We start from the raw sequence: 121,896 nt of genomic DNA, 5'->3' as shown, positions 1-121,896 counted from the left end.
AACAACTTTTGTCTTAGCTGAACCATGGTATCGTGCTCCTTCCTTGGGCTTCTGGAGAACAGAAGCCTGACTGGTCCACTTCTTTCCATCTGTCCTCCTAATGAGAGGAGACAGACCTCTTACTAGTTCACTTTGAATGGTGCTTTCCAATCGCACAAAACCGAACAACCTAGCCCCATCCCTTCCCCGAGTCCCTGCCCCCCCCCACATTCCCCCTCCCTCCGTTGCTCGCTGTCCCCCACCCTCACTCACTTTCACTGGGCTGGGTCAGGGGGTTGGGGTGTGCGAGGGGGTGCGGGCTCCAAGATGGGGCCAGAAATGAGGGGTTCAGGATGTGGGAGGGGGCTCCAGGCTGGGGCAGTGAGGGCACTCTCTGGGGGTGCAGGCTCTGGGGTGGGACCAGGGATGAGAGGATTGGGGTGCAGGAGGGGGCTACAGGCTGGGGGCTGGGGCAGAGGGGTTCAGGATGTAGGAGGGGGCTCTGGCCTGGGGTGGGGGGAGTGAGAGCTCCATCTGGGGGTGCAGGCTCTGGGGTGGGACCAAGGATGAGGGGTTTGGGGTGCTGGAGGGGGCTACAGACTGGGGCAGAGAGGTTCAGGGTGTGTGAGGAGGCTCTGGGGTGGGGCACTGAGGGCACTGTCTGGGGGTTCAGGCTCTGACGTGGGGTCAAGGATGAGGGGTTTGGGTGCAGGAGGGAGCTCAGGGCTGCGGCAGGGGGTTGGGGCATGAGATTACCTCCGGCGGCTCCCAGTCAGCAGAGCAGCGGGTGGGCTAAGGCAGGCTTCCTGCCTGGCCTGACTCTGCGCTGTGCCCTGGAAGCATCCGACTCCTAGGCAGAGGTGCGGCAGGTGGCTCTGCGCGCTGCTCTTGCCCCCAGGCACCGTCCCCGCAGCTTCCATTGGCCGTGGTTCCTGGCCAATGGGAGTGCAGAGCTGGTGCTTGGGGCAGGGGCAGCGTGCGGAACCCCATGGCATCCCGCCCGCCCCCAGGAGCTGGACCTGCTGGCCACTTCTGGGGCATGGAACCGGGGTAGGTAGGGACTAGCCTGCCTTAGCTCCCCAGCACCACTGACCTGACTTTTAATGGCCTGGTCGGTGGTGCTGACGAGAGCCGCCAGGGTCCCTTTTTGACCAGGTGTTCCAGTTGAAAGCAGGACACCTGTTTTCAGATTCTTTGGGCCACATCTTGTGACCTTTGTACGTTCTGGCACCTTCCAAAGGCCAGCTTAGATATTGGGCTGGGGCGTGTCTTGTCTTTAAAGATTTGTTTTTTCCTTAATGATTTGTGAAGAGAATTCACACTCCTTCATATTGTGATTAACTTATGTTAGGGGGACATCTAGGAAATCATTTGCTTAACTTGTAAATTATTACTGTTTCAGCCATTCTTGACTTCCTGTGGAATGAGGAAATGAGAGAGACAGAAGGCAGAACTGGATGGTTAATAGGGTGACCAGATGTCCCAATTTTATAGGGACAGTCCCAATTTTGGGGTCTTTTTATTATATAGGCTCCTATTCCCCCCCCCCCCCGATTTTTCACACTTGCAGTCTGGTCACCCTAATGGTGAAGCTCGTATGAGATATATTGCAGGAGCCTGAGAGCACTGATCTGAGTGAGGTGGCAATGAAGCAATGTGCCTGCGTGTCCTGATACAACAAGAAGAATTGACAGCTCTGTTTGTGGAGTGCTGGCAGGGTGTCTGGCTCTGGTGGGCAGCTTGGAGTAAGCAATGTGAGTAAATTGATGAGAAGATAGGTGTTTAAATGGCCTAGTGCAACTTGTACTAACATGGCATTCAGTGGGGGTGCAAAAGGAGTGTAATTGATGTGCTAAGGCAGGGCTGGGGAAACTTTTTGGCCCAAGGGCCACATTGGGGGTTGCAAAACTGTATGGAGGTCCGGGTAGGGAAGGCTGAGCCCCCCCCCCCAAACAGCCTGGCCCCTGCCCCCTATGTGCCCCCTGACTGCTCCCCTCAGAACCCCCAACCCATTCAGTCCCCTGCTCCTTGTCCCCTGACCACCCCTCCCAGGACCCCACCCCTATCCAACCCCGCCCCACTCCTTGTTCCCTGACTGCCCTAACCCCTGTCCACACCCCTGCCCTCTGACAGCCCCCCACCCCAGAATCCCATGCCTATCCAACTGCCCCTGCTCCCTGTCCTCTGACTGCCCCCCAGGACCTCCTGACCCTTATCCAACCCCCCCCCCCGATCCCCACCCCCTTACCATGCTGCTCAGAGTGGCAGGAGCTTGCAGGCGTGTGGCCCCCGGTTGGAGCCAGCCCTGCTGCCCAGAGCACTGGTTGTGCAGCGATATGAGGTGAGGCTGCAGGGAAGAGGGAACAGCAGGGGAGGGCCGGGGGCTAGCCTCCCTGGCCGGGGTTTCAGGGGCTGGGCAGGACGGTCCCACAGGCTGGAGGTGGCCCATGGGTCGTAGTTTGTCCACCTCTGTGCTAAGGGATTAGAGCAGAAAAAGAATGAACAAAATAGTTTAGGATAATGCAAGCCCCAAATGAGTTCCACTGTGACCGTGTCTAACCCTCTGAGATCCAAATTTAGTCTTGGTGTAACAGCTGCCATTTATTCAATGGGAACTGCTTATACCAAGAACTGGATTTAGTCCCAAAGACTATCAAATCTACATAAATTCTACTCATTTACAACACCCACTAAACTTCAGACCTGTGCTAGTCCTAGACTACTATTATTATTTACTATTTGTGTTATCATACTGCCTAGGAGCCTAACAAACACAGACCAATAAGATTGGCTCTACCCCAAAGATCTTACGATCTAAATATAAGACAAGAGAGAACAGATGGTGACAGACCCATAGGGAAATACAAGGAAGCAATGAGACAGTATTGGTCAGCATGATGGGCTATGACGGGTCAGCAACCTTTCAGAAGTGATGTGCTGAGTCTTCATTTATTCACTCTAATGTAAGGTTTCACGTGCCAGCGATACATTTTAACGTTTTTAGAAGGTCTCTTTCTCTAAGTCTATAATATATAACTAAACTATTGCTGTATGTAAAGTAAATACGGTTTTTAAAATATTTAAGAAGTGTCATTTAAAATTAAATTAAAATGCAGAGCCCCCCGGCCAGAACACGGGCAGTGTGAGTGCCACCTTCGGCACCCGTGCCATAGGTTGCCTACCCCTGGTCTATGATCTCAGCACACCAGCATCCTACCCATTCAAGTGTTTTGTGGACATCCCAGAAAAGGAGAAGTTTGAGGAGGGTTTGAAGGAGGATCATGAGTTACTTTTGCAAATGTTTATGGGGAGTTCCTCCCAAGTGGGAGGGGCAGCACTGAAGAAAGCACAAAGGTGCTTGTTTGAAACAAGTGGGTGATGGAGGCGGGTATCCTGGGCCGACTGGAGGCAGGAGTTGACATCTTGATAACAAATGGGAGATGAGTCAGGAGGGGATAGACGATGAAAGGCCTATCCCTTGCACCTATTTGCTGACCAACTTACATTACCACTTATATATCTGCTGACTGTGCTGCACAGTCCCTCCACAAGGGATTTACGATGGAAGCAGAAGGACTGGAAGAATTTAGGGTGGAGACATTATGACATCATATTCAAGCAACCGTCTTCTCATCAATTAAGCCTGAGTGTAGGTTCATCTTGCCACATCTATGTAACATTCTGCAACTTTCAGTTATCGAACGCTAGTTGCTTACCAAGCGTTGAAAAGAGAATCTGCCAGTGTCATCCCTGATGTAACTTTACTGACAAATTTGGCCCCATTTTTCTAATAATACTGTTGCAACCAGCATATTTGCATAGTTAATTACACCAGTCTGAAATGTAGTAATTAACCATAAGCCTTAATGGGTTAATAATAGTATTCATATTGTGCTTTAAACGTGTTCAGAGCACTGTACTGACATTAATTAAATATGCCAGGTTCCCAGTAGTTGATAGCTCACTGGTTATGCTCCTCCCACTGACGACGGAATTTTTTTCTAGTTTTGGCTACCCTAATTCTGGTTCTGATCCGTCTCCCATTGAAGTCAATGGTGAAAGTCCCCTTTGCCCCTCTGTTTGACTTGCAGTGACCAGGTATGCTAGCCATCTGGTTCTCAGGGGGCCCTCAGTCATTTGGTGCAACACTGCCCAGGTAGGGCCAAACCTCACCACCTAGTTTTCCTAGCAGGGCCCCAATCCTGCAAAGACTTACCCATGTGCTTTAAGCATTGCAGGTAATCACATTGATTTCAATGGCTGTATTCAAAGTGCATACAGTTAGTGCCAGGACTTACATATGTGCTTATCAGGAGCCAGCTCTGGAAGGGGCCGAATGGCTGGAGAACTGATGTAGGTGGGTCTCATTTACATGACAGTGTCCAGTGCGCGGTATAAAAAAGGAGGAATAGGAAAGGTCTGGATGATGGGAAATGCTAGTCTCAGGGTATGCCAACCCATCAAACAGGGCTGGATCAAGACCTTTAGAGGCCCTAAGCACTGAAAAGATTATGGTGCCCCCACATATGTAATTCAAAATAAAAACAATACTATACCGTAAAATAAAACTTTATTTTTTGAAATGACACAAAACTTACACGTATGCTGAAATTAAAATAGCTTCTTTCTAGATTTTCTGATTGCAAAATTCTGGATAAGTTTATCGAAGCTGACTCGACGAAGCATGTCCGCTTCCATACACAATAGGGAAAGTGAATCAGTTCTGTCCTGACTCATTGTTGTTCTCAGGGTTTTTTATTCTTTTCAGCTGAGAAAAAGAGCATTCTGCGGAGCAGTTAGTAATCATCAATGTTAGAAAAATACATAGTGCGATCTCTACATTTGGAAATACACATTGTATTCTGCCTTTCAATATTGTGTCATGAAGATCAATGTGACTGAATTTCACTTTTCCTGTTTCATTAAACTTTGTGCGCATATAACCGTGGAACTGCCGTACTTCTCCAAGCAGCAAAGAATCCTGTGGCTCTTCTCCAAGAGATTCATGTTCAATCAATAGGGTATGAGTCAACTAGCTTTTGGGAACCTTGTGAATATTGTTTGTCAGATAAGTCCATATTGTTTAGAAAAGAAATTCTACTTGATACTACTTTGTACACTTCACCTCTCCTCTTCATATGAGATTCATGTGTATCAATTATAGCACAGTTAGTAGATACACGAAATTTGTCTCTAGGATTCAATGCTGTTTCTGTTGCACTGCTATCATTTGCTTGTTTTTTCCTGATTCGCTTGCAGAACTGGGCTTCTTTGTAGTTAGTATCAGGCAAGATCTCTTTTGATATGTCTTCAAATCTTTCGAAATCATTCCTCAAGTGCGTAAGTGGTCTGCTAATGATAGACAGAGGTCTGCACATGTTTTCAAATCCAATTCTTTTTCTTGGAGAGCTTGACTTGTGTGGTAAAAGGGTTGTAAAATTTCATTCCACGTGGTCAACATGAATACAAACTCTAGTTCTTGCATCTTGTTTGCAATGTTTTCTGCCTCTCATATAGTTTTTCCTTTTTGTGATTGGTCTTCAGCTATACTTTCTAATGCATCCACAATCTTTGAGTCGGACTCCAGAATTGCACTTGTTGCCACTGCATGTGCCTCCCAGCGAGTATTAGAAAGAGATTTCAATACACTATAGTTGCCCAAATATGTTTTAAGAACTGCCCATTGGTGTGTTGAGGCAGAGAAAAATGTATAAAGTAACTGGACCGTTGAGAAAAACCTTACTGCTATCGGACAACAATCAACAGCACTGCGGCCAACAAGATTGAGAGAGTGTGCAGCACATGGGATGAATATGGCGTATTTGTTCTGTTTTTCTAAAAGCTTCTTCTGCATTCCTTGATAACGCCCTGACATGTTGGCAGCGTTGTCATAAGATTGACCTCTGCACTTTGAGAAATCTATTTTGCAAACTTGGCACAGATAATGCAGTACTTGATTTGCCATTTCTTCACCAGTGCGGCTTTTCAAACTGAGGAATGTTATAAATCAGTCAACTGGTTTTCCATCTGTGGGAGACACATATCTTAGTACAATACTCAATTGATCAATATGTGAAAGATCAGGCTCAGAGTCGACAGATAAAATGAAATACCCAGCAGTACTTATTTTATTCACAATAGCTGAACGAACTTTGTCACTCATTAGACCAATGAGTTCATCACATATTGTCTTGGATAAGTCTGATGGGTTACCTTTGCCAGCATTCCCATATTTTGAGATATGGCCTGCTAAAAATGAGTCAAACTGAGCCACAAGCTCCAACAATCCCAAGAAATTTCCATTCCCTCTCTCTCTTTTTTGTGCCCCTTGCTTTGCTGGTGCCCTAAGCACATGCTTACACTAAACACATTAAATCTCCGCTGGGAAAGCAACGGCAGACAAGCATTTCATGCCTTTTTCCCTGGATTGCCCTGGCAGATGCCATAGCATGGCAATCATGGAGCCTGTGTAGCCTTTTGTGACTGTCACCGTATGTGGACTAGATGAGGCGATTCAGCAGCGCCCATTAGCAGCATGCTTTTGCTTTTGCATGATATCAGGGATGGTTATCAGCCATATTGCACCATCTACCATACCATAAATTTGTAATAAGATGATTGTGGCTACCAGTACTTTTGCACTGTTCCATTTGCTGCTGAGTCAATCCCTCCTTTTTTATCTAAAAAAAGAATCAGTCCTGCCTAGAAGATATGGCAAGTCCTAGAATATGGGCAAGTCCCTCCTCCTCTGCTGAATATGGCAAGGTGTGTACTAGAGAACCACTGTATCAGAGAACCAGAGAGCACAGCTGCTCTGTGTCAGATCCTGCAGAAATTATGAGCTGTATTCTATTCACAGGGTGCTCCTGCAAACAACCCCACCTGTTGATTCCGTTCTTCCCTCAGCCTTCCTGGGCTACCATAGCATTGTCCCCACTTGTGTGATGAAGTAATAAAAGAATGCAGAATAAGACACAGTGATTTGTTAGTGAGATATGAGTGGAAGGCAGCTCAGCTGCCTATGATAGTCAGACAGGACAGTAAAGGAGTGTGTGTAGGAGGAGCCCAGCCCCCTCTGCTAGTTCAGGGGCACTTGAATCGGGGCTGATGGAGCTCAGCCCCTGTTTTCTATGACGATGATGGTTATCAGCCATACTGCACCATCTACCATGAAAAATACCAGTCCTGAGTGCTGCAGCATCGGGTCTGCAGCAGCATTCAAAGAGATAGGGACACATGTGTTAGAGAAGAGAGGATACACTGTGTTTGACCCTAGAAGCATTTGGAGCTCAGCCAGAATGCAAATAACTGCAGGAACTGTTCTTTATTTTGATTTTTAACTGCGCTGGGCAAACAGGAAATATTCCTCAGATTGCTGTCCAGGACCAGGCCTCAGTCTGCCTATTGGGTAATCCAGCCCTGCCTACAAGCATTCCTAGGGCACAGCTGTGGCACTGCCACTGCTGCCATGTAGACACTTGCTCCAGTGACAGGAGGGGTTTTTCTGTCGCTGTAATAAACCCACCCTCTTGAGAGGCAGTAGCTAGGTTAACAGAAGAATTCTTCCGTCAACTTCGTGGTATCTACACCAGGGCTTAGGTTTAACTATGTCACTCAGGGGAGAGAATTTTTCACAACTCTGAGGAACATAGCTAGGTTGACCTAAGTTTTAGATATAGACCAGGCCTCAGCCTGAAGAGGGAGACTGGCTGGCCCAGCTTGCACTCTCAAACAATGAGAATTCTCTGGTCCTGATTCCCCACTGCCCTGCACCTTGTGTAGTATTTACCCCAGTGCATAGTGTGTGTAAAATGCTACCAAATCAGAATGGTGTTTTTATACTCCCTTTGCATGGGGGCAAACGGCACAAGGGGCTGGGCAGTGGTGAACTGGGCCTGATGGGTGAGTTCTGTTAGTTCTCCCTTTCCAGGGTACAGTGTAGTGGCGGGGTTGTTGTTTCTGCTTGTACTCTGGAGAGAGGAAGGGGCTGGCTGGGGGAATCCTTCTAAAACAAGATGAAACCCCATATCAAGGGAAGAATAGTATTTGGTTGGTTTGTTTGACCTACCTGCACTACAGATGAGAGGAAACCCACCTTGCTACCCTTTCCTATAGCTCTGATGGCACGTCAAATGGTGTCCTGCTGCAGATTATCACCACAGGGTTCTCTTTTTGATTCCCATCGGAAAACTCTGCCACTTGCAGGGACAACTACTTGGCCCTAATGTCTTTCACTCAGCACTTGAGCATAGTCCCTCGCTAGAAGGCCCAGATGATGGTTTACTTAGACTTTGTTTTCTTCCATCTTTCCTTTTAAGTTCATTTATGGAATCAAATACCACAGCTTCCCTATCATTACTGAACAGCGCATCATGGCCAAAGATGGGAGGTTGGAAGATCTAAGAGAACTAGCAGCTGGGATTACCTCTCACAACTGGCAAACAATTTTACCTCCTAATTTGTGACTAGACTCAGCTTTTGGATTGTATCTGGTGAACTTCCCTTTTCAAGAGGGTTTTTTCTTTACATAGTATTGCAAAAGCTGCCTGACACCATGACCTGGTGGTGATTTCAATTGGGCAATAAAGTGAAATAAATACCCATTCAACTGCTTTTAGTTATTATGGCCTTGAATCAGTCACTTCATCGCCTTGTGCAATTCAGTTGGAAAGTGAAGTTTAAAAAACAAAAAAACCTATCTGGATACCAGATGTTCTGTCTGAACAAAAGCTTTCCTGGGTGGGTACATGTGCAGAAAATGTTTATAGATATTATACTGAATGTAGTTAAATATACCTCTCCATCCTAGTAGGGCTTTTGCAAGAGAGTCAGATAAAGGAAAACTGGGAGGTCTAATTTGTTTGCACTTCTGAAGTGCCTTGAATAAATTGCATCCTCAGAGGCTATTAAATAGTAGAGTCATATGAGTGAGAAGTAAAGTACTGTCATGGATCAGCCATTGGTTAAAACATAAGTGCCTGAAGTGTGGTTGTGTACTGATCACCTCTTGGTCACACAGTGCTATCTCTGATCCTTGTTTCCAGCTACTTAATTGCATGGAAAGGCAGCTAAAAATACATTAAATACCTTCCTAACAGTCCTTTTTCCATGGAAGCAACTGCTATAGTTGCCAAAGGGATGTTATGCGATTACTAATGGGAGTGGAGGTGGCTTATGTGATCATAAACAAGAGGGAAGTGTCCATAAGATAATGCCCTTTAAGATGTGCTCCACACTAGGCAGAGAATTTGAGAGTCCCTGGTAAGATCATTGATGAAGAATGGTCCATTTTCTATCTAGACATTTGCTAGTTTTGAACCAGCAAAGCTCTTAAAGATGTGCTTAACTTTAATTACATGAGTAGTCCCATCAAAGTCAATGAGACTTAAAGTTAAGCATGTGTTTTTGCTGCATCAGAGGCTATATGAATAACAAGAAAATCTGCAGCTCATTAGGATAAAAATCTATAAGGACTATAAACCCTTGTATTTCAGAACATACGCTGACCTCTTACTGCCCAGGGTTGGGAAGATACTGCTTCCTTTGGCATGCAAGGCCCTGATCCGAAGCCCTTTGAAGAGTCTCATTAGTGCACAATTGTCCATTAAGGGACTCACATCCATAGACTCTTTTCAAAGTGTTTAGAGTAGCAGGAAACAAATAGTGCAGCCCAGCTGCTGCAAAGGGGAAATGTATTATTGAATCACCATCTCCGTTTAATACTGAAAAGCTGTAATTGACTGAATGCAACTGAGAAGAGGGAGATGAGAAGTGTCAGTGGTGGCTTACTTGTGAGTCGTGCTAAGTACTGAGATGCTGCCACTCACATAGTGACTTTTAAAGGGCTTCCGTGTATGTTAAAACAGAGTGGCTGGCAAAGGTGGCTCCTTGCACTGCATCAGGTGTTTCTGCTGTTCATGCAAATGACAGGTCTATATGATTGGAGTATGGTGCACGTGAGCTGACTTCTCTTGTAGCTTCTTTGGAGGTTATTTTTAAACTCAAACTCTCTGTAGGGCATAAATGTCCAGTGCCCTCAGGTACAGTGTAGCTTCTTGAGAAAGTATTACATGAACTGGGCTAGTTGAAAGAGCTTGTGGTTTTTTTCTCATAGTTATGTAAGTCTTGAGAACTGAAGCATTTTTGTAATTGGTGAGTGGAAGGCAGTTTCCCATTCTGGTCTCTTTTTCATACCACAGCTGCAAAAAAAACAAATAAAAAATCTTCACTTTCTTTAAAAGGGTGTTGTCAATAAGTGGAAGCCTCAGGGCAGCAAAACAAATCATGACAAGCATGGAATTCTGCAGCTCCACTTCACCTCTCTGGAGTGGTTAGGCTGATGGTGACATAGGCAGAAGCAACAAACTCTAGGTCATACCCTGTATCTTCTGAGTTCTCCAGTCTGACTCTACTTCACTGCGTCACAGAATCCCACATCTGCTCCTTCTGTGTAAATACCAAACAATGAACTGTTAGTAAATGTGACTGAAAAGACTGAAGAACTTAGGGGAAGTTGAGTCTGGTTATCTTGCTGGGAACCTCCCTGATGTGCTGTTTGCAGGTCGGTTTGTCTCATGTTCACAGGACTCTGTCATCCAAGATGCTCTGTGAGGCTTCTGTTACTCACAAGTCTTCAGTGGCTGGAAGCCCAGACGGAGCTTTCTCAGCAGCAGTCATCCTGTTGAAACGGGAGGAAATCTCACCCTGGCTATTTCTTCATCAGATGCCTTCCAATGTCTTTTATTCCTAATCATATTTCTTCCATAAGTAAAACTTTGACTGAAGGGCCTTCATATCTTCCTCCCTTTCTTAAGATAAGCATGCCAGCTGCATCATGTAAGAAAGCATCTGTTGTTAGCTTCCCACCCAAGGTCAAGCTATCTTGGCTCATGCAACCTCTAATAATTCTCCTTAATGCCGAGGACACAAATTATGAAGGCCTGATGGGCATTGCTGAGAGCAACATTGCTGAGAACATATTGTTGACTTATGTTCTTATGAGAGTTTTAGCTCCATCTTCCCACTTTCCTTATTTGAGGTGATGATAGGGTGCCCCAAACTGGCATAGGACGAGGATTCTGATGGATCTGAATTGGAGGATATCCCAAAGAAAGTACCTGAGCCATCTCATTTCCCTGATAGAGGAACTGCAAGTCATTTATGTAGGAATATTACCAGCATTCTTAGCCGGTGAGGTGAAAGTCTTCTATCTCTGGGGAGCTTGCCTTCATCTTGGCAGAGAAGGACTCTGACTTGATCCCCCACCACTCTCCACCAATGCACTCAGTAACACCTGGGCAATACTTGAAATTGCATTGGCCTTGCTACCAACTTAGCGAAGTTCTACCAGCACTTTGCTGCTAAAGCAAAACTCTGACCATCAGCCCTAAGTGACCTCCCACCCTTCTGAAGGCATGCCACTCCCAGAAACCTATTGGAAAAGAAATCAGGTCCTTAGCAGAATGACAGGGAGAACTTGTGGCCTCCTCTATGAAAGTGTCTCATAAGTTGTGCCTTGGGACCTTGACCCTTTGTGATCTGATCTCTTATATCCATGTCTTAAAGCAAAACTCCCTCCAAATCTATATCTGCCGTACAGTTACTATCACAGTTGTAAGGAGTACCCTCTGGACATGTTCTTAAACTCATGGTAAATGTCTTTAGCAAAATTGGAAATGGAGAACTTTTATTCCAAAATAAGTGTCCACATCCAGACATGCACTGAAATAACAAAGTATGTGAATTAAAACTGATAGAGGCCTTGTCTTCACAATTTGCCTGGATTGCGTATGGAGTCTTTTAAAAAAAAAAAAAAAATTGGTGTTACATTAGCTATGTGCCAGGTGACTGGTACAGAGGCTGATTTAAGCAATAGGTTATGTACCACAGTACTGAAATTTCGTATTTGAGTTGCTTCAGAACTCTTGGATTAATACCATGTGATCCTGCTGATTTATTACCGTTGAATTTATCAATTTGTTCCAAAACCTCCTCTACTGACCTCAGTCTAAAGCAGTTCTTCAGATTTGTCACCTGAAAAGAATGGCTCAGATTTGGAAATTTCCATCACATCCTCTGCAGTGAAAATCAATGTATTTAGCTTCTCCACAATGGCCTTGTCTGTCTTGAGTGCTCCTTTAGCACCTCGCTCATCCAGTAGCCCAACTGATTCTGGTTCCTGTTTCTGATGTACCGGTACTTAAAAATGTTTCTGCTGTTTAGTTTTTACGTCTTTTGCTAATTGCTCCTCAAATTCTTTTTTTGGTCTGCCTAATTATACTTTTACGCTTACCCAAGTTTGTTCCTTTCTATTTTCCTCAATAGGATTTTACATCCAATTTTTAAAGGATGCCTTTTTCTCTCTCTTTCTACTCTGTTTAGCCATGGTGGTGTCTTTGTCCTTTTTTATTGGAGTATACTTTTAATTTGACCCTCTATGGTGGTTTTTAAAACATTTGCTTGCAGGGATTTCACTCTTGTAACTGTTCCTTTTTAATTTCTGTTTAAGTAGCCTAATGTTTTTTGTAGTTTCCTTTTTTTGAAGTTAAATGCTACTGTGGTGGGTTTCTTTGGTATTTTCTTCCTTACAAGGATGTTAAATTTAATTACATTATGGTCACTATTACTGAGTGGTTCAGCTCTAGTCACCTCTTGGACCAGATCCTATGCTCCACTTAGGACTAAATCAAGAATTGCCGCTCCCCTTCTGGGTTCCAGGGCTAGCTTGCTGCTCTAAGAAGCAGTCATCTATGTCTAGAAATTTTATCTCTGCATCCCGATGTGAGGTGACATGTACCCAGTCAATATGGGGATAGCTGAAATCCCCCATTATTATTATTATTGGGTTTTCGTGCATGTGTGTTTTTGTAGCCTCTCATTTTTTATTTTTTTTGGAGAATTTCACAATCACCATCACCATCTTGGTCAGGTGGTCAGTAGTATATTCCTACTGCTATACTCTTATTATTCAAGCATGGAATTTCTATCCATAGAGATTCTATGGTACAGTTTAACTTAAGATTTTTATTATATTTGACTCTCTGCTTTCTTTCACATATAGTGCCACTCCCCTGCCAGCATGACCTACTCTCATTCCTATGTATTTTGTACCCTCTTATTACCATGTCCATTGATTATCATTGTGCACCTAGTGAATTGGCACATGAAGGAAAGCCTCCCTTGAGTTGACTGATGAAAGCTAATCTCCCTGGCAAATCGCTGCCGGTATCGACTTCAAGGTCTCCATCTTGAATCTGGTCCTCCTTATGAACTTGTTCAGGTGTTCAGTCCAACACCGCTCTAGCCTCCCGGATCTCTTGGGTACCAGAAATAGGATTGAGTAATGGCTGGAAAACATCTCCTCCGCCTCAGGAACTCTCTATTATATCTATTTGCAAATGATTGTCTGTGGTCTTCTGCAGATTTGAGTGGAGAAGGGAGAAAAGGATGGTTCGGATTCTTTGATAAGTTTGCCATTCCTTTGTCGAACCATATCCAGGACCCATCTATCCACCATTGAGAGAGGCTACTGGTCCATGCATTTTAACATCCTCCCCTTCCCCCTGTCCCCTGGGAGTTGCTTGTTGGACCTCTCCTGACCGCAGTCAGGGGTTACTTCTAGTGTTGGAATTTGCATTGAGGAAAGAAGATCTCTTCCCTTTCTGGCTTAGACCTGTTTCATCTGCTTTTGCTGTAGCCCCGCTTGCTGTGCTTCGAGACGTAGCCGTGAGAAGGGTACTTCGGCTTGTAGTAAGGCTGGCTATCCCTTTTCTCACTCGGGCTTCTAGAAGGGCTGACTCACGCCTGGTTAAAGCAGGCAGATAAATGTAGTCAGAAATAAGTGGTGGGCCGGGGGGCCCCTTGCCACCTGCTTGTTCCTCCACCTCTGGGCTGCCCTCCCTCTCAGCCCTCCCTCTCGGCCCTCCAAGGCTGGCTCCACGGAACTTGGTTGACCCTCAGTGAGCAGAGTCCTGTTACTGTTAGCCTGGCAACTGTGGAATGGCTGACTGCAACTTAAGTGGGGTCTGGTTAGCCTAGGCTCCCCCCGCCCCCCCGTTCCTGCCAACCTTTCTATTCCTCAGATTGCCCGTGACGTGTTCTGCCAGAGGGGCCTGCCCAGACATGCTCTGCTCCAAGCTGCCAAGGATCTCCATATCCAAAGGGGTTTCCAGCAGCCCAGCTGCAGAGCCGCCCTGGGGCTAAACAGCCCAGTACTGCTTTGAATCCTGCTTGGTGGCTTTGTTTCCGTGTTGCCCTGAGCAGGAGGTCTGGGAGGTCCATGCATAATTCCTGACTTCCTAAGGGATGGAGACCGAACTGCCTAGCAGGGAAAGGGCCGGGGGAGGGGAGGAGATGATGAGCTCTGTGCTGTACAGGGACGCATGCCACAAGTGGTCTTCTATGCCACTCCTTGCTCCGTCTGTGGTGGGTTCGCCCGCTCCTGCTTATGGTTTTCCCCACACCGGGCCTCTGGCGCAGGCGCCTCCGGTGGCTGGGTGGCTCTCTTCTTTTTCCCATCATCCTTCGAGACAGCCTCAGCCTGGTTGTCAGACTCCCCACAGGTGGGGAACGCCTGTGGAGCTGATGCCTGGGTCAGAGAAGGGGGCCAAAGCAGATCCTCCCCAGTCCCAGCGGATGAGAAGGCTGGAGTGCATAAGGTGCAAACCTCTCCTCCTGCACCTTCTGGCAGGGGAACGGAGTGGAAGGGGGACAGCCTTGGTCTCCTCCTTAGACCTTTCTCTGCCATCCGGGAGTATGGGCTGCACTATGGTAACTCCAGACAGGAGAGACACAACCTCTTAAGCCTCCCCTCCCCCATTTTAGGATAACCAATATGTCCAACTTAGACCAAATGTTATCCGCATTACTAATGAACGTTCTGTCTATCGCAGTAGGTGCTGGATTCCACTACCCTGCCAGTAGCTACCCGAGGCAGAACAAAACCAAGGGGGTGTCTGGAAGGTGGGGGCTCGTCTTTCATCAGCCATCCAGGAAGCTTTGATTCTGTCCCCTGCGGCTACAGACAGGCAGTGACCCACGCCAAGGACCTGTGGCTCTGGCCCTGAGAGAGAACTTGAAAATTATTATTTCCTGTTCATTGTAGCATTTGCCCTTTTGCAAATGTCGATTCCTCCTCTGCTGCCCCGTCCCTGTGTTTCCAAGGGGGAGCTTAGAGTCCGTTTGGATGATGCCTGTTTAGTTAACAACAACTCACATTTCTTTTAGGGCCTGATTTTTTTTTTCCAGAAGTGGTGAACCCCCACAAACCCTGGCTGAAGTCAGTGGCTCTCCTGTGAACCTCCATCCTTTTTTGTCTTTGGAGGCATGAAATATATTGTGTCTGCTCCTCATTGGAACAACATCCATTTACACCACCTGAGGATAGGCCTATTCTTTCTTTTGGCCCAGCCTCCTCAATTAGTGTCCCACACAATTCTCTGTTTGCTAGTTCATGGCCCCTGCAGAAGAAGCACAAAACATGGGGCTATTGTAGGGTCCGCAGAACTGGTAGTTTGTGTATATTGTTTAGTTCTTGGCAGCAATGTGTCCGATCAGGGGTTCTGAAACTTCAGTGCACTGCGACCCCCTTCTGACAATAAAAATTACTACACGACCCCAGGAGGCCTGAGCCTGCCCCAGTGTCACCGCCCCAGGTGGGGGAGGGGAGCGGGAGGCTTTAACCTGAGTCCCACCACTCATGGCCAAAGCCGAAGCCCTCGGGTGTTGGCTTCAGCCAAGGGCACTGGGGCTCAGGCTTCAGCTTCAGCCCTAGGCCCCAGCAAGTCTAAACCAGCCCTGGTGACCCCATTAAAACAGGGTCGCAACCCACTTTGGGGTCCTGACCCCCAGTTTGAGAACCGCTGTATTAGATTATAATACATTCTTGACAGGTCAGAAATTGAGTTTAAGGACTTGACATTGACTCTTTAAAGTGTTTACCGCCTACATTTTTGTGTGTGTATTTCTGCTCTCAGGGCAATGTCTGCTGTGTGGCTACACGTTGGCCAATGTGGCAATCAGATCGGCGAGGAGTGGTGGCAGATCCTAACCAGTGAGAAAGTGCCGCATGCAGAGGCTGATAGGTATGGTACCTCTGCAGTTCTAAGAAGGGAACCAGTTTTAAGCTACTCATGAGCCTATGCCTGCTAGTACTTGGAGTCAAATGGGTTAAGTGATCCATCCCTGCTCTTAACAGAGGGCAATCGTAGGAGTTCTTCTGCAGTCTCTGTGCTGCTGGCAGCCCTACCACAAGGCCGCATGCAGCCTTGTAGAGCACTCCTAGCTTTATATTTCTGATAACAATAAGATCATTGTTCCAGTTCACTTTCCACAGACCATTTTAAACACAATCATGCTGCAAGATGGGTCAGAGGGATTAATGCTGTTGATCAAAACCTTCCCTTGCTGGCCTCCGATCAAAGGCAGGCATTCCCCCCGCCAGCATGTTTGAGCCAAGGGACGGGTATGTAAAACTCTGGGTTTAGAGTCCAAATTCCAATATAAATATGAACAAATGTAACTGTTTCTACGCTTGGAGGGAAATACCCCTGCAACTGCACTGAGTACTCCTGGGGGAGTTCTGCACCACTGCGCATGTGCAGAGTTTGTGTCTCCCGCAGATGTCTTTGCTTCCCCTCAGAAAAATGACTTTCTGATGGGGAAGTAAAGGGGAGCCACAAGAGCAGGCATTCAGTCCTCCCCAGTAGTATGTTTCGGGTGCCCAGGGAAGCTGGCAGAGAGGTAGATCACTGTGGGGCAGACTCAGGGCGGGACAGAGGAAGAACCAGCTGGTTGCTCCTATCCCGCGCCAGGCTCAACTGCTAGTCCTGGCTGGGCTGTGGAGGACGGGACTTCCTCTTCCCTGCACGGCATCCAGGACCGTGTCAGACCCATCTCCAGATTTCTCCCCCAGCAGCAGGAAGCTCTGCAAACTCCCCCCCCCTCCAGCTTCCTGTACCCATCACTCCTCAGCTGCAGGGGGAGAGATACCTGTACAGGGAGATGTTTTCCCCATCCGCCCAACCCCTGTGCATCCAAACCCTCTCATACCTAGACCCTTCCACTGAGCATCACCCCTCTGCACTCAGAATCCCCCTGATGAGTCCCACTCCCCCTGCATCTGGACCACTCTGAGCCCCTCACACCTGGATCCTCACCCCACTGAGCCCCACTCCCCCAGCATCTGGACCCCCCACTGAACCCCCCCCCACACTCACTCCCCCCTGTTGAGCTCTATCGCCCCTCACACCCAGACCACCTCCTGCTAAGCCCCAACCACCTTCACTTGGACACCCCCCCCCACCCGCAGAGTCCCATTGCCATCGCACCCAGACCCCACAAGGCCCTGAGCATCCAGATCCCCCCCGCACCCAGATTGCCCCACACAGAACCCTCTCAACCCATACCTGGATCCCCCACACTAAGCCCCTCCACACTTGGATCCTATCTTGCTGAGCCTGCCTGCCCACACCTGGGGCATCTGGCCCAGGGGTATTTCCGGGGCAGGCCCAGTCCTTGCGCTATGTCAGGGTTGGGTGCACCCTCACCACTGAGTCTGTGTCCCAGGGCGGGAGCTGCAGAATGATCTCCCACCTCTGTGCTCCTCACTGCTATGCTGGAGCCTCCACATTTATTTAACAAATAAACTTTGCAGAACTTTGCAGAATTTTTAATTCTTTGGCGCAGAATGCCCTCAGGAGTAACTGAGAAGTAACAGCTGCCTAGAAAAGAGAGCTGGAGAAGTTCTAGTAAGTCATCCAGCTCATCTTCCCAGGGCAGGGCAGGGCTGGACTGTTCCCTGAGTTCAGGAAGGATTTGCTGTGGGGATCAGAGTTGTTGGGAGCCCCCTTGCAGTGTATTTACCCAGTCGCCTTCAGGAATGGATGCTCTTGAACTCCTGTGCTGAGCACCCTACTAGGTGGAGTCCAGATCAGGCTTCAGGGAAGAGGGCTTCCCATACACACAGCTTGTGTCCTTTTCAGATAGCTTTCCATCGGGGGAGCAGAACGGATAAGTGCTATCTGCGTGGACAATGAACCGAACGTGGTGAGGAAGCTGCAGAAACGAGTCACGAGAGGGTAGGAGAACAGTGGTTTGTCTCATTCATTTGAAACCCAGGGTGAATGCACAGTGCATGGCTGCCTTTCCTGCCCCCTTTAGGATTACGTGTGCCTGGTGGGAGCAACACACACACACACACACACACACACACACACACACACACACACACACACACACACACACACACACACACACACACACACACACACACACACACACACACACACACACACACACACACACACACACACACACACACACACACACACACACACAGAGAGCAAGGAGCCAAGGGGAGTCAAGGCCTCTGTTTGCTCCCCCCTGCCTTGCAAGAGAATCTTCTGGGCTCCCCCTGGTCACGTTGGTAAAAGTGCTCAAGAGTCGTGTGTGAAATACTCAGTGTGACTGTCCTCTGCACAGGCTAGACCAGGCCCGCACAACATGCACCCCCCGTGGGCTCACTGTGCAGCCCGCGGGCAAGCGGCAGGGTGGCCCGGGGAGGGGGGGCCCACCTCACACTCCATCTGCCCTAATGGCCAGGACCACACGTGTCTCGTCTCCTGCTCCCCCCGCCCCCTCCCAGCGTACAGGGTGCGTCACTTCCGGGGCCCGCTGAGGCGGGAAGCGCTGGGCAGGAGGCCGAGCTGGTAAGTGCCCAGAGAGGGGAGGGACGCCCGGCCTGGGCTCGAGCCGCAGCTCGGGCTGGGCCGAGACCCCCCCTTCGGTTGGGGGCGTGGTGGCTACTGTGCTGGTTGGTCCCAGGGCGGCCTCTGTAGTGATGGGGGGGGGCGGGGGTTGAACTGTCTGTGGGCAGCCAGGAAATCCCCAGGGGAGACACGTGTGTGTGTGTGTGTTGCACCTGCCCTGCCCCGACTGTGCTGCCCCCTTCCCTGGTGCACGGACCTTCCCCCTTCCCGGCCCCCTATCACACTGTCCGTCTCTCCTCCCCTCCACCCCGGGCTCCCTGCGGCCCCTGTGTTTGTGTTGGGCGGGGGATGTGCTTCGCGGGGGTGTTTCGGTGTGGCTGGGCGGCGCTGGGGTGGGGGGGGTTTCGGCAGGGGCAACAACTGGGCTTATGGTGAGTGTTCATCTTTCAGTGCCCCCTAGATGAACTGTTTCTGGGTGTGGACGATGTCCATCAAGGTTTGAAAAAAAATGTCTTTGCGATGCAGCTCTTAGCCACCTGCTTCCTGAGGAAAGGCAGCTCCTCCCTCACACCTGCGGCTGCAATGTACGTGCGCCATTGTGCTCTGCTGGAAGCCATGGCAAGGAAAGCCACTCATCTCTCGTTATAGCTTAACAGATTCGGCTGCTGCTGTGCAGAGACCACAGCCTGTCAGTGCTGTCTCATTGCTTCCTTGTACTCCCATGTCCATCCGTCTGCGTCGATCTCTTGTCTTGTACTTCGGTTGTGAGCTCCTTCTGTCAGCGACTGTCTTGTTCTGTTTGCATGGTGCTTACCACAATGGGGTCTGGATCCTGCATGTTATGATAAGACTGTAAAAGCCTTACTACTGCTAGCTAAGGGAAATTCTCCTTTAGCTCTCTGAGAAAATGACAGTCATCCCACATCCCACATCCTCCATCAGCAAACCAAGATGGGCGAGATCCTCACCCAATGTCAGTTAGCACGGCTCCAGTGACGTCCCAGTGTCTATTACTAAGGTCTCTTTTCCTAGTCTTGTGTTATCCAGCGTGTCGCACTGTTTGGCTTTAACGTCACAGATCCACAGGGTGCATTCTAGGCCCCAGTCACCGGTCCCTTGGGAGTGACCCCTCTAGTGTGCTGGGCCCCAAGGACCTACACAGTTCCACAGCGCAGGCCTGTGACCTCCAGGACTCCAAAACTGGGCCGTCACGTGCCAACCAACCACACCCCTCTCCATGGCTCCCTCCAGCAAAGCCAGACTCCAGCACTGGGCTTGTCCTGTACCCCTCCCACGCTCCCAGTGAGTATTTGTGGGGACACCAGGTCAGCCTAGAGGAGCAAAGGCTAAGGCAGCATCAGGCTCTTCCAGGCAAGCTGCTGCAGAATCCATTTTTGCCCTGTCTCTTTCTCTCTGTTTTGTCTCTGTTTCCTACTATGCACAGGGTATTTCTGTGAGCTCAGCTCTTTATGCACCCACCTGACACCGTTTTCCCTCTTTGTGCTCCCACTGGTGGGGGGGCTTTGCTCAGCTCCCTGGGGGGATGGGCAGGGGGAGACTCCACTTCTGCTTGGCCGTGGTCACTAAACGTGATTGTCCTGGCTCTTGGAGTTTCCATTCTCTCTTTGGAGCCTCCATTCACCGGTGCCAATTTTGTTCAGGTTATTATGACTCTAGTTTCCAGCCAGGCTGCTCAGTCAACCCTTTACCCCTTCCCTTTACGCTCAGTGCATGGCAATGCAAAGCCCAGAGGGAAACTGAGGCACACCTAGGCATCAAAAATATTCCCACCATGCCCACATCCATCACAAACAGTAATAAAAAGGCCCTTTTCAGCCCACAGAAAAAGCAGCCCTTCCTCTACCTCCTTGGAGGTTGCTTCTGCTCTCTTGCCCACAATTCACAGAGCGCCCCTCCCCCCCTTTTTTAATTGCAAGCCTCCGTATTGGACTTTCAGCCCCCTTGCCCCACCCATCTCCACCTACAGATCTGCGGTCAAAGCTAGCCCTTCCCTGCTCGTGTTCCAGTAGTGCCTCTGCATCTTGATCCTGGCAGCCCTGTGTTTTGGGAGGGACAGTCTTCCATTCTGTCCCTGGAGCTGCATGGCCGTGGTAGAGCAGATGCTCTTGATGCGTGCACACAGGATCTGGATTCACTGCGCTAGGAGGTAGCTGGAGCTGAGCCTCCGGAACGTGTGGCAATAAACCCATCCGCTCACACTGAGTGTTGTGTGGTGCCTGGCATGAGGGGTGGGAGGCCAGGGTGGCTTTAGGCTCCCCTGATCCTGGGGCCAGTGCACTCCTGTGTGTAAACTCCTGGCGTAAAACCAGAGTAGCCTGAAGTGTGTATGTGCTGTTTGGCCTTCACTCATCCTGCACTGGAAACAGCTGTTGCTCTGCTGAGATTGGTTTAGACCCAGTGACACGCAGAAGGATTCAGATGCAGACGATATGCCCTCAATGCAGAGATGAATGAGGTGTTGAATCATAGTCGTGTGACCCTGCAGAATGGATCTGTCTGGGCACCGACGGCTGAGATGAGCTCACCTTGGCCTCTAAATGGTTTAATGTTGACAGGATACCACGGTCTGCACTCAGCCAGCGAGAGGAACCTCCTAGGAAGGACGATGGAGAGTCTGCGGAAGGAGGTCGAGTGCAGAGACTGTTACTGTGGGACGGTGCTTTTCCATAGCCTCAGTGATGGTACAGGAGCTGGTGTGTAGGGACTTTGCCCTTGCAATTGGTTTTCTGTGGAAGGTGCTTGGATACTTCATGGCTGGAGGGCTGGGTAGATGTTGTGATGGGAAAACAAGAGAACGTGTATCTTTTTCAGTAGGTCCTGCCAGGTTACTTCACATTTCCCTCCATGTGCATTGTACAAACTTCCTTCCAGCCAGAAGCCTGCTTTCCACATGTGCAATCGGAGGGAAATGGCAGGGAACTGTGAAGCAAATTTATCTGGATTACATTTGCCATCACATTTTCACTGTTACTCTTGTGGTGTTTCATTGTTGCTTGCAGCATATTTGGTACTCTGCACCTTTCGTGATAGTGGTTTCCCAAAGGACTCTGACATACAACCTCCCCCCCACACACTACAAGCTGATGCTGCATACGTGTACCTAAGGTTGTAGAAGAAAAATGGTATTAATTAGAACGAATAACTGGAGAAATATTAGGTAACCCTTAATTAGGCAAGCACTCATGGGGGCAGAGTTAAGGTTCTACATGCAACTGTCACTTCCTGGATGTTGAGTGTTTAACAGGCCACGTTAACATTTTTAACATAGTTTATTGATGGAATTTCTAAGGTTTTTTATTTACAGAAAAAGGATAGGAAAAAAATCTATAATATGGAAATGCTTGGTTAGGCCATTCTGATGGTTTCTATCTCCTTATGAGGCCCTGTGCAGCATTGGCAAGAGGTGCAGTGAAGAAGGCAGGAACGCCGATGGAGCCTGCCTCGTTCGCTGAAGGCTTTCGCTACATTTTTTTTTCTCTGCACAGCTCAGTGAGTTTGACATTTGTGCTCAGCTTAATCTGCCTCAGCAGAACACCTTGTGAGATCAGCTAGAGGATATCTCAAGAGGTTTTTTTATAATGAGGAAAGTGTATTTTTCCCACTCTCCTCTCACTCAAAAGTGGCTAGGCTAGGGGTGGGCAAACTTTTTGGCCTGAGGGCTACATCAGGTTTCCAAAACTATATGGAGAGCTGGGTAGGGAAGGTTGTACCTCCCCAAACCCTAATCCTATCGGCCCCTCCCACTTCCTGCCCCCCTCAGAACCCCCGACCCATCCAACCCCCCCCCACTCCTTGTCCCCTGACCACCCCCTCCTGGGACCCCTTACCCCTAACCACCCCCTTGGGACCCCACCCCATCCAACCCCTGCTCCCTGACCGCCCCGACCCCTATCCACAGCCCCCCAGGAACCCCACCCCCTAGCCAACCCTCCTCTAAAGCCTCTTTCAGAATGCGGCCCTGTGAACATGGGCGGAGGACTCAGGAGGAGCAGGGGCAGCCGGAGAGAAGCGGCGCTTTCCCCTTCAAAGCCCTGCTTCTCTCCAGCCAGCTGCGCAGTCACCCGGTGCTCCTCCTGAGTCCTCTGCCGGCGCTCCCGCCACCCGGACTGCCCGCCTGCTCCCCTGAGGCTGCAGGTGAGGTCTCCCTTCCTGCTCTCCCCTGCCCCAGCAGTGCAGCCCCCTCCCACGCTGGCGTTGCTCTGAGGCTGCGGGGGAGGGAGGTCAGCAGGGGAGGGGCCGGGGGCTAGCCTTCCCTGTCAGGAGCTCAAGGGCCAGGCAGGACGGTCCCATGGGCCGGATGTGGCCCACGGGCCATAGTTTGCCCACCTCTGGGCTAGACCATTATTGGTCAAACTTGCCAGAAAAATTTACTGCCAGGAAGAGAACAATCCTGGAAGATTTCAGCAGGAAAGGTGAAAGTTCTATTTATACACACACCCCCAACTGAAAACAGGGGGTTGGAATGGAAATGCTTATGCCGCCTTAACTATAATAGTTGCTACTATTCTAATACACCATCAGCTCTTAAGTAGCACCATGCAGTGAGCACCTCCTTGTGGCCACTGGCGAGTATTATTTATTGCATATAGAGACCCCAGTCCAAATCTGGGCCTGCTGGGCTAGGCACTGTACATACTTTTACTGAGACAGTCCTTGACCCCAAACAGCTTACAGTCCAAACAGACAAGGCAAATGAAGGGTGGGCAGGGAAACTGAGGCACGGAGCTGAATTGACTGGCTTGGGGTTACACAGTGGGTTAGTAGCTGAGCTGGGACTAGCGTCCAGGGCTCCTGGCTTCCAGTTCCCATTGGAACACACTGCCTCTCAGGCATGCATGGAGGAGACCAGCATTGCGATTGCCAGAGCTCTCTGCCCTAGGCCAGGCCGATCGTGTTTATGAACAGGTTTGGGGGCTTTATCCCATAGGCCTCAGTTCCCGGCTGTGTGAAGCGATCCGAGACGAGTACTCCCTGGGTCAGATCCTGTCGGTGACGGTAGCCCCGCACCAGGGTGGCGAGAGCCCTCTGCAGCACTACAACTCCTTGCTGTGCCTTTCGTGGCTCCAGAGGTACGTTCCTGGGAGCTTGGGGAGTTGGGCAGTGACAATAGGTCAGCAGTGAATTGTGGGGCTGTGTGACACTACGAGCCGGACGCTGATCACCATGCACTAGGGTGATTCCCACAGTGTGGAGCAAAAACCCGCTCTCTGCTCCCAAAGAGCTCGCTGCCTGAGAAATAGAGAGCGTAAGACCTATTGCCTAGTAGGCAACTATGGAATAAGCTACACTGAGTTACCCTGCTTTTCCTGGCAGGCGCTCTCGATGACTGGCTGTCACGGCTGGGCTGGGCTGTCTGACCGAGGGGGTGGAGCAGCAGTCAGCTGGGCCTGGATACCAGGAGGTCAGAGTCCGAGATGGGCCAGAGGGCACGGTGGGAGTGAGGGTCAGGGTACCAGGAGGTCAGAGTCCGAGATGGGCCAGAGGGCACGCTGGGAGTGAGGGTCAGGGTACCAGGAGGTCAGAGTCCGAGATGGGCCAGAGGGCACGCTGGGAGTGAGGGTCAGGGTACCAGGAGGTCAGAGTCTGAGATGGGCCAGAGGGCACGCTGGGAGTGAGGGTCAGGGTACCAGGAGGTCAGAGTCCGAGATGGGCCAGAGGGCACGCTGGGAGTGAGGGTCAGGGTACCAGGAGGTCAGAGTCTGAGATGGGCCAGAGGGCACGCTGGGAGTGAGGGTCAGGGTACCAGGAGGTCAGAGTCCGAGATGGGCCAGAGGGCACGCTGGGAGTGAGGGTCAGGTACCAGGAGGTCAGAGTCCGAGATGGGCCAGAGGGCACGCTGGGAGTGAGGGTCAGGGTACCAGGAGGTCAGAGTCCGAGATGGGCCAGAGGGCACGCTGGGAGTGAGGGTCAGGGTACCAGGAGGTCAGAGTCCGAGATGGGCCAGAGGGCACGCTGGGAGTGAGGGTCAGGGTACCAGGAGGTCAGAGTCCGAGATGGGCCAGAGGGCACGCTGGGAGTGAGGGTCAGGTACCAGGAGGTCAGAGTCTGAGATGGGCCAGAGGGCACGCTGGGAGTGAGGGTCAGGGTACCAGGAGGTCAGAGTCCGAGATGGGCCAGAGGGCACGCTGGGAGTGAGGGTCAGGGTACCAGGAGGTCAGAGTCCGAGATGGGCCAGAGGGCACGCTGGGAGTGAGGGTCAGGGTACCAGGAGGTCAGAGTCTGAGATGGGCCAGAGGGCACGCTGGGAGTGAGGGTCAGGGTACCAGGAGGTCAGAGTCAGGCAGCAGGAACAGGTAGCGCAGGGCAGGCCGGCCATCCCAAGCAGGGAAAACCCAGTTACGCAGACAACTTCCTGTTCCTCTGCTTGGTTTAAATAGTAGCAGGGGACCAATCAGGACCCTCAGGGTTTTGCCAGTCAGAGCCCAGCCCGGGAGTCCTCTGTCAAAGTTGAGTTTCAAGTTGTGGCAACTCCTAGCCAATCCTGGGGTGGTAGGTTGGAAAGTAGTGGCTTCTAGAGCTCTGTGGACCAGGGTTTGAGACCTGCAGCCCCTGATGCTGGAGTAACTGGTACGATTAGGCGAGGGAAGTTTTGGGCGAAGACTGGGCACGGGAAGTTTTGGCACTACTGCTGAGATGGGGGGTGCGTGGTTGCAGGTGTAAGGCGCTGGCCTGGCACTTAGGAGCGCTGGGTTCAGTTCCCCCATCTCCTACGGATTTCCTGAGTGGCCTTGGGCAAGTCACGTCGTCTCAATCACCCCACCTTTCCCCAGCCCTTTTTCCTGCCTCTTTAGCTTTCAAGCCGGGGCTGTTTCTCGCTGTGTGTCTGTACAGCACCTAGCACAATGAGGCCCTGATCTTGGCTGGGACCTGTAAGCACTCCTCTAATACAAAGGAATGGGCTTTCACTCACATGGTCATCTGATGTAGCCCCGGGGTGAGCTGTGAGGACTTGCTCAGTCCTGATCCGAGCAGAAGTTCCACTAACTTCCGTGAGATTCCTGCCTAAGGACTTGTGGCTGAGATCCTAACGCCAAAGGAACAGTGACTCCAGTTTGTCTAGACATGTCGACGGCGTCCTCCTGTTCCAGAACGATGCCGTGCTGAGGACGACAGCCCTGCTTGGGAAGAAAGTGCCAGCGTCTGACATGCAGCCCCAGGTCTCCCTCTCTGCCATGAACACCTACGTCACTTCCTGCCTTGCTGAGCTGCTTTACCCTCTCAAGGCTTTCACGACAGGAAGGTGAACCGAGCACAGGTATTTGTCTTCTTTCCAACAGCTGCTGGTGCTCTGCGGATGACACTAGACGTACTGCAGTCCCCAGCTGGTATACATTGGCATGATTCTATCAATTACAGCAGGGCTGTGCCAGTATTCACCAGCTGAGGATCTGGCCCATAAAATCTAGTGCATAGAAAGCTTTTGTCGAATCCTTTGGCATGGAGGCCTAGGCGCTGACTTCTTCTGGCGCCGGTGGGTGCTCAACCCCCTTCTGCCCCCAGCCCTGCCCTGACTCCACTCCTGCCCTGCCCCCATTCCAACCCCTCCCCCAAATCCCAGCCCCGCCTCCTAAGCCTAACCCTAACCCTCCCCCCCTCCCTCCCAGCGCTTCCTACAGCTGTTTGGTGGCTGCAAGCACTGGGAGGGAGGAGCGGATACACGGTGTGCTGGGAGGAGGTGGGGGGGGGGCGGGGAGCTCACCCACCAATTTTTCCCTGTGGGTGCTCCAGCCCCGGAGCACCCATGGAGCCAGTGCCTGTGCATGGAGGCAAAAACTCCTAGGTGCAGTCAAAATATTCCCAGTGTGCAAATGGAGGGACCAAGGGAGCATAGATAATTGAACATAGACAGCAAAAGCCGCATGCATGAGTCCTTTACATCCAAAGACCTTATTAATAAACTCAGCAATAGCTAACTGGATATTACAGGGTAACTAGCCTGCAACACTCTCCCTGGAAACCGAGAAGCCAGCAAAGGCTAGCAAGGGGCCAACTCTGTGGGTGCTCTGGGGCTGGAGCACCCATGGGGAAAAATTAGTGGGTGCTCTGCACCCATTGGCAGCCAAGCTCCCCGCCCCTCCCCACCTCCCCTGAGCGCGCAGCATCCCCGCTCCTCCACCTACCTCCCAGCGTTTCCCGCCCGGCCACCGCCAAACAGCTGTTTGGCAGCGTTAGCACGCTTGGGGAGGGAGGTTAGAAGCAGGAATGTGGCGCAGTCAGGGGAGGAGGTGGGGCCGGGGCGGGGATTTGGGGAAGGGGTTGGAGTGGGGGTGGGGCCTCATGGAAGGGGTGGAGTGGGGGTGGGGCCTGGAGCAGAGCGGGGGTCGCACACGCAGGGGAAAGAGGCGAAGTCGGTGCCTATGACAGCGATGTTGCTGCAGCACGTCTGGTGAAGATGCTCTATGGCGACGAGAGAGCTCTGCCGTCGGCATAACAAAACCACCTCTGCGAGAGGCAGTAGCCATGGCGACGGGAGAGCTGAGTACTGTCCACGCCGGCGCTTATGGGTGGTTTATTCACAGCCCTGAGCTGTGTAAGTTCTGCTGACACATGCTGCAGGGGAGACCTAGCCGGACCCCTACTCACTTGGGGCTGGCGAGATGGCAGGTGCACCGCTGCCCGGCTAACACAGCTTGGCAGAAAATGCCTTTCACCCCTCAGGGAATCAAAGCAGCAACGATTTGACCCTGCCCCTCCCTCACCCAGTCATCGTCAATGACACGTGGGGTCTGCGTTTCGTCCCCACCTCATTCGAGTGAGGTCAAGGCTGAGTGGGGACCCATTTAATTTCTAATGGGCTTGGGCCACTTTTATCTCCCCTTTGTTTGGAAATGAAATGCAAAAAATAAAGTTCTTCTTGGCATGATTACACATGTGCATTGCACCCGTGGTGTCTGCGCACCCAGTGCACGGCCATTGGACACTTCCCCCTGTATGGTACCTGTTGGGCGGCTTGGTTGTGTGAGAGGGGATTGAGCCCCATGCAGCGTGGGAGAGTTCACGTTGCTGCGTTCCCTGATGCTTTGGTGTTACTGTCACATTGGCCCCATGCAGCTGTTTATGCTTTTTTTATTGGAGGCCTGTCGATGGACTTACCTTAGTTTGACTAAGCTCAGGCTCTGCCCAGTAATTTTCAGTGAAACCGACGTGTTAGTTTTCACTGTAGCTCCTGGTGAATTTGGTTTGTTTCTCATTTCCCAGGGGGACGGTCTTTTGGGACAGCCTGGCATCGTCTATTGTGCACTCATTGCCCCGGGAGTTTCACCCAGCACAGCCCGTGTCCTTTCTTTACAAGCACCACGTCTTCCAAATACGCCTGAACTGGGGACTCGGGTAGAGGAAGGAGAGAACATGAACCAGATAGACACGTTCCCTTTTACCTGCCTCTGGCCTGAGCCAACAGGCCCTTGGAAAGCCCTGTAGTAGTGCTCCATGGCCCTTGGCTGGGGCAGGGAGAAGAGAGAAAGCTAAACCAGCTGGCTTCGAGTTTATGCCTCATAACCTTCAAGATGAGATACAGGGTCATCAGGATTTCACATTCCGAAACATCCCAGCTAACTGCGGGGACGAACCCTGCCTCTGTTCATCTGCCCTGAAATACATTTGGAAACCTCTAGATTTAAATGCAGGCCAGGATGGGACCTCTGGGCGCCCAGAAGTTTGCCTGGGGGACTGGTCTCTTTAAAAGTCTGATCTGCTGAGAAGGTGGAGTTGTGAGCGTGTCCCTCCCATACCTATTGTTGCCCGTATTACGGGTACCAGCTAAAGCAGCAGTTCTCAAGCTGAGTTAGGACCCTAAAGTGGGTCGTGACCCCATTTTAATGGGTCACCAAGGGCTGGCATTAGCTTTGCTGGGGTCCAGGGCCTAAGCCCAAAGGCTTCAGCCCTGAGTGTGTGGGGGGCTCAGGTTACAGGCCCCCCTCCTAGGGCTGAAGTCCTTGGCCCCTCTGCCGAGAGCGGTGGGGCTCTGGCATTGGCCCTGGCCCTCCTGCCCGAGGCAGCGGGGTTCAGGCGGACTCAGGCTTTGGTCCCCCCTCCTGGCGTCATGTAGCAACTTTTGTTGTCAGAAGGGGGTCATGGTGCAATGAAGTTTGAGAACCTCTAAGCTAGAGGGCCCCAACTGAGGCTGAGGCCCTGTTATGCCAGGCACTGGCCAGACCCCTAGCAGGTCCCGAGAAGCTGATCGTCCAGCCCGACAGAGGGCGGGAGGAAAGGAGTATTATTGTCCCCATCGTACAGGTGATGGTATGGACACCACCTTCAGCCCATCCCACTGGGACACCAAAAGGGGAACATGACTAGCAGAGCCAGGAATAGAACCCTGGTCTCCTGAGTCCTAGGCTGCTGCTCTAGCCAGCAGGCCACAGGAGTCCATTGGTGGCCCCCTCCCTACACAACTAGATTTGTGATCAAAATGTCCCTCAGATTCAAACCCCAGTCTTGGCAACTCTAGGGTGGGAAGTGTTCAAGATGGGACAGGAGAACGCTTCCCCGCCAGCTGGGGGAGAGCTCTGAAGGTCATCCCTGGATCTGCTTTGCCCTTAGCTTGCCTTGTTTGCAGCATTATAGCACCTCTGTGCTGGCTGTAGCCTGCAGCTACCAAGAGGCCACCTTTCTTCTGTCCCGTGACTTGGTGCTGAGGAAGCCGAAGCAAGCTTACCGCTGTGTTCCTTGGAACCCCTTCCCTCTCCGCTGCTGGACAGGTCAGTCTCGCTGGGCCCTCTTCTGTGCATATGGCTGCTGGGGATATGGGGCAGGCTGACAAATGCAGCCAGTCTGCAAAGGTCAGACCAGAGTGTCACACATCCTTGTGCTCAAGAGGGTTTCTTTGCTTTGGAGAAAAGGTCACAGGCTAGGGAGGCATCTGAAAACCTGCATGGGGGAGGGATAGCTCAGTGGTTTGAGCATTGGCCTGCTAAACCCAGCATTGTGAGTTCAATCCTTGTGGGGGCCATCTGGGGCAAAATCAGTACTTGGCCCTGCTAGTGAAGGCAGGGGGCTGGACTCAATGACCTTTCAAGGTCTCTTCCAGTTCTAGGAGATTGGTATATCTCCAATTATTACCTTTAAAACCTGCATAGACTTCACCAAGTCCATTGAACTCACTGCTGGTCTTGTCTAAGTATTTGCATCTGAGCCCTTCAGAAACTCACTTTCATTTATCCTGGCAGATGCATTCTTCTCCATTCTACAGACAGGGAAGGGGGACCCACAGAGATTAAGGGACTTGCCCAAGGTCCCACAGGAAGTCTGTGGCAGAGCCAGAAACTGGGCTCAGGTCTCCTGAAGCCCAGGCCTTAACCACAAGGCCATCCTTTCTATTGGTACATGAGGAACCAATTCAAGCCTGGTGGAAGCAGAAACATTGACTTCAGTGGAGCTGCCTCCATGTATCCCAGGACTGAATTCAGGTCGAGGTCATTGTGGGTACGTCTACACAGCAACTAGATACCTGCGGCTGGCCCGCTGCTGTGGAGACACCCTGAGAATCTCTACTGTGCCCAGCCGGGTGGGCTATGTAGGAAGGCAGGAGGTAATGAGCCAGGCTGGAGCTAACATCACCTACTCGCTCTAAGGGAACCAGGGGTTATTTGATCCTTGAGGACTGGCCAGTGTCCGAGTGGCTAGAAGCCAGCCTGGGGAAGCAGGTTTCAGCCGGGGCTCAGGATAAGGGGAGGGGGAGGATGCTGGCAGTGAGGGGAAGGGTCCCTGCAGGTGGAAGGGTGGAGGTGAGGGACAGAGATGTGGGAGGGCTCGGATTTGGTGGGGAGGGGGCAGCGAGTGAGGTGGGGTGGGCAATATCTGGTTGGAGCGAGCTGAGGCAGGAAGGAGAAGTAGAGTATCACCTCGTCTACACCACAGCCTTAGGTCGACACAAGGAAGCTCACGTCAGCCTAACTCTGTAAGTGTCTACACTCAAATGGCACGCCCGCCGCCGTAACTCGCCCACTATGCTGACTTAACTCCACCTCCAGGAGAGGTGTAGTGCTTTGGTCAACGTAGTTAGGTCAACACAGTCTCACTCTAGATCAAGGGTCTCCAACCTTTTTACACCCACAATCAGTTTTTGAATTACCCCGCCCCTTCCCCAAAACCCCACCCCACGCACTCCATCCCCTCCTCTCTCCCTTGCTTGCTCTCCCACACCCTCACTCACTTTCACTGGGCTCCGGCAGGGGGAGGTTGGGTGGGGGTGTGGGGTGCTGGCTCTGGGAAGGGGCTCAGTGCTGGGGCAGGGGCCTGAGGTGCAGGAGGGGGTTCGGGATGCAGGAGGGGGTATGGGTGCTGGCTCTGGGTGCTGCCTCCTCCTGGGTAGCACTTAGCTTTCCACCAATCGAAGGCAGGCAGGCTCCCTGCCTGCTGCAGCCCCATGCCACTCCCAGAAGGGGCCAACGTGCCCCTGCAGCCCCTGGGGGGGGGGGCACATGGCTCCGCATGCTGCCCCTCTCTGCAGGCACCACCCCCAAAGCTTTCATTGGCCACAGTTCCCTGTTCCCAGCCAATGGGAGCTGTGGGGGCGGTGCTTGCAGGCAGGAGCAGCGTGTGCCCCACTCCACAGCTGCAGGGGTGTGCTGGCCGCTTCAGAGAGTGGCATGGGACTGCGGCAGGCAGCCCCACTGCACTAGCGTGAGCGGAGATCGTGATCGATTGGGAGAGTGCCCAGGATTGAGCGGTTGATCACGATTGACGGGTTGGTGACCTGTTGCTTACATCCCGTTGCTGCTTTTCAGAAGCCGTCCAGCAGTGCCCCACACTGACAGTCTCCTGGTGGTAGGGTGACCAGCCAGCAAGTGTGAAAAATTGGGACGGGGGTGGGGGGTAATAGGAGTCTATATAAGAAAAAGACCCAAAAATCAGGACTGTCCCTATAAACTCGGGACATCTGGTCACCTTACCTGGTGGGGCCGCGCGCCGCTGACACAAGGAGCGTAGTGTGGATATGCAAAAGCGATTTCATTACTGCAGGTGGCTGTACAGCACCATCGCTTAGGTCAACTTCACTTTGGAGTGTAGACTTGCCCTCAGATGCCTCAGGAGTCTCGCTGTGCAGTTCACTGCCACTCAATCCATGTGTCCTTGGGGCTCAAAGAGTTAATAGCCAGGAGTGGCTCAGGCCTTGTTTTATGGCTCAGCAGGAAGGGGTCTCTAGCTGCCTGGTGCCCCCAGCACTGTGCTGAAGCATTAGATCATCACTGACCCAGAGAGCAGTGCCACCAGCACCTCCCCTCCAGCTCTCCCAGGGCTGGGGCAAGCTGGGCTCTCTGGTTCATTCTGTAGCTTCCCTAAGAATGTGGGGACTCCGGATCCTTGGTCCAGTCCATAGTGAGGTGCTCGGGGGGAGAGGCTGACAGAGCTGGGTGGTGCTGCTGGCTTTGTGGGAGCTTCTCTCCGGTAACTGTAAGGCAGCCCCGTCCTGGCCGCAGCACCCTCGCTAGTCCGGTCCTGGGACCCTGCTGAGCAGAGCCATGGGGAGCACTGTCGAGTCTCCCACATTTGGAGGGAGGTGACCTCAGATTCATTGGCTCATCCCTCAAACCTCCTCATTTAGAAGGTGCACAGGCCCCTCGCACCCAAACAATGCAGTTGTGGGAGGGATTGGAAGAGAGAAATGAAGGAGAGAGGGGACAGGGGGAAGAGATTGGGGCAAAATGGGAAAGGAGGGAGAAAAGGCAGCAAAACAAAGCAGAAACGGGTAGGAGCTGCAGTGACCCTTGTGGGGGAAGGCTCCTTCCTTCTGACCCAGCTGTTTGCCTGTCAAAAACCGATGGACAAAGGCAGACCCAGCAGCAGGGACGACAGCTGCAGAACCTCTGAATCCGTGTGTTCATTATTAGTAGTGTTACCATAGCCTCTAGTCATGGACCAGGAGCCCGTTGTGCTAGGGGCTGCACAAGAACAGCCCAGCCCAGCAGGGAGTTGCACACTCAGAAGTAGGGTCATTAGCCTTTTATTCATAATTTTTCATAGACACAAAGATCAGTAACCCCAGGTTAAGGGAGAGAGCGGCAAGCCGCACACACCTTTGCCTTGTTACGTTAGCCAAGCGTGTGAAACAGGCCCAGCGCAATCAATACACTTCTTGAGGCCCTTGTCCGACAGCGGTTGAGGAGCGGCGAGTAGAGGCTAAACCCGCTGGTGTGTTCATGCTGAGATTCCTCTCGGATTGTCCTCCGCTCTGAGCTGGTGCCAGTGGAGTTGTGTTTCCAGGGCCAATTTACCCCGCAGCTTTCACTGGAGGATCTCCCCTACTTTACACCCGTTAATGAAGCATCACACCACTCCAACGAGGGAAGTATGATCCCCGCCTTAAAGAGAGGGAGGTAGAGGAGTGGCTTGTACACGGTCACATGGTGACTGTTTATTTCAGGGGAGTGGGATAAGGCCCTGGAAGATTTCACATATGCGTATTATTAGAAATAAGGCTTTTGTATAACTCCGCTATGCATTTTGCTGCAAGACCAACGTTACACCTGCGCAGTGGTAGACCGGAACCTCAGTTTAGTTTAGCTAGGCTGGATGTTTAGAATGCAGAGGGCTTTCCCCCGCCGGGAATGAGGTAGCTGCCATATGTCCCTTTTAACCCTTTCTGGGTGGGAGAAGACCTCTGGGGAAGGGTTAATATGTCTGGATGAAGAGATGACTTTCCGTCCCCCAGACTCTCTCAACATCGTGCAGCCCGGATGTCACAGCCACTCGCTGACTGTCTGCGCCAACCACAGCAGCTCAGCGGAACTCCTGCAGCAGGTGGTGGCCAGAGCAGAGGCCATGTACAAGACCAATGCCTACCTCCACTGGTACTGGCGATACGGCTGCGAGGAGGAGGCTTTCCAGCAGGCCTTCGAGACGCTCTGCTCAGTGGCAGATGATTACAGCCGGCTGGGAGAATAACACTGTCTGCTGTGGCACTTCCAGGCTGCTGGCTGTCAGCCTTCCTCCTGAGAGCCTGGAGAACATCCAGGAAACATTGTGCCAAGGTCTCTGGGAAAGGGGTGGTTCTGCGTTGAGGGGGATGCTGCATTAAATCAATACTGTGACACAAACTAGGTAAATAGATTTGCTTCTCCGCGTGTGCAAAACAGACCTTGGGCTCACCTGTCTCTTGGTCCATGGCCCATGCAGGGGTGATAGGGAGAGCAAGATCCCTTTGTGCCCCTGCACAGGCTACCCAGACCTTGGATAGATTCATAGACTCTAGGACTGGAAGGGACCTCGAGAGGTCATCGAGTCCAGTCCCCTGCCCTCATGGCAGGACCAAATACTGTCTAGACCATCCCTGATAGACATTTATCTAACCTACTCTTAAATATCTCCAGAGATGGAGATTCCACAACCTCCCTAGGCAATTTATTCCAGTGTTTAACTACCCTGACAGTTAGGAACTTTTTCCTAATGTCCAACCTAAACCTCCCTTGCTGCAGTTTAAGCCCATTGCTTCTTAGTCTATCATTCAAGGCTAAGGTGAACAAGTTTTCTCTCTCCTCCTGATGACACCCTTTTAGATATCTGAAAACTGCCATCATGTCCCCTCTCAGTCTTCTCTTTTCCAAACTGAACAAACCCAATTCTTTCAGCCTTCCTTCGTAGGTCATGTTCTCAAGACCTTTAATCATTCTTGTTGCTCTTTTCTGGACCCTCTCCAGTTTCTCCACATCTTTCTTGAAATGCAGTGCCCAGAACTGGACACAATACTCCAGTTGAGGCCTAACCAGCGCAGAGTAGAGCGGAAGAATGATTTCTCGTGTCTTGCTCACAACACACCTGTTAATGCATCCCAGAATCATGTTTGCTTTTTTTGCAACAGCATCACACTGTTGACTCATATTTAGCTTGTGGTCCACTATAACCCCTAGATCCCTTTCTGCCGTACTCCTTCCTAGACAGTCTCTTCCCATTCTGTATGTGTGAAACTGATTGTTCCTTCCTAAGTGGAGCATAGAGTATAGAGGAGTATAGAGGAATAAGGGGGTGAACAAACCCCACCCAATGAGTAGATGGGTGGGGAAAGGCTCCCACCCGCACAGGGCCAGCCAGCACAGCTGAGCCAGCATCACAGGGGTAGTAATTTACAGTTAGTTTGGATTAGCAGCAAGTTGGTATGCTCCTGGAGCAAAGGGGAGTCATAGAGGAATCATGCCTTTGCTTCTGGAGGACAGAGGGCATGTGGCAAGGCCACCAAGAAAGCCTATACACATACCACCCGGACATGCCTTGCCTCAGAAGATCTCGCTCACTTTGGGATGGTGACATAAGACTTTTAGAGATCTAGGTGTGGATCCTTCTCCTTAGCGTTGAGCTAAAGCCAAATCCTGCTTGCCTTCCATAGAGGGGGAGCCACCCTGCATGACAAAGGGGAACAAATTTTGGTCTCTAATCTGGTCCCTGTAAAACCAGAGAGGCAGCTAAAGCTTTTAACAGACAGAGTTACAAAGCAGAGAGATCGAGCAGGTAATTAGAGGGCTGAACAAAACCCTGAGCAGATTTATTCAGGGAGAAGACTACACATGAGTAAAGACCTGACTCATCTCCACTTGTACAGCCAGGCAGGAGACGCAGTTACAATGTGGTTGCAATCTGGCCTGTAGACAGGACCTCAGATGTTCCTTAACCAGGCTAAAGCCTTGGACATGTTGCATAGGCAATGTTTGGGGACAGGCAGGGGCAACCCTCACCCTTCCATTGGGGCACCTGACAGAGTGCCTCCTGCTGGTTTTACAAGGACTCTGCTAGTTGATGTTGTGAAGGCCAAGACTATAACAGGGTTCAAAAAGGAACTAGATAAGTTCATGGAGGATAGGTCCATCAAGGGCTATTGGCCAGGATGGGCAGGGAGGGTGTCTCTAGCCTCTGTTTGCCAGAAGCTGGGAATGGGTGACGGGGGATGGATCACTTGATGGTTACCTGTTCTGTTCATTCCCTCTGGGGCACCTGGCACTGGCCACTGTCAGAAGATGGGACACTGGGCTCGATGGACCTTTGGTCTGACCCAGTGTGGCCGTTCTTATGTATTTAGCACTAAGCTGAGAGCAGGCTCTAGAACCAGCTGTACCAAGAAGCAATTGTGCAAAAGGACAAAAGATTGTTTAAAACCCTGGCCCAACATGATACCTGCCTAGTACTAGCTGAAGGTGCCCCAGCAGTGCTAGGTTGTTAGGTTTTGACTCTTTCTTCTCCCTTAATATTGTGCCCTCAAGATCAAGAGGAAGGGGGTCCTCATAGGACCACCTGTGGCTACCTTCTTCCGTTCTTTCACAAGGATTCTCCATTGGCTGGATTGAGGGCTTTTAGGGGGTGCCTACACTGCACACTTATTCCGGGCTCTGACTCAGGTTTGAGCTCAAGGCCCCCTCTCCCCCCCAAATGAGTCTGACTCAGGTCAGCAGGCACTCGGCTCCTAGGACCCTGCTAGCAGAGCCCGAGTCCTGCTGTGACTTGGGTCCCAGCCCTGTCGTTATGCAGCGTGGATGCATCTCAAGCCGCAGACCTGAGTCAGAAGGTCAGTGTAGCGCAGTACGGACGTGTTAGCGCGGCTGGGAGACCCGGTCCAGTAACCGTAACCCCAGGCTTGCAGTGCAGCGGGCTGCTCACACATGGGCTTGGAAACACTATAAGCCCAGTTCCCACAGACCCGGGCTCAGTGTGCAGCGTAGACAGATGCTGAGAGCCCCTTTGTGTCACTCTGGCCACTTTACCTGGCATCAAAGGGCTGGAGTGGGGGGTAAGATTCTGACATTTCAGAAGCTCCGAATCCTCTGGGTCCTCCAAAGGAGGCCACCCCACCAGGGGCCTGGCCTGGCCACTCCTGGTATTTCTAATATTAAAATATACGAGAAAGAGAACAACCCTTCAGGCCTTTTCACCGGTCCCAAAGAGGCACAAGCTCTGGTTTCTTTCCTCTGCAGCTCACCTGTAACATGCACACTCCTGCCCTGCCAAGGCGTTGCATTTTTCAGAGTCAGGGAAACAAGTTCTCCTAGTTCAACTAATGAACGTGTATTTTATCTCCCTCTCTGGCCGATGACTCCTCTACCTTAGCTAGCACTAACCTTCATTCTAGTGAACCAAAACAGCTTGTCACGAGCCCAGTTTTATTTGTTGAGAAGTCTCCTGTGGAAATCAATGCTGACAGTTTTCTGAGGTCAGTTTGTCCATTTCCTTGTATAGAACACAACGCAACTGGCTCTGGCCTGCACCTGCTATACGACATGGAGCGCCGCTGGGGGTTTGTTCTTCACCGTAGCTGTGATGAGTCCAGGTTTCTTGTGCATTTGCTGGAGGGCAGCCATGGCTCTAAAGTACTTGTGCTGATAACAGAAAACAAGATCTAGTTATTAAAATGGTGTCGGTTCTTTAGGCCTATAGTTGAGATGCAGAGATGGTTATGGGAGCCGGCACAAAATTACTTTCACCGGCATCACGCTTATTTGGAAAAGTTGTCCTCATCAGGAACATGGGAACTGCCAGAGCCCCTCCTAGTCCATAGCCCATCTCCAACATCGGCCCGTCCCACTTGATTCAGAAGAAGGGGTAAGAAACCCACTGGTGGGCACTTATGGGATCACCAGTCCCCAGCTGAAGGTCGGTTTGGGGGTGTTTGATTTAGAATCCTTACTAAGTAAGCCTGGATGTGGCCACTACTGTAACATGGTGGCCAACACCCAAGCAGCCCGTGGGGCCAGGGCTGCCTCTGCCGTGCTCTGCCCCATTTCCCCTTCTCCAGGGCTCCTTAAACAAACTCTACACAGCCTCTCGGCCAATCACAGCCTTTCTTGGGGCTTGGTTTCTGTATTAACACAAAGTTGTTAAACGCAGCCACAAAAACCCATCTTCCACCCTGCCTTAAGCTGGGCATGTCCCCTCCTCCCCGAGGTACTGCCCCTTCCTGCTGCCTGAGCAGATGCAGGGCTGGGCCTGCCTCCTTTGCCTTCTCCCAAAGGAAAAACAAAGCTTTCAGCTAGTTTATAGTGCCTGGCCCCAACTCCCTGCAGCTTCACTCTGCAGTTCCCTTTCTAGCTGTGCCCTCACTGAACTCCCTCTGATCCTTTATCGCCCCCTCGCTCTCACCTCCTGCTTTTGGCTAGCGGGGAGCACGTGCTCTGGCACAGGGGAGCTGTACCTGTTTCAATCACGGGGTGGCCAGCCACCCTGTGACAATCACCCATACAGATACAGTCCTTTTTGAATCCTGCTAAGCTCTTGGCCTCAGTGATATCCTGGGGCAATCAGTTCCACAGGCTAATTGTGCCTCGTGTAATAACTGGTGATATTTTCAAGCACCTAGTATTGTGCGTGTTTGCTACAATATGAAGCAGGTGGATCTGCTCGCGGAGCCCAGGTTCTCTGCTCCCACTGCCTTAGCTGCCCTGGTGAGAACATCGGCCCGAAGCCAGCCTGCTCTGTGATTGACTGTAGGATATGCCCCACCTGATTATACCAGGCACCATGTTTTCACCAGGTTTCCGAGTTGCTCCCCAGCACAGAGCTGAATATGTAGAATTTCCCCATTGAGCCAGAGAACAGCTACATCCCGAGTCCCTTCCCAGGCTTTGTTAAAAGTCACAGCAAGAATCATTGTCCACAGTAACATGTCAAGGGCATCCTACTGCCTGGTGCTCCCAGCCCCTGCCAGGCATGGAGGGGAAGTGCCGAGCATCTCGTTATTATGAGACTGCCCCATAGCAGTGCCAGAGCACTAGAGACCAAGCCACGGTAGCCGGATCCTCAGCTGCGGTAAATAAGTGTTGTGCCACTGTCGTCACCGCCATTTACACTGGCTGAGGCTCTGGCCCTTAGAGTCATCAGCGGAGGGAATTCAGAGTTCATCCCGTAGCATACGACCATCAAGCGCCAGCGCCCAGGGTGGGAGAGGGAGCGGTGAACGGGCTGCAAACAGCTCCTTGTGCTGGATAACTGAACGGGGGCCGTTTCAGAGGGTATTGCCGATGCCCCATCCTTTACCCCCAACAGAAAATCCTGCCACAGGTTTGCACTACCAGCCCGGCACCGACTCACGCTACCTTCTGATCAGTCTTCATTTTGGCATTGTAGAAAGAGGTGGAATCTGGACAGGCTGGCAGCACTTCCCCCTGCAGCCGATCAAACCGCTCCTGCTCATCTTCATCCTGGGAGGAAGAGAAGGCGAGAACCCGCAGTCACAGGGTGACTGGCCCCTTGGAGAGGGATTAGGGCCAGCCCCATCTGTGCAGCAGTTAACTGCATCCCGGCCTGAGGGGGTGGGGCTAAGGGGTCAGGTGTTAGCAGGGTGAGCACCTGGGCCCCAGAACTAAAAGGCTCAAGGAAACGCAGTCAGAGACCCAGTGATCGGAACCCCAGGGAAGCCCTGAGGTCGGGGTTGGGAGAATCAGGGATGTCCCTGGGAGAAGGGGAGAGGAAACCTGCTAAGACGCAGGGCCTCCGGGGAGAATGCCCGGGAGGCCGTGCTCCATCTCGGGAACGGTGCAGGGCCTGCGAGTAGGGGTGTAGAGCAGGGAAATGCAACATAACCCGAGAGGGGCAGAAGAATCGTTGTTTGGACATTTAATTGGATTCTTTAGTTAGACTTCGGTTACCCTGGAATGGGATCGAGCTTTACCTGTGACCTGTCCAGAGGGCTGAATTACCCAGAGCAGATAACTGCAGAAACAGATCAGCTGACGAAAGGGGGGTGTATGTGACAGAGTGGGAAAAGTCCCTGCAATGCTGTGTCCTGACCTGAGGGGACGCTCTGCTGGTGAATGCGCCCCATAATGCCAACCCTATATGAACAATGAGGGATTAGACAGGAGGCTGCAGAGGTATCTGCGACTGCAAATGAAAGAGTTGATTCTCTCAGCAATGAAGGGCAATCTAGGCCCTTCACCTGAATGGAAGTTAGTCTCCTGTGATGCTGCACTCCGATAGTATGATCTTGGGGGCCACATAAGAGGCTAGAAAGACATGGACTGGAGATGAGAGCCCTTCCCCTTTCAGTGCCTGGGGTATACAAGGAACCCTGAGCAGTTTACATGCGGCCAATCAGCACCTTAGTCTCTGACAGGCGGTTCTGTGATTTCTCTATTGGCCAGCCACACCAGCAGGTGTAGGCAAGGAGCAACTCTTCTCACAGCTGCGCTCTATCGCCAGCTACATCCAGGACACGCTGTTCTCCGCTGCAGGCCAGAAGAACGGCGTGGGGCATCTTGGAGCAGAAAAAGGACTAATCTGCAGAGTCTAAAGTCTAATGCCACATGTGCCTGGTGGGCTTTGACTCACTGGAGCTGGCGGACAGACACCCACCGATGCGTTTATCCGAACAGCCCTCTCCTTTAATGCCCACCTTTGAAACTCGCCTTGTCCAGCACGCCAGCACGCAGGGCATGAGGACACTGAAGAGAAATGTGCGTTCGAAGGATACCCAAAGCTGACAGTGATTGGGAGTGCATTGGGGTCAGGTCTCAAATGATCACTCTCAGGAATATATTTTGTCTTTTCATGAACGGCTTGGAGAACGTGGAAGTCAAGTTCATGAACAATATAAAAATGGGAGGGGTCAGAAATTGGGTGGAGAATGGGCTTAAATCTACAGTATGAATGTCAGAGGGTGACTGGCCCTTTAAAAGGGAGTGGGAGAGGCCAGTGCACCTGTGACTGATTACCAGCTGCCCAGCACCTCGGCCTTATCAAGAGGGACACAGCAGCAGGGATGAGGGGCTGCTCGCTGACACTTCCAGGCAGAAGGATAAGGAGAGTGTTTGGGCCTGGTAAGAGGTACCTGGAGTCCTGGGCTCCAGCTGGGAAAAGGTGGCAGGACCTATAATATTAAAAGACTGTTTGACTCCTGAGCTAGGGATGAAGCTGGTTTCCAGGGAGCGAGCCCTGAGAATGGGTGAGTGGGGAGAATTGTAAGGAGGAGAGACTGCTGTTGTCCGTGGACGCTGGGTTTTAGAACAAGGTAAATCCTCCTGTTTGGGGAGTGAAAGGTGACACTGTACCAATAAAGAATCTTGGATTTGGCATAAATGCAGATAATCCTGGTGTAATCCAAATTTGGAAACCCTAATTTGTGGGGAAACACAGGCACGTAGAGTGCTGCAGAAACATGCTTGCCCAGAAGGGGGTGCTCCAGGGCACTGGAGCAATGGCATGGAATCATTACATTAAAATTCAATACAGACAAATGCAAAATGTTTCAAAGTAGGATGACATGATCAAATACACCACTATAAACCAAAGGGCACAGGCCTGGGTGGTGCTCCCACAGAGCCAGAGCTGGGGCTTGCTGAATAGAAAAGAATAACGCAATGCAAAGCAACTGCTGCACTGGGTTGTATTAACAGGGGCAACCTTGTGATGTAAACCGGCAGTATCAAAAGTCAGAGGGAGCTGCGAGGCACATTTTCCGCACCTTTTGGGCCCGACTCATCAGGAGGACAAGTAGTCCAGGGTTGGAAACCACTCAGGAAGCCTGTGTGGGGAAAGGTTGTGATTCAAAGTTGGGAGCCCAGAGCTAGAAAACATACTCTAAGGAGGTGTTTGGTGAACTGGACTTTCTGAGCTGGTAAACAGCACAGGAGAAGCCAGGACGTCTGAACTGCCGAGTCTAGGCTGCATGACCTCAGCTGGTTTTCTCCTGTAAGAGGTGTTGGAAAAGAAGCCCAGAGACTGTCTTCTGGGTGAACCAAGACTAGGTGAGATGAGGTTGGTCCAACTTCTAAATAGTCCTAGAACTAGACAGGGTTACTTTTGATGTGTCTTCTTGTGTATGTGAACAGTGAAATCTAGTCCCATTGGCATCATGGGAGTTTTGCCATTGACTTCAACAGGCGCATTCACTCTGAGTGTTTATCCCCTCTAATGTGTCTTTCTAGAGTAGTTTGGGAGGTAACGCTTAACTCTGAGCTTTATATTCCAAATAAGGGAACATTTGGTGGCAAAGTAATTCCTTTTCAATTTTTCTTCTAAAAAAGTAAACCTGCCAGATCCCCTTGCTATGGTCAGGATCTGCAGGATTAAGCAGGGATAATGCAACTATGTAATACAAAGTAACTCCACCCTTCTCAGTACTATTTGGGTCTCAGCTGTCGTGGTATACCCCAGAGGTAGCTGCATTTCAGTGGTTCTGTATGGCTATAGAATGAGAAGTGTTTTGAGCTTCTCCGGGATTGGTGGCCCCAGGTCAGTGTCAAACAGCATTATAGTTTTGAATCCCACATTTAAAAAAGAAGAAGAAGAAGCCTGGAGAGCGCGTTCAGAGGAGAGCAACACTAATGAGAAAAGGGTTGGAGAATGAGAACCGTTAGGAGAACTGCCCATGCTCAGGCAGGAGAAAAGTTCAGGGATTGCATCTCTCTACAGCGGTCTGGCTAAGTGGCAGTGGCCAATAGGTGGAGACATGACAATTCAAGAACTAGGGGTCACCAAATGAAATTAATAGGCAGCAGGTTTAAAACACACAAAAGGGAATATTTCTTCACACAACAAACCGTCAACCTGCGGAACTCCTTGCCAGAGGATGTTGTGAAGGCCAAGGCACTAACAGGGTTCAAAAAAGAACTGGATAAATTCATGGAGGACGGGTCCATCAATGGCTATTAGCCGGGCTGGGCAGGGATGGTGTCCTGAGTGTCTGTTTGCCAGAAGCTGGGAATGGGCAACAGGGGATGGATCACGTGATGATTCCCTGTTCTGTTCATTCCCTCTGGGGCACATGGCACTGGCCACTGTCGGCAGACAGGATACTGGGCTAGATGGACCTTTGGTCTGACCCAGTATGGCTGTTCTTATGTTCTTAATTTAGTTGATGATAGACATTAGAAACAACACCTCAGTTACTCCCTGTGCCTTCTTGACCACATGCCTGGTTGTTGACATCAAGCGGATGGTCATGCACTTGGATCAATAGGTGTTTTGTTCATGTGACCATGAACAAAAGAAAACAATACCACAGAAACAAGACATGTGCCAGGAGCTGCCGTCTGCTTCCCCTTGCTGGCGTTCCAGTGCTACACCTCACTGACCCCCAAAAGGGCCAGAGCTGCAAACCTCCCTCCTCCCCCCAGCACTGGTAGTGCCTGTGACGACAGATGACACACCGCTGTCAAGCAGGGAGGGAAGCAGGACTCCCCAGCACAACTCACAAGACATAGGACTCTGTTCATGGGAATCATTCCAGGTCTGATGTTGCCTCCAGGCTTTATCGCTTCCTGCACATCCTCAGGGATAAGGAAGGACTCATTGTACCAGATTTCAAATTCTGTAAGACAAGGGGGGTGGGGGGATGACAATAACCAGGGCTGTGGTAACAAAGGGGGCCAGGTTTGTATTTTTCCTGGCATGCTGCACAATGACTAGACATGCACCTCCATAGCAATCTAAATCTGTACCATAGTTAGTGACCCGAGTGGTGCAATCAGCTAAATTATGCTGTTTAGGGGCTGGTCATACTCCTCCACCTTTAAATAGGAAGCAGGCACTAAACAGTCTCTGCCCCCTGCGAGAGCCATAGGGAACGTGCGGATTAGAACAATCTGAGTGGCCTCTAGAGGTCGCTCTTCCTACACTGCTGGAGATGAAAACAGTTTTCAATCTGACATTTGGAAACTTGGAAGAAGCAATTTCAAGCAGTCAGCACATTTTTGGTCGGACTTCGCCTCCAGGGCTAGATGAGCATCATAGCCCCTTGCCATCCCATAATAGCAACTGAGAAGCACAAGAGGCAGAGCAGCGCTGCTGGAACCTGTGTTCTTCTTACTAATAACATGCATTTCCCTGGCACACGTCTCTGAAGCCTCGCTCCTCTGGCATGCTCTGCTTTAGGGCCTAAGCCGAGGGAATGAAGCCCTGAGAAGCACAGTAATCCCCCAGGAATGTCCTGCAAAGCATGGAAGAATGAAGAAAGCCATACACGGAGCCCTGCTTTTCCTAGGCACTACTGACATGTCTATAACGCCACTGACTTTATACCCTGGTCCAAACAAGTCACCTCTGCATTCCGTGAAAACACCAAGTGTGTTCGTACGAATGGTCACATCATTGTTTGCACATCGGCAGCTCCAAATATGGGCCAAATCCTGATCCCACTTGAGCCAATGGCAAAGCCTTCCGTGTAGTTAGGAACTGGCTCTGTGTGCGCTTACCTGAGTAACACAAGGCATTTGGTTCCGTGTGGGCTGCTCCTGAGAGATGCAAGCTTGTGGCCTGGCATGTTTGTAGAAAACATAGCAGCTTCCAAATCCTGAGGACTTTGATATTGATACATCTAATGTCATCAGACATACTGGGTCAAATCCAGGTCGCAAGCATAGAACCAGGCTCAAACTGGGTGTCTGGGATGGGGTGCTGCATATCTGTCCAAGTTAACTCATACCAGAAACAAGTGTCATCTGAGTGGGGAGGGTACCAGTGAGGAGGTGCATGCTAAAATGTACGGGCCAAAGCCCGCAGACACAAGGCCCCATCCTGCAACACTGGGACTTGAGGCGCACTGAACTCTTACAGGCTTCGGAAAGGTGCAAAAATTGCAGCACCTGGTTCAAGTCTTGGCCCAGTGCTGTGCTTGCATCACAAGTCTCTGTGTCAAACAAAACGATGGCTGAAATCCTGGCCCCACTGAATTCAATGATTACTAGTTGCATCTCGGCATCTGATCCAGAAGCAACTGTGTTAACATGGGAGGAACAGAATCGGTAGGAGCTAAGTATATTGGGTAACATTTATAGAATATGAGCTGCACTGGTGATTAACAAAATCACATTACAGGGTCACTGGGACTCAAGGGTCCCTGAATTTTAGAGGCTTCCAATTCTTCAGGGACAAATTATTTCATTTAAATATATGCCCACCTGTTCTGTGAGCACAGTGCAGGGCTTAGAGATCTGAGTGTGATCGAATGCACCAGCGAAAGTGCATGCCATTTCCAAACCTCTGGCCAGCAACATGAGTACCTGAGATTAGTCTGTTGCGGCACTGATCCACCAGATGCTGACAGTATTGGACTTCTGCTTTCAGGTCCCGCAGTTCATCGAAATCAGACCTGTACTGTTTCTTCAGATCCTTAAGTTTCATGACCAGTAAAAATTCCTCCTCGTCAATTATGATCTGTCCTTCCTCATTCACATACTCCCCTGCAAGGTGAGAAGGACGTGACAGGTTCTCATGAGTGGAAGGGGAGTGCCAAAGAACAGAGATAATACATGGAGGTTGACCACACAACTGACATTTCCTCAGATACTGTTCTACTCCCAATGGCATAGGGATGGAGTGGTTACTGAACTAGCTGAGATCTCAGTTTCTCTTCCAACCCTAATCTTCTATGATACCTCCCTCATCCAAGAGGTACATGACTAAGAGTGGGCCGATTGGGTTGCCTTGCTAACTCTTGCAAGACAGACGGTGTGAAGGTATCACTTAGGGATTGCACCCATTGTTCCTATTGCAGAACTCTCACTGATGTCACTGAGAGCAGGACTGGCCTGTTAAGGCAAAACATTGGCGATAAACTGGTCACCCCCCAGAGACCGTTAGCATCCAGCTACTTCCCACATTGAAAACCTCTCCTTGCTCATAGTTCCATAGAATCCTAGAAATGTCCGGTTGGAAGGGACCTCGAGAGGTCATCAAGTCCAGTCCCCTGAGCTGAGACACGACCAAATAAATCTAGATCATCTCTGACAGGCGTTTGTCCAACCAGTTCTTAAAAACCACCAATGATGGGGATTCCACAACCTCCCTTGGAAGCTTAGTCCAGAATTTAACCTATCTTTCTTGTTAGAATTTTTTTCCTAATATCTAACCTAAATCTCCCTTGCTGCAGATTAAACCCATTGCTTCTTGTCCTACCTTCAGTGGCCATGGAGAACAATTGATCACCACCCTCTTTATAACAGCCCTTAATATAGTTGAAGACAGTTATCAGGTCCCCCCCAGAAAAACAAGCCCAGTTTTTTTAACCTTTCCTCATAGGTTGGATTTTTTTTAAACCTTTTACCATTTTTGTGGCTCTCCTATGGACTCTTTCCAATTTGTCCACATCTTTCCTAAAGTGTGGCACCCACAACTAGACACAGCGGTCCAGCTGAGGCCTCACCAATGCTGAGCAGAGCAGGACAATCACCTCCTGTGTCTTACATACGACCCTCCTGTTAATACACCCCAGAATGAGATCAGCCTTTTTCACAACTGCATCACACTGCTGACTCATGTTCACTTGGTGATCCACTATAACCTCCAGATCCTTTTCTGCAGTACTACTGCCTAACCAGTTATTCCCCATTTTGGCTGTCCATTTGATTTTTTTTCTTCCTAAGTGTCATACAATTATCTTTACTGAATTTCATCTTGTTGATTTCAGATTAATTGTCTGATTTCTCAAGGCTGTTTTGAATTCTAAGCCTGTCTTCCAAAGTGCTTGCAACCCCTCCCAGTTTAGTGTCATCTTCAAATTTTTATAAGTATACTCTCTACTCCATTATCAAAGTCATTCATGAAAATATTGAATAGTACCAGACCCAGGACTGACCACTGCGGGACCCCACTAGATATGCCCTCCCAGTTTGATAGCAAACCATTGATAACTACTCTTTGCGTAGGGTCTTTCAACCAGTTGTGCACCCACCTTTTAGTAATTTCATCTAGACCACATTTCTCTAATTTGCTTTTGAGACTGTCATGTGGGACTCTGTCAAAAGTCTTACTAAAATCAAAATACACATCGTGTCTACTGCTTTCCCCCCAACCACTAGGCCAGTAACCCTGTCAAAGAAGGAAATTAGGTTGGCTTGGCATGATTTGTTCTTGACAAATCCATGCTGGCTACTCCTTATAACTCGATCATCCTCTAGGTGCTTACAAACTGACTGTTTAATTTATTCCAGGATCTTTCCAGGTATCAAAGTTAGGCTGACTGGTCGGTCCATAATTGTCTGGGTCCAATTTGTTCCCCTTTTTAAAGCTAGATACAGTAAAAGCTTTGTTATCTGGCATGTTGGGGAAATGGGGGGTGCCGGTTAATCAAAAATACTGGTTATACTTACCAATGGAACCAATTTTCAAAGAATTAGAACACAATAACATGAATAAAGTACAAAATAGTTTACAGATACACCCAGATGACTAAAAATACACGTAACACTAAAACTATACTGAACATACTTTAATCTTTCTTTGATGATTCAGAAGGCACTTGAGGATCTTGCAGTGCCTCAGGGTCATCATTATCAACAGCAATTATTGTAGATGTAGATGGTATAGGAGATAGGGTCATTACAGATTCAGCCCAATGACACCCCTTGGAAGCTGCTTTTTTGAATAAATCCTTGATATCAGCTTGTTTGCTTGTCTTCTTCCTCTTTTGTATAAAAGTAGAGTACAGAATAGGCAATTGCATAACCTCCTGGGCAGTATACTAGTCCCAGTTACTAGACTGAAGATTTGTATTGGGAGAGATCAGAAATGCTGGTTAATAGAGCTTGACAAAGTGCCGGATAACACAGCTTTTACTGTACTAGGTTTGCCCTTCTCCAGCCCTCTGGGACCTCACCTGTCCTCCAGGGGTTCCCAAAGATGGTTCCGAGACTGCTTCAGCTACTTCCTTAAGTACCCTAGGATGAATTTCATCAGGCACTGCTGACCTGAACACATCTAACTGATCTAAATATTCTTTAACCTTTTCTTTTCCTATTTTGGCTTGTGTTCCTTCCCCCTTGTTTATATTGTGTTGAGTATCTGGTCCCATTAACCTTTTTAGTAAAAACAGAAGCAAAATAGACATTAAACACCTCAGGTTTCTTGATATCATCAGTTATTAGTTTTCCTTCCCTGCTAAGTAGTGGACCTGCACTTTCCTTCCTCTTTCTCTTCCTCCTAATGTATTTAAATAACTTATTTCCTTTTATGTTCCTTGCTAGGTGTAACTCATTTGTAACTTAGCCTTTCTGACTTCCCCCCTACATGTTTGTGCTGTTCTTCTGTGCTCCTCCTTACCAATTTGTCCATGTTTCCACTTTTTGTGGGATTCCTTTTTGATTGTCAGGTCATTAAAGAGCTCCTGATGGAGCCATATTGGCCTCTTACTATTCTTGCAGTCTTGCCTTTTGTGACGTTATGAGTGTAATATAATATTTCATTGGAAGGTGATAGGGCCAGAAAGAGTTAATTAACTCACAGAGTGACCTGACCCATGGGTGAACCTTAAGGACTGGTTAAGAAGATATGTAAATGAATAGAGCTTTGAAATGCAAGTCTGCATTGTTAGAGATCTCAAGGGTAGATGTTTGCTCAGGTCTTGTGATGTAAGCAAACAAGTCTTGTCTATTGCTATAACTTTAATTTAAAGATCAAAAAAGGAATATTAACATTTGTGATGATACTTGAGTAAAATAGTATTATTGTCTATATGTCTCTTTGAAGGTTGTGGTAACCTGTATCTGAACTATTTAATGGATAAATTACCCTGTGCTAATTGCCAGGGTGTTTGGAAGGAGAGTTAAGCCTATTGTTCTCTCAGGCCGAAAGGCTGCTGGAAATGAATAAGAACCCTGGGACACGATCCTACTTGATCTCAGATCTGCTTTGGGTTTCAAGAGAGGGAAACCTTAAGCCATAAGGATTGAGATCCCCAGTCACTGACTGGAGCCACCCTGAATATGGACACTGGACTATAACCTATGGACTATTTCTAAAAGAACTTTTGGTAACTACAGGCTCATCTCTGCTATGTATCTGAACCTCAAGAATTGAATTCAAGTCTGTCTGTATATTAATCTTTTAACCAACTCTCTCTCTCTCTCTCCTTTCTTTATAAATTTTAGCTTAGTTAATAAGAACTGACCATAAGCGCGTATTTTGGGTAAGATCTAAGTTATAATTGGACTGGGTATGTGGCTGATCCTTTGGGATTGGAAGAACCTTTTCTTTACATAATGAGAGAAGATTTTCAGTAATCATCATCATATCTTACATGTGTGTCTGGACGGAGGCCTGAGGCTGGCACTTTAAGGGAACTGCTGTGTTTGAACTTCTAAGTAACCAGTGAGGTACTGCAGAAGCTGTTCTGTGCTGGCTTGGTAAATCTAAGTATTGGAATAACCACCAGCTTCTGGGGTTTATCTTCCCCATTCTGTTTGCAGTTCACCCTAATTGAGTGACCTCAGCTGGTTCCCATGGGCAGCACTGTCACACCTTTGCATCAGGAGAGTTTGCAGTTGTGTCTCTAATGTTTGCCTCTGATCATGTTACTTTAGTGATTTCCAGCTTCCAGAATAAACCCACCAGTTTGTAGATACGAAATACAAGAGTAAAGACCCAAGTCACTAAACTAAGGAACGGATCTTAGGAGGTGCTAAACACCCTCATTTCATTCTGACTTCAACAGGAGCAGAGTCTGCTCATTAGCTAGCTAAGAAAGCTCAGCACTTGCAGAACTGGACCCTACATGAAGATGCTCCTGGTAAAAAAGTTGCTATAATGATTGGGCAAAAATCAGTGGTGTGATTGCTGGTGGAATCCTGTGTCCAGTTCTGGTGCTCAAAATTCAAGAAGGATGATGATAAATTCAAGGGGTTCAGAGAAGAGCCATGAGAATGATGAAAGGATTAGAAAACATGCCTGATAGTGATAGACTCAAGGAGTTAAATCTAGTTAGCTCAACAAAGAGAAGGTTAAGGGCTGACTTGATTAGTCTGTCAGTAGCTACATGGGAAACTAATACTTAATAATGAGCTCTTCAATCTAGCAGAGAGAGGTCCAATGATCCAATGGCTGGAAGCTGAAGCTAGACAAACTGAGACTGGAAATAAGGTGTAAATTTTTAATGACGAGAGTAATTAACTGTTGGAACAATTTACCAAGGGTCATAGTGGATTCTCCATCACTGACCATTTTTAAATCAAAATTGGATGTTTTTCTAAAAGCTCTGCTCCAGGAATTGTTTTGGGGACGTTCTCTGGCCTGTATTATACAGGAGGTCAGACTAGATGACCACAGTCGTCTCTTCTGGACTTAGAATCTCTGACTCTAGGAACCTGCATGACAGCGTGCAGGTGTAGCAGTACACATACGAGCAAGAAGCTGCAGGATCAGGGCCTGAAAGAATTGACACTTCTTAGAATTTGGTGCCGTTTCGAGTCTTCTTTCCATTTGTTTTGTTTTGTTTTGGAGAGTTTTATGCTTGAGGCATTCTCACGCAAACAGGGAGCGTGGTGTTTCATATGTCAGGGACTGAGCCAGACCCATCAAATCAAATAGAATGATGTCTACCCTGCATCTAATGGGTTTTACAGTGAATTGGGCTAATTCTCCATTTCATTACACCGATTTTATGCCAGCATAACTCCGCTGATGTCCATGTGGAGAATTAGACCCTATATCGTTGTGTTCAGTCTGGCTGAAACTCACTTCGGCTGCAGAAAGCCTGAGTGACTGGGCTCCGTGTGGCTGAAGTGCAAGGGGATGAGGCAGTGGATTTGGCTGCTGAACCCAAGGTCAGGTTGCAGAGGTACAGCTCAGACCCCTCTGGCTGCCACTCCAGCCTGTGGCACAGCAGTGGTGTCCTGCAACGTGTTCCAACAGTTACAGCTCAGAGAAATGAAACAAGCTCTCCCTTCTCCCTGCTCAGCTCTGTGTTGTCCGATCCATTCTGTGTGCCACTTACCCTGCTCCTCCCTCTCCTTCTTCTGGGCCCCGAGGGCCTGTTTGGTGATGTCCATCTCCTGTTTTATTAGATTCAGTCTGTGGGTGATCTCGCTCGCTTTCTTCTTCCTGTCGCTGAGGATGGCTTTGTTCTCCTTAAAGATCCGGTTGATCTCACTTCCTCGCTCGTTTTTAAACTCCTCAAATGCCACCAGCTTAGAGGGAGGGGAACTGCGCCAGGGTTCAGAGAAAGAGAAAATACAGGAAGGGTCAGTTGCTTCAGCTTCAGGTTTACTTATTGCACCTGAGTGGACTGATAATCAGTGTCTGCAAATTACACCTCATGGGGCACTTTCAGAACCTATCGACACTTGCAGCCTCACGGTGCTCTCACTGTGCTAACCTTCAGGCCTCCTTCTCTCCCGGGATGGCTTGGTCTATACTAGCAATTTATGCTGGTATGACTCCATCGCTCTTCCGCACCCTTGAGCGCTGCAGTTACACCCACCTAACTCCCAGTGGAGACGGCGCTATGTCAGTGTGAGAGCCTCTCCTGTCGAATAGCTACCGCCTCTTGCAAAGGTGGCGTACCTGCGCTGACGGGAGAAGCCCTCCCATTGGCACACATAGCGTCTTCACTGACACACTGCAGCGGTGCAGCTGCAAAGGCACAGCCTTTTAAGTGGAGACAAGCCCGACCACACCAAGAAGGAAGAGTTACTTACGCAGAAGCAAAGTTCCCTAGCAGCTGTCTCAGTTGAATCATCCCAGAACGTTGGATCTTATGGATCCAAACTTCTGAGTCTTGTTGCCTCTGAGGCCAGTCTGGGAACCCAGGGGAGGAGAACCAGAAAGTGGTCAGCAAAGATCTAAGATGGTGCTGGTATTTTCTATGGATCTACATCTTAGGTTAACCTCCCACGGTCTCCCCTAGGGAGCCACGCCCTTGGGCGAACCTACAAGAGGGGTGAGGAGTGTGAATCCATAGAAATAATGGTTCACCTTCAGAGAACTCTTCTGACACGGGCAAGTTATTCATCTCTTACCTTAAAGGAGCCTACCCTGTATTGATCCCCTAGAAACTGCGACAAAGCTAGACAGATGCTTTCATATCCCCACCATGAGAATGGTGATAATACAGCCTTACCTCACAAGGGGGATGTGAGGCTTAATTAGTTAATGTGTGTTAAGCGTTTGCGAATCTAAAGCCCCAAAGCAGCATCAGCTCTGTTACTGAGCAATGGTCACATTTTAGTAGTTCAGAACAAAATGTTAGGGCTGCTACTGCTTACTGAAAAACATGTCTAAGGGGACTGCTTCCTTTGCTGGCAGCAGGGACGTGTTTTCGACAGCAGAGAGCAGAAACAGGGTGGATGCTGGGTGCAATGGCTGGAATTTATCCTGCAGCTCACTTTGAAGCTAGTGGGAGCTGGATCCAAAGCAGGGATGCAATGTCAATCCCCAGGTGGCAAGTGACGGGAATGCCAAATCCAAGAGAACCAAAATCAGGAGACACACCACACTGATGTATTACTGCACTGAAATGCACACACGAGCCACTCCCCATGTATGTGCATGGTGCCGCATTACAGTACCACTGCAAACAGCAAGGTGTAAGAGCAGGAAACCTAGGCCAAAATACCATGGAGTGAGGACAGCTAACACTACGCATCCCTTTTGCTAAATGGAACTATTTCCTCAGCCTTGGCCCTGTCCCCGCAGCCCCCATCACAGACCGAGCCTCCTCAGACCCAGCTCAGCGACTGGGCACTCTGTCTGGCTTTGCAACCTGGATGACCCCGACTGTTTAGCTTTGCAAATGGAAAGTGCCTCATTAAGGTGAAAGGTTACCTCGGTCGGTGGGACTCCTCCTTGGGCACTGACTCCGAGCGATGTGTTTCAATACTAGCTGCATCCTGCTCCCGTAGTAGTCCCTCCTTCACATCCAAATCCTTTGCGGAACTTACCAGCTGACTCCTTGATGGGGAAATAGAATCCAGATCTTTCCCCGAAACAGGGCTTCCTAATCCTTCCTTCCTGGTAGTGGGGCTAAGAGGAAAGAGATGGTTAATTTCCGGCATATGACAAAACACTGATACTAAAACTACACTGCAGAAACCAGTTCTGATTCAAGAACTGGAGGTCTGAGCCTTCTCCTCTGAAGTTAGCAGTGAAAGTTCTGCCAACTTCAGTGGGGCAGGAGCCATTGTCTCTATTGTCACAGCTCCCTACTTGCAAACCTAGAGGGACCTCTCTGAATATAAAATCTGTAGGAATAGCAGCACACGCAGGATCAAATTATTGTGAAGGTTCCCGAGAAGTCCATTCGCATGCACAGGTTACACGGACCTGGCTAGGGCACATTAAGAGACTGAATATACAAGTGTCTGCTTGGAGCAAGCAGCAGGCAGTGGACCCCCATCCACCCTCAAGGGAGCCCTGTAGCAGAGTCCAGAAGACCCGGCTTAGCCCCCAGTCCAGTTAAAGGAAGACGAGTGAAGAGTCTCCTTAAACTGGCCTCCGTGAGTTTGTTCAGCAAGGGACACCCAGTGTGAGATGAAAGAGAGGACAATGGAAGCTGCATGTTAGTGTGGAGAAGCACTCTGGGGCAGCACACCCCAGCACCCCTCCTGCACCCAGAAACGTGCAGGGGAGATGCCCCCCACTCAGGGGTACTAGGACTGAAGTGGTGCCTCCTTCCCCCATGCGGTCTTGGGGAACAACTGCAAGGAGAAACCAGCCAGAGACTCCAGCCAGCAGGAGCAGAAGCAGCTAGAACAGGGGCCTCTGGACATTCAGAGAACGTTTTACTGTTCTGACTGGACTTTCTCTGCCCTGTGCTGATGGGCTGTTTGCACCAACCCTCCCTCTAGTCTCTTTAGCTCAGGTTCACTCCACATCTGCTCCTCTTACTCTCTGCTTCCCCTCCCCTGTCCCTCTCACCCCCCTTCCCATTTTGCTGATCACCTTCTAACTAAACCCACCCAACAACAAAACCATGGCACTAACATGCCATGTGCTGCCATCACATTGGTCACTCTGCTGGTGTGTTCTATCCCTTCCCCATCCTGTGCCTGCCTGGGGGAGGGACTATCTACTACTCTGAGTCCGTACAGCACCTAGCACAATGGGGCCCCATTCTTGGTTTGTCTTAGGTGCCACTTGTAATAAACATGAGTAGTCATTTGCAGTAAATCCTGCACATACCAGACTTCCACAAAACCAAACGGATTTGAGTCTGACGCAGACTGTGCAAAGACGCATTCTGAGGGGCAGGTTTGGTCTTTGTCATGGGCGGTACGTAATGGAGGCCCAAATCTCATGCCGCCAGTGGGGCAGCAGTGGATTTGAGGCCCCCAGAAAAATCTCCTGCCACAGCCACAGGGCAAGAGGCGCCCTCCCTCCCTGTTGTGGCCCTGGGGCCGTGGCAGGGGCACAGAGCTTTTCCGGTCTTCGGGCAGCTTGAGTTAAGGAGCGAGTGGGGGCAGGGCCTGGGTGGAATGGGGGCAGGGCCTGGGGGGGAAGGGGCGGAATGGGGTCGGATTATGGTGGGGCCGTGGGCAGAAGGGGCGGAATGGGGAAGAGGCTCAGGGCTTGGAGCTCCGGCCAGGGTGGAGCTCTCAGCCCCCTTCGCACCCACCCTGGCCAGGGCCATTGTGGGGAGGGGCTGAGAGCAGCAAGTGGGGACACAGCCTTGGCCAGAAGAGGTGGGGCAGGGTCTAGCCTCCCCAGGGGGAAGCTTCACCCGCTGCCCATCATCTTTGTGATCAGGCCACAACCATGTATCAACACCAATCCTAGTAGGCCAGGACCTCCTCATTGAAACAAACACAGAATATCACGAGGGCTATTGGGGCTGTTTCTCCACAGCCTTCTCCCTTGGGTAGCTACTCACCCCTGTAGGTGTAAAGCAGCCCATAAATCCCTGGTTATGTCACTGCCATAGGGAAGATTTTCATGAGTGGAGAAAGACACCTGACTAAAGGAGAGGGAACAGCTGTTTTACATGTCAACTCACCTAAGCTGCTCTTTGGCTTTCTTGGCTTTAACTTTCTTCCCGCCGGGTTTGGATAAAGGAACAACTCCAATCCCGAAGCCCTGTCCATCCACTTCCCCCACTAGATGGCCCTCTGCATCAACCAGGCCTGCCTGAAAACAAAGGGGGCTGAAGATGTGAATACAGAAGTATTAGCCCTGCCGATGTCCAGCTTGTGAGAACTAAATACTCTGCTCCAATTCCTTAATCTAAATCCAGATTCACCTCATGGCATCTTGGTGGAAAAAATCATCTTAAAGGTGAACTGAGAAGCAAAAAAGCCCTTGGAATTATTTTCAGATTCATGTGCTAAGTGTTCCCACTAACTAGGTTTGGAGGAAGTACGGACTTACATCACAGGAATAGGTTTAAACTAATGTTTAAAATTTCTTCCCCACGCCTTTATTAAATCCTACTGTATTTTCTGCTTCTTTGATGATATCCCAGAATGCTTCATTCTGACACCTCACAAATACCGGAAATCTCACTGTAATCATGGTATCGCTAATAATATTAGAGAACGATGCACTCTGGGTTATCTTCATTCAACGAGGCGGAGTTTGCAAGAGGATTTCACAAGTAAAATCTGATTTCTGTCAGTGTCTCAACAGCACGGCTAAATGGCCTGTTCAGCACCGAAATCTGCTTAACTGGCGCAGCTCTATTGACTTGTAGCAGCTCTGTTCTTCTGTCATCCCCATCCCCATGGTAGCTCAGGGCCTTGGCTTTCAATGGTTCCTCTCAAGTAGTGTAGGAAGAATTTGAGGCAGAAGGTCAGTCCCAGAGCCCTACCTTCTGAGCAGCAGTAATGGCTGCAAAGTCACTTTTGTCTATCAGGGTGTATTTGTTTCGTAGTCTGGCTTCCACTTCCTGTTCCTGTTGGCTGGAGAGAGATAACCGCCCTTTTCATTGTGCTCAAGGGAAAATTTCACAGCCCCAAACTTGTCAGTGTGTCACACTTCAGAAGAAAGCCGTGTCTAATATCAGCCCTATGTCTACCTCTGCTCTCCTTTCCTCCTACTCCCCCTCCTGCTTTGTGCACTCTTCCCAAGCCGCTCTCCTTCATGCACCTGCTCTGACCTCCTTCTAGTTTCTTCTTCTCACCCTTTTCCCATGCTGTCCCTTAGGCCTGGAAATCTCTTCTGTTAAGGCACGTATACATTTCACTAGCTTTTGAAATACTTTAGGGAGCCTTTTTTATGGCCCAAATAACACGACTCCACAGTAGTTTAGCCCTGGAGGGTGGAACCACCATAAGACCTGATCTTCATGCTTTATTTTAGCCCCATAAAAGGATTCCCTGAGGCACAAAATCCATGCAAAACACCAACACATGGATCTGGACCAGTCTGGATTCCTGTGGAACAGGAATACCCACCCGGTGACATAGCACAGACTTGCCACTTCCCTCCTCAAAGCCCAAATCTTCCTGCAGTGACATCATGTTACTTTTGTAACTGTAGCATCTGACCTCTCCTGATCAGACACCAGAGCACACTTAACCAATTCATGGAGCCCATCATCCAAGGACCAGCCTCATGATCTATAGGTGCCACTGGGTTAGCCAGCAGCAGCTTCCCCCTGACCAAGCCATCAGGAGTTGAGCTGAGTGTCTCACAACTACAACTACAATTCTCTGCATATTCTATAACGACATCACCAGCGGTGTCATGACACCGTGCTGTGCTGTCACAGACAGACACTTGCTTGGTGGAGAGTTTCTAAACCTCCTTATCCAATGCACACACCCTGGCTACAATATCTTACCTTAAAATCACTTTGAACTGGTTAAATACCTCTTGGATTTGCCTGATGTTCATTATCTGAGGAAGAGATACGTACTTTGAAGATATAATGGGAGACAGGTCACATTCACTGCGGTCACATTCACTGTGCAATGTTTAAAAAACTTGTCCTGTAAGGCTGGTTCAAATACTATAGAATCCCAGGGCCCCCTTCTCTAGCCTTAGGATACAGATAACTCAACCCTTGTATCCTGCACCGGGAAAATCAGGCCCCATGTGGCTATGACCATCACTCATTGTTCATGCTTCTTAAGTGGGCCTTAAGAACAGAGGAATCTATCCGATATGCTGAGGCAGGTGCCAGCTGTGCAGGTATCCTGTACGACCCCAGAGGTCAGGAACTGTTAGTGTAACACACAACATTACGCAGGAGGCAGGCCATGCCGCTCTCTCCTCACTCACACGCTGCTAAGTCTATCTAAAGTACGTATCTGGTTCCCAGCGCCAGAGCATCTGAGCCCCTCACAAGCTTTAATGCAGTGCTATTATCCCCATTGTACAGACTAAGGCCCAGATCAATCAATAGAAGTTAGGAGCTTAAATGCCTTTGCGGATCTGGGCTTAAGGCACTTACACGGGGTCATACATAGAGTCTGGGACTTAGATCTCCCAAGTCCTAGGCGAGTGGCCTAACCACTGGACCATCCTTCCTCTCTAGGAAGTCTTGAAGTACATTCTCCCCACTCCCAGAGATGCATCCTTCCTGCTAAAAGATTCCATAACCCCACTAAGGACATGTTTCCCTATAAGAAACTCCTTAGTCCTTCCCTGCTCCTACTTAGGCTGACCATCCCTAACCCTAAAAGATTCCCTGGATTCCACAAAAGCCAACTCTCCCCAACCCCCATCAGCTGCAGAAAAATTTTCTGGGACCTTTGCGGGTGGGAGAAAAGCAAAGAGTAGAGAGACGGGACTGTAGTGCCCCAGAAGTTCCCCTCTCCCAGAAAAGGTGGAACACTTTTTGAACAATACTTTGGGAACACATCTCTTTGCCAGAAACTGGGAGTGGATGACAGGAATGGATCACTTGATGATTACCTGTTCTGTTCATTCCCTCTGGGGCACCTGACATTGGCCACTGTTGGAAGACAGGATACTGAGCTAGATGGTCTGACCCAGTGTGGTTGCTCTTACATTCTTATGACATGGTTTTACCCAGATGGAGAATTCTGACACTGTCTTTTTAAGGAAGTTCAAAGCAGACCATCCCACTGAGTTTGAGGCCAGGTGGAAGCCTCCTAGAGCTTCCTACTCACTGAAGGGGAGATAAGAATGAGAGAAGGCAGGTGTCCAGAGTTTCCCTGTAAATACCAGGGAAGTGTTCAAAAAGTTAGTGCCACCTTTAATTCTAAATTCAGTTCCTCCACAAACGGATTTCATTCCTTCTAGCTGAAAGAGCCTGGAATCCAGCCAAATATAACCAGCTGAACAAGTGGTACAAGCCCCTGTCAGTTAGGTGGCTACTCACATCAATATCGTCTGTGGCTCCTTCTAGGTACCTGCGGACTTGAGAGTTAATCTCTGCTATCTGGATTTCATTCAGAGGGTCATAATTCACCAGAGAGCGGTTGACCTAGGGATGAAAAGCTGAACAGCTGAACTGCAACAATTTACAATGAGCTGGACAAATGCTAGCCTGACGGTCACCTGGCTGTGCTCTGCCTTGCCATGGCAGGTTTAATTCTCTTCTTCTCATCCTGTAGACTGGCTGGGCGCTGGACTCTGGAGTTGGCTGGGAGTGGTGCACTCCCTGCCTCTCCCTTCTGAGCAAATTAAGGACAGGCACTGATGGGTTTGGAAAGGCTGTGCTGTCTGGCATCCAGGACTCTGCGGGTTAATGACTATGACATGGAACCTTGTGGAATGGGAAATTAACAAGAGGGAAAACTGGTGGGGACCCCTGAGAACTCTGTCTAAACTCAAAGATACTCCACAGGGACACAGTGGGAAAGCAAAAGCTTGACAAGCATGGATATAACTGATCCTAGAGATAAATTAAAATCAAGATAAAGCACCCACTAAGATCCCCAGCAAGATGGCTTAGAGAGAACGCACAGGCAGTAATTAACGGCTGCAGCCTGTTCCTTACCAAGCTGTCATGCATGGCTAGTTCCTGCTTCAGAAGAACAATCTCCTTCTCCAGATTCTTGACCATCCGCTATCAGGAAAACAAAAAGATGCCAAGTGACCAAGTGCTACTAGAGAAAGAACTGTCCAAAGCCACTTCAGATTGGCTGCTGGCATGGGTGTAGTTTGGTGGGGGGCAGGGGAGGTGTTGCCCCAAGCCTGAGGCAGGCATGGAATTTGCCTCCCCATTGGCTTCACTGGAGCTGTCCCCCACAAATATAGATGTCAGACTAAACCTATGGCTGCTGAATAAAATCTCAGCTGTGTAGCAGCTCCCAGAGAATTCACTGCTGGGTTACATCACTGAAATGGTGAGTGAGTGATCTGGAAATCACTTGGCCTTAGTATAGCTTCCAGCAGGCAGCCTCCTTTGCTGTGTCTTGGAGCCACCCTCTGTAAAGTCACATTAAGCTTTCGAAGGGAAAGTCACCTGTTTATCTAGTCAGTGCTTCGCCAATCTGATGCCCCCGTACCGTGGTCTTTCTGGATTACATGACATTATTTTGAAAATAGAAGGCACAGAGCCCCAGTGATGCTTTCACTGAAGCCAATGCCAGTTTCGCCACTGACTTAACAGGAATGCATTATGCTAGCGGATTCACACAGCATACTTGAGACCTGCATGTCTCCCTAATCTGGACTATTTTAAAGTTTTGGCTATTGAGGGGGCAATTCCCATTGAAACTCAGTGGGAATTAATTGCCAAACTGCCCTTTGTGCCTTTGCAAAGCTCCCACTTAGCATCCACATGTAATAGTCTCATTAAATACATTTCAGTTCGTTTCCACTCAGTTCATCACACAGCAAAAGAAAGGGAGCTGAAGGGGAAAAGACAGTTTGTTGCACAGTCCACAGCCTCATCTGAAAACTCTTGGCGGAAGCTGCGCTATATGGTTCTCTGCTTCCACCTACTGTAGACAGACGCGTGAAATCGGACAGTACAGTACAGCAAGGTTTTCTCCTGCCAGGTGTGTTGTGCAGCAGTGGTTCCCATAGTGTGGTCCATGGGAGCACTTGCTGGTGGTCTGAGGAGAACTGGTTGGACACAAAATGCCAAGTCTCCTCGCTATTTTAAAGTGCATTAAAAGAAGCTAAAAGATATTGATTATTTTTCTAACGTTACTTTTCCATGTGAATAATTGCTGTCGTTGTTGCAGGCATGTTGTCTGACCAGCTGTGGGAAAGGAGGTGGTCTGCAGGGTATCAGATAGGACTGGAGATGATCCTATCAGTGGGAGGGAAGGTGTCCATGAGAGAGTTTCTCTATTAAGCTGTAATACACATGATGACGAAGCTTGGGAAGTGTTGTCTTAATTTTTCCTGGATCTGAGAAAAAGAACCTCCTTCTTTCCATTTCTCCTCAAAAATATACATACCTCTGGGTCGTATTTCTCATTGATGGCTGGCTCCGTTGTGACCCATTTCATTCTGGTAGCAAAACGGAGAGAGGACAGCTGAAAAACATTACAGTTTGCCTATCAATCAGGAAGTGAGTTTGGCTCACCAGACCAGACTCAAAAACCTTTGCTACTTTAATACTATAGGATCCCAGAAGCTAGATATGGAAAAGCTGTATCATTGTAGACCACCATTCTACACTATCCCCATTCCAGGAGTAGGTCTTCTAGTGCCCGGTTGCTTCTAGATGATTACTCATCTTTAGATGATGACTCTAGATGGTAAATTCTTCAGGGTGGGGACTGTCCTTTCTGTTATATGTGTGTACAATTGGACTGGGGCCTCTAGATGTCACCACAGCACAAATAATAAATTACAATAATGATGCCCAATAGCAGAGAAGATTGTATGATAGGTCATTTAGTTTCAAAAAACATCTGCTAGTTAACTCCTTCCCTGGTAAACTGCAGAATTCTTCCCTTCAATACTTTACGGTAGTGTTTTGTTCGGCCCAATTTTAAATGACTCCAGCAATGAGGCTACCACCAACTTCCTGTGGAGAATTATTCCAAAGCTTAAGTGATCTCACCATGAGGAGGTTATTGCTGGTACTAACATAGCAAATTGTTTGTGTAGTTGCTACCAAGGACCAAATTCAGCCCTGGCATAGAGTGGGATAGCTAAGGCCCTATGGAAATCACAATTTCACAGACTGAGCGGAAATCACAAAATTAGCCCATTAACATGATTTTTCCATCAGTGGGGAGATGGAAGCAGGCATCTGCGTGCTGGTCTCGTGCATTGTGTGGCTCACAGTGCGTGGCAGCGTCCCATTGGAGCAGCAGTTCGGGGGGACGTGGCAGCCAGCTTTATATGAGGCACAGTAGCCAGCGCCACTGCCATTTGGAACATGAATAACTGCAACCTCAGCGGGGGGTGGGTGGAAGCAGGCATCCGTGCATGCCAGTCTTGTGCTCTGTGTGGCTTGTAGGGTGTGTTCCAAGCAGTGGCCACACTGGCTACTGCGCCTCACATAAAACCAGCTGCCACGTCCCCCCAGCAGCTGCTCTGACATGACATTGACGTGTGCCAGGCATCACACTGAGCATAAGACCAGAGCACAAATGCCCATTTCTTCCTCCCCACTGAGGCCACAGCTGCTTGTGTTCCAAGTGGTGGCAGCGCCGGCTACTGTGCCTCACATGCCCCCGCACCCCACTGCTCTTCCAATATGATGCTGCTGCGCACTACCAGTTGCACTGAGCACAAGACTGGCGTGCAGAGATGCTCACTTTTGCCTCCACAGCATTGGAAAAATTGCAGCACTTCACGAGGGACTCAGCAGCCAGGCATATTCTATGAAAATCAACACTTCATGCGTGGCACTACTGGGCATTTTCAAAAAAAGATCTCGGATTATCACAGGGCCTTAAGTATAACTATTGACTTCACTGTGTGCTGTACAGTTCCACACCCATTGTTGGAAAGGTACAAAGAATAATAATACATAATGAAACTATGCATGCTTAGATCCAGGCTGAATTTGGCCTTGAGTATTTATCTGGGCGAGTATCATTTTCCCCCTGGAAGATTAGCATCCTCGATGGCTTATGTGGCCACAAAGTGGCCTTAGCAGACTGGAAAAACCAGCCCCATATAGTTCCCACCATGCTGCATTTGATGCAATGTCAAGTGATTTTGTTGACTTCGACATGATACTTCCTTGGACCTCAAACTACGGTGCTGTGCATGCTACAATTTAATCCTGGTTATTGCTAGCCTGATTCTGACTGTAGCGCAGACAGGACCGAAATATCTTTAAATGAAGGACATCATTTCTGAAGGAACTCTCTCCACTTACAGGTTTCAGAGTGGTAGCCGTGTTAGTCTATATCAGCAAAAACTGACCCCCTACTTGGTAAGGCAACTCCCATCTTTTCATGTACTATGTGTGTGTGTATATATATATATATATATATATATATATATATATATATATATATATATACACCTGCTACTGTATTTTCAACTGCATGCATCTGATGTAGTGGGTTCTAGCCCATGAAAGCTTATGCCCAAATCAATTTGTCAGTCTCTAAGGTGCCACAAGGACCCCTCATTGTTTCTCTACTTACAGTCTCCTCTATCTGAGCAGCTTCACCATAGATATTTGCCACCAGGACTGTATTGCAGTTTCCCCCTGAAAAAGACAGCAAGGGGGAGGAATGTGACTTCCTCTGTGTTGGGTTCCTTCCTGGAGAATTTTACATTCTGTAGTGAGTGAAGAATGAAAGACACAGCACGACTACAATGAACATAGCTAGTTTGTAATTTTTCCTCCAAGGAAACAGGAAGGGTTATCAGTGGTGACCATGAAAGATAATGTTCATAAGCATGGTGGTATGGAATGAGTTAAGGGAATAGCCAATGTTCTGGCTCCAGCCTTCTGAGTTAGTGTGACGTATGCGGCAAAGCAAACTGTAAATGGTTGGAGTGGGGTAAAAGCTGAAAGATGGGATTTTAAAAGTGCTCAGTGTTGGCCTCTAATCCAATGAAATCAGAGGGAGGAACAGGATTGGGCCAATGCTGAGAGCTTTGAAATTCCAACCTAAATTTGTATGATTTCAGTTCCTTACTGCCGACATCTACAGCCTGTCTTCAGTTACTTTCTCTATTCAGACCGTGTCATACAGTGTTGTTAAAGTGGATACCTGTCCTACAGATTCCAGATGTAATACAATTTTTTCATTTGTCATGTTTGCCCAGGTCCTGATCATCCTCAACTCCTGCAGGACTCAATGAGAGTTGATAGCACCTGCAGGATCAGAACTTTGAAAGGACTGTGGTGTGTTTTTAAAGTATTCTCAGCTGAGAAAAGTTTAGAAAAGTTTCTACTCGCTTGATCAGTGTGAGGCTTGTGTGTACGTATGCCTGATGTTTCATTAGGGTAAGAAAAACAGAAACCACTGCTAATTTTTCATGTTAGACTATTAACCAAGGGCTTGTCTCCACAGTGATTTAGCGCATGGCCAGCCAGGGCATGAATCTATCATGCCGCGCACTAACTGGCCTTATGGACAATGCTACAGCACACTGTAAATTCAGTAGTGCGCTTTGACATACTGCTGTTTGACGTGGGTGCACATCACTGAGATGTTGAGTGATCTGGAAATTACTTTGCCTTGGTTTAGCTTGAAATCACAGGAGGTCAAAGTACACTATGGAACTGTTAGTGTGTTATAACAGGGTCCACAGTCCCAGTTAGTCACAGCAAGCTAGTGCACTCTGGCTGGCCATGTATGAAATCACTGTGTAGACAAGCCGTCAGATTGAGTGAGCGTGTTTGGTCGTGGCTTGATCTCCCCATGAGAACCGAAACCCAAGATATTTTCTTGTCCCTCTGTTCCGATTCCAGGTCCTTACCTAATGAATCCTTAAGGGCATGGGTGAGCTTGCTCTGCCGGAAGGGGACGTGGTCCCTCTTACGATCAGCCAGTGCAATGATCGCTTGCTCAAGGAATGACAACGATTTGTTGATATATGTGGCTTCTTTCAGAACCTGCCCCTCGGACTGCAAGAAAGACCAAAAGACAAAAAGTTTCCACATGCATCTTTCTGGTTGAACTGCGAAATAGAGTGTGTCCCTGACTGGGCTTACAGCTCTGATTGAAGTGGAGGATAAATGAGATGATGAATCCAACACAGATTAACTATGAGATTCTAGATCCTGAAGGGCTTTCTACAATTTGAGAGCAAGTTCTTCAGGGCTGTGATTTGGCAATAACAGGTCTGCCAGAATATTGGCTTTCTTAGTTCTGAAAGGGGAAATCCTCCCTTTGTCACAAGGCTGCCTGGGGATTTCTTGCTCAACACAATATAGTTGTATATCACAGGGGAGCACTGAAGGTTTAAGTTGTTCCCTATTCTTCCAGAAAGGCGATTGCATCAGTCTCCATAGTATCACCAGAAGCAGAAGGATTTTTGCTTTCAGTGCAGTTGCAGAATGAAGCTGAATTACAAAGAGTTCCCAATAAGGCGGATGGCTCAGGCTCTTACCTAGACTGAGCAATGACATTGTTGGAAGGAATGATTGAGCAGGAGACAGTTGCATGGAGGATGATGTTTGCACATTTGGACTTGATAAAAAGCTATTACAGCTACTGAAGATAACCAAGCATCCTCTGATGCTTTCGTGGGGTTGAGCTTTGTCATGGCTCCTCCTATCTACTGACCAGGGGGTTGATTCCTGTGTCAAGCATAGATTTTGAAAAATCTACAGCTCCTCATGTGCAACTGTGGTAAGGGGATGCTGACACATACTTAAGGATTAACAACTGAAGAGTATATCTAACACCAGAATCAAGCCCCTTCTCGTCCCTGACACCAGATTCCCAGAAACAAGCTAGAATAAAATTCCGTTGGCTAAAGCAGAAATATAAATTATGTTCACTATCAGCCTCCTTTAGAGGTAAATATTCAATGTGGCAGAAAGGGAATTCAGTTTTGCTGTTTCCATTAACTGTAGTGGGAAAGTCCTCTGACTCCACAGGCATCACTTTAACAACTGGACCCATCTCTTAGAGAGCAAACATTTTTTCCCATCTGCTTACCCCAGTCTTCCCCAGTCTCTCTGAACCTGCCAGATCCACTAGGTTAATTTTTGAAGCAGTGTATTTGGCATCTGACAAAATTCTGGAATGAGACTGAGAAAAAAATTGTTTTTAACATTACACACAACTGAAGTAGAGTACACATTTAAATTCTAAAGACCCCTAGATTTCTGAGCCCCCAGGAAACCTGCCAGCGGACTTACCTCAATATAGATAGTGAATATGCAATGGGACCTGGATGAATTTTTATTCAGAGTATGTTCACCTATTATTCTGTTGGTCTCACCCTGAAAATGAAGTCAAAACTGAGGACATTATTTTTATTAAAAAATAAAATAAATACTAGTTGAATAAATGTGAAAGGAAGACTGTTAAAGTCACAGTTAAATAAACAATGCTTGTATCTTCAATACGTAGAGATCATAATAAAATTGGTCACTTATCCACAGCCTTCTATCTGAGGCGCTCCCAACATCTGTCTGTGGTAGGCATTTCTAGCATGGCTCTCAAAGCACATTACAAATATTCCGCTCATGAAAACAGGTAAGGGATCCCTACTTATCTGTCATACTGCTTCTCTGAACATTCCATATTAACTGGATTCCCATCCTTGGGGCTCAGGTTCCTAGTGTGAAAGGGGCCAGAGCTCCCCTAACCCTCAAAAAATGTGGCCCTTTGAGGAACAGGCAGGCAAGACTTAGTGCGTCCATGCCTGCTTCCGTTCCTTGATAAGCATGAGGCAAAAATCTCCCCTAAATGTAATAGACACCCAAGATTACTTATAGGATAGGAAGGGACCACAAGAAAATGAATCAGTCACTGAAAATGATGCTGTGACAGTCTGTGATGGCTGCAATTCTGACAGGGAGCGTCACAGTTAGAAAGGAACTGAAGTTCTAGAGGGCACCACTAAGGCACCTGTAGTGGGTCTCAAAAGGTGGCTGGCCTACCTGTGTCTCAAAGCCTTTGAGAACTAGAGGAGTTCCGCCCTGCCTCATGGTAAGGAGTCAACACCCCAAAACAGGAACCCAGTCAAGTTGGTGTCTTTAGAGAAATGTTCTTATCCCTCAAGTATCAGAGGGGAAGCCATGTTAGTCTGGATCTGTAAAAAGCGACGAAGAGTCCTGTGGCACCTTATAGACTAACGGAAGTATTGCAGCATAAGCTTTCGTGGGTGAATACCCACTTCGTCAGACGTAGCATCTGACAAAGTGGGTATTCACCCATGAAAGCTCATGCTCCAATATTTCCGTTAGTTTATAAGGTGCCACAGGACTCTCTGTCATTCTTATCCCTGTTTTACAGATGAGGAAATGGAAGCACGGAGATCAAAGGACAATGTTTTCAAAACTCAGCTTCCCTTCTTGCAGCCACAATTTGCAGACACAAATCACTGTGGTGCTGTTTAGATCATTTTGATGTCTATGTGCCTAGTTATTTCCAAAAACTGCTCTGGCATTTCTCCTGACTCTCTCAGGTCTTGTTCAGTGGTTTGAACATTGGCCTGCTAAACCCAGCATTATGAGCTCAATTCTTGAGGGGGCCACTTAGGGATCTGGGGCAAAAATTTGTCTGGGGATTGGTCCTGCTTTGAGCAGGGGGTTGGACTAGATGACCTCCTGAGGTCCCTACCAACCCTGATATTCTATGATATGTCTCCCATTCTAGAAATCAAGAAAGTTATTAGTTACCCAGCCTGAGCTTTTTCAGAACACTTGAACATAGGCTCAGCAATTAGAAAGCAAAAAAAGGAAGGGTTTAAAAGGGCTTGTCAGTTATTGGTGAAACATGCTTTCTAGATAGGGAGCAAACTATTCAACTTCCTCTCGTCTAAGCTAAGGCTCCTATGTGCGAAATTGGTGCAGATGTATGTATGACTCCTAGTTTCACCTGCCCAGCTGTCTGAGTGTCCCCTCTGTATGACTGACTAGATGTAGGCATGCCATGACTGCCCCATCTGTCTGTAGAAAGTGTCAATGGTAGGTGTCTTCGCTTGATATGGGAGAGTGTTGACCCAGCAAGGACAGCTGGCATGCAGTTTTTCAAAAAGGAAAGACAACACAGTTCAGACAATGGTTCTGCTAACTAGGATACCTTGCAGACTATCCTTTGCACTCTGTTTAAGCTGCTCATTGACTTCCTAAATGTGATCACCAGCACACTGGAAACAAGCCAGCTTGCACTCCCAATCCTGGGCTGCTCCAGGGCTAGAGAGGCCCCCAGCATAATTTAGACAACCCTGGGCCCTGTCTGTTACAGCAGCCTCCCTGGCCTGCCCTATGGGCCCTAGTGCTGCCTGGAATCTCCACAGCACTGTGTGATGCAGCCCCATCCCAGACACACCCCTTCCACCTCCAGCCTCACCCCAGCGCTGCCCATATACCAGGACCTGCAAGTGGGTTCTCGGACAGCAGCCGTATGCTTTTTTCCACAGTATCTGCACCAGGGGAACCCTCCCTGGCAGAACCAGGGGCTTTATGCCAGGGCTGGAGAAGAAGTGAAGCTCTCACCCATGACTTCCCATCTTCTGCTTTAACCCCAGACAACTTTTCTTTCCTCAGCTAAATCAGCAAAAATAAACATAAAAAATAAGGATGAGAAATAATAGCGAGTCATTGTTTTAACTTGCCTCAAACAGGAGATTTAAAGCATCTTCCTCATGGCTGGCTGGATGCATAGATAAGCCCTTCACAAAGACACCCTGTGGGTACTCCACTACAGCCATGTGAGTGTCACCGGACATGTCATGAGGCATAGTGGAGAGAAGGTCGAAGAGAGTCTCGTTGTAGATTTCCAGGTAGGACATTCGGACAGTGATGGACTGATCGATGCGTTCTTCAACTGCCCTGAACACCTGCACAGATCATATGCTTGTCAATGACAGTCTGAGTTCACAAACAAGGTTCCTATCAATTTGTTGCTTTTCAGGATGTGACTCACTATAAAGCAGTCAGTCAGTATATGGCACACTCTCAGCAGGACTGCGGCGGCTCTAATAAGATTTTCAAAATTATTCTGGTTTTGAAAATATTATACCTTTAAAGGGACACTGTCAAGGGTAGGAAGCCTAAAACAAGAGTTGTCTGTGATTTCTCTAAACAATAAAGAACATTCCATTTGCTGGCTGAATTGCTTTTTTCTAATTGCATGAACAGCACTTACATGAACACCAAGAAATATAACTAGTAAGAAATTATTCGGGCGGGAGTTAAGGACAATATAACAATGAGCTAATGAGATCAGCTCTTGGATGCAGGAATTAGTTCTTTTTTATGCTTGGAAAACACCTAACACAGTAGCTACTGGAAACAAATAATAAAGCGTTCTGTTGCAGAACACCTTCCAGCTTTGGTTTGTGCAGGTTACGTCAGCCCTACACTCTGCTTTTCAGCTGTGCTTCTGTGGGCAGGCACACAAGAATCTTCACCCAACAGCGTGCCCTTTTGAGAGGTTAAGGAAGTTGCACATCATGACATCATGTTTATGTTGCAACAGGATGACCAGTCCGCATGTCGCAATGCAACGTCATCCCACTGCACTGAAATGTCACCTCTCTCATGGCACAAGGTCACAGTGTTACAATGAAAAATCGTGATGGAACATCACAGTGCAACATAATGATGTTTTATTGTTCCACAACTTCTTTAAGGACCATATAACATCCATCTCCTGTTAAAATGATTGGTGGTGACCTTGTAGCCCAGGTTTGGGGCGGTCAACAAATTTCTCAGGACTGGGAGGACAACAGATGATAAGATAGATGTACTAGTTTCTCCTTCTTCCCCTCCTTTCTAATTCAAATCTTCAGTACCTGCTGTATAGCTCGGGGTATGATTCCTCTATGCTTGTAGTTTTCAGTTGCTCCTGTCATGGTGTATGTTTTACCAGCTCCTGTTTGCCCATAGCACATTATAGTGCCTAGAAAAGTTTTAAAGCAAAAGAATAAATTCAGTAGAACTCATTAATTTCTCCAATGTAACATCAAAGGGATCTTATCCTCAGATGGGGAGCCCCACTATTTCTTAAAATAACACAAATATCAATTAAAAAATTACCATTATAGCCATCCAGAGCTTGGGATACCAAGTCCCTAGCTACTGCATCATAAACCGAATCCTGTGAGGCATTGTGAAGAACACCATCCAGTTTAAAGGACCAATCAGTCTGCTTGTTATTGACGACTCCTTTCTTAACATCTCTCCTGATGTAAATATCTATGCTCTAAAAAGACAGAGATGAAGAATGTTGATGCGCTACAAGAGATATTGGGCCAAATTCATCCCTGGTGTAACTGCAGCAGGGTTACTCCTCATTTCTGCTACCATAACTTAAATCAGAGTCTAGATCCATTATGCTCCTGATGTCTCTTGTTCCTTTACCTTGTTGTCTGGCCCATACTTGATCATGTCTTGAGGAAAATTAGCTGTTGGCTTGACTCGCACAAATGCACGTACTTTCCTTTCTTTTGCACTCATTGTAACTAAAAGAAGGGGTGGGGGGGGGAGAAAAAATCAGGTTTACAAGAAAATATTGTGTTCCCTAAAATACAGTTTAAAGGCTGTCATCAGCAAAAGGTAGGCTGCAGTGTCATCAATTTTTAAAATAAACTGTTTACAAATGTTAAGCTGTAGTTTCTAACCGTGGTTTATTAAGAGGAACTATAGGCACATATCTAGCCTAAGCAAAGAAATTTTTAAAGTGAACATGTAAAAATAGAACATGCAAAAACCTTCTTAGTCATTACAATTTCTTCTTGTGCATCTGAGTCCTAGCTATTTACTGACACAAACAAGCTTCTCTTCCTGCTAGTCCTGCAGAACAAAACAGCTACAGGAGAATGAGATGGATTCTATTCTGTCTCATGCATCAGCAATGCAACTCTCAGCTAACGGCCGGATTCTGCTCTCTGATACAAATCTGGTAGAAAACCATTGACATTGATGCAGTTAGGCCATCTCTACAATGGTGTACCTGAGTGCAGAATTTGGCCTTAGGTTCTATCAGCAAACTTTTGATCACTGGTGAATTGAGAGGCATGGAGAGCCCAGCTTGATTTTCAGATCCCAGCGTGAATAAGTGATGCTGACAGGTGGAAAAATAATCTTTTCGCCTGTAAACAGAACTCTGGAAGTCACTGACAGAGTATAAATGCAAAGACCCAACCATGTAATTCTTACAGTAACAGGAAGATGTGTTGAAGGCGCAGTGCTACAGCAATAACAATTTAGCCACAAACTTTTAATGAAAATGTTTTACATCAGATATAGGATTTTCTGATCCATGGACAATTCACTATTAATTATTATTATTTCACTATGACACCCAGATTCTCTGATTAAGATTATGGCCACTTTGCGCTAAGCACTATACAGAGAGAGAGAGAAATGTGGTCCTTCCCCAAAGAGCCTGCAATCTGAGAGTTGCCTTAACTTGTGCAACTAGTATGGGCACTGTGGGCCTTGAGCAAAAGGGAATAACTCAGAATAACTAGGAATGCTCTGGCCACACCTCCTCCTGCCTGGCCCTATCTATTCATGGACCACTCCAGAACACCCCCCTTTGTAGGGGCTCTGCACCTCCCAAGGGCATAGATAGCATAAAGTGGCCATTACACAGGGTGAATACCCCTGGGGTGTTGTATGTTAGCATATCAGCTTTCTAGGGTGATCATTTGTTTATTGTTCACCTACGATCAAATGACCTGAGACAGGGTTACAACATTACTGATACCATGTAGAACAAGGCTCTGCATTCCTTACACTGCTTTAGGTGGTTTATTATCCATCTGATTCATTTTTTAAATGAATAAAATATAGACATTTCTTTGTCTCATGATCACAGAAAAGCACCTTTCATGTGAGGCTCTCAAAGCACTTTACAAACAATCTGAATGGCTCAAGAAACACAACCCAGGGCATGGATATGTATTCATTTCATATGAGGGGGATTTCTCTTTAATTGTACCTAATGATTCCCTTGTCATTTTCCTTGGCTCTTTGGTTTAGCATATTCTGCACCCTGGTTCTCTCTCCCTAGAGTTCAGTAACGGTTGGATGCAAATGCTTTTGGTGTGCATTCCTAAAATAGAAGAAATCTGGAAGGTCAAATTCTAGTTTCAATTAACCCTCTCTTAATGCACCAAATGACAATATTCTTTTCATTCAGATTCCTCCTTAAAACTAAATGAGGCCCAAACCTGGCACCCTGAACCCAAATCCAATAGGATTTTCTGGAATGGGGATCGGATCCAAATGCACCGCTACAACCGTGGTTCCAAACTGGATCCCAGAAAGAATGGCAGGTGTGTTTTCTGGCTCTGGTTTAAACATGGCAGAAATATAATGAAAAACTTTATTTTTGTCAAATTTTAGCCCAAGACATTGAAAATCTTACACGAACAGCTGATATTCAAGAATTTAAAATGACCCAATCCAAACCCAGTTCAGTTTAGATCCCAAACTCCTAGCATAATCCGGATCCAAACACCTCAAGATTTCCTTCTTTATCAACACTCGAGCATAGAGGATTATTGCACTGACATATGACCATTGTCTGGTGGCATGTCAGGCACTGTGTCTAATTCATACTGTTAATCTAATTTAGGATACAATCTTATGATGCACAAAACTCCCACAGGACTCAATGACAGTTTCACCAACTAAGGATTTGCAGAATTAGACCCTTAGATTGGAAAATTCTCACCATCTCATCAGACTCATGGTACTCACCAACTAATACAGATAATGGCCTGTGGGGAAACCTGGAGAAGATGAAACAGATACACATGAATATGCAGTTTCTATGTTATTACTTTAAAATGTATTTAGTGCTAGTGAATGACTGATGGTCCTGGAGAGTGAAGTTCTTTCTTTATCCAAAGAACAGGTACAGTTCAGGTAGTGCAGGGGTTCTCAAACTGGGGGTCGGGACCCCTCAAGGGGTCACAAGGTTATTACATGGGGCTTGTGAGCTGTTCGCCTCCAACCCAAACCCCACTTTGCCCCCAGCATTTATAATGGTGTTAAATCAGGGGTTGGCAACTTTTCAGAAGTGCTGTGCCCGAGTCTTCATTTATTCACTCTAATTTAAGGTTCCGCGTGCCAGTCATACATTTTAATGTTTTTAGAAGGTCTCTTTCTCTAAGTCTATAATATATAACTAAACTATTGCTGTATGTAAAGTAAATATGTTTTTTAAAATGTTTAAGAAGCTTCATTTAAAATTATATTAAAACGCAGAGCCCACCGGACCGGTAGCCAGGACCTGGGCAGTGTGAGTGCCACTGAAAATCAGCTTGCGTGCCGCTTTCAGCACGCGTGCCTTAGGTTACCTACCCCTGTGTTAAATATATAAAAAAGTGATTTTAATTTATAAGGGGGGGGTCACACTCAGAGGCTTGCTATGTGAAAGGGGTCACCAGTACAAAACTTTGAGAACCGCTGAGGTAGTGGTACTGTAATCTTTCACAGTACCACAGCAATAGGTTTCTACCTTGACAAGAAGATTGTGAGGATAGGTGCACTATTTCTTTAAAGCTGTAGCAAGAAGCCAGGCAGGAAGAGGGAGCTGGAGAAGGTTCTAAACAGAAGCTCTAAGGTGAAGCACAGAGAGGGAGAGAATAGCCTTGGGGCTAATGAAATTTTTCTTATTGTAATAAAATTCCTTGTTCAGTGTTAGAAGAAAGTGACTCCTGTGACTCTTTACCATTGACAGAAGGTTCAAGGATAAGAAAGGGAGTTCAGACTCCACAGCCCGTTCAGTCCTTGGCCTTTCTGCTGTGACGGCAACAAGGATGCCAATTCGTGTCAGTTGTGATGGTTGTTTTTGTCACATGGGCACCTATCCACTGATTGAGATCCACCAAAGTCATTCCACACAGGCCACCAAATAGCCTTTCAACTTTGCCAGCAATCAATCACTCAGACAGGCTTTTAATCAGTGGCCTAGAAGTGCAAGGCTCCATAGCCCATTACCAATCTCCCAAGTAATGCAGTCAACTAGATTTTTTAAATGCCTGGGACGTGGTTACAGAGCTAACGGTGACACAGGGCTGTGGGATTAGAGGTGGCATGAGGATCGTTGGGATGTGGGTACAGAAATGGAGGTGATGCAGGGGTGAGAACATGGGATGTAGGAGCCGTGGCAATGTGAGATCAGGGACAGCTGGGACATTGGGGATGGAGGCAGAGATGATATAGGGATGAGGATGGTGGTGACATGGGAGCAATGGCAATATGAGATAGGAGATGGCTGGGACATGGGGAAGAGGATGGTGTGATCCAGCTAGTGAGGGTGGAGGAGGTGATGATGAGGGGTTGGTTGGGATGTGTGGATGGTGGTGGTCATGCAGAGACAATGAGATGCACAGACAGTGGCAGCACAGGGATGGCTGGGGTGAGGAGAAAAAACAGTGGCAATACAGGGATGGGTGGGAAGCGGGGATGGTGGTGGTGATAGGGAGATGGTTGGGATGTGGAGACGAAGATGGGGACAGTGGGAAAGTGGAGGTAGTAATTGTGATGGCTGAGAGATGGGGGTGGCTGAGGGGTGGGGACGAGATTTGCTGGGGGATGGGGATTGTCATGGAGAGATGAGGATGTCTGAGAGATGGGGATGGTGACATGGGGACAGGGATGGCTGGGGAGGGGATGGGGACAGTAACAGGGAGATGGGGATGAGGACAGGGATGGAGACAGGAGATGGGGATGAGGGGGACAGGAGGATTGGGATGTTGGGAGGTGGGGACAGAGGAACAGAACAGCTGGTGAGGATAGGGATAGGGATGACTAAGGGGGGGTGGGATGGGGATGATAAAAGAGGGCTAGAGATGGCTGGGAGGTGGGGATGAGGCTGGGGGCGGGCACAGAGGGATGGAACAGCTAGTGAGGATGGGGTCGGTGTCAGGGAGGTGGGGACAGGAATGGGGACAGTAACAGGGATGGGGGTGGCTGGGAGGTGGGGATGGGGTCGGTGACGGGGATGACTAAGGACTGGGGATGGGATGGGGACGGTGACCGAGGAACGGGGATGCCTGGGCGATAGGAACTGGGGGCAAAGATGCTGGATGGTGAGGGTGGGGATGGAGACAGGGAACGGGGGTGCCGGGAGGCGGGAAGAGGCCCGGGGAGGGAGGCGGGGGACGGGGGTGCCGGGAGGCGGGAAGGAGCCCGGGGGCCCGGTACTGACCGGGAGCGGCCGCTTTTCCCGCCACCGCCTGCTCCTGTCGCTGCGGGTCCCCCAGCGCCGCAGGCACCGGGGCGAAGCTGAGGCAGGTGGGTGTACACACCGTTACCATGACTACCGCCACTTCCTGCCGCGTCCGGAAGTGCTCCGAGAGAATGCGGAAGCGAGGGGAGTCCGTTTCCGGCGGGGGCCCGAGGGCTCTGGTTGGTTACGGCGGCCGGGAGGGGCCAGCGTGGAGCTGGGTCGGACGGAGGCGTCACTCTCCTCCCTGCGGCGAGCGCGGCGGCCGCGGCCCGGGGAAGATGGTGGAGGCGGCGGCCGAGCCGGAGCTGGACCCCGAGGACCTGGTGCATTTCTCGGTGGGGGACCTGCCCAGCCGGGGCTATGGGGTGATGGGCGAGATCCGGAGGCAGGGCAAGCTCTGCGACGTGACCCTCAAGGTACCGGGGGCGGCGGGACTGGGGGGCATGGGATGGGGAGCCCCGGGCTGGGGGCCGGGGTGGGGCATGGGATGGGGAGCCCCGGGCCGGGGGGGGGTTGTCTCTCCTTAACCCCCCACCCCACCCACCATCTAGCCCCTGTCTCTGTCTGCACCACCAGTGCTGTCTTCTATGGGGGCCCTTCTCCCTGACCTTATGCAGCATGTTGGGGGGTTTGACCTCCTCCTCCCCCCATCCCAGCGTTGGGCTCTGCCCCTTGGTGCAGAACCAGGGCACCCATCTGCCCAGGTTGGTTTCTGTGCTATAGTGAGTGAAGTTTGGGGAGGCTTTGGAGTTGGGGCTGCTCCCTCCACGCACCCCCTGGACCTCTCCTGGCTTGGTGGAGCTCATCTGTCTTGGGTGACTGAGACTGGTGCGCACCCCAGCACCAGTGTGCAGCTTGGGTGAAGGTGTGTGATACCTGTAGGCACTGGCCTATGACAGCTGGTCGTTCCAATCCCATGTGCCTTCATCCCCACAGGAGGCAGAAGGAGCAGCTCTGTATAAATAGTTGCCCAGGCTAGAGATCGTATCACATACAAAAAGGAGCTGAAATCCAAGCCGTCCACAGTTTGCTAATCTCCATTCACGTCATATCCTTTTGAGTGGAAAGGGGCATCCAGTGAGTCATCTAGCCCAGCTCTCCTCACCCTAAATATTTGTTGAGATGACTTGCCACTAGTCATCCTTGCATGCCAGGAGTGGCCCCATAAATAGTTTTGTGTTCTCCGTTGAGGTGCCGTAGGAGAAATATTTGTTAATTTGAGATGTTCCCACTGCTATCAGTCTCTAATGCCAGACTGGCGAGCACTGTTGTGAAACAGGAAACTTAATTAAAATGGTCATGCTACAAATTAATATTGCTCAGGGAGCTTATGTTTTTGCTGCTTGGAGATATTATTTATTGTGTTACAGTAGCTTCTAGGTCCCACAGTCAGGGATCTGTACACACACAAAATGTAGAGGTGGTTATAATAGAGAGACTGATTTAAACCTGTAAATCAGAGTAATGGGTTGGCATAGGATTGACCCTTTAATGCTACAGGTATGTGAGCCATAGAGAGATTAGGTAGTGGAAGACCAATACTGTCGTTTGTAGGCTGCTAATTCAGATGTAGCCCAGGATGGTGATAGCAAAAAATTGTTACAATTCTTTTAGTGGCCTAAGCAAAATGAGTTTGGTTTCAGTCCAGTGTCTGGTGGATGTGTCCACATCACAAAACTCCACAGCTGCAATTGGCATCCTTATTGATGCTCTCAGTCAAGAGTCCAAGCACTGACTGAATCATGGACGTTGTACTCCCTTCTAATTCCCACAGGGTGGTCACTCTACATCAGTATCTGAGTGTGGCCCATAGCAGATTCTTCAGAGAAAAACGCTCGAATCCCTGTAAAGGTTAATAACAGAATAGGCGTTTTTAGATGTATACAGTGCTGCTGTTGCCATGCCCAAGGCATGTGACGAGTCCAGTGAGTACAACACTGTACTATTGAATGAAACGCTAAAACGTTCCCCAGTCTGCACAGGTTGAGACTCTTCACCCATTTCCCTCTGCCTTAGAAAAAGATTACATAAATAAATAGACTTTGCATTCCTTACACTGAGTAGTGCGGGTTGGGTACATCTAAATGAAAAATTCACAAGAATATTTGGTTAAGCAGTGTTCACCAGTGCATTGTCTGTGTGGTGGCCATGAGCAAAGTTGTGCCATCTAAGATAAAATGTTTGGGATAGGCTTGCTAGCCGTAATCAGAGAATCCCCTCCACAACTTAGATGATCATGCTTGGAAGTTTCTTAGAGAGTGTTGATCGCTATCTGTATAGCGTTATGACCCAGCATGTGTGGATGTCTGATGGAGATGGGGAGCCTCTCACCCCTGAGATGTTAGTAGCATCTAAAGTAGTTGCTACCTGATGTGTCTTTAACCTATTTGAAACTAGTCCAGTTCCGCATTCCTTTGTGTCTAGACACTATAGCATTACGTCTGCCTAAGCTAGATCACAGATTCCATTATCACGGTTGGGACCCTTGGTGGTCTTTGTGGCAGAGGCTTGAGCGGTTCTCCCAAGCTCACTTTTGATACATATTTCAGGGGGAGGAGATGAGGTTTGAAGTGCCAATACCCATGAAATAGCTTTTGTGTCGATAAAGGACTTTGACGTCTAAGGCTATTTCATTAACACTATGTTCTCTTCAAGAGTGTGTCTCAATGTAATTAATCATGATAGTGAAATATCCTACTTCTCTGCCACTTCCTCCAGCTGCCAACTCACTTTTCAGCACTGACCTGCACGTCCCTTAGCAGCTGAGTTGACATTCTCATTCTCTTCAAGTCAAATCTTTCTTCTTGATCATTCAATGCAAGATGCTTTTTCCAGCTTTATTCATTATGCAGTACAGGGTATTGGGGAAGCAAATTTTATCAATTTTGAGTGTGTTTTTCAAGTAGAGGTAGCAGCCACTTCAATACATAGCTGACTTATGAAATGTACTTGTTCACTGATCTTGTACAGAACACTTTTTTAACATGTATTGATGAAACTTGAAATTCAGTGAAATGTGTTAACCGCACAAGGGGCCTGCAAAATAGTATGTCTAGCAGAGATGGTGTCAAGCATCAAACTATGGAAGAAACAACATGGGGAGGCTTTAGTCAGTGGGTCCCCTTCGGTGGTGGGTGTTAGTACACGTTTCACCATTTTAACAGTTGTTGCTTACTATGGTTTGCTGACTTCAGATGTAATGGAGACAGCACCTAAAAGGTACTATCTGCACAATAAAAACATTGTGTTGCAGACCGATTTCCAAAACTGGCCCTGGTGTGGTTAAAGCACTATTCCATCTTGCAAGGGAAGCAGGAATAAACAGTGTTGTGGGCCATAGTACAGATCAGTTGAATAATGGTCTCTTCTCCGATGTTGATCAGTGCTCTAACCATGTTGGAGGACAATGGCTGTAAATGGGATTCCCCTAGCATATAGTAGTGGTTGCTGGGTGGACAGGACCTAAATGGTTCAGTAGTATTAGCTCTACCTAACTTTCTGCTTCCTGTAAGTAGAGATAGAAGGGATAAAATCAGTGACAAAAATGAGTGTTATGGCCATAACTGAAAGAGGAGCTAATTTAATATGATGAATATTAAACCCAGAACACTTACTCGTTATTATTTGGATTACAATGAATTAGACTTGGAGTGTCTTAACTCCTGTGTTAAAGGCTGAATTCAATATGTAACAGTAGTCTGTGGGCCTGGGGTATGAATCTAGGACAAAATCTTACTCTGGATCTATAGACATCAATAGGAGGTTTGTACATTGTTATTAAAGTCCCTGTATCTCACTTGGCTCATTAATTGTGCTAATCTTTGGGACCACTTCTGTGTTTTGCTCCTCTTCTTTTCTGACTGCTTAGCTGACTGCGTCGTTCTAGAGTCAACAGCTCAATAAGATGAATAGGTCGGGGGACATGAGGGTGTCTGAAAGCTGTGAACTCCTCGTCTGCTTGCATACTCAGGCCTGGTCTGCACTTCAGAGTTAGGCTCATGTAAGCTGCCTTGCATCTATGGAAGTGTCAACCTTAAATTTGGTTTCTGGTGACGTAACGGCCCCGCTACGCCAACTTAATAACTCAACCTCCATGAGTGGCGTAGAGTCAAGGTCAATGTGGTTAGGTCGACGCGGTGTCAGTGTAGGCACTGCATTGCTTACGTCGACTGTTACTGGCTTTCAGGAGCTGTCCCATGCTGACAGCACAATCGATACAGGCACTCCTGGTGAAGACGTGCACCTCCAACACAAGGAGCAAAGTGTAGACACGTACAAGCTGTGTAATTACTGCGGCGGCTGAATGCTGACGTAAATTAGGTCAGCTTAATTTTGTAGTGTAGACACTACATCAGTTTACACTTGGCTCACGTTTGAAAAAATAACTTCACAACCACGGTGTCTAGAAACTTTAATTTTAAAATGAAAGAATCTGAATGTGTCATTAAAGCCACATAAATGGGCCGGGTATTTGACACACCTACTTGTCTAATGGAAAAGTGCACAATTAGCAAACAGCAATATTCAAAGGATCATTGCCAAAAGAAACCTGTAAGATAACTTTAACGTTGTACCAACACTTCTCTTCCGTCTCATCTGAGAATCACTGCCGCTGCAATTCAGGTTGCTCAATAGACCGTGGTGTTGTTTCAGCAGCAGCTGGCAGCTTGGTTTAGCTGCGATTAGACAAAGAAGTGCTGATTTGACTGGATCTGTCAAATCTCTGATTATTCTAAACTGGGTTTGGGGAAGTCTGTCACTGCTCCTCATGATCATCTCTGTGAACACAAGGTTTCTGGGGCAGAAGTTAAGCTGTGTGTCTGGCAGAAGCGCACCCTGCTAGGGTACAACGTGCCCATTGAGGGCTCATGCTCTTGCATTTCTGCGCCAAGGTAAAGGGTTTGTCTCGGTTGCTAAGATCAGGGGCTTGTAACACCATTCCTTAGTCCAGTCTTTCTCAAACTGTTCCAGATTGTGGGTCCCACCTTAAGCTAGGCACCTCTTCTCCCAGCCCCTGTTCCATTACAGTAACTCCTTGCTTAACGTTGTAGTCATATTCTTGAAAAATGTGACTTTAAGCGAAATGATGGTAATTGAATCCAATTTCCCTAGAAGTATTAATGCAGGGCTTCTCGAACTCGAGACCCCTCAGGGGGTCGTGAGGTTATTCCATTGGGGGTCACGAGCTGTCAAACTCCATCCCGCTTTGCCTCCAGCATTTATAATGGTGTTAAATATATTTTAAAAGTGTTTTTAATTTATAAGAGGGGGTCGCACTTAGAGGCTTGCTATGTGAAAGGGGTCACAAGTATAAAAATTTGAGAGCCACTGAATTAATGTAAGTAGGGGAGTTAGGTTCCAGGGATGTTTTTTTCTCTGCCTGCTAATACAGTATTTTGTCCACTACTTGCGGGATTCTCTGGAAGAGCAGCCCATCAGATCTAGCAGGTGATGGCTTGGAACCAGGGTTGGCTGGCCTCTCTATCAGCCCCTCTATCAGCTCCCCTCCACCCATCTCTCAGCGTCTCCCACCCCACAGCAGGCCCCGCGGATCAGTGCCTCCCCCGCGCCTCCCGAGTGCGGCAAAACAGCTGATTGCTGCGAGCAGGAGGTGCGCGGCGAGGGCGGGGGGAGAGTCTGTGTGCCGCATCCTCACTCCTCTCCCCTCCGCCCCCAGGGCCTCCTGAACATGACGAAACAGCTGTTTCACTGCGTTCAGGACGGGGGAGGTTCTGATCCATGGGCCTCGTGTGCGGGAGGTGCTGGGGGGGGTGGAGGGGAGCTAATGGGGGGCTTGTAGCCAACCCTAGTTCCAAGCCCCCACCCACAAAACGACATTATAAGTGAACATTGCACAACTTACATGAGTATGTTCCCTAATAGATCAGCAACATAACGAAATATTGGTAAGTGAGGCGTTACTGTACTTCCCTGGGGCAACTAAGTTACTTGGTTCCATGAAGAAAAATTTTAGCATGTCTTTAAGGAAACAAAGGAAAATCAACTGGAGCATGGCTTCTTGGATGTATTCCCTGTTCTGTCACTGTGCTGTTAACTTCCCTTTCCCATATATGGGGATTTATGTGTAATAGAACCAAATCTTTCCTAGTTCTCTGCATCTCCCACTGCTCTAATCTCTTCGGGTTGCTTTGTTCTTTGTTTCTGTTTTCTTCTGTAGCCTTGTCTGTTAGAAATCTTGCACCACTGTAACTATTCTAGATCAATTTTAGTTACACCGGGGCAAGTTTCCTAACGGATAAGATATGTCCTAGGTTTCCAATGTTAGTACTGTCAGTGAAGTAGATCAGTTGACTTTACACCAGAGAATCACCAGATGTGAAGAGGGGCTCTTTTTTTCTGAGTTGAGTTTCTAGAGGCTTTCTTGACCGACTCCAAGAATAAAGTACAACTACCAGGAATGTCACTATCTGGAAACTGACGGCTGTTTTGCCATTGACTACTGTGAGGCATTTATACTGCCCTGACTGTCATGTATCTGGGTGCCTCAGGTGGATTGAGAATTAGTGCTTACTTTAAACTTCTTATCTGCAAATTAGGTTCAAACTAGATATCTTGTGAGATGAGGTGTTCCAGGTTGGTCTGCAGCTACAACAGGAGCAGCTTTTCTCTTGCTTTCTCAGGGACAGAACTAGGGAGTGCAGAGGTACAGGAAAATGAACAGTGTTTGGATAATTTAAACTTCTTTAGAGGCTTTGGAAAGGTTTAGGAGTGATGCACAGTGACAGAACAGGGAACATCGCCTAGTAACTTCAGCAGCACAGCACAAACTCTGCAGTACCGAGGGTCTTCAGGGATTATAACCCATTGAGTCAGATAAGATTGAATAATTCTTTAGTTACAGCTGTGTTGTGTTTTTTAAACGGAAACCTAATGATTTGATTTTTCTGGTATGCGGGGCCCTCTGGTTCTGTACAGGAACTGGGTATAAAAACAGTTTTATTGGGTGGTCATGTGATGTTAGGAGCGGTTCCCTAGAGGAAGGAGATCTTGGTGTTCTAAATTCTTTCATTTCTCAAGCTGGTGGGCGTGTTGTAGTATTGGCATGTTCCCTTCCTTCAGACAAAGCAGTGTGGTTCTTGCTGGGGCCGTTTGTTCGGAAGAACAGTGGACAGAGAAAATGTGGTCTAATGGTAAAAGCAGGGGACTGGGAACCAATGGTGGTGCATTCTAGTCCCATAGCTCTGCTATTGATTTGCCTTGTGGATGAGTTGAGAGATTAGAAATGCTGTGCTTGGAGAGATTTTGGCCAGCTTACTTCATCTCACTGTTCCAGTCTTTCTCATCAGTAATATGGGAGTGGTCGTTCTTGCTCATCTCTCACAGGGGCATTTGAAGCTTTACTAATGGTGTTTTTGAGATCCTCAAATGAAAAGTGCTATGGAGGTGCCAAGAATTACAGTTAACTGAAGAAATTAGCTATTACGATGAGGTTAGACTCCATTCTTGCTCAGCTCTGCTTGAGAGACCCAATGGACTTTTAAGTCAAACCAAAACCAATTGACAAGGGTTTGCATTCTTACTGAGCCTTCTCGGTCGCAGATGCCTTGTTAGGATAAACGTCATCTGGACTGGTCTGCTTTCTACAGTTTGCCTTTTTCCTTTGTTCCCAGGTTCAAATATATCCGTGGGCCACATTAGCATATTGCTGGAAACCCAAGGACTGCACCCAATTTATATACAATGGAGCCAATCATAGCAGCAGTCATTGTTATTGCAGAAGTCTGTCTTGCAAAAGCTACAGGTCCCAATATCTCTCTCTTGATCTCCAAGCTGAGACAGATCAAGACTGAAGAATAGCATGCTGGGACATGTGCTCTTTATAACTATATCTCTTTCAGAAATGATGCCCCCCTCCCATCACTTTAACACTAGTTAGTTCTACCAGAGTTGATTTCTGTTGTTGCTGTTTGTCACCTGGACTGGAACAGTAGGAAGGCCTCATTCAGATTACTACTAATTGCATATGGCTGATTAGAATATTTGAAAGTGTACAGGTCTGGCAAGATATCCTACTCTTATGCTGTACTCAAATGATACACCTTCACTCGACGTGTAACCTTGCTAGAATAAAGCCTTTATCGGAAACGTCTCCAGATTAAATTGACTGCAGATAGACTTGCTGGCTCTGCTCCAGTGGTTCAGACAATCCTAATCATGCTTATCCCAAAGTCAGTTATGTCAGTGTTAGAAGGGTTTCACATCAATAAATGCACAGATCTGATTGTCTATATTTGTGGAGCATGTTAGAAAACAGACTCATAAAGATATCAGAACTGTCCTTCATCCTTCCACGGTAGATAAATGGAATTCCATGCAGTTTATTATGTGTATAATTTCAGATGAGACCTAAAAAAACCCAACCCCAACAACACAATCCTGCACCTGTGTGCTCTCTGCAGCCGCTAAAGATCATTGCAAAAATTCACAAAAATTGCAACTTTTCTTAACAATGCAGATTTGTTCCAGTGTCCTTAACAGAACTTCCCCCGGGCCCCTAATTATCTCCAGCTCGAGGCACCCTCACAATTTAAAATAACAATTCATTCAAGGATTAGCCAACCTCCACCATAACACACACCTCCCAATACATTTAAAACAAATCCCTAGAAAAACGAAGTTGATGTTAACGTTACACCCATGTTTTTCTATGAAGAAAGCTCTGTTATGTGTTGGAACTAATTAATATTTTAAGTGTGTGGGAGAATGATTTTTCATTAGTCTAGTACTCCTAGTAAAGGAGCATTGCATAATATCCTGTGTCAGAAGTAGAATAAACTGCATGGGTGATTCTGCCTGTAATGGGTTCCGCTGAGTCCCTGTAAACTGTGTCTTTCTCCAGGAAACTTCAAGACACTTGCTAATATGGATTGTAAAATATTTCTAAAAATAGTTTTATCCTTCTGTCAACTCTTCCCAGACTCCTTGCCCTTTAGTACTAAGATTTTTGCTCAGGAAATGGAAGGGTTAGAAGAGCTAATTTGAGCACGCAAGCGATGTACAGAGCGATCTCAAACAGCTCTACCAATCCTGACCAGTAGTGCCCTGTTCTGTCTATTCCTGACGCTCCTGTCAACAGCACTTTAGGCCCTGGCATTTCGTTTGTGCCTGAAGACCGACTTGAACTCTAGTCTGTAAAAGTGAAAGGTGAATGTACTAATCTGTATGAACTCACATGAGTGCCCGTGTTTTTATGACCTCTCAGCTGTTCCCATGACACAGATTAGGTCATTGCAAATGGAAGCTTCTGACTTAAAGTATGGATGAAATCTTAAAAGATCCTTGTGTCACGCTGTCTGGAGTGGCTCACGACTGAGAGCCTATCTCTGGGCAGACTGTCAAAAACAGGGCAGACACCCTGAACTGGTGGTGTGCTCTATAATTTTATTTCACCAAGCCAGTAACAAGTCTCTCTTCTGGATCACTAAAACAGTCTTATCATGGATTCACAAACAGTCCTCTGAGACTCTCCAGTCCATCTTGCCACCCAGACAAACTGGGCGTACTGATAAGTGGTCACTTACACCAAATGTTCAGGTTGCTTCCAGTCCCAAGAGACCAGTCACTTGCCCCAAATCACCTGATACTCTTGATCTTACATCAAAGACAACACCTGTAGCCAATCCTGTAATAAACTCTCTAAAGGTTTATTAACTGGGAAAAAGAAATGAGTTATTTACAGGTTAAAGCAAGCAAACATACACACGCAAGCGAGTTATCATCTAAATCCTAAGAGTGACAGAGTTGTAGTGATCTGTCAATTCAAAGTGTGTCTCAGGACGGACCCAGGATCTCTGGCTTCAGTTTGTCTCTAGCCTTGTCAGAGTTCAAACAGTCAAAAAAGATGGAAAAAATTTCCTGTGACTTAGTTTTATTTCCTTCATTCAGCTTCCAAATCCACAGGACAAGCTTCCTTGCCCATAGCATTTCCATGGTGCAACAGGGCCAGTAACCAGTTCTCTATATTGGGATGTTCCTTGATGCCGATCTGATTTTGAAACTCCTTTTGGATGAGTGTGGGGATGATGCCAGTGCCTGGGCTCACAACTTTAGAGCAAACATTTTCAAAGTTATAAAGCAAAATTGACATATTTTCTTATAGCCTGGAATACACACATTACGTGAGATGAATGCATGCAAGCATTTTGTAGTCTAAACACTGGATGCATTCTTATAAGACTGATGCCTATTTCGAGCAAAACAAACGTACAGGTGAACTGGCCAGTCTCCAGCTATGAGTTTGTTAATTCTTAGCTAATGCCTGCAGCCTGGGCAAGAGCTGGGATCTGGCCTGCCTATGTCACACCTTGTTTTAGGCAAATATCACTTAGTAACATGGAACAAAGGACAGCGGATACTGAAAATGACACATCAGTGTAGATGTTTTGAAGTAGAATGCTTCCGTTTGCCTTGTGAGAGCAATTGCCCAGTGAAATCCTGTTTTGGGGTGCTACTATGCAAAACACCAAACCTGATCTGTTCAGTGAATGTCTACAATTTATTGGTTTGTTTAAATTTACAACCAGATGCCCTGATAAAGGCTGGACATAATGGTCAATTCCCAAAATGGCCCTGTTGTGTTAACCATGCCCTACAAAGTCAAAACAGAAACTGAATGGCCTCTTTTTATCTTCAACAAAATCTGCTGACTCTTCTGGTTTCGCTAGAGGTGCTTGTCCGATAGCCTTTGATCTGCTTGTAATTTATATTTGATACAGTAGAATTAATGTTAAGAATGAATTGTAAGAATGTTATAAACCCTGGATCTTTAACATTGAAGCCTGATCAGTCCATGTTGTTTCTTCCAGGCTGATAACTATCATGCAAACCCATGTTTGTTAGGGCCAACCAAAGAGAGGAGCAGACTGCCCTTAGAGGTGGGAATGCTTGTTTGGATGAGATGTAAAGGTCGATTGAGAGACTGTTGCATGCATCTATCATCAAAAGAACTCTTGTGCAGGAAAAACTAGTATCCATTTCTTGTCATGGACAAAATTTGATATGACATGCAGACCATTACTTTTATTTTAGTCTAGTTCTCTCGCTAATAAACCTCATTTTAATGAGAGACCAGAAGAGTGAGGTACTCTTATTGGACCAACTTCTGGTAGTGAGAGAGAGACGTTTTTGAGCTACACAGAGCACCTCACTCATCTGGTCTCTCTGATATCCTGGGACCAACACTGCAGACAACTTGTTTTAATGAGACCACATGGTTTTGGGGTAAGATCACTGTGCAATTTCTGCAAAAGAATGTGTTTGATAAAAGCGTTTGTGAAGGAACCACTACCTATCCTGGAGCACTTCTATATTGGTTCTTATCCTGTGTTCATTACTGTAGTATCTGAATGTCATCTAGTAGTGCATTGAGCAGCATGACTGTCGCATGTGTTCTCTGCTCCTCCCCACAGGGGGCAGAACTGGGTCCAGTGGAGTTTATTTTTATATATATAATGCACACACCAATGTTGCTATATGTTTGTTAGAGATGGTAAGGCCTAAGGTGCTCTGAGAGAGAGCGAGAGAGAGAGAGTTTTGTGATGGCCCTTAGTTCCTGTGGGAGTACATTCCAGAGTTTCGGGCGGGCACCTGAGAAAGCCCTGTCTCTTGCACAGACAAGCTTTACCCTTACCGTAGAGAGACGTGTTGTGCTAGGGGAGTGGAATTGTTGACCAGTCTTTATCCCAAAGCTTTAGGCAATCTTCTAGACACTCTGAGCCCAGGCCATTGAGGGCCTCATTTGGTTGAGGCAGCCCCTAAGAAGTGCCACTTTGATAACGGGAGTGGATTGTCGGAGCAGGGGAAAAGCCAGCTGACCCTGGGGGGAGGCGAGAATACGAGATTAGAGTAAGTATGGTCCAGCAGCGAGGGCACAGGACTTAGACTTGGAAGACCTGGATTCTAGTCTCTGCTCTGTTACAGACTTCCTGTGTGACCTTGGATACATCCTTTGTGTTGTAGTTCCTGTCCGTAAAATGGGGATAATGGTACCTCACTGAAGATTATGAGGTGCTCAGATGCTGTGGTAGTGGGGAGCCACATAAGTACCCTAGATAGATAAGGTTCCATCATTTGGAGATGTCGCCAATACCAGAACTGCTTGATCTCTTGGTGTCTGATGTCCTGGTACGATGGGTGCTGCTGTTACAATGTGTTTCAAATAAAAATTATTCCTTCCCACGCTGATCTGGAGTCCTGGGCTACCAACAGCTGTTTAAATGACTGTTGCTAGCATATGTTCAAATGCAGTGTAGGAAGGGCACAGAAGAATGCAGAACCTGCTGAACAAGCCTGGCATCTCTGACATCTGGTCTGGAATCTAGACTAGCTGAACAACAGCCAGGTTACCTCTGGCAGCCAACCCTGCTGCTGTTTCTTTCTAAATCTTTCACCAGCAAAACTACTGCTCAGGTCAGAGGTTTTGTTCTAAAGTCTCACAAGGTGTGACTGGGCACTGAAGAGGCAGTGCGTTCTGATTTAATTACAGTGCTTGTACAGGTTGTTGCGTTAAAACCCTAGACTGAACTGTGGTTCCCATTTGACTGGTGGAAACCTAGTCTAGTTGCAGTCTTCTGCTCTCAGTGTGACCTAACATTTAGAAACTGGTTTAGCTGTGCAGGCAGGGGAGGGATAGGTACAGTGGTTTGAGCATTGGCCTGCTGAATCCAGGCTGTCTTCTCAGTCTGTAATGGGATCCCACAGGTAATCTGACCAGGGATGCTGTTATAAAGTGGTGGCCTGTACATGGATTATTGGCGTCAATAAAACAAATGGGGTCCACGTATGTGGCTGGATGGAAATACATGTTACTGGGGCAGGGGATCATTTGCATAACAGGGCATCCTGTGACATGGGATGGATCATATGTTCGTTACTGCTTCAGCACAAAGGGGCTGAGTTAAGAGGATAGAGGTGGCAATAACCACTTTACTGTGGCTACATGTACTAAATGTGCAGTAGTTCAAAGAACACTGTCTCCTGCTGTCGCACCACAGGGACCGCTGGCTTTGGAGAGTCAGAGCCATCATGTTGGGTGATGTTTTTAGAGAGATCATGTTTTACCAAAACCCCATGGAGCTGATACTTTTCTTGCTTTCCACCACTTCTGACTCTTGATCTACTTTTAATACATTTTACACCTTCAAACTATTGTAGAAACACTTACCTTCAATGGTCCTGGGAGGTGAGTGATGATCAACTCAGTCATATAGGTGAGGGAAACTGAGGCACGGTGTGTGCAGTGATTTGGCCAAAGTCAGCTGTGGACGGGTTGAGAATAGAGCCTAGCACAGGGGTAGGCAACCTATGGCACGCGTGCCGAAGGCGGCACACGAGCTGATTTTCAGTGGCACTCTCACTGCCCAGGTCCTGGCCACTGGTCCGGGGAACTCTGCATTTTAATTTAATTTAAATGAAGCTTCTTAAATATTTTAAAAACCATATTTACTTTACATACAACAAATAGTTTAGTTATATATCATAGCCTTATAGAAAGACCTTCTAAAAACGTAAGACTGGCATGCCAAACCTTAAATTAGAGTGAATAAATGAAGACTTGGCACACCACTTCTGAAAGGTTGCCAACCCCGGCCTAGCTGACCCGACATCCCAGTCGTGCATTCAGACCGCTAGATAACGGTATCTCACCTGAAAGCTGGCTCAGTGGCTGTCTCATTTCCACTCTGACTGCTCTTCGTTGTGAGCTGCGTAATTCCACGGTCTGATGCTTGTGGCGGGATTTGTTCACCCACATGGAAGTGATTATGCAAAAGCAAAATCTCTTCCAACATTTAGACACAGAGCTCGGTAATTCACCGTGATGGAAAAGGAAATGCAATAAAAGAACATTTGCATAGTAGAAGCCTGTTATGCTCATTAGCTTCCTGAGGTGCAGAGGCTCTTTAACTGAAAATTTCCTTCCTCTTTGTGGGTTTGGCTCACCAAGCACGCTCTATGTTGTGTACTTGTGTGTGTTCAATGGGTTCTCTCAGGTAGGCTCAGTGCAAGATTTGGGTTCACTTTTAAGCAAAAGTGGCTTCATAAAACCCTTAGTAGGAACCCTTCTACTCTCCTTAGCATCCATGGAAACAAATCTTTGGGGTTTAAATAAGCCTGAGAAACTAGCCTGCAACTCGGGAGATTCACATTCAGTTCCCTGCCCTGCCACAGACTTCTTGTCTGACCTTGGGCGAGTCACTTATCACCCTGTGCCCCATTGCAGGACATCTGTGGTGAAGTTTGTGAGGCACGTGGGTACTGTAGAAGTATGTGGAAATCTGTGTTGTGGCTGCAACCCAAACATGGCAGAACTGTGCGAGCTGCCGTCTTACTACGTCCTCTTGCTTTAATACCTCCAAAACCAGTCCTTTCCTCGCTGTCTCCACGTTTGCTTTGATTATTGTAACCTTTCCTCGCTGCCTCTCAACTCTCCCCCTGCCCAATCTGTTCAAAGTGCAGTTGCTAAATAAGCTTCCTCTTCCCTTTTCAACCAAGTCACGCCAACCCACGTGCCTACTCAAGTCCCTTCATCGGCTTTCTGTCTTCTCCCAAGTCTGATTCAAGTTCACTGTTCTTGCTTGGCATAATCTTACCCCCTCCCCAGCCTGTCTGGTCTCATTTCCTACTTCCCCCTTCCAAAACTCTTCCCAGTCCTCCCTCTGGCCTCTTCCCCACTCTGCTTCCTGTATGTTCTCAGGCTGCCCTTACCCCTGGACCACTCTCCTTGCTCTCCTCTGTCAGCCACTTCTAATTCCCTTCTTCCTCAAGCAGCCTTTCCTCTTTCTCCTCCACACTCGGTCTCCTTTGAACTCCTGTCTAGTGACTGGTGTTGTTTTGGTCAGCCTAAGCTCTGAAGGGCAGGTGTAGCAATGTGAGACTCACCCCTGCGGCGCCTCCTGCTGGTCGTCTCAGGGAATTAGCTCATCCAGCCTCCGGAGCGCCCTCTGCAGGCCGGTGTCCTGCTGCCGCTTGGCCCCATGTCCCGGACGCGGTGCCCTGTTATCTGGGGTGCTGCCCCCTGGCAGTGCACCCCTCAGTCTCAGGGTCTCCCCTCCCCAGTCATAGGCTACTGCCAGTCACCAACTAGCCCCCTTTCCCTGGGGCAGACTTCAATATAAGCCACTCATCACAGGCAAGGGGGGTTTGGACCTGCTGCCTTTCCCTGCAACCCAGTACCTCTATGGGGCCTTGGACAAGGCCCTGCAGCCTGGGGAGTTGCCGGCCTGCGGCTCCCCAGCCCCTCTGGCCATTCCCCAGCCCTGCCTCACTCTAGGCACCCTGAGCTTCCCAGCAGCCAGGCCCCTCTCCCTCTCTGAACGCAGAGAGAGACTGTTTGTGCTTCTGGCCCACTGCCCTCTTATAAGGGCCAGCTGGGCCCTGATTGCACTGGCTACAGCTGTGGCTGCTTCCCAGATCAGCCCAGCTTTTCTCTGCCACAGCCCTCTCCCAGGCTGCTTTCAACCCTTCCAGGCAGGGGCAGGGTGACCACCCCGCTACAGCAGGAAATGTGTATAAATAATAATACAGTAGAACTAGAAAGTGACGTATGGCATGCATTTGACTTAACACGATTTATAGGCGGAAAAATAATAGGGAAATACCTTTACACTATAGAGTTGGCCTTCCTAATTGTTATTTGTGATGTTACGGTCTAGAGCAGGGGTGGGCAAACTACAGCCTGGGAGCCGCATCCGGCCCTTCAGTTGTTTTAATCTAGCACTCAAGCTCCTGCCAGGGAGCAGGGTCCGGGGTTTGCCCCACTCTACGCGTGCCGTGGCTCTGTGTGGCTCCCGGAAGCAGCAGCATGTTCCCGCCTCCGGCTCCTTTGCATAGGGGCAGCCAGGGAGCTCTGCATGCTGCCTCTGCCCCAACCGCTGGCCCGCAGCTCCCATTGGCCAGCAACAACAGCCAGTGGGAGCCGCAGGGGTGCAGTGGATGGGGCAGCACACAGAGCCACCTGGTCATGCCTCCACATAGGAGCCAGAGGGGGGACATGCCGCTGCTTCCAGGAGGTGCTTGAGGTAAGTGCCGCCTGGAGCCTGCACCCCGACCCCCTTCCATGCCCCACCCCTCTGCCCCAGCTCTGATCCCCCTCCCGCAGCTTGAACTCCTCATTTCTGGCCCCACCCCAGAGCCCACACCCCCAGCCGGAGCCCTCACCCTCTCCCGCACCCCAGGCCCCAATGTCATGAGCATTCAATTTCCATACCCAGGTGTGGCCCTCAGGCCAAAAAGGTTGCCCACCCCTGGTCAAGAGGCCTGCTTGATTATTTGCAGTTTAAATAAGGTTATATCAGTAGGTGAGAGGTGGAAAATGTTGTTTGTGTGGAAATGTTTCTCCTTTGTAACAAACCTAATTCACATCTCTCTAATTGATTGTTGATGACAAAAGTCTAAAGTGAAACTTTTATTGTACAAATTGAGATGCGGTAAGCAACTTAGTGGCAAAAATAAGCTTTTAAAATCTCTAGCCCTCTGTTAATGACCTAGGTAAGGGTATTTGTTTTTTAAAGAGAAATAAGCATAGATTACAGATAATTATGTATATTGTGTGACTCTTCCCAGTTTGTTTGACTGCATTTATAATGCGCTCATCACATGAGTGCTAAGTTTGATGGCTCTTCTTTGGAGCCAGTCATCCAACGGTCTGCGAAGCGAGGTTGTGTTGACATGGCGTAACCACACAACCGTTTTGCTAATGCACATGCCAGAGCGTAAAGTGTGGTTAAGAGCTGTACAGAGAACATAAATATGAGCAGATATATTAGGGGTGGGGAAGTGAGTTTATGTGGGAATGAAGGTAAATGAACAGATGAGGCATTAGGGTATAATGACCAGGATGAAGGAAAAGGCAGAGGCTGAAGTCACAGAATGTAAACCCTAAAATAAAGATGTGGATTTCAGTTGACGAGCAGCTAGGAATGGGTGGCTGAGGGAAGAGAAAACTAATGACTTGATTAGCCCAGCTTTGAATTCTGTGGAATGACTGGAATCCATGATTCATGTCAGATCTAACTGACTTGACTGTTTCCCTGGCGTAGGTGCCCTGACAGCAGATGGGTGATATGAACAATTATGATTATAACAGTTTCCCCAGACAGCTTGGTATTTCCTGTACTGAAGAAGGTCGGGGAGACAGATCTGGGACTAGAGAAGTCGCATACTATTGAACCAATGAATTATTTTAGGTAAACTGATTCTACCAACCTTGGTTGTTGATCATTAACAATCCAGAGATGACCCCGCTGTTAATCTACAACAGGGTCCAGCAGATGCCAAACAGGCAGTCACACTGGCTGATAAAGGAGACTGAAAATGTTCCAAACATTAGACTGGGTTAGGAGGAAGATGTGCTTTGGTGTCTACGGTTAGAAACTTATTTCCACATGTAGGCATCTATATAGAAGCGATTTCATTTTTTTTCAGAGATGCTGAGCGCATGCAGCTTTCAATGACTTTAGCTGCAGCTGTAGGTGGTCAGCGCCTCTAAAAATGAGGCACTAATTTAAGTGCCGAACTCTAGAGGTCAAGTTAGAGAATTTTTGCACAGCCTTTTCCACCCCCGGTTACCCCGAAAGGTGTCAACGCACTGAAGTGGATCATCTAGACCAATAGTTATGCTGACTGCCCTTGTTCCCCTTCTGTCTGTTCATAGGTAGGGGACCACAAATTCAGCGCCCACCGGATCGTGCTAGCAGCTTCCATCCCTTACTTTCATGCCATGTTTACAAATGACATGATGGAATGCAAACAGGATGAGATTGTCATGCAAGGAATGGATCCAAGGTAACTCCCTGGGACAGCCAAGGGACCATAGCCAATATGGCTTGTCAATGGTGTTTTTGCCTATATCTGCAGACAAATGCAAGTGTGTCGGTTTAGAAACATGCCTTAAAGGGTTAAGATAAATCACATTTTTAAATAAATTTATGTTGCTACTAGCATCTTAGATTGTTATTAAGTTGAAATAATCTAATAGAGCTGAACACAACTGACCCTTTTTCTGCTCTTCTCCACCCTGTTTAGTGCACTAGAGGCTCTGATCAACTTTGCTTACAACGGACACCTAGCAATTGATCAGCAGAATGTTCAGTCTTTGCTGATGGGGGCAAGTTTTCTTCAGCTGCAAAATATCAAAGACGCCTGCTGTACCTTTCTCAGAGAGAGGTAAGGGTACCCTGTGTCCTGTGCCTTTGACTGGTCCCTTGGAACATGGGGTCATGGGTTCTGGTCTTGCTGTGGAACAGGGTGGTAGGATTGTGCTATTAGAGGACAAGATGCTAAACTGTGGTCCTTCCTTCCAGGTGCTTGTGGTGGGTTCAGGAAAAAGTTAAATATCCTTTGGTCCTTTAGGAGAAGGGTGGAGGACTCTGTATCTTTGTTCCATGTCTCAGTAGAACTGGTTGTCCAGCTGTGGGTGGTGGGGCAGGCTATGAGACCTTAGATGGGCATGAGTTACTCTCAGGAACAAAGGTAACACATCCCGATCACTCAGACTGAAAAATGGAAATGCTAAACTGACATGTTTTACTGCACTCAGTGTGTCTGGAAATATGCCATACGTTCACCATTGGTAGTGTCAGGCAAACTTAGCTTTTATGTTTTACTATGCCATGTTCTTCCACAGCTCCTCCATTCATTCCATGATATTGCACCAAACATACATAATAAATGCAACATCTCCACCAGTTTTTTTCATTCTACATGGACTTATCCTAAAATGCATGATTCAGAGAAGAAATGTACTTTGGCCCTGTTTCAGATGTTTCCATGTGAACCCAGGGGTTCTCCACTATGTGTAAAACATAGATACTTAGCTCAAATAGTTAGTCAAATCATTACATACTTGGTTTTTCCTGGCAAAAAAATAAATTTTTGCACACTGGGCTCGGTACCAAACGGAGAGAACTGGATTGCACTGGTGAAGTGCTGGGGCCAAGCTTAGAGACTCAAATCCATTTTTAGGCACCTAACTAAAAGTGGCCTGATTTTTTTCCCAAAGGTTCTGAGCTGCTGCAGCTCCACCTAAACTTAGTGGGAGCTGCTTATGCTGAGCACCTTTGAATGGCGGGCCACTCTGACTGAGCTCCTAAATATGAATTTAAGAGGTGTAGTTAAGGTTTTTATGTATAACGAGATACATTTGAAATTCAGTGGGCTCTGATCACATGCCTCAGGAATAGCCAGAACATGCATGTCTAGTTCCAGGTTTTACAGGAAGGCTATGATGACTGGGGGGGTTTCTACTTTGATTTTATTATGTGTTCCTGGGGATTTTCTGGGTGTTGGTGACCTCACAGCTTGCGAGGATGTAAAGTCCAAGGTTGTGTAAACCTTTGCTTGGCTGGCAGGCAATGGCTGCTCTTTCCCTCCACGCGCAGCATCTAACTCTTTGTGTTGTAAAGTACTCTTGGTTCACTCCATTATTAAACGTGCCACAGCGTTGTTTTAAATGTTTGGATCTTTATGCCCTGTAAGAGCTTGGCATTGCCAGACCTCCAGGATTCAGTACCCATCCTCTCCGTGGTCATTGCTTGGATGCTCAGAATTGGTTAGCTAAAGTTTGAAAGCAACCGTGAAGATTCCCTCTTCAAAGGGTCAAATCCAAAAAGGCAACTTCCTTGTGGTGGATCTCCCCTTGACCCCTTCTGAAGACTGCGGAAACTTGCGCCTAGGGTTTATTTCCGTTCAGGCGTCAGGACTGAAAGGAGGAGGAAGAGCATAAAAGGAAGGTGCCCAAAATTTGACCTTTGGGCTAAAGGTAGTTTATGGAGTCTTTGAATGGTAACACACAACCAGTAAGCTCTTAAATGTGGAGGTGTGGTCCCTGGAAACGCCAAGCATGCATGGCTCCATCTTGATCAGAGCATTCTGTTTGTGCTGCTGTAGGGAATGGTCTTGGCTCCAACCACTGAGTTTGCCCTGCTGTGGTACGGATGACTTTGTGGTCCCCAATTAGGCAAAGTTGAGGCATCTCTGTCAGAGTCTGATTCTGGGCATTGTAGGGCTAGTTTAATGGTGAGGCAAGAGTGGTACCAAATGTTTCCACAAACTGTTTTCATTTGGGTTAGAATAAGAGAAACAAACAATAGTATTCTGACATGCCTCATAGCTATATGACCTATAAATACTGTGAAACAACCAGAATGGTCATCTCTTGTTGAATAGAGATGCACAGATCTGGTGGCAGAGTTTCTCCTTTAGATGGGAGTTTCCAAATCTCCCATAGCGTGGACTTGATTTTCAGCATTTTTGCAAGTTTTTAGGAAACATCTGGGCCGAAAGCTCCTTGCATCGCACTGTTTAGAGCAATACATTTTCAGTTCTTTTGTGCTGCTTTATGATGGCATGCAGCAGCACCTAAGGAGCTGGGTCTGATCACTAGTTCATTTCTGCAGGGATTGTTCCTGCATTCTGATCTTTAATTGCTAAAAGACATCCTCAATAAAGCTTTGTTGGCCAGGAAAATCAAGTAAGAAGAGGTGGCCAACATCTCACTTCAGTAATTAGCGAAGGTGTCTGGTGAAAACAAACAAGGTTTGTAAGTTGCTGAAGAACAGGCTTATCTTTGCTGTTAAACCAACTGGTTTCATTCCTGGAATCTGAAGTCAGACTTATGCATGGAATAGACATTGTATAGACTCTTGCACTGCTACTCCTGCATGGCCCACCCGGGGAGAGTGCACATCACTCTCTAGGTCCAGTCAGTCCTTGGTACTTCAGAGAATGTCAGCAAGGGGGCTCATTGTTCGTATGGTGTAATTCCCCGTCCTCTTAATTTCGCATGTGTCAGTCTTCATGACTGTGCATTCACTGGCCAGTTTAACCTGCGAACTGGTGTCTGTTGGAAGGGTGAGTTCTCTAATGTGACACATCCATCAGTTTCACAAGGTTACGTTTTCCGTTGGTTCAGTTTCACATTCACTGCTTCTTTGGACTGCATTAAAAACATGTAAATTGCTAACCTCTCTATTAAAATAACATTATTTTGTATCTTCCCCCCCAAGGCTTCATCCTAAGAACTGCCTGGGTGTACGTCAGTTTGCAGAAACCATGATGTGTGCCGTGCTCTACGAATCTGCCAATAGCTTCATCCACCAGCACTTTGTGGAGGTGTCCATGTCCGAAGAGTTCCTTGCTCTACCCTTTGAAGACGTGCTGGAACTGGTTTCAAGGGAAGAGCTCAACGTCAAGTCTGAGGAGCAGGTATGTGCACCAGCCGGTATATGGTATAGCAGAGGCAGCTTTTGCCACCAGAGGATTTGAAACCATTGGGGCAGTCGCACAGCAGATCTGGGGGAGAAGTTGAACTGGTCCATGCAATGATCAAAGCTGAGAAGATGGTCTTGTGGATGGTGGGTGTATGCCCTTTGCTAGAATAGTGGTGCTCCAACTCTTTTATTCTGTACTTGTAAGAATTGGGGCTTCTCCCAGCTTAGTTATCAGATCACTGTTCTGGGGAGCAGCTGTTATTTGCCAAGCATGGCACTGAACTGTGCTGAAATGTTCATGGCAGAGACACCTTGACATCCTGAACTCTAGTGATTGTGCCTCTCGCTTTAATGAGTGACTTCAGTTCTGGTGAAAGGTGCCAAGATCTCTGCCCTGGAGACAATCTCTAGAACTACAGAATAAACAGTGTTTCAGCCTTATTCTGGGGGGATTCCTTCGAGGATTGAGATTCTCTACAGCATTTTGTAATGAATCTTCCTCCTGAAATGGCCAATGAGATGGTCGATCGGGGTGGTGGCTTACATAATATGGAGGCCTTTGTACAAGGAACTGGACTGAACCACACCAAGTCACTTCGCACAGGCCACTGAATAACCGTCGCCACTTTGACCCGTAGCAGCAACGATCCCGATTTGAAGTGGAGATCTGCAGCTGAAAGGCTCAGCATCCTGCTGCCAGTGCTCAAGCCATCGCATCCCCTGTGGTGGTGCTGGGGGCTTATTCCTAGAGAGAGAAATCAGACTTTAGAAAGTCCGGGTTGGAAAAAGAGGGCCCTGGTTAGAGGTATAAGCATCAGGTCTGAAACATCTTATCTCCTTAGAACCTCTTGTTCAAATTTCAGGCATGCTCAAATCAAGCCGCCTTCTTTTGAGGCAGGTATACAAAGCCTGCGCTAAAGTTTCTTTCATAGGATTTTAAAATGAGAGGTCCTCCCCGCTGCATGAAGCAGTTATGATCCCAGGACTCTCCTTGTGAGGGGCGGACTCTGTCCCAATGTCCTTGGTGACCATTTCCCTTTTAACTGTTGTGCAGCAGGCTGGCTGCCACCCTCCACCTCCGAGATGGTTGCATTTTAGTGTGGTGCAGCATGCAGTTGGGTTGTACAGTAGAACCTCAAAGTTACGAACACCAGAGTTAGGAACTGACTGGTCAACCACACGCCTAATTTGGAACCGGAAGTACACAGTCAGAGAGCAACAGACAGAAAAAGCAAATGCAGTACAGTACTGTGTTAAATGTAACCTACTAAAAATACAGGGAAAGTTTTTTAAAAAAGATTTGATAATGTAAGGAAATGGTTTCTGTGCTTGTTTCACTTAAATTAAGATGGTTAAAGCAACATTTTTCTTTTGCATTGTAAAGTTTCAAGCTGTATTTAAGTCCAGTGTTCAGTTGTAAACTTTTGAAAGAACAACCATAACGTTTTGTTCAGCGTTATGAACAACCTCCAAACCCGGGGTGTTCGTAACGCTGAGGTTCTACTGTACAACGTTTTGGGGTCTTCTGGGGTGCAAGTTGCATTTAAAGATATGACTACCAGCTGATCTGTTGGAGAAATACTTTATGCTAGAAACCTCTAGAGAACGGAAGTGGGAGGTTCTGGCTTTGTCCAGTGTAAATGAAAGGCTTGGAAACTTTGGTTTGATATGTGTGGCTATCCAAATTTTCTCCATGACAACCCAATATTTAGCAAGTGTGCATGATGGTTAGTGGCCTGTTTCAGTGGCAAGGTTGCACCACAAGGTGGCAGCAGTAACCACAAATGCCAATAATCAGATGTTTACAAAGCAAAACTTTTTCTGGTACTCTTAGTTCAGTTCTTGGGAAAAGAGGGGCCGAACCGTGTAAACTTAAAGGCACTAATTCTGTTCCACATCAGTATTGTGGAGACCTCGGTTCAAATTCTTATCTGCTGCTGATCAGCCCAGCAGGATCTCTGGATGCAGTGGCAGCAGCCTGGTTAGACCAGTGGGACAGTGCCCCCTGAAATGGAAGTTCTCAGCTGCACGCCCAGAAGCTCAACACACTGGGGCTATTTCAGACAAATGGGTGGGGAATTGATTCCAAATCTGGGCCCTTATGGAATGGCATTGATGGCCTCTGTGATTGAAAGGTGTATGCCAAGAACGGGGAAGGAATAATGTGGTGAGCTGGGTGTTAGCTGAGACACGCTGGGCTCCGAGTGGCAAAGTGTAACTATCTTTGCTCTAGCTCAGGGGTAGGCAACCTATGGCACGTGTGCGGAAGGCGGCACGTGAGCTGATTTTCAGTGGCACTCACACTGCCCGGGTCCTGGCCACCGGTCCGGGGGGCTCTGCATTTTAATTTAATTTTAAATGAAGTTTCTTAAACATTTTAAAAACCTTATTTACTTTACATACAACAATAGTTTAGTTATATATTATAGACTTATAGAGAGAGACCTTCTAAAAATGTTAAAATGTATCACTGGCTCGCGAAACCTTAAATCAGAGTGAATAAATGAAGACTTGGCACACCACTTCTGAAAGGTTGCCGACCCCTGGGCTAGATCCCTTGAGTAACTTCTGTTTTCCTGATCACCTGTGCACCTTGGCGAGACGTTCCTTTTATTACAGTCCATCTGTTCAAGTTTATCTTCATGCCTCCTTTTGTGAGCTGCTTCAGGACAGAGAAAACAAAATCTCATGTCTCCCCTGGGTGCAGAGACCTAGCAAAGAAATGGCTCCTCTCTCTTCTGGCAGGTATTCGAAGCTGCGTTAGCCTGGGTACGGTATGACCGAGATCAGAGGGAACCCTGCTTACCTGAGCTCCTGTCCAAAATCCGACTGCCCCTTTGTCGACCTCAGTTCCTCACTGACCGTGTGCAACAAGATGACCTTGTCCGCTGCTGCCACAAATGCCGGTGAGCGCTTGTTGGCTGTTCAGGAGTTGTCCAGTGTGTGTGGGCCTCCCTGCTGATAGTGTGTTGGATTGGCTGTCCCAGAGACTGAAATCCTCTCTCCATGAAATGGGAACGCCACATGTAGCAGAAGAGTGATTCCCTCATGCTGCCCTGATGATGTGGCTAAGTCATCATCTAGAAAGATTAGCTCTGTAGGGTAGAGAAGAGATCAGTTGACATAATTATTGGCAGCTTCAGCAGAGGGGCCAGTTTTAGGGTGACCAGATGAGATGAAGAAAATACTGGGACACATGGGGGTGGGGGTCCGCCGGCAGAGGGAAAAAAAAAAAAAAAAAGCTGAGTGCTGCCAGTCAGGACATGGGACAACCACCTAAATATCGAGACATCTGGTCACCCTAGCCAGTTTGGACGGTGGTCCCAAGACCCACCAAACTATCGTTCTAACATTTGGTCTTAATTTCAGGGACCTGGTGGATGAAGCAAAAGACTATCACCTAATGCCAGAACGCCGGCCGCACCTCCCGGCATTCAAAACGCGTCCCCGGTGCTGCACGTCGATCGCAGGATTGATTTATGCTGTTGGAGGTCTTAATTCAGCAGGTACCTTGCATATCCACTTCCCACAACTACACAGTGATGTGTCTATTGAATAACGGCATCAGACTGTAAACTTCATTCTTCACCCATACAATGGTGAGCAGTCTCTCCTGCTCTTCTCTTTTTCTGCAGCCCTTTGTCGACACTCATGCCATCCAGCTGATAAAATGCTGAAGGGGGCTGTTGCCAGTTGTTGAACATTTATCACCCTAGGAATGCTGGATGGATTGCTCAGGGGTGGTGTTTCCCGTTTGTGTGAAATTGCACTGAACACAAACTTGTTGCATGCGTCTCTTTAAAATCATGGGGTCCAGGGTAAGTGTGGAGAACCCTGAAGGCAGTAATAGAAGAACATATTGGCAGGATTCATGCATTGCATTCAAGCATACAGCAGGTAAAATAATTGCAGTGCTCTTTGGTCTCTTTCAAAGAAGCAAAGCCTGTGTAGTAAAGGCTGTTTCCATTTCCATTATGAACCTTTGTTGTACCTTGACCATGAAAACGTGGCTCGTGCCACGCAAAGCTTCATTGTGGGAACAAGAGCACGTGTTAGTTGTTCAACTTCTCTTTGATTTAGGTACACATGGAGTCACTCCAAGGACAGTGCTCCCCATTATCCGAATAGCAGGGGGCACACAAGTTTCATTTGAATAATCAGGTGTTTGGATGATGGAGAGGACAGGAGCCTTTTCCTCGCAGTCCTGGCCAGGGATCTCTGCGCTGCCCTGCTCATTTGCTCCCATAACACTGGGGATGCAGAGGGCTCGCTGTGCTGCCGCAGAGCTATTGACACCCAATCCCTTCGGACACAAACGCCCCAGACCAAGACTCTGCCTCTCCAGGACCACAGCCTTCCCTGAACCTTGTGCCTGCAGGGATCGGATGTCAGCGGCCCGGCGGCAGTGGAAGGAGCCCTCTGCAGTTCAGGTGTTACTACCCCACTTGTTCCCTCCCATGACTGCCCGGCTGCAGAGGGTTCCCCGCACTGCCACAGGAGCCATTCAGCAGCAGGGCAGCCTCCCCTGCGGCCGGGGACTCGTCCACCTCGCAGTCCTGGACGGGGGTCTCTGCTCTATTATCTGAGCCTCCCAGTTATCCAAATCCCTGCCTTGTTCCCCCAGCATGAGATCCAGGGGGGACAAGGAAGGGATTTGATAAAGCGGAGGTTCAGCAAGTAGGATTTTGGATAAACTGGACTCTACCGTAGTTCTTTAGGCCCACGGTCAACCTGCTTAAACCCAAGAAACTTACAATAGTTTTTAAAATGGGCTGCTGCATGGCATTTATCCTATTATCCAATGAACACCCACCTACTACAGGGCTGCCTCCTGAGGCCTGGATTCCCTACCCTAGAAAGATGAAGTCACAGAAGATCAGGGTTGGAAGGGACCTCAGGAGGTCATCTAGTCCCACCCCCTGCTCAAAGCAGGACCAATCCCTAGACAGATTTTTGCCCCAGATCCTTAAATGGCCCCCTCCAGGATTGAACTCACAACCCTGGGTTTAGCAGGCCAATGCAGGAATGTTGTTGCTGTGATTCCAGGGAGTTGACTGGCCCCTGCGATGTTAATTGTTAAGTCTCAAACCCGGCTACCCGCCCTGAGGGTCGTCCTGCCCGTGGTTTGATTGCAGGGGCTGGGCAGGGTGTCAGGAGTCTGCAAGGATTGTGGAGCCCAGTTTTACAGGAACTCCCTCCAATGTTGAGCAGTTCCCCATCGGGGGTTGGGTGGCGATGGGGCTGATGTGCTGATGGGGTATTCTTGCACCTGCTGACGTTTATGTAGGAATGTGGAGATGCAAGGGCTGAGGAGGTTGCACCAACCCGGAGACTCGAATAGGGACCGTTTACAAGCTCCACTACCATTCCATAGCCTGGGGGGCAGGATCCCTTCTCTACTGCTGCCTGCACAGGCCATCCCTACAGATACTCAAGGCACTGAGCCCAGGTTTTGCCCTTAACGCTCAGAGCGCAAACCCTGTATTCCCATTATCATTCTGTGCATGGATGAACAGATGGGAAAAGTCCATCGCTTTCTGCTTCTGCCCCTGTTCAGCAGAGATAAAAAAAAAAACACTTTTTTTAATTTGAGTAGCAAATTTTTATGCAGGTGATTCACTGAACGTGGTAGAAGTCTTTGACCCCATTGCAAATCGCTGGGAGAAGTGCCAGCCGATGACGACGGCACGTAGCCGAGTGGGTGTGGCTGTGGTGAATGGACTCTTGTATGCCATTGGTGGATATGATGGCCAGTTAAGACTGAGTACAGTGGAAGTTTACAACCCAGAGATGGATTCTTGGTCCAAAGTGGGAAGCATGAACAGCAAACGAAGGTACGTGAGACATACATTCCGTTCTGTGCAAAGAATTTGAGCGGGGAAGAGATGAAATGTTCACAATGGCAGGGAAAAAATCTAGTGCTGAAAATGGCTGAGGTGACCTGGGAGACCAGAGATTGCAGTGCGATACAATAGGAGAAAGATCAATACCCATTTTGGGCTGCATGCACAAAGGAATGGAGCAGGAAGGGAATGGTTGCACTTTGCATAGCTCTTGGAATGTTACATTCCGTTCTGGCCTCCTCTTTACCAAAATGACTCACTGGAGGGAGTTCAGAGAACATCAGTGTGAGTCTAGAGGGATTGATGTACGAGGAAAGATATGAAGAGCTACATATGTATGGTGTGGTTACACAGTGACCAAGGGCGGGGACAGAACTCTGTTGGTGTAAGTGCTGGGGGGAGAATTATTTGTGGTGGCACAAACAAAAATAAGATGAAATTGAGACAAGGATGACAGGCTGAATATCAGAAAGAATTGCTGGTAGATCTATAAGGATGTGGAATAGATTCCCAAAGGAAGTAGCAGAAGCCATGTTGCTTGGGACCTTTTTAAAACTAGACTGGATAAAGCAGTGGAAAATGTGTTGTAGGGAACGCTCATCCACTGGCAGGCAGGGTGATGGACACGTGGGTCTTCTGTCTCTCTGGTGCACTCGTGCATCACTGAGCGTATAGACTCCTCCACTGGAAAGCGTTGCCAGTTCACACAATGCAGGGCTTGCAGTCCAGGCTTTGCAAAATGAGTCCTGAGTGATCTTATGGCTGAGCGGAAGAGCTGGTGGTTTATATGCTGAGCAAGGGGAAGTTGATGCAGTTCACACCAACCTAGGAATTATGTTGTGGTGGCACTTGGAAAGGCACACAGCGTTATGTGGCCAAGAATGTTGAAAACCCACCTATTAACTCTCCTGGCAGCACTGTCCCTCCTTCCGCAGCAGCCTGTGGCTCATTTATCTCCTTCCAAATTTAAATGTGTTTGTGGCTTTCAGTGTTTTTACTCTGGTTTCTTTTTCCTGCTCCTTGGTCACTGAGTTCTTAAATTGCCCACTTCTGCTAGCTTTGCAGCACGTTTTCCCCATAATCATTTGTGCGCCTTATTTTAATGTGGTTTCAAATGCTAATCGCTTGGGGAGAGCGTACTGCATGTATCTTGTTACTTGAAATTCTGTGTGTAACCCAGATGCTTGGTGGCATCAGTGCGATTCTGCTGGGATTGCACTCGTTCAGGGTGGTTAGCTGCTCTGGTCAAGCAAATACAATTTAAAGTCTGTGCGCGCAGTCTGGGAGTTAAGCAGGTTGTGCCAAGTAAGCCCTGTTCAGACTGGTAGCTGGCCAAGGCTTTAGGTCTGGCTCCAGGAACAATCTTGAGTGTAAAGTCCTGAAACCATTTCCACGCATATCATAATCTCTAGTAGGAAAACTCTGGTTTTGCATAGCTGTGAGATTCCTTATATGGAGCTTTTCCCACAGTAAGACGACCGCTTTTCTTCCGTAGCTGACTTATTCTGCTCTTTGCACTAGGAACAAAGCGGCTGAGTTTGCTAATCCGCTAAACAACATTCTGGGCTGCAACCCTGCCACGTGTTGCTCACACTTCACTGGAGCGTGCATCATGGGAGTGTTGTCGTTTCATCCTCGCTAAAACTTGAGTCCTTTGAGTCCAAGCAGAGTGGGTGTCCATAAGAGGGTGTTTGTCAGAGTTTGTACTGAAGCCCATCACCATCTTCCACACACAATCAACAGCAAGAGCAAAGTCCCTAGTGGACTTCATAGAGTCTATGGCACGTCTCCCTTTTCAGGGTCAAACCTCTTCTTGGGGTAGGAGTTGGAAGGGGTAGGGGAACAAAAGGGGACATTTGTATTGGGACTTAATGTGGAAAGGTCTGTTACTGTGAAACCAGCTTTGGGGCCAGACACCGGTGATGGGATACTGAGCCTTTCCCTCCTAGGCTGGTTGGTTGATTCCATATTAGGTCAATAGTGACCAAAGTGTGCTTGGTTGAGTTGACCATCTTAGACCACTTCCTAGCTTGCTGAACCTCCGCCACCAGTCAGCTCCATGGGTGGCCACAGTTGATAGAGTTAAAAAGGAGCAAAGACTAAATGTCACGCTCCCTAGAGTTGATTCTTTCAGGGCAGGGTCGAGGCGCATTTGCAGAATGTTATCAACAATTTCTCTACATCTCTCAAGTTGTTTTCTAATTGGCTGCCGTTGACTTTATTCATGAACATCTCAGTGTTAGCCAGATGCTATGGTCACGCAGGCTATATAAATGTGTAGTTCAGTAGCTGTATCTATCAACCTGATTGTCAAACTCCCATTTCCATGTTAAGGTGTTTTATCCGCCAGCTGTCAGCCAAGATACGTTGAAAAAATGTGTGTTGTAATTCAACATGTATCGTTTGCCCAAAGCAATCTAACCTGGTGTTGTGCACTTCATTGCAGTGCAATGGGAACAGTAGTGCTGGATGGGCAGATCTATGTATGCGGTGGGTATGATGGAAACTCATCCCTCAACTCCGTGGAAACGTACTCACCAGAAACAGACAAGTAAGCTTCTAAACGTACCACTGCTTCTCCCACTGGGCTCTGCCCACATCCTGAAGCAATAGCTGAGAGCACTGTTTTTAAAACCAATGAGCTACAATATGCTGGAAAACCTTTTATTTCCTGTATAGCACTATATTTGGCTTCAAACCATGCGCACTCGCTCCAGAGAAGTGAATGGAGTAAAGTTTTGATACAGAGCTAAGGCCCTTCGTTTTCAGTTTTTACTGATTTTTTGCCCCCCTCCCCTCCACATTCAGGTACATGGAAATACTGATTTGTCTTAAGAAAATTCAGTACGTTACATGAGAGAGATCTATTTGTTAGTATCCAAATAGTTGAAGTGTAAATACAAGACTGTTAAAGTACGGTGACGTAGTCGAAGAGACACGTGTACGTCCTGTTACCATCCAGTTCATGAAATAAACCACAGCATTACGTTATTTTTACTTTCAATACTCTTACTTTTCCCTATTGTTGCTTTTTTCCATCCTTCCATTCCCCAATATTAACTCCAGTATTTACCCAGAAATCAGTGAAGTTAATTTATTGTATTGATATTCACCCAATTATGAATTTTTGTAATAAACACTGATAAATTCTAGGGAATTTTTTTGTTTATTTATACAAAATAAAATCTGAGAACGAAGGGCCTTGTCCAGAGCTTATAGATGGTTGAGTGAAAAATACTAGAAACTGAGTATCTGAAAGGCTCCTGGGTCTTCTGAAACCTTGGTATAATCCATGGAGCAGCTCATGGAATGTGTTTTATGTGGAGCTACATGAGCTCTGCCTATGGAAGGAAGAGACTCTTGCACTTCTGCTGTTTGCTTCTCTTGGCAAGGTGGACGGTAGCGACTCCCATGAGTTCGAATCGCAGCGCGGCTGGAGTCACCGTGTTCGAAGGCAGGATCTATGTGTCTGGAGGACACGACGGTTTACAAATTTTCAGCAGTGTAAGTCTGAATCTCAGAGCCAGTTCTGCACCACGTTGATTTCTTGTAACTTTGTGCTGATGAAGTTGGACTAAGAGCACTGACCAGAGATCAGTAAAAGGGCAGGTGGGAAAGCTTACACAGCTCTCTAATCTAAGCATAGCTCCTTAGTCCTTATCTTTAACAGCACCTGTTGATCTAGTCCTGGATGGTTCCTGAGCAGGGACCGCTAACTGAGCCACCCAAATACCCGCTAGGGGCTAGCCTGAGACAGTGCAACTCCTGCTCTCTTGTGGCCTGAGCCGAGAAGTGAGACTGCTGCACTAGTCGACTCGGTTCTCACCAGTTCCTCCCTCTTCGTTTAGTAAATCGTTTTAGCCTCGTGTCTTTGGTCCTTCATGTTGAGAGGAGATATGATTGCTCTCTTTAAATATATCAGAGGGATAAATACCAGGGAGGGAGAGGAATTATTTCAGCTCAGTACTAATGTGGACACGAGAACAAATGGATATAAATTGGCAGTCGGGAAGTTTAGGCTTGAAATTAGACGAAGGTTTCTAACCATCAGGGGAGTGAAATTCTGGAACAGCCTACCGAGGGAAACAGTGGGGGCGAAGGACCTCTCTGGCTTTAAGATAAAGCTTGATGAGTTTATGGAGGGAATGGTTTGATAGGAGAACGTGATTTAGTCAATAGGTCAATAACGTGCAACCACTGGTAATTAGTACCGAGGGTCAATGTTGGGATATTGAAAGTCTTTTTCCTGAGTGTCTGGCTGGAGAGTCTTGCCCGCATGCTCGGGGTTCAGCTGATCGCCATATTTGGGGTCGGGAAGGAATTTTCCTCCAGGGTAGATTGGCAGTGGCCCTGGAGGTTTTTCGCCTTCCTCCGCAGCATGGGGCAGGGGTCGCTTGCTGGAGGATTAACTGCTACTTGAAGTCTTTAAATCAGGATTTGGGGACTTCAACAGCTGAGTCAAGGGAGAGAATTATTTCAGGAGTGGGTGGGTCAGCTTTTGTGGCCTGCATCTTGCGTGAGGTCAGACTAGATGATCATAATGGTCCCTTCTGATCTTAAGTTCTATGATTCTAGCACCATTAAAACTTCCAGGTGGCCACGTTCGTTCTATCTGCTTTCTTTGCCTGTTTGTGGGATGTCGTTTCAGAAACTATTGTGACCCTTTAAACAAACTCAGAAGGCAGCGGGAGTTGGCTGTGCAGGACAGAGCTGCTGTTCCTAGTGTGATTCCAGTCTCAGTCCTAATTTATAGACTTCCTTATATTTTTTTTTTATTCAGAAAAGTCTGCTATGGGGGTTCTCTTCTGCCCTACTGGGCACAGAAGTGCGGTTTGTTGTATCTGAATCAGTCTTGCCACCCAGTAAGTGCTCTTGGAACATTAGCTTGTCAACTGGAGGTCCAGCCTTCAGACTGGGCTGTAATATTGATTATTACTGCCTTCCCTAGCAGACTAGGAAAAAATCCTATTGTCTGTCAGCCTGGGACACCCAAAAGCTGAATCTGGGCTAACATATCAGCCTGCATGGACCACAACTTGGCCATATTCCTCCTTGAGCTCCACCAGTTAGGTCTATTGCTGCTGCTCAAGAAGAGGGGTGACTGACCATGCATTCCAGATCTACCACAGATACATTCTGACGACCTTATTTTCTTGTTGAAAAACCATTTTGAGATCCAAGTTTTCCTTGTACAAGTCTAGATAAAATTATTATAAGGTGGGAGTGCACAACTGGTTGAAAAACCATACTCAAAGAGTAATTATGAATGTTCACTGTCAGTCTGGGAGGACATATCTAGACAGCAGGGGTCTGTCCTGGGTCTGGTACTATTCCATATTTTTTTTATGACTTGGATAATGGAGTAGGAAGCATGCTTATAACATTTGCCGATGGCACCAAGCTGGGAGGGAGTGCAAGCACTTTGGAGGACAAGATTAGAATTCAAAATCACCTTAATAAACTGGTAAATTGTCTGAAAACAACACGATGTAGTTCAGTAAAGACAAGTGCAAAGTAATATACTTAGGAAGGAAAAATCAAATGCTCTATTACAAAATGGGGACTAACTGGCTAGGCAGTTGTACTGCAGAAAAGGAGCTGGGGGCTATAGGGGATTACAAATTGAATAGGAGCCAACAATGTGACCGAGTTGCAAAAAAGGCAAATATGATTCTGGACAGCATGAATAGGAGTGTCGTATATAAGACACCGGAAGTGACTTTCCCAGTCTAATCAGTGCTGGTGAGGCCTCAGTTGGAGTATTGTCCAGTTTTAGGCACCACACTTTAAGAAAGATGTGGACAAATGAGAGAGTCCAGAGGAGAGCAACAAAACTGATAAAAGGTTTCAAAAACCTGACGTAAGGTTATGAGGAAAGATTAAATAACACTGGGCATGTTTCTTCTTGTGAAAAGGAGACTGTGTGTGTGTTTGGGGGGGGTCTTCTCATAAGTCCTCAGATATGTTAAGGGACATTATAAAGAGGACGGTAATCAATTGTCCTGCTTTTGGTGAACATGGAGAACAAGAAGTAATGGGCTTAATCTGCGGCAAGGAAGATTTAGGTTACATATTAGGAAAGCTTTCCAACTATAAGGATACTTAGGCACTGGAATAGAGTCCCATCCCTATCATTGGAGTTTTTTAAGAAAGAGGTTAGGCAAACACCTGTCAGGGATGGTCTAGGTTTACTCGGTCCTGCCTCTAGCATGTCGAGGTTGGATTTGATTTCCTGTTCCAGCCCTACGATTCTATGCCTCTATAAGCCATACGAAAGGTTAGCAAGAATGGCTGAAAGCTGAAGCCAGACAAGTTCAAATTAGAAATTAGACATGCAATTTTAAAACTGAGGGTGATTAACCATTGGTGCCACCTACTGAGGGAGGTGGTGGAATCACCACCACCATATCTCCAAACAAAGACTGGCTGCCTTTCTGGAAGATGCTTTAGCCAAGTGCAAGTTATTGGGCTTTATACAGGTATAACTGGGTATAATTTAGTGGCCTGTGTTAAACAGGGGGCCAGACTAGATGAATTGATGGTCCCTTTCTGCCTTGAACTCTAAATCTATGAAGTCATGATAAAAATTTCCTAGTCTGCCTGTAATTATCTTGGTGACATATACTTACCTGGGCTCAAGGGCAGGTATCATTTCTTGTCCGTATGCAACGCACAATGCAGGGGTACTAATGCCAGAACCTACTCAATGTGTCGACACTCTCTTAACTGCAGGTGGAGTACTACAACCATCACACAGCCACGTGGCACCCCGTTGCAAGCATGCTAAACAAGCGTTGTCGGCATGGAGCCGCCTCCCTGGGCAGCAAGATGTTCGTCTGTGGCGGCTACGATGGGTCCGGCTTCCTCAGCATCGCCGAGGTGTACAGCTCCATGGCAGATCAGTGGTACCTGATCGTCCCGATGAACACCCGACGGAGCCGCGTCTCCCTGGTAGCCAACTGTGGCCGCCTGTATTGTGTGGGTGGCTATGACGGACAGTCCAACCTGAGCTCAGTGGAGATGTACGACCCAGAAACCAACCGCTGGACGTTCATGGCCCCTATGGTGTGTCACGAAGGAGGGGTTGGTGTGGGGTGCATACCGCTTCTCACCATCTGAGAAGGAAGCATTGGTGGCCGTCTTCAAGCAACAATCCCTGGAGAGGTTTAGTGAGGGTTTTATGATGTGATATATCAAGAGGTACATTAAGTGCTCAAGTGTCATTCGCGAACACAAACGGTTCAAAAGAAAGTCGCCTGGTGATTTTTTGGGTTGAGGCTCCACAACAGATGAATAATTCACCGTTCAGATCATGCACGTGTAACCTACTCCCTTCCCTTCCCCCACACTTTGGTCATTATATGGATCTAAGGCTAGGCAGATGCTTCCTTCTCCTAGCCTTTGCTTCAGGTACTGCATTGATCCAGACGTGGTCTACTTCTGGTTATGCTGTTGGGAAGCAGTGGGGGAGTCTGTATGTTGGTTTGACCGTGTATAAATTAATATTGGCCAGATCAGTGGGAGTGAGTATATATGCAGTATGTTCAGGGCAAAAGACCCTAATGCCACAATTCAGTTTATTATTAACTGCAGGAGCTTGAATATTGCAAACAGTCCTGTTCATTCTGTTTCGTTCCCAGGCACGTTGGATTTTACCCACGCTTACAAAACAGGAGGGGCTTTCTCACCAATATTGGTTCTTAGAAGCCCATGAGTGGGGTAATCCTTGGAGATGTGTAGCTTCCTTAATTTCGGAGGATCTATTCCTATGACCGGCGTGTTTCATTTACGTCTTTTGAATGTAATTTACTTTATTCTGCTGGATCAGGAAAATTGGATGTAACCATTGAGAGGATGACAAATGTTTTCCCCTTTCAAATTCTCCAAAAAAATAGATTTAAACATCTAACAGTACTAAAAGACTGCTGAGAAAAAAATTGAATATAAATGACACTAGCAGCAAACTTATATTTAAATAGGGAAATTGCCAAAATGTTAATTATACAGATATCTTTTTTTTTTAAATTAAATCTGTTTTAAAGCTTTTTTCCTTTCACAAAACTTAGGCATTGGTTTCCAAGATATATATTAGAAACAGCTCGATTGCAGTATGGTCAACATCTGTCCTTTTGATCTTTTGTGCAAAGATGAAAATGTAGCACCTCACATGTGCTTTGTTTTGGAAGGTTCCTGCTGTGCATTCAGATGTTTTTGATTTCACAAAAATGTTGTGTGGGTTTTGAAATACGCACTTGGCCCGCTGTGTTCTGAGCTCTTACGTCTATTGTTGGTCTGTTTGACAGCTGTCATTCACTTAAGAAAGCTCAAATACAGACTGTGCCTTCACAGAGAAATAATGCATAGGTACAGACAATAAGGGTTTGTGCAAGGGACATAACTTGGGCCCCGGGAAAATCGCACATGCACAAACTTTCAGCTCAGCCGAAGGTTTTGTTAAATCAGTGTCTAGCTTTTTCTGTTTAGCTACACTGGAAAGATCTTTACAGCACGCTTGGTTGATGCTCTGTTAACCTAGCCATGCAGCCATTTTTTTACAGCCAAACAATGACCATTGCAAAAGTGTGAAATTGTGAACATCCTTCACTTAAAGGAGAGATGAATGTGAAAGACTATTAGCGACCAAGCAGTCAGTCCGGTTTTTCCCCAGGAGTCCGTGCCCATATATTCCCCACTATTGTTTTCCTATCATGCAGCCCTATGCTGGCAGAAGATAAGGCGTTCTCTACCCCTTCTTCCTTGGTTCTTTGCCTTTTTAATATCCCTGTCTCTCCTCTTCTGTAACGATTGCAAATGGAAGGACACATGGATCCTTGTGTTCTTACTGCAGCTGCGGTGGCACGTACCACCTGACGAAGATGCTTTGGAGTCTCCGCGCCTGCACCTGTGCCCTGGAGACGTGTCAGATGCCTTTATGTTGCCTGTTAACCTTTGTAGACCTGAAGAGTGGATGGCTGGGTCCAAGTCTGAGTGTTGTCCTACATTGCTGCCCGTGTAGCTACTTCAGGCACCGAGATCTGGCTTTACAATGACTTTTTTTTTTAAATGCCTCAAGGTTACAAACTTTGCCACTTTTTTGGAAGCAGATCATCCCACTATGATTTGATTGAGGTCAATGTGAGTGGCCAGCACATGGTATGGTTGTGGACAAGTCGTCAGAGTTCTCTTACGTCTGAGAGGGGGACAATTCTTTGAAACCTTTTGTGCTAAATCAAGAAGCAACAACGTTTTCAAAATCCAAGTAGGTCTATGAGCGCTTTAGTCAGTCCAGGCGTGAAGCCAGCACTCTGCGTTAACTTCCATCACAGAGGGGTTAGAGTAACGCATGACACTGACAGCCTGTGTGGTATGCAATATCTAGACGCAACAGGACGAGGGAAGGACAGCATGGCCTAGGAGAGACGCCTTTGAACTCGGGGATAATATTATAAAATGATGTGAAATGTATTTATTAGCTCTTCAGTATTTCACTTGCATGAATATGGTCTGTCACTAATCTAGGGCTTCCTTCTCAGCCTACTTCCCCCTGTATGCTCCTTTAGTGAAGCCCTGGTCTGTGAGAATGCCAACACAGGCTTCTGATGGGACGAGCAGCTGGGAAGGGAAGGACGCTGTATTCAAACACTAAGCTCTTCCATTGACGCAAAGGGACACGGGGAAATGATAAATACAAGTCCATTCCTTTTCGTGTTCAAACCTTCCTCTGCAAGGGCCAGATCCTGTGAGACCTGGAGCACCCTAATTTTGGTCACTCAGTGGGAGCTGAGCATGCTCTGCATCTCTTCAAGCAGTGTCCTGAGTCTGAATTTCTGCGCGTCGTCGTGGGTTTTTTTTTTTGTTCATATAAAAAACCTCAATGCTGCTTGGATTTTTTTTCTTTGGGTGTGGATGTGGATGTCTCTGTTTTCAGGTACCATGTATATTGTAGATGTATAATATGAGCATGTGTGGTTCTAAATGTGGGTGGTTTGTCTAGGGATCAATATCTACTTCCTGTTTGTATACATTTACCAACCAATGGATCATGCTTGAGGATAAACATTCGTTTGGCATTTCCATGCTGCTAAGACTTTTTTTTTTTTTTTTTTAAACATTGGCATCAAAGCTAAGGTGGTTTTCGGGCCATGAACTGAGAGATGGTAGAAAAATAAAATTGTTGTTTGCCACTAGCTGCAAGGCTTTTAAACTGTGTATCTTGGGGAAGGAGTGAGTGTGTGTGGCTGGGGGAGGGGAGATTTTCGGTTTATTTGCGTTTGAAAGTAAAGTGTGTGGCAAGGAAGGAATCAGCAATTTCTTTCAGTCCCATTCATCTTCCCAACTTGTGTTTTCCACTCTCAGCCAAGCCTCACTATCAGGGGTCTGAGTGTGCAGATTTCTTTAGGGGCCCATGGACCCTGTCTATTAATACTGGAGGTTCTGTGTCTTTCTTAGCAGGGACGTTGCATTGACACAGCAAGGCTCAGCAGCTGTCGAGTCATTTGGTGCCCACTTCCATAGAGCAACCGTGGTGATCGTCATGGGGTTGCTCTCCTAGGGGAGAGGATTGTTTGTCCCCTGCCTATATATTAATCCATCATCCCAATTTTTTCCCCTTAGCGAGAATGTATTTGCATCACTGAGTATGTAAATATCCTGCAGGCCCATCAAAAGTTACCCAAGGGGAGTGGAGAAGGAGAACTCTTTCAAAACTGCATTTACCCTTGTGACTCTTTTTCTTTGAGTAAGGATGAACTTCACTGCCACCCTATATGCAGAATGATTGGTAGGTGCAGTTCTAGAGTTCCACTGGACCTACTTGGGGTAGATCTGCTTGTACCATAATGATTAAATGAATGTGCCTTGTCAGGAATGAATTAGATATACCGAACAAGGGAGTCCTAGAGGAATTAGACTCCTTGTGTTTTGGCTAATCTCGAATCGCTTTGGGATAGTTCTCATACTTTCTCAAACCATCTCCATTAGCCTTGCCTTGAGTGCCTCGCATAATGGTCATTCCATGAGTTCACTTGGCAGGGAGATTGGCATGCCAATGATAAGATACGTGGTTCTAGTGCAGTGGTCCCCAACCTTTTTGTCTGGCAGGCACCAGACGAAGGATCATGACGGTGGTGGAGCATCTGCCGAAATGCCGCCCAATTTCTGCGGCGTTTTGGCGGCGACGCCTCTTGATAACGTCACTTGGCGACAAGTGGCGTCGTCGAGAGGCGTCGCTGCTGAATTTTCTGCGGCGTTTCAGTGGCGACGCCTCTCGATGATGCCACTTGCCACCGACAAGTGACGTCATCGAGAGGCGTCGCCGCCAAAACCCCGCACAAATTCAGCAGCATTTCAGCGGATGCTCCACCGCCGGCCAGGACGCGGGCGCATTTAGATGCCCCACGTTGGGGACCCCTGTTCTAGTGGACTGGGAATTGCTTGACCAAAGCCTGTTTCATGCCCATAAACAGCTGGTGGGCTAATGGTTACTCCAGCAGCCTGTTCGCTAATTAGGGAAGCTTTGTGCTTTTTCCCGGGTCAATCTTATGCCTGTTTGCAGAGAACAGATTCCTAACCGTGTTCAGAGCAGTTCTGAGGGTTAGCTAGACCAGGAGAGATCTGGATAGTAAGTATTCCAAACACATCTTTAGTCATGTCTTTAATGCCATAGTGTTGCAGGAATCCTCATCCACTACAACTGTGATTTAGGGACAGTTAAGGACTCATATTCAAGTTCACTTCCTGGCTAGCTGAACCAACAAGCGGTAGCAAAGAGATCACTTTGGAGGATTGGGTGGGAATGTTGCTGGGAGTCTCTGGCTTCCTGCATTCCCACCTCTTCGGACACAGGTTATGCAGTGTGCACCCAGCAGTTTTAATATCTTATAACCTAATTCCCCACAAAGTGGGCAGCATCCTCTCTTTACAATGTATTTGTATTACAGTTAACAGCCCAGATCAGGGCCCCCTGTGCTGGGTGCTGGACAGGCGTCTGGTAAAAGATAGTCCCTGCCTCAGAGAGTTTCCAGTCTAAATGGTGAGAGGGTTAACTGAGGCACAGAGTCCACAAGGTCACACAGCCAGTCCGTGTCAGAGCCAGGAACAGACCCCAGGTCTCCTGACTCCCAGTGCAGTGCCCTATCACTAGGTCATACTGCTTCCTTTTTCGGGTCACTGTTACAAGGGGCGAGGAAGGGGAAACAGCCTGGTTTTAAGATCCCAAATCCACAGCAGAATGAAATCACAATAGTACGTCTGTAAAGCGAAGTCCTTGAAAATCAGCTCTTCCTCTTCTCGCCAAGACTTGAGTTCACGTTTCTTGGCCTTCTACAGTTGAGGGTCTCCCTAGCCCCCAAAGCTGTGGAAGGAGTGCTGTCCCTCTGGCCTGGTGTCTGGGATAGCACCAACTGCTGCAAGGGAAATGCACAGCCCTGAACTTGTCAAGCCTAACTGGTAGGTAGCCTGTCTGGTCACCGTTCTGTCCAAAAACATGTAGAAGAGCCATTGATCAAAGCATTGAAATCTGTAGAGCAGGGGGCACTTACACCAGCTGAGAATCTGGCTCCGAGCATACTGGAACTGCTGCACATTCTCCGATTCCTTGAGCTCCGTTCCTTACTTCTCTCACAACCTCCGTGTCCATGGTCAGGGTGTGAGCTGTCCAAACGTGGAGGAGCTGGTAGAAGAGTATATATGCCCATATATACCCAAATATGGTGATTAGGAGGTTGGCCCACTAGCTAGCATGGAAGAGTGCAGAGTTAGGTCTCTCGCTGATAGGTTACTAATGGAAAATGAATAGTATTTACAAATTTAATATTCTAATCAGTTATCCAAACAACTAAAAAGCCATATGGATGGGGTGTGCCTGTGACAACCTGGGAGGGATGAAGTTGCTAAATCAACTCTAAGCTTCCGATGGGTTGGAGACATTCGGGCCACTCAAATTTTTTGACTAGGCTCTTCCTAGAGCCTGACGTGGCATAACAGTGTTACAGATCTTGCTGAGCGTTTTCTCTAGGCTTTTAGCACACTTCTTACAATTGTGGTACCTCCCCAATGCAATGCCCAGACAGCTGGGTTGGGGAGTTCTAAAGCACGGCTCGCAAGACCTCATGATTTCCTGCTGGCGTAGTCCACTTCTTAATCCAAGTGGCATGCAACGGTGGGATGTACTTGCCTTCTGTTTTACAAAATGCTTTTTGCTTCCTCTTTGGCAGTTGGATGTGTTTGATAACTGAAGGACTGTTACAATGCAGAAAAGCATATGGAAGTATTTATGCAAGGCCACTTGTATAAGACAGCGGGGGCTTTTTCACTGTTATCTGATAACCAATATTTGAGAATCTGGCTCTTCGATTTTTCTTTATTGGATTAATCTAAAACCTGTCATGGTTGGTTAATGTCACAGCTGACAGGCATCAAGATTATGAATTCAGCCAAGCTAATGCATATTTTGCTCCAGGTCTCAGAGCAGCTGGTGGGAAGGGGTTTGCTTCAAAGATGTTGGGAGATCTGTTAATGTGATAACTGTGTCCAGTTGTAACAACTCTTGGAAAGGATAGTAAATGCCACCTGTCCTCTGACGTTCTTGATCCTTGCCAACACAAGCTCACCTGGGTGTACGTCCATGCGGCAGGACAGAAGACTTAAGCCGGGCCTTTTGACTCTTCCTTTTCGTACACATGATCTGATTAGGGTTTCTTGAGCTATTGAAGGTTGGGTGAATATTGACTGCTAAAATGATGGGACTAGATGGGTGACTGAGGGCTCTGTTTTTGGCAACGATTGACCCTGATCAAAGCATTTTATGTCTAAATTTTAATGGCTGCAGCAGGAGGTGGGATACTGGGCTTGATTGGCTATTGATCTGACCTGATTTGACAAATCTTTTATGTTCTTATCTATCCACGCCAGCTGCCTTGAGCTACTGCAAATAACTGAGTCAGCTTAGTTCTCCAGCTTCAGCTTTCAACAGGCATGAGAGCACGTGGCTGGCAGTGTCAGCTCTGACACCATTAGTGAAGTACAGACACATACCGTGCATTCTGCCTGTAGCAGAGGTGTTTCAGGTTCCATCTCTTGCGCGGTATTGGAGGGGGGCTTTTGTTTCCCAGCAGTGCAAGTCGCCCATTCCCAAAGGAGAAATGAAGTGTCTAAGGCCTCTTGCTCTTCCAAGGTATAAACAGGGTCCACAAAATGGTCTTCGGTATGCAATCTCCCTCCTCTGGGTTCAGCAATGTCTTAGCCTAGCATCTCCCCCTCCACCACTGCCCAATCCTTTCTTTTGAGTGTCTGCCAGACCTAGCAGGATGAGTCCCATCTGCAGCCACTACCTAGCCCTTCCTGTCTGGTTCCAAAGCTCTGCAGACCAGATGCGGGAAGAGGGGATCTGGGCCTTGTTTCCACCTGGCTGGCCACATCCCTAAGGCTATAGTGGAAAAGAAGCCCTCTAAGGATTCCCCTTGTGGTATGTCAGTCTGCTCCCCATGCTTGAGACTCTTCTTTGTGAATGGTTGTTCCGTGTTCCTGAACCAAAGAGAAATAAGAACCAAGGTTACCTTGTTCTTTGAAGGCGAGTATGATCCTAGTCTTTGTGCATGTTTTAGGTGGCAGGTGAACTACTCTAGTGAGAGGTTTACTCATTATTCAAAGAGGAATTGAGTTTGTTTTGAATGAGTTTGGTAAGATGGCTGAAACGTAGTTTGGTACTATCTATGCAGGCAAGTACTGAGCCCCTGATTCTCCAACAGGCCTTTGTAGCTGGGTTCTTCAATACCAGAGAAAATTCTCTGTGTGATGAGGGAGAACTTAAAAATATTTGATTCTGGAAAATGAACATTAAGAAAGCCAGTGGGACGTAAACTGAGTGGGAATGGTGCCATTTTCACCTTGTACATCCCTTTTGTTTCAATGCATTGTACTATAATCATGACTTTAAGTTAAAGAAAACCAAAACTTTTTTATAATTTTAAAATTTGCTTAAAAAAAACAAAACACATCCCACCCCCCGGTTCTGCAGCTTCTATTTATTGTCATCGCATGGCAGAGCAATAGAAATGTGAATTGCTTTGATTGTATATTTTGGTGCACAAAGATCCAATTCCCCTCCCGCTTGGCTAATCGTGTTCTCTATTGTGTGTATGTGAAAAGGCCACTTTTATGGTAACTTCATCCTTTTTTTATATTAAAAAATGGTAGAAATGTATTGTCTGTCCGACTCTTGTGATGTCCAGTTGTTCTATATGACAGTTCCGCGTATCTATATTGCAAGTGTCATCTTAGTCATGAAACATGCTCTACCCTAGCGATCACATGGAAAGGAGGAGGTTTTCCACCCGGAAGTGACAAATATATTAAACCTGATCTTGGGGGGGATATATATTAAACCTGAGCGCAGCACAAACTGTGGCCTTGTCTAGGATTAAACACTTAAGAGTTGGTCTTTAAACATGGCTCTAGCTAAGGCAGTTCACAGTCCTGGGGCAGCCGTTGTGGCCAGATGGCTTTAGAATGGTGTTTAAAACCCTAGACTGAACTGTGGTTCCCATTTGACTTGGCCTCATCTACACTGCCTGACCTAACTTAGAAACTGGTTTAGCTGGCATGAGGGGGAGGGATAGCTCAGTGGTTTGAGCATTGGCCTGCTAAACCCAGGGTTGTGAGCTCAGTCCTTGAGGGGGCCGTTTAGGCATCTCAGGCAAAAATCTGTTTGGGGATTGGGCCTGCTTTGAGCAGGGGGTTGGACTAGATGACCTCCTGATGTCCGTTCCAACCTTGAGATTCTTGATTTTAACTTTAATTTGGAAGCACACAGGGATGCAGTTTGAGAAATTGCCTTCCAAGGGGAGACCTGTATCTGTACAATGTGGTGGGGGTTGGAAGATCTTGTGTGTCAAGAAGGTGGAAGGCAAAGTAAACAACTGTTTAGGCAGGGGATGGGAGTTCGTGCATTGGCATTTTACCAGTGGAGACCCAGGGACAGATCCCGCTTGGTGTATGAGGTGAGTTTCTCTCTTCATAGTCCATATTCCTGCGTAGCACCGCACCCACCAATACCATTACCAGCACAGTTGGGCCCCAGTCTTTGCTCAGTGATGGGGAATACTCCTCCTTTGCTGTAGGAGTAAAGTGAAAGGTCAGAGCCTGGGGCTGAGGAGGAACCCACCCTGCAATTGCAGATGGGACTGAACTGCATTGGGGAAGCTTCTCTCCCTGCTAGAAGCTTCTCCCGTACTCTGCTCTACCCAGTGATATTAATCCCATCACCCTTGTGAAGCAAGGTGTAATCACAAACTTAAAATCCTGCCGATCCCTTTCCCCTGAACTGATTCATGTTCCCACCTTATCCCTTCCTCCTGCCTCCCCCACCAAAGTCACGGTATGGAAGTTCTCCAACATCCAGTCCATCCTCATGCGAAAGTGTGCTGCTGTATCTGGATGTGGATTTCAGACCAGGCTTCGTTAGCTTCCTGCCCCTCTGAAGGCTCCTAGTGCAAAGCAACAGGATATGATAATAAAATAGACCAGTGGATTCATTAGGCCCTCGTCCGGAAAAGTCTGAGGAGGAAAACAGTGGGGCCAAATTCACGGCCAAAATCAGTGGGCTTACACTAGCTCGGGCTCCCACACTGGGTATGGGGATATACGGGAGAAATTGTCAAGGTGGATTTTATGTATGTATTTATTCATTTAATTTTCCTAATAGACTACTCAGTCGAAGCTTTAAAATTTTGGGAATTTGTTATATAAAGTTGTGGCAGCTAATTTACTTCAAGATGTACCAATGAGAACACAGATACAGAGATGCTAATGTACAGAGCTCTCACCTCCAGTTGCCATACAGGGCGGCTTCAGTTGCCCAGCAACCGTCCAGTCTAAAAGAACTCAGAACTTAAGGGTTTTTTTTGGTGGTATACGTTGCACTGTAACTATAACTGTACGTAACCATGAAATGTGGACAGATGACTAAAGCCAGGTAGTGTCAAGTATCACACGAAGTATCCGTGGTGAGAAGGGTGAGGGTATGCGGGCAGCTGGTAGATCTGGAAGGGGTATGCAATAAGAAAAGTTTGGGACCTCTGCACTAGCTTAGTCCAGAGTCGTTCAGTGGGCCCGCTGCCTGGAACGAGACCTGAATTGAAAATGCCGTGCATGTGTTCCCCTTCCCAGAACTATCTGCACTTTTTCTCTTGTTGCACTCTGTTTACATTTGTCAAAAGAGGCACCGTAGACGCTTCGTGCCATTTGTCCCCCAGGGTGAAAATCTAGAGCTCAATGACTTCCATAAAGCACCCCTGTGTGCAAATAAGAACGGATAATATAAGAACGTAAGAGCTGCCACACTGGGTCAGACCAAAGGTCCATCCAGCCCAGTATCCTGTCTGCCGACAGTGACCAATGCCAGGTGCCCCAGAGCAAGTGAACCTAACAGGCAATGATCAAGTGATCTCTCTCCTGCCGTCCATCAGCACCCTCTGACAAACAGAGGCTAGGGACACCATTCTTACCCATTCTGGCTAATAGCCATTAATGGACGTAACCTCCATGAATGTATCCAGTTCTCTTTTAAACCCTGTTATAGTCCTGGCCTTCACAACCTCCTCAGGCAAGGAGTTCCACAGGTTGACTGTGTGAAGAAGAACTTCCTTTTATTTGTTTTAAACCTGCTGCCCATTAATTTCATTCGGTGGCCCCTAGAAGTGTCCATGTATGATAGGAAGGACCTTCCTTGTCCTTCGCAGGCTGAGGAGGAAGAGCCTGTTGCTGTTGTAAAGTGCCACCTGCACATAAAATAATCCCAGCAGTCCAGGCTTTCGGTCTGTGGCCATGCCAGAGTTGAGGCATTTAGGAGACTGTTGGGGCGTGTGACAGCCAAGTAGCTGGTGGTGGGAGTAGGGCAAGGGCTGAAATGTCTGAAGTCCCTACTTAAGCTGTGTGCCTCGTCACTAGTGTTAACTGCTGACTCTCCGGGAGCCATACAAGGCAGAGGTGCTGTTCCTTTTGAAGCAGGTGATGAACAATGGGAAACCAGTGATCTTACCACAATGGATCTTGGGGGATTTTGCTGCGAGGAACGGTGGGGGGTGGGGAGAGAACAAACTTTCTCAGTGAATTGTTGTAATTTAGAGGCAGGTGATGATCATTGGAAAGAACAAGTTAGACAAACACCTGTCAGGAATGGTCTTAGTCCTGCCTTAAGTGCAGGGGACTGGACTGGATGACCTACTGAGGTGCCTTCCAGTCCTACACTGCTGGGATTCCCTGTTTCAAGCGCACAGATTGTGCGGCGTCCCTGAGGCATGGGCCGGCCGGGTGCACTGATTCTGGGTGCGTTGTAGACGTGACTTTGATAAGAGGGTTTGGGCAGTGCTCTGGATCGGCCCTTCCTTTGGATGCTCTGTTTAGTCTTTGAACCTTTTGGTGCAAGGTCGTCAAAAAAATGACTCGCGTTGGTGACGGCCTCAGCTGTCCTGATGTGCTAGCACTGTGGAGCTTTCCCCTGCCTGGCTGTGTATGCTGGAGAACTCAGAGTAATACCTAGCACCTCTCAGCCCTGCTGCAGCCTGATTCAAAGACGACTGAAGCCAATTGGCTTTGCAACAGGTTCTTGTAGCACCTGCATCTCCAATGGCCCGTGCGATCATTAACTAACGAACCCACTCACACAACAGAGACTGGTAAGCATGATCTCGGTTTTTAAAGACAGGAAAATAGGCGCCGTGAGATGATGGGGCCTATTCCTAGCCCCACAGTGACTGAGTGGTGGAACTCCAGGCTCCCAGCCCTATGGTCTGTACACTAACCCACACTACCTCATTAGCTAGCAAAGGGGGTTTTGGCTCCAGGTGGAATGTTCCATGGTGGCTTCAGCAGGGGGACACGCCTTCAAAAATCTCACATGCTTCTCTAAACCCCTTACAAAGTTTTCTCTCCCATGATTGCCAGGCGAGTTTGGCCATCACTCAGCGCAGCTTTATGATTCTGACTCTTGGACCAACGGAGATGAAGCTCCTACCTTCTTCTCAGCCCTTCCAGCCAAATATTAATCTGCATAAAGCACGGTTATTCTCTCTGTCAGTACAGAAATGACTTCACACAAAGGTCTGAGTTTCCAGTGCATCCCGGCCAGGCTGCTTTGGGCCAGTTGGGAACCTTCTCTCTTGCGGGGGGGGGGGGGGGGAAGGAGCCCCACAAACTTTGCTGCACGTCAACAAACCTCAAAGGGTTTGGCTGCGTTTTGTTTATCTTTAGCCAAGGCCAGAATTATTTCCAGCTGCATAAATACCCCCGTTTAAGTGCTCCTGGGCTCTGCTCCTGGGAAATCGCTGTTTAGAGTTAGGATTCCAAGAAGTCAGCATCAATCCCATTGAAACATGTTGCACCATCCCGAAGCCTAGCTCGGAGAGGTTTGTTTTTGAAAGGGATGCGTCTTGCCAAGTTTGATGCAGTGAGTTCAGTGACTCTGACCCATTAGCCTTGCTGTCTTTAACGCTGGGAATGAAGTGCTGCGTCGGCGTATTCCCCCCACCGGAGTCAGTGAAGCGGCAGCGGCCATGGCGGTGCTGCTATTCCTGGTGTCCCTGCTGGCCCCTCTCGGGGTGTCCGTTACCGCCAGTCCCCTTTTGGAGGCTCAGCTGCTGTCCCCCCGAGATGTGGCTCGTTCTGCGGTCGAGGCCTATAATCAAGAAACTGGAACGCAGGCAGTGTTCAGGCTGTTTAAGCTGAAAAGCTTCCACAAAACAGTAAGAACGCATTGGTTTTGGGTTCTCCTTTTCCCCGTAGACATTAGCCCATAGTGGGGAGAGATGGGGGCAGGGGGCTTTAAAGTGTATGTATAATAGCGGGAAGAACTCCAGGAACTGAACTGAGGCAGGAATGTAAGTGCTGAAGGTACAATGAGGAGTGCGATATAGGCAAGCCTATAAATCAAATCCTATATAAAGGCAGATTTCCTGCTGAATTCTCCCCAAAGCTTGTCTACATGGGGGCTGAACTGGTTTAGCGGAAGGTGTGAATTTCAGCCCGGATGGGGGGCACTTCTTTCAGTGTAGCTTTAAGTAGACCGGAAAGGGATTTAATCTAAATGGAAATAAGCCACCTTGAAATGGCAATGTCTCCATGTGGGTTTGCACCACGTTCACCGAATTGGTTTCAAAATTCCCTTTAAACTGGTGCAACTTTCCCGTGGAGACTTAGTGACTCCTCTTCTCCTAGGGAACTAGGCTGCCCTCCTTCTCTAGCAAAGCGCTGGACAAACCACTTCAGTGTGGCCCTGCTGGGAAGAGGGGCTGGGCAGAGGCTTCTCAGGGCTCTGCATTCACTCTCTCCTGGACTCCAGATCAAGGGGGCTGCAAATCCCCAAGGGGGCTGGAGGCCGGTGGGTCGAATGAGCCATGGGAACCACGCAAGTTGGCTGCTTCTGAGCAGCCTCCTGGTGTTCAGAAAGGATTTTGTTTGTTTGTTTTTAATGGGGGACCTAGAGAACTCCAGAGATTCTGGAGCCACTGAAGTGGGGTGCACTTAGGGTGACCAGATAGCAAGCATGAAAAATCAGGACAGGGAGTGGGGGGTAATAGGAGCCTATATATTAAAGAAAAAGCCCCAAATAGTGGGACTGTCCCTATAAAATCGGGACATCTGGTCACCCTAGGCGCGCTTGATTCTTGGAATGTCTTTTTTGGTGCATCGAGGCAGGGTGGGGATCAAAACCAGCAGGCAGAGACCTCCCCCCTCCAAACACAAAGCACTGTTGTGAGCAGGCTAAACAGAGCGGTGGAAACAGCTGGTGGAGTCCGGAGGGAGGCTGCTCAGATCTGGGTGGGGGAGAGGCCAGCAGCAGGCAAGGCACCAACAGGCACCAGAAAAGAAGGGACACGGTATGTGGGAGCCAGTGGTGGGGAAGGGAGCCGTAGCAAAAGGAAGAAAATGACAAATCCAAAACAGCCAGAGAGCACAGTAAGGCAAACACGGTGAAGTGTCAGAGAGCTCAGGGCCTATAAGCCAGAAGGGACAGGAGGGAAAATAGCCAACACATTCCATCAGCGGCAGAGAAAGATTGCACAAGAGGATTGCTCAAGATCTGACTAAACCACTGCAGCACTTTTCCTCCAGATTCAGGGTTTACAGAGGATGGAAACTGACAAGGGGACAGAGAGCGGTGGGGGTTTATGTTCCAGAGCACTGTTTTTTTCCAATTCAGACTTCTGTTTATTTCACAAATGGAGGTTAGCTACAATGTGAGTTTAATTAAGATAATAGCTCATCTCCAGCAGATAACAGTAATTCACCGTGGAAGCCTGTGTCGTGGTTCCTGCTAAAATAACTCCTCCTGGTTTCCTTG

General features: G+C 47.9%; 4 protein-coding genes across 10 annotated transcripts in view; 3 read left to right on the top strand and 1 right to left on the bottom strand.

The window, feature by feature from the left end:
* The first annotated feature begins 1,647 nt into the window (after positions 1-1,647).
* On the top strand, positions 1,648-33,878 carry LOC120399493 (tubulin delta chain-like). Its single transcript, XM_039527775.1, has 10 exons — positions 1,648-1,733; positions 15,954-16,066; positions 17,984-18,056; positions 18,460-18,515; positions 21,116-21,400; positions 23,635-23,776; positions 25,768-25,947; positions 28,862-28,949; positions 29,158-29,407; positions 33,361-33,878. Coding segments are annotated over exons 1-10 (1,422 nt in total). The 5' UTR covers positions 1,648-1,731; the 3' UTR covers positions 33,594-33,878.
* Positions 33,879-36,773: 2,895 nt separating this feature from the next.
* KIF9 (kinesin family member 9) lies at positions 36,774-73,642 on the bottom strand. Of its 5 annotated transcripts, none has more exons than XM_039524065.1 (22): positions 73,469-73,642; positions 71,011-71,042; positions 68,662-68,762; positions 68,338-68,503; positions 68,094-68,200; positions 66,912-67,136; positions 64,486-64,569; positions 64,283-64,375; positions 63,096-63,243; positions 61,808-61,872; positions 59,651-59,728; positions 58,237-58,305; positions 57,616-57,720; positions 56,110-56,165; positions 55,135-55,225; positions 54,325-54,455; positions 52,158-52,355; positions 50,329-50,537; positions 44,624-44,803; positions 42,818-42,933; positions 38,720-38,824; positions 36,774-37,006 (listed from the first exon to the last, which is right to left on the bottom strand). In XM_039524065.1, the coding sequence occupies exons 3-22, from the start codon at positions 68,755-68,757 to the stop codon at positions 36,899-36,901; spliced, it is 2,430 nt and encodes an 809-aa protein (XP_039379999.1). In that variant the 5' UTR covers positions 68,758-68,762; positions 71,011-71,042; positions 73,469-73,642; the 3' UTR covers positions 36,774-36,898. The 5 variants fall into 5 exon arrangements, with proteins under 5 accessions (XP_039379999.1, XP_039380000.1, XP_039379997.1 ...); XM_039524066.1 differs by having other exon boundaries at positions 73,569-73,605; XM_039524063.1 differs by lacking the exon at positions 73,469-73,642 and having other exon boundaries at positions 71,011-71,068.
* KLHL18 (kelch like family member 18) lies at positions 73,607-110,633 on the top strand. 2 transcript variants are annotated; one of them, XM_039524068.1, is made up of 10 exons: positions 73,607-73,905; positions 91,161-91,291; positions 91,532-91,672; positions 94,513-94,711; positions 97,462-97,622; positions 98,086-98,222; positions 100,313-100,550; positions 103,006-103,110; positions 103,952-104,063; positions 107,292-110,633. In XM_039524068.1, the coding sequence occupies exons 1-10, from the start codon at positions 73,621-73,623 to the stop codon at positions 107,676-107,678; spliced, it is 1,896 nt and encodes a 631-aa protein (XP_039380002.1). In that variant the 5' UTR covers positions 73,607-73,620; the 3' UTR covers positions 107,679-110,633. The 2 variants fall into 2 exon arrangements, with proteins under 2 accessions (XP_039380002.1, XP_039380003.1); XM_039524069.1 differs by having other exon boundaries at positions 73,608-73,905; positions 100,328-100,550.
* Positions 110,634-120,021: 9,388 nt separating this feature from the next.
* The window catches only part of LOC120399452 (cathelicidin-2-like), an 11,399-nt gene continuing 9,524 nt past the window's right edge, over positions 120,022-121,896 (top strand). The window contains exon 1 of one of the 2 annotated variants that reach the window (XM_039527698.1): positions 120,022-120,298. In XM_039527698.1, coding sequence (XP_039383632.1) covers positions 120,110-120,298 — 189 coding nt within the window. In that variant the 5' untranslated portion in view covers positions 120,022-120,109. The remainder of the gene's footprint in view (positions 120,299-121,896) is intronic. The other variant, XM_039527697.1, reaches the window with a different exon arrangement.

This window comes from Mauremys reevesii, linkage group 2 (genome assembly GCF_016161935.1).
Source record: "Mauremys reevesii isolate NIE-2019 linkage group 2, ASM1616193v1, whole genome shotgun sequence".
Lineage (NCBI taxonomy): Eukaryota > Metazoa > Chordata > Testudines > Geoemydidae > Mauremys > Mauremys reevesii.
Note: the sequence above shows the minus strand (reverse complement) of the source record. Positions and strands in the feature narration are given on the sequence as shown.

Coding starts and splice junctions, on each gene's coding strand:
- LOC120399493 (XM_039527775.1), top strand. Junction 18,057..18,459: donor CAGAAACGAGTCACGAGAGG/GTAGGAGAACAG, acceptor TCCTCTGCACAG/GCTAGACCAGGCCCGCACAA. Junction 29,408..33,360: donor CCCTCTCCGCTGCTGGACAG/GTCAGTCTCGCT, acceptor TCCGTCCCCCAG/ACTCTCTCAACATCGTGCAG.
- KIF9 (XM_039524063.1), bottom strand. CDS start 71,068: ATGTGTATCTGTTTCATCTTCTCCAGGTTTCCCCACAGGCCATTATCT. Junction 64,570..66,911: donor CTTTAAATCTCCTGTTTGAG/GCAAGTTAAAAC, acceptor CTTCATTTTCAG/GGTGAGACCAACAGAATAAT. Junction 58,306..59,650: donor ATGAGAAATACGACCCAGAG/GTATGTATATTT, acceptor TTTTCCTGATAG/CGGATGGTCAAGAATCTGGA.
- KLHL18 (XM_039524068.1), top strand. CDS start 73,621: ATGCGGAAGCGAGGGGAGTCCGTTTCCGGCGGGGGCCCGAGGGCTCTG. Junction 94,712..97,461: donor ACGTCAAGTCTGAGGAGCAG/GTATGTGCACCA, acceptor CTCTTCTGGCAG/GTATTCGAAGCTGCGTTAGC. Junction 103,111..103,951: donor TACTCACCAGAAACAGACAA/GTAAGCTTCTAA, acceptor TCTCTTGGCAAG/GTGGACGGTAGCGACTCCCA.